Source organism: Heteronotia binoei, chromosome 2 (genome assembly GCF_032191835.1).
Source record: "Heteronotia binoei isolate CCM8104 ecotype False Entrance Well chromosome 2, APGP_CSIRO_Hbin_v1, whole genome shotgun sequence".
Lineage (NCBI taxonomy): Eukaryota > Metazoa > Chordata > Lepidosauria > Squamata > Gekkonidae > Heteronotia > Heteronotia binoei.
In genome coordinates, this window is record NC_083224.1 from 60,796,289 (window position 1) to 60,910,035 (window position 113,747).

Sequence of the window (113,747 nt, forward strand, 5' to 3'; positions counted from 1 at the left end):
GAAGCGACGAGAACATCCTATAGAACGTTTATGAAGTCATATGAGATGGCAGTCAAGGCTGCAAAGAAAGAATACTTTGCAGCCAAGATTGCATCTGCAAATTCGCGCCCAGCACAATTGTTTAGAGTAATTGGCGATCTAATAACATTGCCACAAGGCAAACCAAACGTTAGAGAATTAGAGATAGGCTGTGAGGCATTTGCGAAATATTTTGCAGATAAAATCTCGTCGCTCCGCCAAGACCTGCCTATCACATTAGATACAGTGAGTGGAATTGAGGCCCCGCACCTGTCTTCGGATTTTACGCTGGACCACTTTGACCCACTCAGCCTGGAGGAAGTCGATGGAGTCCTCTCTGCTGCCCGCCCAACAACATGCGATTTGGACCCTTGCCCCTCTTGGCTGATTAAATCTTGCCAGAGGGAGCTAGGATGTCCTTTACGGGACATCATAAATAGATCCCTCTCAGAGGGGCGTTTTCCAACACCTCTGAAAGAGGCCTTGGTCCGTCCCCTCTTGAAAAAACCTACAGCAGGCCCGGCCGAATCGGCAAATTACCGACCGGTGTCTAATTTACCATTTTTAGGTAAAATTATCGAGAGGGCAGTGGCGTTGCAGCTACAGAGGTTTCTAGATGACGCTTCTGTCCTAGATCCATGCCAGTCTGGTTTCCGGCCAGGCCACGGGACGGAGACGGTTCTGGTCGCCTTAGTAGATGACCTCCAACGGCAACTGGATCGAGGCGGTGTGGCAGTGCTGATGTTATTAGATCTGTCGGCTGCATTTGATACAGTCGACCATCGGCTGCTGATCCACCGCCTCGCCGACATAGGGGTTAGGGGGTTGGCCTTACAATGGCTTTCCTCCTTCCTCATGGGTCAGGGACAAAGGGTGGCAATTGGGGGTGAACGATCCCAGAGGCGCACACTAGACTGTGGGGTGCCCCAGGGAGCAGTTCTCTCCCCAATGTTATTTAACATCTATATGCGCCCTCTTGCCCAGATTGTCCGGAGGTTTGGGCTGGGTTGCCATCAATATGCAGATGACACCCAGCTCTATCTGCTAATGGACGGCCGGCCCGCCTCTGCCCCGGGGAGCCTGGATCAGGCCCTACAGGCTGTTGCAACATGGCTTAGGCTGAGTGGGCTGAAGCTGAACCCAGCGAAGACAGAGGTTCTCTGTGTGGGTCGTGGCGCTCTGGGGAGGGAAATATCTCTCCCGACCTTTGACGGTGCGCCGCTGAAGGCGGCGCAGCGGGTAAAGAGCTTGGGTGTTTTACTGGAGCCTTCATTATCAATGGAGGCCCAGATAACAGCTACTGCCAAGTCAGCATTCTTTCATCTGAAGCGGGCGAGGCAGTTGGCCCCTTTCCTAGAGCGCCGGGACCTAGCAACGGTGATCCATGCGACGGTCACCTCAAGATTGGACTACTGTAACGCCCTCTACATGGGGCTGCCTCTGTGCCGGACCCGGAGATTGCCGATTGTATACCGGGTCCAGTACAAAGTGCTGGTGATTACCTTTAAAGCCCTATATGGCCGAGGACCGACCTACCTGAGGGACCGTCTCTCCCCGTATGAGCCCCAGAGAGCACTGAGGTCAGTAGGTAAAAACAGATTGACCACCCCTGGGCCAAAAGAAGTTAAACTTCGGACTACCTATGCACGGGCCTTCTCTACCACGGCCCCTTCCTTGTGGAATCAACTCCCAGAGGAGGTGCGGGCCCTGCGGAACCTTGATCAGTTCCGCAGGGCCTGCAAGACCACCCTTTTCAAACAGGCATTCATGAACGGCTGACCAAGTCCACAGAGAAACATCAAAATGGTCCAGTCTGGAGATCCGCCATCATTCACAAACTGACAGGCATAGCATCGATTAATAACGGTACTGTCAGATCTAACTTAATGTTTTTAGATTTAGTAACTGTTTTAACTAATGTATTAATCGGTTTGGGGTTAATTTAATGTTTTGTTAAATGTATTGTTGTTTTGCTGTTGTTAGCCGCCCTGAGCCTGCGTGGCGGGGGAGGGCGGGATATAAATAAAATTTTACTTTACTTTACTTACTTACTTAACCATCACCAGTGGTCTGACCTAGCCTCAGATCGCAAAGCATGGAGGCACACCATCCACCAGGCTGTCTCTTCCTTTGAGAACGCATGCATAGCTGGTCTTGAGGACAAAAGGAGATCGAGGAAGAATCGTACTACTACAGCACCAACCCCAAATCAGACTTTTCCCTGCAGCCACTGTGGCCGGACCTGCCTGTCCCGCATTGCTCTTGTCAGCCACCAGCGAGCCTGCAACAGACGTGGACTGCTGCACCTTTCTTAAATCTTCGTTCGCGAAGTCAAGCCGAGAGAGAGAGAGGTTGTCCCTCAAAGACAGGGTTTTGTTTTTTTAGTTTTTTTAGAGTCTTTTAATTTGTACTGAAGGTTGAAATTAAGTCAACTCCTGCAAAGCAACAGAGTTGGCTCTGACAAATTTGGCTTTTAAAGATATTTTATGATATTCTTAGCAGATGTTGTGGCTTTTATCTGTAAGTTTTAAGACATTCATTGTTTGGTATTTGTTTTATTTATTTATTCATTCATTTTTATCAGGACGGGGCTAATTGCCATCCAACAGAACCCTCTTAATGGCATCAGGCAACTGGCCAAGAGAAGTGGAGGAGGAATCTGCTTCTTTGCCACTTTGCAAACAGTTTAGGATAGAGGACTTTTTTACCTTAAACAATAAGTCCAAATCTGCTCTGCCGTCATTTGCTATTGAAACATCGAATCGCTTCTCCCCTCTAGAAGACGAGGTAGAGCCTGCTGAAAAGGAGGAACTGACTAATGAATTGACTAATGAGTCTGACCATGAAGATGGTGTAGACTCTCAACTCCAGTCTGGGGTGGGGGCTTTAAAGGTGCAGCAGAGACAGCATGATAATGAAGAAAGATCCATGTCTTCTGACGAGCTTGCCCCAATTACCCTTATTGCAAGAACAGTGAATTGTATCTTTAAAAAGTTAAAGGGTTTAGAAGACCAAATTCTTGACCTTTCTTTGGAACTAAAGAGACTATCAGTGTCAATGGATAAAGTCTACTTAGCCCAGCTGGATGATACCTCTATTGGAGCTCTAGCCCCTTTAAAGCGATGTCCGTCTGCAACTCAGGATGTTGATCCCCGGAGCTCCTTTACGGAGTCTAAGGTCAGCATGGGCCATAAAAGGAACGTGCAACAATTGGTTCTACAGCCCAATAAGGTATGCATCACTGTTTGTCCTTATGGCAGGAAGACCCCATGCTGGAGAAGTAAACTTTTAGCTAAATCCCATCTCTGTGAACTTCTTCATCTGAATTATCACAAAATTGACTTGATTAATGATCAGTCTCAAATGCAGAGGATTCTGCTTACCTTTCAATCCCCCAACATTCCTTCACTAATTTTGAGGCGAAAGAATTACTTATGGTTGAAGGGGGTTTTCCCCGTACAATCTTTTATTAACTCTCAAACTAACGCTCTGCTGCCTAACCTGTCCGCAGGGGACAGTACGCGAAGTAATCCCCATCTCTTGAAGAACGGATCATCTTCAGCGGCAAAATATAAGGCTGCGATGTGTTTTAAGGTATCCAGATATGGTCAGTCCCAAGCAAACCCCGAGTTGCATAATGAGTCATCAGTGCAGCCCTCTATGGATGCGATGGATAGTCCCCTTAATGTTTCATTAGAAGATGACCTTTTGCAGTTATTTGGGAGTCTTCCAGCAAATGATCAACAGGCGATACTCGTAAGACTTGAAGGTACCAAGCTGCAGCTGCAAAGGTCTTTAGAGCCAGGGAAATCAGTTCCTTCAGTCAACCTGGATCCTGCAGGCAACCCCCTGTCCCCTTGTCCCTCATCGGCTGACTTAATTGATCTGTCTATGGAACCCTCTCTAACTGGCTCAAGGGCACCCCAACATAATGGTTGTATTTTCACTGATGACTCCAGGGTGCTAGAAAGGATATCCATTATTGATTGACTACCAGCTAGGGAAGCCACAAGGAATATCCACATCATCTCCTGGAACATTGCTGGGTGGAAGAGTAAAGTGAATGACTCAGATTTTTTGGACTTTTTGAAATCCTTTGATTGTGTCTTCCTTCAGGAAACATGGGCAGAAGACAGTTTTAGTCTGACGGATTTTAAAGTTTTTAATCTCCCCGCTTATAGATCTCATTCTAAAGCCTGGCTGCTTTGGTGAAATCCAACTTACCATTTAAGGTGATCCTCTTGGTTCCTTGCCCGCCAATTACCCAGGCTTTATTGCTGTCCTCCCCAGCACTGACCCTAATCATGATTGTTTATTTAGCCCCTTCTAATGGTGAGCTGGAGTTTGATGCTGTCTGGGAGAAATTTTCTGATTATGTGATGTCTTTGTCTAGGAAATTCCATACTGCTCAGCTCATGATTTTTGGTGATTTTAATGCTCGGATAGGCAGTAACAATCAGAAATGGATCTCTCATTTTGGCTTTGAAGCGGTTGAATCCCTTCCACTATAATTTTGTTTACCCTGTTGTTCTAAAGATACTTTAACCAATAAGGCGGGTCTTAGATTAATTGAATTCTGCATAGTGCACTATGTTATAATATTTAATGGTCTCTCCAAATTTCCGGCTGCAACTGACTTTACTTTTTTTTCCACAAGGGGTTGCAGTGTGATAGATTTTTGTTTGGGTTCACCCAGCCTTCTGTCATCTATCGATAACTTTTACATCGATCTGCGCACAGAAAGTGACCACCTGCCCCTAATTCTATCCTTAAGACTGGATCTGGAGGTTAATATGGTATCACCTTCCCAATCTGTGAAGGCCCCTGAGAATGTTCTAAAAAAAATCAAGTGGTCCCCGGCCCTAGAAAGTGAGTTTTCTTCCCTCTTTGGCTCTGAAGCGCTACGCAGATTAAGGGATTCAATCATAAACTCCAATTCAGATGATTCAATCCTTTCAGGATTCTCATTATTAATTGATTATTGTAGTGCTAAAGCTAAACCTGTGATCTTGTCTAGGTCTAGTTTTTCTAGCTGGTTCAATACAGATTGTTTAGCTTGGAAACAAGAACTGAGAGCTCATTTTAAAGAGGCTTGTCACTCCAAAGACCAAACAAAAAATAAGGCCTACATTGCTTATAAGACAGCCTACCTGGAGCTTACTGCATCCAAAAAGAAAGTTTTCTTTCAGAATAAATGGGACCAACTTTACCACTCGATAAAATCTAATGATAATAAGGCTTTCTGGAGAATCATTTCAGGTAATCTAAAAAACAATTCTGTTACTGACCCAAATATTTCTGAGCAAACATGGGTTGATTACTTCTCTTAACATTTTTGCTGCTCCATGTGTATCCCCTCCTATCTTAGCAAACCCCTCAGTTACTGATATGCCGGTCTGGCCTCCAGTAACTCTAGAGGAAATCAGTGAGTTATTGAAGGATTTAAAAGCGGGTAAAGCACCTGGCCCTGAGGGCCTTCCCACTGAGGTATTCACAAAGTTTGCCGATTGGTGGTTCTTGCCCCTTGCTAAATTGTTCTCTTTCATCAATCTGCATGGCTCCATCCCTGACTCTTGGCTTGATTCTATAATTATCCCAATATACAAAAACGGGGGTTGGAGTTACCAGAAAATTTCTGCCCCATTAGTTTATTATCTATAGTGGGCAAATTATTATCTATAGTGGGCAAATTGTATGAACATTTAGAACTCCGATTAACTGACTGGATGCGCCTAGGCAACATCGTAGGTCCTGAACAGATTGGCTTCACCAAAGGCAAATCTGCTATGGATCACTGCTGCACTCTGGCCTTCCTTGCTGAAAAATATATGCATACTGGGTCATAAAAATTATACGCTGCCTTCATTGATTTGAAGGGTGCTTTTGATTCAATTGATAGAGCCCAACTATGGATCAAGCTAGGTTACCTGGGAATGGACCCTCGTCTGCTGTTTCTCTTGAGGAAACTTCAAATACCTTTTGCCAAGTGAAATTTTCCTCTAGCGGTGACTTGACTAGTAAAATCCCAGTGTTAAAGGGGTTTAAACAAGGTTGCGTGCTGGCCCCGCATCTTTTAAATTTATTTTTAACTGACCTGGCACAATTTTTGAACCCTATTAACGGTCATCTGCCTAAACTCCCCTTATTACTTTATGCCGATGACACTACTTTCCTCTCTTGTACAAGAGTGGGCCTGCAAAGGTATTTGAATGCCTTTTATGACTACTGTAATTGTAATTCACTTTCTATCAATTATGCCAAATCTAAAGTAGTTGTCTTTTCAAATTGCTGGTGCCCACAGAGATGGTTTATTGGCAACTCAACAATTGAGCAAACAAAATTTTTTAAATACTTGGGGATCACTTTTAATCACAAGTTAAGCTGGGTTTCACATCGTAACAACACCGTCAACTTGGCTAAATGTTCAGCTGCTCAAATTAAACAGTTTTTCTTTGCAAGGGGCAACCAGTTAGTTCCAGCAGCAATTAAAGTGTTCAAAGCCAAAACACTTGCCCAAATTTTCTATGGTATCCCTATGGAGAGCTGGTTTGGTGTAGTGGTTAAGTGTGCGGACTCTTATCTGGGAGAACCGGGTTTGATTCCCCACTCCTCCACTTGCATCTACTAGCATGGCCTTGGGTCAGCCATAGCTCTGGCAGAGGTTGTCCTTGAAAGGGCAGCTGCTGTGAGAGCCCTCTCCAGCCCCACCCACCTCACAGGGTGACTGTTGTGGGGGAGGAAGGTAAAGGAGATTGTGAGCCGCTCTGAGACTCTTCGGAGTGGAGGGCGGGATATAAATCCAATATCATCTTCTTCTTTTTCTTCTTCTTCTTCTTCTTCTTCTTCTTCTTCTTCTTCTTCTTCTTCTTCTTCTTCTTCTTCTTCTTCTTCTTCTTCTTCTTCTTCTTCTTCTTCTTCTTCTTCTTCTTCTTCTTCTTCTTCTATATGGATCTCAGGTTTTACCAGGAAAGTGGAGGGCATTCAAGCCTCATTCTTTAGACAAAATCGTGGTTTGCCAAAATGTGTGTCCTACTTTGCTCTCTGCTCTGAAGTGGGTCAGTCTTTGGTGGAGACAAAAGCCTGGATTGCAGTGTTTAAATTCTGGCTCAGAATTCACTTTAGAACAGATCCTAACAGCCTTCTTGATTGTATGAAAAGAGACCCATATATTTCATCCTGGACAGCAGTGCTTCTGCCAAACTCAATCAATTGGGGTTAGAGGTAGATGATTTTTCTACCTCTGATGAGTCATATATCTTCAGACGTATTAAATTGAGACTGTGGGAATCAGAGGAAACGAAATTACGGCCAACAGACCCTTATATTTGCTCTCCAGCTTCCTTAGGTCTCTATGCTTTCTGTGGCAAAATGCCCAATTATCTATCAGACTTAACCATTCCAAGTCATCGCAGGGCATTTATGTTGGCTAGACTAAATGCGTTTCCCTCCAAAGTTTTACAAGGGAGATATCAGCGAGTCCCTTTAGCCGACAGACTTTGCTCCTGTGGAGCGAATACTCCTGACTCAATCCAGCATTTATTGCTTGATTGTTCTTTTTACCATAACCTCTGTAAAAATTTATTTGGCAAGCTTTCTTTCCCCCCAGATTTGTCTATTCTGCCACCCTGTTATTATTTATTGAGTGATACTGAGGGGGTGGTTAGTGAGGCTGTGGCAAAATTTCTGGCTGACATCCTTAAATTTAATTCTGACTATGCTTGAATGCATCTGTAAGCTCGGTTTCATTTTGATTTTATCTGCAATGTTTAAATTTTTATATTCTGTGTATTTTTATTTGAATCTATTATGCCATTAAAGGTTTGGTATGGTATGGTATAGGTGGTCCTTTGATTTCAAATAATTACAAGCAGGGCCTTTTTTGTAGAAAAAGCCCAGCAGAAGCTCATTTGCATGTTAGGCCATACCCCCTGATGCCAAGCCAACCAGAACTGCGTTTCTGTGCGTTCCTACTGAAAAAAAAACACCCTGATTACAAGCCTAGCTAGTGTTCAAGATAGAGCAACAAAGGCACCTTAAAAGACTTAATCATATCTTAGTGTCAGTTGAAAAAATAAAGTGGGAAAAGGTTCTGGAACATCCCCATGTTTCCATGGTGGTCATGAAGTCTTCAGCCTCTCCTGTAAGGGTAGCCTTGGCATGGACATTGAAATCCCCAAGGTTGTCAAAGCCAAATAGGAGTCAGCCTTACTCAGCTCAAGCAGGGAAAGTGTAGGGCCATGCGCTGGTGGTCTGCCAGCAGAACCCCCATTCTATCCCGAGTCTCTGGCATCAGGATCACGTATAATGCAATTTCAAAAATAAATCACATAGAATTGAAAATAGTACCACCAAATGTCTTTCTGCAATCAGAATCTATTTCTGCAAGATAAATAATTAATTGATCTTCTGTATATCTAATAGCCACATGTGGCCCCCATCTGTGGATATCTAAATCTGTGGTTCAGGCCACACTGGTACTAAACAGATTTTTCTTGTATCAGAAAACCGTTTTCTTGTAAACGTTGTATCAGAAAAATCTGTTATCTTAAAAATATATTGGGGGGATTTAAATACCTCCCCTCAAAGGAGCACCTACTTCCTGTGTGGTTGTTGCTTGGTTTGAGCAGAGCCTTGGAGGCGTGCTGGACTGGGCGGACCTGTGGCAGAGCCTAAGAATGGTGCTGAGCTGGGTGGCTGCTGCAGCAGAGTCTGAGTGATGCTGGGTCAGGTTGCGGATGGAAGCTGTGGCAGAGCCTGGGAGCTGCAGCGGCTGCAGAAGAGCCGTGTGATGTAGTGGTTAGAACTTCAGAGCGGGGTCTGGGAGACCCAGATTCAAATCTTGATCATGCTGTGGAAGGTCAATGGGTGATTTTGGGCCAGTCGCATCCTTTCAGCCTAACCTACCTCACAGGGTTGTTGTGGGGATAAAAAGGACTGGAGAATAATGTAAGCTGCTTTGGTCCCCATTGTGGAGAAAGATGGAGTATAAATGAAGTAAATACATAATAAATATAGCTGAAGATGGGAGGCAGATTAAAAGTAAAAATGGCTAAGAAAGTGAGAATGAGGCAGGGAAAGGGGATGGGATATCAGCAGGGGTCATTTTGTAGAAAAATAGGTGGTGGAACTCATCCAGGGATTGTTATGCAGCTGCACATACTATTCAATGGACAAGGAGGTGGAACTCTCAGAAAGGTTCAGCAGCTGTGCTCTGTGAACTCCCACTGGATCTGAGGCCTGGATATGAGAGTTGCCAGGGGGGGAGAAACAAGAAAATGTGCAGGAAGGGAGATACAGGAGAATGTGAGATGCCTTCCCCCCACAAGTCCATGTGAGTTCCCTACCATGCAAGTGAGCCTGGCCCAGTGGATGGCACCATACAACTGGGCCATAGCACTCCTACACAGAAGCTGATGCTGCAGGGGGGTGAGAAAGCTAGAGAAGCAGATCAATGTAGGTTAGGTGGGAAGGAGAGAAGGAAGCAAGAAAAGGAGAGAGGCTATGGGGAAAAAGAAAGAAGACTTAGTGGGAGAGGGGAAACGAGATGCCATGCCTCCCACAAGTACCACTTACAACTTCTAATTCTCATCTTTCATTTTTGTCTCCATAGATCCCTGAGTCTCTTTAATGATCTTAAGACAGAAGGTGTGTTGAGGAAGACTTGAGAACTTGGACAACTGCTTCTTCTTTTTATAACACATTTGATTTAATTTTCTAACTTAGTTTTTACAAGATATACACGACATAATACAGATTAATTAAGCCAAATAAAAACAACTATGATAACATTTCTTTACATGAACGTCAGCTTAGACAATACTGGACTACCAATGGTCTAATACTGTATGGCAGCTTCATATATTCAGATGCAGCAATTCCCTGTGTGGTTCATTCTAGCTACCACCACTGAGTATCCCTGAATGAGGGAGGGGATTTAGGCCTTGTATTGGAGGGCATCAAGTCACCAAACCTTGTCCCACAGCCCTATGCAAGCACAAGGCTGCTAAATAGATAGTTACACCTGGCTTGGATGCAGGTGATGACATCACTTCACAGTGTGAGAGTTTGGTATCCACCCAGTAACCATGAACCTACATGGTGCTGGAGCATCATATCCAGTGTCTTCATCATAATCTCCTGATATTTATACTCTCCAGTCCTCAGGAAATTTCCCTTCCCATTTTCCCAACCACTTCTTCCAAAAGCCCTGTAAGCAGGGAAGAGCACTTGTATGATCAGCAGTGAGTGGAAGGGTCAAGCTGGGTCAGCCTTTTTTTTTTTTTTTTTTTTTAAACATTGAGCAGTTAGAGAAGGAGTACTACCCCTCCCACATACATTTGTAATGGTGCAATAGCTATCATGGTGACATAAAGCAATATGGTGATAGAAAATATATTGCATCAAGTATTCCATTTGTATCCTGCCTGTGGTTTCCCTAAAACATTCCCTAAAGACCAACTTGGGCAGTCCCCAAGCTTCAGCTCTCCTGCTAAAAACTTCTCGGCACCTGGCCTCTTTCAAAACTGCCATCTCGCTTTCTCTCCACCCTTCCAACTTTTGCCACATTCCGTCAGCTAGAGAGAGGTTAACTGAAAAATATAGAGGGATCCCCATCTCTCAAGAAGCCATCTCCCAGCCTCCCATGAATAACTGAACACCAGCTTGTCATCCCAGGCTAGTAACCAGTCATCTGCCTGGCAAATGAATGATTGCTCATTGACTGTAATGCCAGGCAGATGTGAATACCCTACCAGGGCAAGGGGTAAGATGTATAGACTTATGTGTTGTGTTTTATAGCTAGGTTATGTACCCCTCCTTCTTGGATGAGGAATAAGTGCCAGAGATGTATTTATTTTGATCTTAAACGTATCTCCCAGCGCACTACTCTTGGAAACGGGGCAAAGGGGTATGATGGGCATTGTTCTGTAGAGGTCCTGCCTGGCCTTGACCTCCAGGCGTTTTCCAAGCCAGCGTCACAACAGAACTGTAGCTCCTCTTCCGCAGATCTTGACACACTTCTTGCGAATCAGCCATTGTTCACCGCAATCTCAGTGGACAGAGCGAAGAAGTCGGGAGAGGTCAACCATCACCCGAGTGCCGGCGGAAGATTTTCAGCAAGGGGATTTTTTTGGGGTGGGGGGGATTTGAAACTGACACGAAAGTGAGGCGGTGGCAGAAGCGACCAGCTTAAATGGGACACGGATGACTTGAAGCCACTCTTTCTCCTCCCTGTCTCTCTCTCTCGCCTCCTTCTACCTCTTCTGCCTGCACCTTCGTGGGGAAATCGGAGGCAGAGACGGAGAGGCTGGAAAAACTGGTTCTGAGCAGGGAGTTGCCCCCGAAAATCCCAGGGCGCCTTGGCCCGAGCGTGGAACTGAATCCAAACCCTTCCCCAGCCCGGGCAAAGAATGGCTGGCTTTGTGCACAGGCTGGGTCACGTCCCACCCTCGCAGGGTGCCTTTTGCAAGGTGCTGCTAATAGACAAATTACAGCTCTCAGCCTGTCAAGGTAGATAACAGACCATGTGATACAGCCCGGCAGTCGACGGGTGGCACCGCAGGGTAAAGGTGCACAGCGCAGCGTGGAGTGGAGCAGCAGGCAGGCAGGGCAAAGAAGCCAGGCAGGGAAAGGAGCGAGGAAGGAAGCAGGCAGGCAGGCAAGCAAGCAGCCGATCGCTTTGCTGCGGGGGGCTCTTCTGGCTAGGTTCTTCGCGGCGGATCTAACTCCTGTCTTGATGCCCTGAAGAGTTTTTTGCCGAACACCTTGAGACCAAACAGAAGCCCAGAGACAGAGAGGGGAGATCAGCATGTCCTTTGGCAGAAAGAACTGGTCTGCGCTTTCCAGGTGGGTGCTGCTCCCCCCCCCCTCCGCGAATGAGAAGGACGGGTCTCTCTTCTGGGGCGCATGGATAGGAAGGAAAGGGGCAGGTCGGTTGCCACCGCCAGCCAAGCAGCGCCTGTGCTTATCCCAGCGAGGGAAGCGCAAAACCTTCTTCGCTGCCAACCAAGGCTTCCAAGAGGAAAACAATGAATGTGGGGAAGGCCAGTCATTTGCATGACACTTGAAACCTATACCTTCACCATAGACTTAGGAGCCAGAAAGTTCAGGTGATTCACATGTGCATGTATATCCCTTGTTGGCTTTTTAACACTCACCGGTTGTGTGAACGGTGGCTTGGAAAGCATTGCATTTGGTGAAGTGAGGATGTCTGGGAGCATTCTCAGTGGTGTATAACTGTGACAGTGAGTACACTATGCAGCTCATCTCATGTTGCAGCTATCAAGTGATGATCAATGGACATGTGAACCAGCCCTTGCAAGGGCTGAGGCAACTTAGTGTGTGAACTGACTTGGCAGTGAAAGGTGTTGTTTTGGGGACAAGTGGGATGATGGTAAAACTTATTTCCAGATGTGATATTTGTGATGGCCCATTAGTTTTGTTTGATGCAGTCTTCAAGTGATAAGCAGGCCTTAATCAGGGGCACAGAAGTATCCTGTCAGTTTTTTTTAGAGGTAACAGTTTCATCTTTATCTTAAGCTGGCCCAGAGCTGCAGCATAAATTTAAGTGGTGCACCCAAGGATATATTGGCCCAGAAGAAGATGCCAGGGATGTAGCTCACTTACTACAGCTATTTGGGATAACAAAATGTCTCAGGCCAGCCATACTTTATTCCCATTTTACAGCAGGTGGAACTGAGGCTTAGTGTTACATACTTCTGCCACCAAGGAACCTCTTCTGCTTCCCCTCTTCAGCACTTTAACAATAAGCTGGAAGCCAAATGTGCTGTGATGGAACAAACCCGCTGTCAGCATCCCACTGCCTCACTATTGCCCTCTCTGCTGCATTGATCAAACACATGTTTTGATTCCTGAACAGAACCCCTGCAGACACACCCCCAATGAGCTCACCAAGTGACTCCAGCCCTTTCTGGAATTCATTGGTTTTCGCACTGGACCTTGGTAGCTCCCAGGAGCCACCCTGTGGGAAAAGAACAGCAACAGTTAGCCAAACAAACAGTCTTTTGAGATCAGGCCCGTAGCTACGAGGGGGCCTGTGGGGGAACAGCCCCCCAACTTCTGGGTGAGGCCACCTGACTGGACATCCCAACCAGTCCCCGGGGCCTCTGCCACAGCTCCGGGGGCTGCCGCTGGCCCCATGGGCTGGCCCTGCCTGTCACTAGAGGGAAGGTCTTGTGGGGTGCTGGGGGGCATCAGTGCCCCCCGAAAAATGTAAATGCCCCCGACCTTCCAAATCCTGGCTATGGCCCTATTTGAGAAACTGGCTGTTCAGAAAGTAGTGTGATATTAACAGATTGTAGATCCTTTAAGTCAACCTAGAAACCTTGCTTTTTGCTCACCAGCTGATCACATGTGATAACATCTCAGTGCAGGATCATGCAAGGAAGATTAATTATTTCTCTGAATGAATAAATCAAACATCATGCATTCTTGGAGAAACCATCTGGTACTTTGAACCAAAAACTGATACAATGGAGGTTTGGGCAATTATTGCTCCCTGGTCCATATCTGGACATCCTGCTTTTGCCGCAGTAACCCATATATTAAGCCATTGCCAGGGGTAATTTTGTAGAAAAAGAGGTGCCGGAGCTTATTAGCACAACTCATTTGCATATGCTACACACCCCTGACATCAAGGTGTTCTAAATTATATGAGCTCAGAATTTACCTTAAAATGCTTCTTGAATTATAATTGTCACAATAAAACTTTACTCCCATCATACTTTTTCAGTTACTTTCTCCTATGTAGCCACAGTGGCATGATGGAGATTTCCATCTGTCTGCTTTATATGTTTTGGTAATTCTCCCCCCCTCCCCTTTTTTGTGGGGGAAAATATTAGAAAGTTTGTCAAATCTTAGAGTTCAGCAAAATTCTCACAGAGGGTTTAAACAATGGAGCCCAGAAGCAAGGGGGTTTTTTGGGAGGGGGAGGTAAGAAAGAAAGAGCACAATCAAATTTAGAGGTTCCAGAGTTCCACTTCTGTGAGCTCCTGTCCAAAATGAGGCCTGCCCCTTGCTAATGCAACCATTATAAAGGAGATTGTTCCATGTACTGGAAGGCAACCAGTTTGCATTGCTTTCCAGCAGTTCTCTTGTAATTTTGGGGTACTCTGAGGAAATTTCACTGCTCATCTCAGATACAAACTGTTCAGAGCAATAAGAGGAGTGCTGAAGTTAAAATCCAATTAACAACCTATGTTTTAAAACCAGTTGTTAGGGAAGCAATCACATTACACTAATAATTACAGTGATGAATCTTTCAGTCCTAATGAGATTGTATTCATTTGTGTGTCACGGAAATTGATGACACTATCATGATGACATGCACTGAGATTTTTTTTCTCCCCATTCCATTTGCGTGGTGTATTTTTTTGTCTCCCTGACTACGAGCCTCATTCCAGAGGTGTTATACAGGTGCAACAGGGCAGGACTTGAACCCACATAACATAGACTTTATGGGATCCCAGGTGTGATACCAACTAAATTATACATACAGTACAACCTGTTTTGCTCCAATATCCCAGGGAACGTGAAATTTGCACACAACAAAGGTGTGTCCTGCGTACACAGAGAAAAAACTTTTCAGGTACTGGAGGATGTAACACGTCTCTTAGCTGTAGAAGGATCTATCTGTGATGTCTGAATAAGCGTAGTGACAATCTCCTCATTCATAATTATTGGGATGTGGTGGAAGCCCAAAAGCAGATGTGGAAAGTGATGGGTGATTACCTCTGGCTTTGTGCATGTTATCAGTGACACCACATAAGAAGGAATTACTCATGTTCAGTGGCCTTGGTGATCGTATAGGATACATTGGAGACAGGTACCCTAGTAATAATGGCAGAAGGTGACCATGTTAATGTATTGCAGCAAGGAGGGGAGGTGGCAATATAGCCCAGTCTTGTCAGATCTAAAACTAAGTTTTATCAGTACTTGGAAAGAATACTACCAAGGAGGACTCTGCAGAGGAAGACAATGGCAAATCATCTCTGCTTCTCACTCGAATTGAAAGCTCCTTGCTGGCTTCTGTGTAAGTCAGCTCTGACTAGATTTAACACACACATGCACACATTATAGCAAAATAAACAGGATTCTTGTGGTACCTTAAAAACTAAAACTCCTAGCATATAATCAGTTGAGTAAAGCCCACTTCATCAGATGCATGTTATTCTGATGGTGTCTGTGTATGATCCCTTTGGTCTAGTACCTGGTGGTTTCTTTGTTAAAGGGTTGCAGGGAAGATCAAAAGAGTTTGCTCTATTTTGGCAGCAGCTGCTTACAAGCAACAATCAATTATATGCATGTGGGGGATCTGCAAGGACTTGTGAGAGATATCTCATTTCCTCGGTATCCCCTCCTCCACTTCTTCCTCTTTTCCTTCCTTGGCAACCTCCATGGTCTTTCCCTTTCCCCCTCTACTGTTTGTTCTTCCCACCTCTCAGTCAACAACCTTTATTTCCTCCCCTGTCTTCAGCTTTCTCACCTTCCTTCCTGCAGCAGCCTCTCCCCATGAGAAATCTGACCCAGCTGCTTGGTGGCCACTGGGCTGAGCCCAGTTGTGGAGTGGCCACTGCAGTGCTAGGCCAGACTGGGCCCTGTTGCACTGTGGCTGCTGGGCTTGGCCAACTTGTGCAGTAGCTAATGCAGGCATCAAGCCAGGCCCAGCTGTATGGTGGCTGCCATCAGCACACCAGGCCAGGCCCAGTTGTGTAGGCATTCTCTTCTCAAACTATACATGTATGTTGCTTCTCTCATTTTGGGGAGTTTTAATCTCCTGACGTTTTGGGTTTGTTTGTTTTTTAATTTCAGAATTTTCTTCAGTTCTCTTTTATTATTGTTTCTGTCTGAGAATAGATGTACACTTTTGGAAAGAGTATACAAAGTCAATGGAATTCTGTCAGTATCAAACATCCAGAAAATGATTTTGTATAATTGTAATAATAGTTTTATAACAATGATCATGGCAGCATAGACAGAAACTGAAACTGTGTGAAATATTCAACATCTAGAAATTTCCAACTCTGAGGAAATTTCCAGCGATAATGGGAATCAGGCCAATCTCTGAATTCCTTCATATTAATTGGAAATAATTGAAACAGGTGATTAATTCACCAACTGAAATAAATGGAAATTAATGAATGGCTTAGAAGTGTGGAAGTCGGCTTAGAATTGCACAGCCTAGTGCTTAATTTTGGCTAGTTTATGGTGAAAAAATATTAAAATGTATTATTTTCTGTTTGCTGTTTGAGCATTTCAGCCTGTTTTCTGAAGATACATCTAGAATAGCTACTCTGAGTGTAGGCACAACAGATAAGGAAGTGAATCAGAGAAGAGTCCAAGGATTCTTTCTCCTTTACTCTAGAATGGAGGAAGTGAGAACAATTATCCCATTCTTGCTAATTGTCTATCATTCATCTGTTTATGACTAATAATAAGAGCCAAGCATGTGATGATAGTGTTCTGTGTTCACCTGGCTTCCCAGAATTTCAATTTCCCTTGAAGAGCCACACCTTCTAGCTCCTTACTGACACTTTGTGTGCCAAAGGGTGACATAATGTGGAGCCCTGTGGAACTTCAGTCATGGGATGGCTTGGATCTCTTTCCCCACCTCCAATTCTTCAGGCATTGCACATTCATGTTAGGAGAGTCTGTACTGCCTACATATACAGCAGAGGAATATAATAGTGCTCTTCTTTAGCAGGGAGCCAGTTAGAATCCTAGATCTATCACCCTAGATGAGAGGATAGAGACATGAGATTATGGCTACCAGCATTGACATCACATTTTCTAGATTTTTAATGTGATAATCAAACTTGATTATTTTTTTTTAAAAAAGCCAAAGTGGTATTCCTAAGAGATCACATGACCACAGGAAGTGGTTCATAAAGGAAATGTGCAGACTGTGTCTCCTGTGGGCACATGTTGCCCACAGGAGACTTTACAAGAGTTTAATGAAAAAATGCATGATGCTGTCTTATACCACTGGTTAGCCAGACTCTTGGTCTACTGCCCTTCCTAGCAACAGCTCTCCAGGCTCCCAGGTAGAGCTGCCCAATTATTTGAACTGGAAGTGTTGAACCTGGAGCAATCAGGATGCAAAGGAGATGTTCTACTACTAAGCCACTGTTGTACTCAAAAACCTCTCAAGCCTATTTGCTGACTCTTTGTTAAGAACTTTGTTAAGAACTTATTAATTTCTGTTTTGATTACCTGTTTGAATAATGTAGAGATCATTCTTGAGTCTTTGTCCAATTTTTAAAGTTTTAACTCTTCGAATTTCAAAGAGTCAAATCCCAGAACAAGGCAGATGTTATGGGATTCATATGAACAGTTATAAAAACATGAGACAGTTTTAATGTGCTTGGAATATACCTCTGAAATTGTAGTGAGTTGGCCTTAACATGTTTTCCTCAGAGAATGGCCCTAGCAACAGCAGGCACAATCCAGAGCAACTGAGATGAGCATGAAGTTCTGCTGAAAACAGTGGGTTTGAATACAAAAATTAATATTGCTTTCAGTGGGTCAGACACACATCATTTTTTCTGGAAAGTTTAAAGATGGTAAAAGACTTAGTGGAGTTTAACAGAGCCTTGTCAAGGCCAAATATAGGAGACTGAGAGCCTGAGGATGATTGCAGAATCTGAATGAGTGAAATCTCACATACCACCAGAGATTGACTTATCCTGGATAAAGCCAAATACAAGTGCCCCTTATGCATTATGGCAGTAGTTAGGAGTGATAATTCCATAGCTTTGTTTCATGCAGTTGCTATAACACTTAAAGATCTGTTATGAAGGTTACTAGCTCCAGGCTAGGAAATACCTGGAGGTCTTAGAGAAAGAACCTGAAGAAAGTGAGGTTTGGGGAGGGGGAGGGACTTCAACAGGGCATAATGCCACAGAATCCAGCATCCAAAGTGGCCATTTTCTCCAGATGAATTGATCTCTGTCATGCAGAGATCAATTGTAATCCCAGGAGATCTCCACACACCACCTGGAGATTGGCAACCCTATCTGACATAATATAAGTGGGGCATGTAAAACCATGTTGCTTGATGCCAGCTGGACAACAATTGCATGGGAAAGGCCCATGAAATTGGTCCTGTCCATGAGATAACTAGGCCACAAAACATTACACTAACCCTAACCCATTGTACAGAACAGGAGTCATAATGGAAAAGGTCCAGGCTCTGGCTAATGCCAGTGGGGCAACACCCAGCAGGTGGCAGGATGATGACTGTAGTTGGTGCACTGGAACATTTGGGAGGAGATGGTCCTTCAGACACATGGGCCCCAGACCATGAAGGGCTTTAAACATTATATTCAGAACCATGAACTGAACTCAGAAGCAAACTTGCAGCCAATGTAGCTATTTCAATACATGTTCTCATCAGTCACCCACCCCGCAACATGACAAAGAACAGCTCTCATTGGGCATTTGAGGCTGGGAAAGAAGCCTGGGGGAACCCTCCATTCTCCTACATCAAGAACCCTCCATTCTCCTACATCATAGCCCTGATCTGAATGCCAGTCTTTAGCAACAGAAGCATGCCAGAGGTCCATTGATGGATTTTTCAACTTCTTGTCTCGTTTGACCATGGGTCATTCTCTGGTTCATTCAAGAAGAAGGGCAGCTTCATCTCCAGCCTCTTTCCATTTGTATTTATGATAACGGAACGGAAGAGCTGAGCATTGTCTGTTAGGAAGGCAGGAAGGGGAAGAGATAATCTGGAAGGGTGAGACCTGCTCTTGGAGTTATTGTGTGTCTGAGTTCCTGTTGCATCTTATTTTCTTATGGTAAGTTGTTTTGACAATGGGTTACAAATAGGAAAGCCCTTCCTAAGTGTTTGGTTCTCACTAACTCATTCCAGTTGCTCTAATTAATGCAGGCTAGCAGCAAATTGATGGTTTCCTGATGTCTAGGTCTGATGACAGTTGTATTAGACCAGTAATTTTCTGGTTCATTAATAAACACTTTGGAACACAAATGAAACACTTAACATAACTTGGGATACTTATTGAGCCTTTCCAAGGCAGCCTTAGGACATAGCATTCTGTCCAATACAGTGCAGAAGATCCACCACCTGCCCCAAACCTAAGTAATAATGGGGAAAATGAGCAACAACCCTGGAATGTATTATAGAGCCTATATGCTTGGTGGTCCTTTATATGAAAGGCCAGCCCAAGACACATTGCTGCCTTGTGTTGCTGTGCTATGGAAGCAAAGGGAAGTGTCCCAGCTGGGATCTCCTGCAATTTTGCAGCAGATGCTGTGGTATAATTTGTGGTTGAGCAGTCAAGAGTGTTGACCCAGCCTCCTTGCCATCACTGCAAGCGGTTCTCTGCATTTTGCTTCATCAGTACCCCCACACAATTTCCTATCTAAGTTAGTTCCACAGTTAGGTAACCCTATTTTCATATTGTAAATATTTTGCCATGCTGTGGTCAAACTCTTCCCAAAAGATTTTGCAGGGAATTACCAGTGTTGCTAGGAACATACAAGGTGTTCCATAGCACTGTGTGGAAGACGCTGTCACTGGCCAAACAGAGAACTAAGCTTGAATCTTGGAGACTTGGGGGTTTGTTAACCAATTCAATATTGCCTTGAGAATGTCACTTGATTTCACCCATAATTCCCTTCTATGAAGAAATGGGAACGTTATTAGCCTTCTTTCCATAATTGTTGTCTGGGTAGCAAAGGAAATTATAATGTTGAAGTGCTTTTTGTTGTGTGAAGAACACTTGAAGCTAATGCTTAGGTTATTGTTTTTCATCATTATAACACTTTTCAATTACAAAAGTCATATCTATTTTTAAAAATTCTAAGTGGGGTGACTCAGTGGTTGATCATCTGCTTTGCATGCTGAAGGACTCTGGCTCAGTCCCTAGCACCTCCAATTAAAGTATCAGAAATTAGGTGATGTGAAAGAGTGCTACCTAAGACTCTGGAATGAAGTTGCGAATCAGACCAGACAATATGGACATTAATAGACCAATATAAGGCAGCCTCATGTGTTTACAACAAAGATTGTTACAGTATACAAAATGAGAAATGCCAGATGTTCAAGCTGGATTCTGAAAAGGAAGAGGCACTAGAGATCATATTGCAAATTTACATTGGCTAATGGAGCACATGAGGGAATTTCAGAAGAAAATCATCTTGCGTTTCATAGATTACAGTAAATCTATGGATCATGGCTGGTTTTTAAAATTAATGATTGTGGCACAGCATTTGATTGTTTTGATGTGCAATCTATACTCTGGACAAGAAGCCACTGTTAGGACAGAATATGAAGAAATAAAATGGTTTCCAACTGGCAAAGTTGTCAGTCAAGGATGCATTTTATCTCCCCATCTCTTCAATCTGTATGCAGAACACATAATTAAGAAAACTGGATTAGATTTAGATGAAGGTGAGTGAAAACTAGTGGAAGGAACATTAGCAGTCTGAGATATGCAGATGTTACCACAATATTGGCAGAAAACTGTGAAGAGTTGAAACAATTGCACCAAATCAAGATTACATCTGAATATCAAGAAGACAAAAGTAATGATTACTGAGGAATTACAACTTTAAGGCTGATGATGAAGAAACTGAAATTGTTGTATTCCTTGGCTCCATCATTATCGAAAAGGGAGCCTGCACTCAAGAAATCAGAAAGAGATTTAAATTAAGGAGGGCAGCCATGAAGGAGCTAGAAAAGACTAAGTGTGTGTTGCTGGTGATCAAGATCAAGTTAATTCATGCCATAGTATTCCCCATTACGCCAGTTTGGTGTAGTGGTTAAGTGTGTGGACTCTTATCTGGGAGAACCAGGTTTGATTCCCCACTCCTCCACTTGCACCTGCTGGAATGGCCTTGGGTCAGCCATAGCTCTGGCAGAGGTTGTCCTTGAAAGGGCAGCTGCTGTGAGAGCCCTCCCCAGCCCCACCCACCTCAAAGGGTGTCTGTTGTGGGGAGAAAGGTAAAGGAGATTGTGAGCCGCTCTGAGACTCTTCGGAGTGGAGGGCGGGATATAAATCCAATATCTTCTTCTTCTATATATGGGGTTTAAAGCTGGACAATAAAGAAAGCTGATGGGAAGAAAGTAGATTCCTTTGAAATGTGGTGTTGGAGGAGAGTTTTATGGATACCATGGACAGCCAAAAAGAAAAAAAGTGGGTCCTGGACCAGATCAAGGCTGAAATCTCCCTAGAAGCTAAACTGGCTAAACTGAGGCTATCGTACTTTGGTCACATTATGAGAAAACAAAAATCACTGAAAAAGACAATAACACTAGGAAAAGTTAAAGGCAGCAGGAAAAGAGGAAGAGCCAACATGAAATGGATCAACTCAATAAAAGAACACAGTCCTCAGTTTGTAGAACCTGAGAATGGCTCCTAATTATAGGATGTTTTGGAGAACATTAATTCATGGGGTTGCCATAAGTTGGAAGCTATTTGACAGCACTTAACACAAACATATGTTTCGTTTACAAAGAGATAATAGTAACTGATTTGTGGGCTGGCCAACTAGGTAGCTCAGGGTCTAAGAGTGCAGCTCAGCCAAAGCCACCAAGAGAATTTCCTGTTGGAACTAAGGTTTTGAACCTTTCCTGTTCTTTTGCTACATCAGACTACCTAGGAAATGAGAAAGCATATGATGAAGACTGCTGGTGAGAAAGGGCCAATGGTGCAGAAAGCTTTTTTTTTTAAAGAAAGAATATCAGATGAAATTAACAGGTGTAAATTTTAAAACAAATACAAGGAAGTTAAATAACTCCAAAAAATATGAAATTAATTTGGTAGAACTTTTTGTGCTATGATAATATGAGACTAGACTGAAAAAGTCACTACGTCTATATAAGTTAGAACTGTATATTTGAAAATGAATACAGATAATAATTTTATAAAAAGTGTATCTTTATTTTAATATAAACAATATTATATAAAATATACCATATTAACCCAACAGCCTTCTAAAGCTTGATTGTACAGTCTCTGAGTAGCTTACTAATACAATCTCTAAACACAACACTCCAGACTCAAAAATATTATATACATATGACTACAGGTCCAAACAGTGAGTGTCACTACACGCTGTTCCAAACAGTGGAAAATATAGCCCAACGATCACTGGTCTGATTTCCTGTTTCGGATTGAATCCTTCTTCCAGAGTCTTTAATTCTCATAATAATATCCACTGTTCTTCTAATTGTAGTCTATTTCACTAGTCCATATATTTATACTCCTGTGCTTCTCAGAATCTCATGAAGTGTGGAGTAAAAACTTTCTGGATTTCACCTGGATAATACAACACTGTCTTTACAATTTCCCTTTGTGGAATGCCACTGCCACTATTCCATTGAGCAAACTATTGACATGGTTAGAAGCACAGTGTTTGGACCTGTAATCATAATAGCTCTACGTATATAGTACTTTCGAGTCTGGAGTATGGTGTTTAGAGATTGTATTAGTAAACTACTCAGAGACTGTACAATTAAGCTTTAGAAGGTTGTTGGATTAATATGGTATATTTTGTATAAGATTGTTTTTATTAAGGATATACTTTTTAATAAAAAACATCTTTATTCACTTTCAGATATACAGTTCCAATTTATATAGACACGGTCAGGAGTCGATTTGTAGAAAAATAGTTGGTGGAGCTCATCCAGGGATTGTTATGCAGCTGCACCTACTATTCAATGGGCAAAGTGGGAAGGAGGAAGGGGAACCCTCAGAAACGTTCAGGAGCTGTGCTCCTGCGAGCTCCTGCTGAATCCGAGGTAGGGTTGCCAATTCCAATTCAAGAAATATCTGGGGATTTTGGGGGTGGAGCCAGGAGCAAGGTTGTGACAAGCATAATTGAATGTGCATCACATTTAAAGGGACCACATACCTTTTTAAATGCCTTCCTTCCATAGGAAATAATGAAGGATAGGGGCTCATAGAATTGAACCCCCTGGTCCAATTTGGTGCCTCTGCCTCAAAAAACAGGCCCCCCAGAGCCCCAGATACCCGTGGATCAATTCTCCATTATTTCCTATGGGAATAAATTTCCATAGGGAATAATAGAGTGCCCAGCAGACATTTCCCTCCCCTCCCCCGCTTTCTGATGACTGTGAAGCAGGGGGAGGGCCTCCAAACTGGGGGATCCCCTGCCCCCACCTGGGGATTGGCAACCCTAATCCGAGGTGACTTTTTTCAGTCTAGATTCAGATTTACTGTGTTCCTGTGCCTTCTATAGCATGATAATATGAGATGCAAGAATATAATTAGGCCCAAGTGAAGGAAAACTTAATGAAGGCTGGACAAGTTATAAATAAACCTGGATGATCAGGAAATGCATTGTTCTTTAAGATCATATTCCCAAGTTAACTACTGGAATGTATGATTCTTCTGCCTGTACTTTGCTCTGAAAGCCATCTGGATCAGGGTAATATCGAGGCATTTTTCCAGTACCTAATGCAGATAGCCTTCTTGCAATTCCTTTATTGCAAGGGACATGCTAGACTTGCCAGTTCTTGCTGGCCTCCCAAAATGATAACATGATATTTTCAGTCATGCATTTCTAAGTATTACCCATTATGCATTAATAAAATATATGCACACTGTGGTTGTATTCCACTTCATTACATAGTATTTTGCATTTTATGAAGGAAAGATGGTTTTTAGAACACAGACGTTCTGGTAAAATATTTTATGAGCATGGCAAGCTGTTTAATGGGAGTAAGAAAAATTTAAAGCAGGGATGGCTAATTTCTTCAGTCTAGGGACTAGAATGTTCTCAATCAAATCATCATAATCTCTCTCTCTTGGTTTAATGAGGATTTTTGCTCTACATAAGTGCATACAAATTACTTGGGAAAAGTTGGTCCCACCTGGAAATTTTGCTACCACCTCACCTTAGTAGTGAGGAAGGCTGACTACAGTTCTGGTTCCCAAGCACTTGTGGTTTGCTGGAAATAGGCTTCAGGAATTTCTTTCCCCCAGCTGCTGCCACAGCTACTACAATTTATATGCATCCTCCATTCTCAGCTTCCTTTGAAAGAAGCCCAAACATGCTTGAAGTAGCGCTTCAGAAGGGTGTGCACTATGAGAATAATTTGCACCAATCAGCTGTTTGATCTGATACCAGAAACTCATTTTGCTTCCCAAGACTATGGAGTTGCTCACACCCACCTCATGAGCAGCAGCAAGGGGCCTTCCTTAAGGATGGTGGATTTTCTCATGGCCTGCTGGAGGGACATTTTGGTTCACCTCTTTCCTGACGGTCACCAGTACATTTCATTTGGCGGTAGATTAAGCACTACATAAACAATGAATAACAAATGTTTTCCAGTTATCTTGCTAATAATCACGATAACTGTAGATGGGGAATAAATTGAAAAGAGGGAGGATAATTTGCCCAAGGCCACCAATGAATCCATGGCTCAACAAGGCTTTGATGTTTGGACCACACAGGGTTGTTATTTGTTAGTTCATTAGGTAACTGCTTGCTTCTGGTATTACAGATTTTTAGTGTAGCTGAATTTGCAAACTTGGCTTGGCAATAAGGAAGACTAAAAATTCCCATGATATGATTCCAATCCTCCTCTATATTTGTAAACAAAAGATTTGCACTAACATGGCAAGAGCTGTCCTTCCTTAATCATTTGGGAGCAAATTGTCAGCAGGTTAAGATGCAGAGAGCGCAATCCACCAGGGCTTTTTTTCTGCACAAATCTCACTGAAATGAATGTTCTTGGAAGAGGGTTGCCAAGTCCAATTCAAGAAATATCTGGGGACTTTGGGGGTGGAGCCAGGAGACTTTGAGGGCAGAGCCAGGAGCAAGGTGTGACAAGCATAATTGAACTTCAAGGGAGTTCTGGCCATCACATTTAAAGGGACCGCACATCTTTTAAATCCCTTCCCTCCATAGGAAATAATGAAGGATAGGGGCACCTTCTTTTGGGGCTCATAGAACTGGACCCCCTAGTCCAATCTTTTTGAAACTTAGGGGGTATTTTGGGGAGAGGTACTGGATGCTGTGCTGCAAATTTGGTGCTTCTACCTCAAAATACAGCCCCCCCACAGCCCCAGATACCCAAGGATCAATTCTCCATTATTTCCTATGAGAATGTCTCCATAGGGAATAATATTCCCTCCCCTCCCCCCTGCTTTCTCTCTCTCATTCACACACATGCTTAACTGTCTCTGGTGCCTCCACAAGGAGGTCTGGAAAGTACAGGGGCTACGCTGCTCTCTTTTACACACACACTCACTTGTCTGAAACGAAAGCAAAACAAACGGAGGGGCTGCACTCTGACAAGGTCTGCTGTTGCTAACCCTTCCCCATAAAGTACTTCGTGCTCCAATTTAAAGGAACACACACATTTTAAAACTGGACCTGTTTGCAGGTCCTGCCAGAGATCTAGAGGTACATGGTGGCTGTGGGGGAGGGGCTTTCCTGCCGGCCAGCTGGCTGGGGGCGAGGGAAGCCTGTAAAACCGTGGGATCCCCTGCTGGGACCTGGGGATTGGGAAGCCTATCTTGGAAGGTGTTGAGAGAAGATGTTCAGAATCTGGAAAGCCTGTGCATCTCCAAAGCCATACTGGATTGTTTAAATCCTTCCAGTTAGTTATTTTATGAAGTGCACTTTCTCAGAATTACTTTGTAACAGTATTGTACACGTGATTGTTCTTGGTGTAAAGAAATGACCCCCCCAGTTGCCATTCTTGTGGACAAATGTATCAAATGTGGACAAAAAAACTTGTAGAATGCAGCCACATTTAATTTTTATATGGGATTTTGCACTGAAATGTACTAAATCAGACTGAGGACAAGAGAATGCAGCTAGGTCCTAGAAAGACCCAGTCAGCACTGTCTGAGCTAGAACTTTATGGCAGCATCAGGTCAGGAGAAACCAATGTGCTGCCTAAGATGGTCTGGAAACTTGGAGGACATCATAATTCAGACAGCATTTTGATCTGCTGCTTCATGGGCTCACTGCAAGAGGCAACAAAATACTGATCCAAAGGTCCCCTTCCAGCTTTGACAAGTCCTGATGCTCTGTAACAACAACACAACAAAATTTTATTTATATCCCGCCCTCCCCGCTGGAGCAGGCTCAGGGCGGCTAACAACACAATTCAAGTTTAGCTATACAGATAGATAAAATTACAGTTAAACAACATGAACATTTAATTAAAAATCTGCTTAAGTTTTAAAATTAAATTAAATTAAATTAATAAAAATGCTAATGCTATGTTTACTTTATGTTTGCTTTTATGATGGCGGTTTCCTTAGCAATTTCCATTTTCATCAGCAAAAGCCAGTCAGAAGAGGAAGGTCTTGCAGGCCCTGTGGAACTGTTCAAGGTCCCGCCGGGCCCGCATTTCCTCTGGAAGTTGGTTCCATAGGCTCGGAGCTATAGAGGAGAAGGCCCGATTGCGGGTACATTGCAACTTCACCTCTCTCGGTCCGGGAATAGTCAACAGGTTTTTCCCGGCTGACCTCAGTGCTCTCTGGGGTTCATATGGGGAGAGACGGTCCCTAAGGTAGACAGGTCCTCGACCATATAGGGCTTTAAAGGTAATGACCAGCACTTTGTAACGGACCCGGTATATAACTGGCAGCCAGTGCAGTTCGCGGAGCCCAGGCTGTATGTGTTCCCATTTAGGAAGCCCTAACAACAGTCTGGCCGCTGCATTCTGCACCAGCTGCAGCTTCCGGGTTCGGTACAGAGGCAGCCCCATGTAGAGGGCATTACAGTAATCCAGTCTCGAGGTGACCGTTGCATGAAGCACCATTGCCAGATCTTGGCGCTCTAGGAAGGGAGCCAACTGCTTTTCCCGCCTTAGATGGAAAAAGGCTGACTTGGCAGTGGCTGCAATCTGGGCCTCCATTGATAGTGCAGGCTCCAGTAAAACTCCCAGGCTCCTAACCCGGTGCGCCGCTTTTAGCGGCGCCCCGTCGAAGACAGGGAGAGGTATTTCCCCTCCCTGAGCGCCCCGACCTAGACAGAGGATTTCTGTCTTCGCTGGATTCAATTTCAGCCCACTCCTCAACCAAGTTGCCAAATCCTGCAGGGCCCGGTCTAAATTCTCTGGGACGCAGTCAGGCCGGCCGTCCATTAGCAGATAGAGTTGGGTGTCATCTGCATATTGATGGCACCCAAGTCCATGTCTCCTGGCGATCTGGGCAAGGGGGCGCATATAGATATTAAATAACATTGGTGAGAGAACTGCCCCCTGAGGCACTCCACAGTCCAGTGTGCGCCTCTGGGACCGCTCGCCCCCAATTGTAATCATGCCTCAATGCCGTTGTGCCACTTTGGTGCAGGAAACTTCTGCTTGATCTCATTTTAAAATCTTGATGAAGCCTCTAGAGCTAGTAAAACCAGCAGATTACAGACAATTTGTTACCAAAATTGGTATTGAAATACAGATTAGATTCTAAATTTTACTTCAGAAGGGAGGCAGAATCCAGATTAAATATATATATATACTTTTCATAACTATTTCTAGAACATAATTGAGTGGGTATTCTGCCTCTTTTACTGTGTTTTAAATCCTGAACACCAGACCAGGTTAAACAACAGGAAAACAATTCCACATTTCTCCCCCGTTTATCAACATTTCTGCAATCTCTTACATATTTTTTTCTACAAGTCACATGCAAAATGTTTTCATGACTGAAAAATAAGAAAGTTTGGATAGCTTTAGCCAGATTTCTCCAAATCTTTATTTAACTAGTTTCTTTTCCTAGCACTTGAGTTTCGTAGCCATTTTTTGACTATTTTATGATCCAGGGATGACCTTGCTATGAAATAACGATGAAGCAATAATTTCTAGGGGGTCTGCCATCTTTTGGCTTCCAGTTCCAGCTTTTGTCTTTCTTGTCTTATATATTTAAAGCTCCAGCCCAAGGTGGAGTTGGAGTGTATGACTTTTTGCTTCAAGTCATCTAAGGCATCAAGTAGAATGTTGCTGTCCTCATCTGACACTTTGACAATTGACAGACAGTTTTATTTGTATGTGGGAGGATACTGTGAATTCATATCTCTTGGAATTTTGAACAAATGAGGTTTAGATAATAGAAGTATCTGTTCCTCCTGCCAGAACTATGCAAAGCGCACTCCCAAGCCTCCTCAGCTAATAAACAATCATGTGCCACATAACTGCAGCTTTTTTGTCAGAGACAAAGCCTGCACATTGACTTTGAAAACTTAGATCAATACAATAAGAACCTTGCAGTGGCAAATGTGCTGCAGCCTATTTTTGAAAATAAAAGCCATCACACTGTCATAAGTGTATGGACTTGATGCAGTATCAGCAAACTGAGCAACTCCACAATTTGGATCAGATGCTGAAAAGCACTTTTGGAAAAATCTATCCCAGCATCTAATTCAGCATTGCTAAGAAGGTTGGGAACTTTATTTACAAAAGACAACAATGACAAGAAGGGAAGAGGTGGCAAGGTCAAAATATAAGGACAGATGGAACAGATGCCCCTGGCTGATCTAACACAGATATCTAACTAAACATTTCCCTTGTTCTTTTCCCAGGAAGTCCAGTGTGGTGTGCATATGGGTCTCTCCTTCCTGTTTTGTCCTCTCAAAAAGCTTGTGATGAATGTTAATAGGCAGAGAGACAGAGACTGTCCAAGGTCACCCGCTAAGTTTGATGAAACAGACTGGGTAATTGGATCTTGCAGTGCCATCCAGTGCAGACTTAACACCTGTCTAAGTTTACAGAAGTCAACAGGTTTAGGAGGGTATAACTCTGTATAGGATTGCACTGTTAGTCCCACAGGTCCTGGTCCAACACTTAGCTGCTGTACTACACTGGCCTTGGCCTACCATACTAGTAGTAAGACCAATAAGATGTTATATCTTACTGCTTTTTGAAGCAATATGTTTTATTGCAGTTTTAACAACAGTTGTGAAGCACTGTGATTCAGCAAGAGGCAGACTGTGTTCAGCTGTAACCACCTTGCTGTTTCATCTAAAAAGAGTGGGATTACTAGGTCCTTGGCATGCCAAACCCCAAGACTCATCAGGTGGGGCTGTCACATTGAATAGTTCTACTTAATTACTATACTTCCACACACCACTTGGAATTTTACCATGTGGTGTCTGTGGGGTTGTGTGTGTCATAACTAGATGTGTGTGTGTGTCATAACTAGAGATTTCTGCACAGTTTTAAAAATAATTTGGTTATTAACTATGTGCTAAATGTAAAAGGTCAGTTTTATTGACTTGGATCTGAGTTTGCCAGCTAAGTGCTGGCAACCTCTTGGAGCTTTTAGGAGCATGGCCAGTATTATGCAGCATTACAGGACACTGCATGATGCTAAGTGATGTCACAGTGCAGTGGCATGTTCTAGCAATCTCCTGCCCCCAACTCTATGGTAGAAATGTGAAAAAAAAATCATATTTCAATTTCAGTAAGGGTATCCATAGTGGTATTCTGAATTGTTCAGGTCTCCAATGCTGTTTTGGAATTCAGGTTTGGGTTTTTTGTTGTAATTCTGAAATTTTTAGTGTTTATTATTCCCCATGTCCTCCATTGTGGAGGTAGTGCTCTGTTGCAGAGTCAGACTTCTGGTACTATAATATAGTGGGTTCAATGCAAAGAAGAGGCAAGGTGGTAGTGATCATCAGGGTTCCCACACAAGCATGTTATTGGATCATTCAAACCAGCAGAGGGCCTGTGATTGCAGCAGGACAGTGGGAATTTGGATCCGGCTGCCCATTGTTCCCAAGACTCCAAGTTCAGTCCTTATGGCTGCAATGAGCCCTGCAGGAACACCAAATAAGCCTACACTTTGGTCCACAAACACAACATGTGGTAAGACCTTTCTGCTCAGCATCTTGCAATGAGCAGAAAATACTCAGTTCTGGTGGAATACACTTCACAACGAAGCACCACTTCCACAACATAGGACACACTGTGTAAAAGTTTTAAAAATGAAGAAATGGTTTGGCTCTAAATCATTCTCTCCCATCTTCCATTTATATGTGCAGTTGTTTCAACAAGCAGGTAGGCAGGCACCGAAGCTGTCGAAACAGCCACCAAGTGTGGGATGGCTTACAGTCCTGAGGTTTCATTGAACCTGCTGTGCTGGGCCCCAAACCTGAATTTCAAGGCCAAAGCCTGAGTCCTGGCAATCTCTGCATGAAAGTATTAGGCCCTCATAATGACAAGATGGAAATAGTGAAGCATTTTTGTAAATTGTTTGCAGTTTAAGTTTCACCTTACAAGTTCCCAGGTAATGCTTTTTTAAAAAATAAATAATTCCTCAAACAATTAGGCAGCAAGTATCCCCATGGTGCAGAGTGGTAAAGCTGCAGTACTGCAGTCCTAAGCTTTGCTCACGATCTGAGTTCGATCCCTGTGGAAGCTGGGTTCAGGTAGCTGGCTCAGGTTGACTCAGCCTTCCATCCTTCCGAGGTCGGTAAAATGAGTGCCCAGCTTGCTGGGGGGAAAGTGTAGATGACTGGGGAAGGCAATGGCAAACCACTCCGTAAAAAGTCTGCTGTGAAAACGTTGTGAAAGCAACATCACCCCAGAGTCGGAAATGACTGGTGCTTGCACAGGGGACTACCTTTATCTTAAGTTAGGGCTCTGTGGTCCTCTTGCAACTCAGGCATGGGTGATTGTTGCAGTCCAGGGCCTGTTGCAAATCTTGCTTTTCTTCAAAAAAACAAAATCAGGTTGTTGTAGAAGTGGGCAGGGCAGCCTTGTTATGATCAAAATCCAACAAAAGAATTGGTGAGTCATGAATGGGCCAGACACTCCTGTGAATTTCAAGCAGCTTGGTGCCCTTTCTCGGTTCACTACCACTTGAGGGTGGGTAGCGTGCGACTCCAAGTCTGATTGGAAAGTTTCATGCCAAAGGTTTCAGGATGTTTTTCCTCTTTTCCTCTCCCTGGCTCCACAGCGGTTTTTCTTGCTTCCCCTCTCTTCCTCATTCACACAGACTCTCTGAGACCGAGAAACAGAACAGCTTAACTTTTATTGAAAATAAAACTCAATGGAGTGATAATGATTAACCAGCCCCCTGTGGCTGCTGTATACAGGAGTGACAGACCAGGTGACAAGGAACCTTTCATGCCACAATCTGTAGCCATAGTCCTGTCTGTCACAGGAGTCCTCGCCTATCTTGATGTCACCACCAAAACATGTTAACAACTCCAGAGGGCTTTTGCTCAGAGCTTTTTGTGTGCCTCAGTTGTGTTTACCAGAGGCAGGGCTTTTTTTGAGCAGGAACACACAGGAACGCAGTTCTGCCTGGCTTGGCATCAGGAAGTGTGGCCTAATATGCAAATGAGCTCCTGCTGGGATTTTTCTACAAAAAACCCTGTGTAAATCAATAGTGACATCAGGGGATATGGCGTAATTTGCAAATGAGTTCGTGCTGGGATTTTTCTACAAAGAAAGCCCTTAGGTATTGATGATTGCTCAGATGGCCTGCCAACTCTAGCTTGGGAAATTCCTGGAGATTTGGGAGCAGGGTCTGGAGAAAGTGGGATTTGTGGAGGGGAAGAAACTCAGCAGGGATGGGACCTTTTCACCTTTTGAAGCTGTCATTTCTTCCAGAGGAACTGTTATCTGTAGTCTGAAGAACAGATGTGATTTCAGAACTCCAGGCCACACCTGGAGGCTGGTAATTGTAAAACACAGCCTTGCCTGCTTCTCTACAAATGTGAGGGATACAGGACTGAGTCCAGATGCTGCAGAGTGCAGGAAAGTATAGGAAAATACTATTTTCTCACAACACAAAGACATATTTTGACCATGAAGGAGGTATTTGTTTACAAAACCTGTCAGGAAGATCCAGCGCAAAACTGGTACAATAATCAACAGAAGACTGGTCTTATTCCTTCTTCTTGTCTGTATTGTTGTAATTCCAGGAGAACCCCTGGCCACAACCTTTTCTATCGTTAAAGTAACATGAAAACAATGACAGACACAGCCTGAAAGTTTGGTGTAATGGTTAAGAGCGTGGACTCTAAGGCTGATTCCTCACTAGCCTTGTCCTGGTCTCATGCTCCTCTTCTTCGCGGGGCTTCTGTCTGATTTTGCACAAGCTGCCGCAGGGCTGCATCTCGTCCTGTCTCTTTCTTGCATCAAGCAAGATCCTCTGAAAACTGGTTTCTGCTTGCCGCGGTAAAGAGGCAGGGCGAGTTGCAGCCCTGTGGCAGCTTGTGCAAAATCAAATGGAAGCACCACAGAGAAGAGGACCGTGAGACTAGTACAACGCTAGTGGGGAATCAGTATAAGCTGGAAGAACCAGGTTTGATTCCCCGCTTCTCATGCGGCTGCTGGGTGACCTTGAACAAGCCACAGTTCTCTCAAAGCTGTTCTCTCAAGAGCAGTTCTCTGAGAGCTTTCTGTTGTGGGGAGAGGAAGGGAAGGAAATTGTAAGCCGCTCTGAGACTCTAAGTGAAAGGCGGGGTATAAATCCAATCTCTTCTCTCTTCATTTGTGGGCATTGGTGTTGTGCTGCAAAAACGCTATAACACTATTGGAATCCAATAGTTCTAGCATAAAATATTTTGCCATAAAGCACTGCTGCTGCTGCTAGAAAAGCAGTAAAACACAACAGTTGATATGAGAAGTTCCACACTACATCCTATCATGGTTTTCCCACTATGTTTTATGTATCCTAATACACAAAGCAGGAGAGCTGGAAACATGCATAATGGAACACCTTTACTGTGAGAGATGGTAACACCTCCACATAGCTATACAACTGTAAGGAAATAATACAGCTGGGTACACCTCTATGATGAAGATCTGGGTTGGTTCACTGTGATAAGCAGTTACCTTGATCAAGTATTCTGACAAGAATCTGTAGGCAGGAAATTAGGCTATTGATCCATTAGCCAAGGCATTTGAATTTATTCTGTCCTAATTTGGTTCATTTTTACAACTGGCTGGTTTTACCAAATGTTATGATCCAAATGCATGTCTTAGAGTTGATTTAAGTATCCTGGGAATAATATGGGAATGTAACTCGGAAAGCAGATGATACATAGTACATCAAAAGCAAATGTTTTTTGCCTGTGGGGTTCATGATGTGAAATAATCCAAGCAAACTGGAGACACAAGAATATTCTACATAATTATTGGTTATGCTTTCAAACTTTCCAACCTGTTACAGATAAAAATGGGGGTGATTGCATAGCTATTAAGGTTGCCAACATCCAAGTGAGGCCTGGAGATCTCCTGCTTTTACAACTGATTTCCAGCTGGCAGAGATCAGCTCCCCTGGAGAAAATGGCTGCTCTGAAAGACTCTATGGCATTGTACCATGCTGAGGCCCCTCCCCTCCCCTCCCCAAACCCCACCCTCTTCTGGATCCACCCTCAAGTATTTTCCATCACAGATATTTTCCATCTCCAGGTATTTTCCAGTGCAGATCTGGCAACCCTAGTTGCAGTGCCCACACATAGAATCGTTACCTCAATCGCTTTCCACTTCCTACGTTACTGATAGCTGTCTTCTTCTCCTGTGTATTCATGAATATTCATTTCTAGTTGTATTCAGTAGCCAATCCTGTGCTGATTTAAAGATGAAGTATGTGTTTATTCTTTGGATTAAAGACATATTGGAAAAATACAGTTGTCTTGTTAGGGCATGCTGTAAACTCAGTAAACTGCAGTGTGTGAAATGGGAAGCTACTCCTTAGAATTTGTATATGCACATTTACATACTTGAACAATTCAGTCAAGATGTATCTCTTCATCCCCCCTTCACCCCATCTCCAAAAAAAATCCAGGTTCTAGAGACCTAGTGAAGGCCCACAAATAGCAGCTCTACACACTTTTAAAAAGGTACTCAGAAGCACAACATATAGAGACTGCCCTTAAGTTAATGGCCACTGGATTGCATGTCCTAATCATTAATTCCTTTAATAGTATTATTGGTGTAACATTTCTTGATCCACAGATGAGACTACCAGAATATGGAATGGCTTAAAACAAGTCTATTAACAACAACTAATAATCATGCACGGCTGTCTCTAAGTCTTGCTCTAAAACAAGCTAAGGCTAGGTGATTTTAGGGGCAGTCCAGAAATTACCAGTTCCTTAACCCTGTAGAATATAAGGGAATGTCTCTAAACTGTAAATCCAGTCACTAAAATTGGGTTTATCATGTGACTACAATAGCTACCAGGGCATTTTGACATAGGCATCTAGGTTTCAAAGCAGAAGATGGAAGCAACCAGGCAGAAATAAAGATGAGTGAAGTGGTAGGACTGGAAAGGTTCCTGAAGGAACTGAGGATAACTACAGCAGGAACATTGGGGTGGGGACAGCTTTCAGCTCAAGGTGGGTAGCCATGTTTGTCTGTAGCAATAGAAAAGAGTAAGAGTCCAGTAGCACATTAAAGACTAACAAAATTTGTGGTAGGATATGAACTTTCATGAGTCACAGCTCACTTCAGAAAGAGCTAGGTTGGAACCTCTGTCCTATATATTGGAAAGTGGAGTGATTTCAGATGCCAAATGATATTAGTAGGCAAATGATAATAGCAGGTGTGACTAGATTAGGTGTAATATGCAGAGAGGTAGTAGGCATGAAGAAATCAGTATTGCTAATGAGACAAGAAACCTAGGTCTCCATTCAGTGCTCTTGGATGCATTGTCTTGAGCTTCATTATCAGTCACAGTTTAACAGTTTCTCATTTCTAATCTCCCTTTGAAATTCCTTTGTAAGATAACTGCTACTTTTAGGCCAGCAGCTGGATGTCCTTTGTTGAAGGGATTGGCCTGTTTGTCCAGTGTAGGAGGTAGAAAGCCATTGCTGACATGTGATGGGATAAATCACATTAGAGGATGAGCAGGAATAGGAACCTGAGATAGTATGGCTGATGCCCACTGATGGTGTTGCTAGGATCTAAATGAGAGCAAAGCTGACATCTTGGTTTGTTGTTTGTACCAGAGTCATGCTATTGTTAAGCAATTTATCATTGTGGGTGAGAAGTTGTTTTAGTTAGCAAGGCTGTCTATAAGCAAGAAATGGTTGGCCCCCCAGTATCCATGTGAGGGAAGTGTCGCTTTCCAGCATGGGTTGTAGGTCATTAATTGGCTTGAATTTTGAGCTATAGATGACTCCTAGTGGTATTCTGTTGTCACTTTCTTTGGGTTTGTCTTGTAATGCTGTCCCTGGGTATCATTCTGGCTTTTCCAATAATCTTTCTACCATATCAGGAGGATATTGGAGTTACAAAAATTGGAGATCCTTCAAGAGAGTATCTCTCTGAGGGATTGGAACAGATGTAAATATAGCAAGGGCTTGGATATACACAATGGACTGTTTGATGTGGTTGGGGTGGTAGCTGGAGGCATGTTAGGTATGTTTGCTAATCTGTTGGTTTCTGGTATAATGTGGTACTTATGTCTCCCTTGTGTATCCATACTGTGGTATCCCAGAAGTTTTTTTCTTGTTTAGCGTACTTCATAGTTAGATTGATGGTGGGGTGGAAGTTGTGAAAAGCCTGGTGAAATCTCTCAAGGGCTTCTGTACCAAGGGCCCAGACAATAAAAATGTTATCAATGAATCTCAAGTAAAGGACAGGTGCCAATGTGTAGGAGTTCAGAAAACTTTCAGATCAAAATTTCAAAATATGTCAACATTTAATGTCCATTCTAATATGTGTAATGTAATATATCCTTTGTTTCAGATTTCTGTAATCCTAGTCCCATTACATTGTTTATTAGATATTTCATCCATTTATTGTATTGACTTGAACTTTGTAATTTGCCTTCAGTTTACATTCACTTAAAATAAGGGGGGGGGGCAGCTAAATAAGGAAGGGGAAACTTGTGAGGAAAGTATCCTAATTTTTTGGCATTTTTTATTCCTGATGTAGCTTCTGACTAAAACATGGTTCTACTTCTCTCATGCTTTTCTCTTCAGCCTGACCCAACAATGGAGTGCAGAAGATGAGGAAGAACAGGAAAGGGAGCGCCGACGAAGACACCGACAGTTGAGTTGCAGTTCTGATGCCAAGCAGGAAACCCTCAGTACAGAGCAAAAGGTCACCTGTCAAGTACCAAATAGGTATGTGTGCATGTGTGCTTATGAGTGGGAAATGCTCTGTTCACAGTGCCAGGAGCATAAGACTCTGCTTGGAGTGCAAGTTGAAATAGTTTCTGGCTGTCGTTGTGCCTGATTTCAAAGCCAGGTGGTACATTTCTGTTTGCTGTTGTGGATTAAACTCAGGATTTAGGTTGATGTATTTGAGCAGGTAATTCTAGATAACCAGGCAGTGGAAGGGGAGGTGGAATAGCACTTGTCCTCCACATGTTAATCTGAAGGCCAGAATAGGACCGATTTACATATAAATTGCAAGGTGGCAGTGGTGTCGAGCTGGACTAGGAAACTCCAGCTCTAACCTCATTCCCATAGAGCTGACTGAATGATTCTGGGCCTGTTGCTATCAGCCTTAACCTGTTTTACAGTTGAAGGCAGTACTGTGTATGGACAAAGCTTGAATGCTAGAGTGAAGCATTATTATCAGGCACTTATACTCAGTGGCATACCAAGGGGGGGGGGGGTGCAATGGTGCAATCCTCTCCAGATTCAGCTTAAGGAAGGCCTTTGAAGGGGGCCAATGATTCAAAGCCAGGGTTGTCCTGCTTCCTCCAGCCAAATGTCCCCTTCCTTATTTTTAAGATGCAGTTTTGGCTGCAGCACTAGGGGTACCAGGAAGTCTGGGTACAGTATAGGGTTGCCAAGTCCAATTCAAGAAATATATCTGGGGACTTTGGGGGTGGAGCAAGGAAACATTGGGGGTGGAGCCAGGAGCAAGGTTGTGACAACCATAATTGATCTCCAAAGGAAGTTCTGACCATCACTTTTAAAGGGACTGCACACCTTTTAAATGCCTTCCCTTCATTAGAAACAATGAAGGATAGGGGCACCTTCTTTTTGGGCTCATAGAATTGGACCCCCTTGTCCAATCTTTTTGAAACTTGGAGTTTTTTTGAGGTGGGGCACCAGATACTATTCTGAAATGTGGTGCCTCTACCTCAAAAAACAGGCCCCCCAGAGCCCCAGATACCTGCGGATCAGCTCTCCATTATATCCTAAGGGAATCGGTCTCCATAGGGAGTAATGGAGTGCCCAGCAGATATTTCCCTTCTCCACCCCCCACTTTCTGATGAATCTGGGGTGGAGGTTCTCCTAACCAGGGGATCCCCTGCCCCCAACTGGGGATTGGCAACTCTACTATAGCAACAAGTTCAGGGATGGACTTCGCTTCCCTGGCTTTCTCCAAGACTTACGTAGATGGTCCTTAAAAGATTGTGCTGATAATTGCTATAGTAGTTGCCAGAGAGAGAACAAAGTTCGAGTTCAGTAGCACCTTTAAGACTAACAAAGTTTTATTCAAGATATAAGTTTTTGTATCCATCCATACTTCTTCAGAAAGGGGGGGGATTCTTCTGGCAAGCACAATTTACATTGAGATCTCCCTGTTCTGCTGTTTACTTTGACTCTCTCTCTCTCTCCCACCCAGCACCCACCCACACCCACACACACTCTAAATGAAAGGAAGGGGGCACAGAAAAGAGATGTGCTGGGATAAAAGGGAAAGGGAATTAAAAGGAAATTATTTTGGCTAACTCTGACAATGGTTTTTTAGATTAGATTTTTCTGTCTTTATCTGGGATTTTGTTTTGTTTAAAAAAGACCCTGATTAGGAATTACAATACATGGATTTGATTGATTGTTTTATGATTGGAAGTAGATGGCTAAGTAATTAAAAACACACTTGGGGTTCCATATGTTCCAGTTCAACATATCTCCCTCTGTTCCCTCCCAACTTGCTGGCTGCCTCTCTTCACATTAACCCATTGAAGGGATTTTACCCAGTATGAAATCAACACATTACTTGACTTGGAGAGATCTCCCTCTCCATTTCTAACAGATGAAATCTAACAGCACAGCTTGCAGTCTTTATTAATGGAAAAGACAAGGCTCCAACAGCACCTTAATGACTAAAAAAAATGTGACAGGGCATGGGCTTTCATGAGTTACTGCTCACTTCTTCAGATACAGCCACAATGTGAGTCCAGCTGTCCTTACATCTTGCAGAGTGGAGTGATTTCTGAATGAAAATAGCAGGCATTGGTAATGAGATGGGAAACGTAGGTCTTGATTCAGTCAAGGATGATACATTATCTTGAGCTTTGTTATCAGTTGCAATTCAGCAGTCTCTTTAATCTCTCTTTAAAATTCCTTTGTAAGAGAACTGCTGCTGTTAGGTCAGCAACTGAATGTGCTGGAAGGTTTAAATGTCTCCCCCCATTTTTAAAATGTTGTGATTTTTAATGTCAGACTTATGTTCATTTATTCTTTGCATTCTCCTGGACTTATTCCTTCTGGACTGAATTGAGACCAATGCTGATATTTTCATGCTTCTCTGCATATCACACCTAACCCAATCAAGTCTGCTATTGTCATTCACCTACTATTGCACCTGAAATTACCTTTATAAAATTTATATCTCCAGTACCTGGCATTACATTTTATGGCACATATGGTCCAGCTCAACAAAGTGACATTTATGTTGGCTCCATCCCTCGTAACAAATAAGTTTGGTGCCTCTGGTCTAGCCATTCTCTCTCCCTATTCTTGCATCAGCTCAGCCAGATCTTGCAAAGCAGTGGTTAGGGTGTTACAGAAAGATAAAACAACCTTTCCCTCTCTTTTCCTTAATTTCTCTCCCTCCTTTCCACACATTTCTCATTCATTTCTCTCTCTTTTCACTTAATTTTAAAGTGTGGTTTCCCCCTCTCCTAATCTCAGAAGTTAAAAAGTGCTGATATGGTGGCAGACAATGGCAAACCACCTTTGAACGTCTCTTGCCTTGAAAGCCATATGGTGTCATCATAAGTCAGCTGTGACTTGATAGAGGTAAAAATAGAGGAGCGGAGGTGATAATAATTATCTGCCCTAGTTGCTAAATAGGTTAGATATGCCACTGTTTGTACTTACATTCTTAAGTGCTTACTTAATTTATACCCCGCTTTCCCCCAAAATGGGGACCCAAAGTGGGTTACAATATTCTCCTCTCCTCCATTTTATCCTCACAACAACCCTGTGAGGTAGGCCAGGCTGACCCACGGTCAACCAGTGAGCTTCCATGGCAGAGGAGGGATGCCTCCTCGGGTCTCCCAGATCCTAATCCAGCACTTTAACCACTCCACCACACCACTGTCTGTGAGTTCATACAATCAAATAATTTTGTATTACATGTTGAATTCACTTGCTGAAACTCTTGAAAATATGTAGGCATTGCCTGCTAGAATGTCAGAAGATAGACAGAAGATAAATAGCATGTCCAGGAGCTGAGGGAAGAGCTTTCATTTGGATGCTGCATAAATAGCACATTAGCCCTCCACTGACTTGCAAAAGAAACACATCTTTGATTAGCTGCTATCATTAAGAAGTAGAAACTGAGAGGTAGGAATGATCCATCCTTTCTTTTCTGTCATTGTTACACATATGAGATTCTCCTTCCACTTCCCATGTGCAGAGAACCGTGAGTGAGAAAAGGGTGGGCACAGCATGGCCTGGGTGTGAACTCAAATCACATGATATAAAGGCCATATGTATATGGTCACGTAACTGTTAATTATAATATAAAGCTCTATGGTTTAAAATTATTTATTAATTAGTTAATTTAATGTATGTATCTACATATATCCTGCTTTATAGCCACACTGGTGCCCATGGTCAGAATTAAAATACATCTTAGTATACTGCACAAGTAGTGGATCTGAGCATATCTGATTCGGAGCAGAGAGGTGGTGGTGGGGATTAATTGCTCAATCTTCCAGCTTCATTTTATTTTTGCTTGAGTTTTGAGTTGCTCTTGTTAACCTTGCCTGGCCAGGCTATCCATTCTATGCATTTTTAATTTTAAACCAATTGCTGAGATGCAGTTCTCCATTTTTTAAACATGTCCCAACACCTCTTGGTGTCAGGAGCTACAGCTGAGAGATGGGGGAATTGCCCCAGGGGTTGGTTCTGCATTCTCAGTCTTACCTCCTGGATGCTTGCTTGTGCTTGTGGCTTCTAGGTGTTAGGTGTGATGGTGTCGACTCCCTATCCATTGGAAAGTCTTCACTCTTAGAAAATACACCCCCAGTTTCCAAAATATACCAGGACATTTGGTACAAATTCTCTATTCCATCCTTGAAAGACACATGTAATCCTTCCTACCCTGGTTTAGAAGTTCTATGCCTACATTCTTATTCACATTCTCATGCACATTTCAGCAATAATGGATTTCTCTCTGCATCAAAGATGTTGTGTGTTCAGTGTTGAATCTAAGTTTGTGATCCCTTTCTTTCTTTCTATTATAGGTTCCATAATTCCTCAGAAGTAAAGCCATCAAAGGTGAGGAACTCCATACTAGAGAACGAGAAAAAACTGGTAGAGAAGCTAAATAAACAGGACAATAGAAGGACAAGGTGGAAGGCAGAGACCTTAAATAATGTGAAACAAGATAAGAAGGAGACAGTGAATGCCAAGAAGCTGGAAGCTGATGAAGAGAAAGCAGAGTCTCTTTCAGAATCAATTCAGGAACAGAAAGATCCAAAACAAAAAAAATGCCAGGACCTGAATCAGCAGAAAAACCCCACAGAAGAAAAACCTCAAAACTTGCATCTGATAAGGAGGGAACCAATAGTGGGAAAACATGAAAGTTTGGAGCAGAAAGAGAAACCCCTCAAACTGTCTAAGGATCAGCAATTGGATGAGGAACAGAAAGTTCAGAATGCACATGAGTCCCAGAGGGCATCTGCAATCCAGAATGAGGAGACAATGCAAAAGCCTCAGCGTGCTGCTTGGGAACGGAAGAGCATCAGTCGACTTGAAGTGAAGATTAACTCAAGAGTAAGAAATAGCACAGAAGCAGCTTCACCTCCACCTGCCTCTGTCCCACAGGTGATTAGGTCTTGATACTTGTAGAGGAGAAAAATGGAAGCCTTGGGGTGAGAAGTGATGGGTATAAATGCCAGTTAGAAGTGGCATGGAGTGATGGAGCTGTCATGACTCACATCTGCTGGCAGCTTTGCAAAAGACAATCAGCAGTGACATCTGAGCTGGATTTAGCAAGGATGGCTGAGTGGCTCAGAGATGGTCTAAGGATCACTCAATGAATTTGAAGGATTAATCCCATCCAGTGTTAGTGGATATTGGCATTTGTGAATTACCATTGCATAATCCTAAATTTTAACAGGTGTTTATTTTGTGTTCCTGAAACTGAATAGAACAGTTATGTGGAATTTAATGAAACTTCAGGGAACATCACTGACATCTGTGATCAATTGTTTCATTAAATAACTCTCCTCAGCTGGTTGGTTTCATGTCTCCCTCAGTAATTCCAGGAGGTATAACTAGTCAGTGCCTATCAGATCTGTTGGATCTAGACATGTCTGAAATAGCTGATTCTGTGCAGCCAGCACAGACTTTTATGTTCCCCTTTCCTTGATTTATGTTTGTCTCTCAGAAAACAGAAAGAAGTATTCCTAAAATTGACGAAGCTGATAGTGAAGATGGATCAGACATCTCCTCTTCAGTTTCTCACCCTTTGGTTACCTACAGTAGCTCATTCAAACGAATCAGTCCAAGGACAATCTCCTTCCGGGTAAGCACAAATTAGCAAGGTATGGAATGATGCCTAACTTGAAAAGGAAAAGCTCTTTCTTATTGGACGGAGATTCCCTCCATTTTGTATTACTCTCTGTACTTAATTCAGACCCTTTTAAGCTTCTTTCAGATTAGCTAACACAAAGTCCATTTCAGTATTATAATGCTCTGTATCAGCAGTAAACAGTGGAAACCATTATGGATAGTAAGAAACTGATTTTTATATTACCGGTATTCATGAGCTCATGGCTGATTCATACAACTATTGTCTAAATGGTGAACACCTCATTTTTCAAGGGTGCATTTTGTTGTATTGACCTTGCTTTAATACAGGGGTGTCGAACTCATTTGTTATGAGGTCCAGATCTGATATAAATGAGACCTTGTTGGGCCGGGCCATGTCAGGTTGGGCCAGGCCATGTTGGGCCAGGCCATGTGTGTACCTATTTAAAATTAGGTAGCAGAGATATAAACTTTATAAAGGACACAAACACAATTAATTTTTTTTTTTAAAAAACCATGCTTAAAATGATAGCACTTGTTGGTATGAAAGGTGCTTTCTTTGTATCTCTCCCATGGGATCCAGGGAACTGGGCAAAGGAAGCTCTAGCTCTTTCCTTCCTTCCTTCCCCAGGAGACCAGGAGGGGGAAGGAAGAGAGGCTTGGCTCAGTAGCTCTGTTGTGTGATTGAGAGAGCCTGGAAAATAAGCTTTGCCTTTCCCCCTTCCTCCCCAAGGGAGGAGCCTCAGCCAATGGAGAAAATAGATGTTTTGCTCTGTAGCTCCTGTGCAATTTGGCCCCCAAGCTGCATGTTTGACACCCCTGCTTTAGTATGTTTCCAAAATATATGTCTCACAAAACCTGGAAAATATCTAGGAAGGAAGATGATCTATGATGATAAAGCTAAAGTTTTACTGTAAAAACATAAGAACACTGTTGGATTAAATCAGTAGTCCATATAGCCCAGCATCCGGTTTCACACAACGGACCTTTTGTTGTGGAGGGCCAACGAATAGGGCATGGAGGCCAGATGTTGCCACCTAGCCCAGATATTCAGAGGTTTATTACCTCTGAATATAGAAGAGCAAGATTCAGTTCCAGCAGCACCTTTAAGACCAACAAGATTTTCTGGATATATACTTCCAAGAGTCACAGCTCCCTTCATCAGATTAGAGGTTCTGTTTAGTAACTAGGGTGTGATGGACCTATGCTTCATGAATTTCTATAATCTTCTTTTACACTATCTACGCTTGTGGCCATTGCAACATCTTCTGGCTGTGAATTCAGGGTTGCCAGGTCCATCTTGGCAACTGACGGGGATGGGGTGGGGGCTACCAGCAGCAGGACGGAGTATGTACCAGAAGTGGTATCATCACACTGGGACATCCTGGTGATGCACAGGCATTTGGGCAAAAACTCTATGTTTAAAATGACTTCTACACCCCCCTTTTTTATCCCAACATCTCAGCAGAAGGAACAGGAAAAAAGCATGATTATAAATTTATCCAGTAGACAATTTACTGAAATGGAGCTACAAACGCTGGAGAAGGGGTTAGGTTTTGTGCCCACACCGATTTATAATGGATTCCAGACAAGGATTGATTTGTTTAAATTAATTAGATTAGTTAAATTACGTTGTCTTTTTGGTAACACCAATAAAGAGATGGAGCAGTATTCCTTAAGACGCAAATTTCAGTTTGTACTGTAAATCTCATATCCGGCCATAGAAGTGTTTGAAAATTTAGTATTGACTGAAATTGAGGAATTGGAACAACATAATATTAGGGTGAAAAATAATTTGACCATTATGGAAAGGAAAATATTACAAACTATAAAAGAGGATGATTCCATTATCATAAAATCAGCTGATAGAGGTGGTGGGATAGTGGTTCTGAATTTTTCAGATTATGATATGAAGGTTAAACGCCAATTGGGAGATAATAAATCCTATACACCTTTAAATGGGGACCCCACTGATAAATTTTTTAGAATTATTAAAATAATTGTTCAAGAGGGATTAGGTATGGGATATATATCACAAAAAATGGCTGAATTCCTATTAAATGAATTTCCTAGAGTGCCAGTTTTTTTATGTATGGCCTAAGGTGCATAAAGCAGGCATGCCACCTCCAGGATGTTCTATTGTGTCGGGATGAGGCTCAGTCCTAGAACCACTATCACAATATATTGATACCTTTATTAAACCAATGGTTAAAGATATACCTGAAATTTTGAAAGATACTACAGATTTTATTAAATAGATTGAAGGGATGGAGATAGAAAAGGATTTGGTACTTATGAGCTTTGATGTTAATGCTCTTTATACCTGTATACCTCATGAGGAGGCGAGGTTAGTTCTTGAACAAGTATCGTGGGAGAGACCTAATCCTGTACCACATACATATTTTTTACTTGAGTTGATAGACATAGTTTTGGAAAATAATTATTTTAGATATGGAGATGATTTTTATTTAGAAATACAGGGCATTGCTATGGGCGGCCCTTTTGCTTCAAATACAGTCAATTTGTTCATGTCTCATTCTGAGAAACAAAAAATTCTTAATGACAATAATCCATTTTTTGAGAATATAGTTTTTTATAGGAGATTTTTGGACGACATTTTCATGATTTACAAAAATGATGGTAACATAAAAACATTTTTGATTGGTTAAATTCAATTCATCATACTATAAAATTTTCTGGAGATTACAATGAATTATGTATTAATTTTTCGGATACCAAGGTTTTTATTACTAAGGAACATAAATTAGCTGTAAAGTTGTATAAAAAGTTATGACATGGAGTGAAATGGACAAATTAACAAGAATATTAAGAGACTATGATTTAGAAGTTTTTAAGACAGAGTGGAAAAATTTAGAAGATATATAGAAAAAGAGTGGAAAATAAAAGGACATTGGACAATTTTTGATAATAATTAAGCTTTAAAAAGAAGAAGAATATAAATTTTTGTTTTAATAGTTAAGGGTACCTTTAATTTTTTTTAAAGTAAATAACATTGGCGGGGGTCAAGTAACGGGGGGAGGGATGGGTGGAAAGTAATATATGGGGTAGATAAAAGAAATTTTTAAAGATGTAAGATATAGATATAGATTTATTACCATATGTTACTAATAAAAAATTGTTTTCCAGAAAGTTGTATAAAAAGGAATCTGATAGAAATTTATACTTATCCTTTCAATCCTATCATACTCACCAGTTAAAACATAATCTACCCTATGGACAGTTTTTGAGAATCAAACGCAATTCCACACTTTATGAAGATTATCAGAGGGACAGTTTTAAATTGGGTATGCAACTTATTCATAGGGGTTATCCTGAAAAAACCATAAGAACAGCTAAAAGTAAAGTGGATCATAAGGACCGGGGTGAATTATTTCGGGTATCAGAAACTCTTAAAAGGCCTTTGCGAATTACATGGACTATAGAAAACACAGCCAAAGCCAAAGTGATAAAAACAATATCAAACGAAAGCGGAATATTTTAAAGTTGATTCTAGGTTGTGATGTACCACCACTCATTGGCTTTAGACGCACTAAAAATGTAAGAGATATGTTGATTAGAATGGACATATTACATGATTGTAAGAGATAGCATCCTGTAAAGGGTCAGAAAAAATGCAGCCATTGCTCTATTTGTGCACAAGTATGGTTAATGAGCAGGATTACGTTTCTGGAACTTAAGTTTGATAAAGAACTGAATGATTTATTCACATGTGCAACAAAGGGATGCATTTACTTATTGATTTGTGTTTGTGGTTTAAAATATGTCAGTATGTCTACTAGGACAATCAGAACATGTATAATTGAGCATAAGTCTACGATTAGATGGGGAGTGGCGGAAACGGCTTTGGTTAGCCACTTTAAAGACATGTGCCATACGGTTGAAGACTTCAAATTTGTAATACTGGAAAAAATTCAGCAATATAAATATAACAGAAGTGATATACAAACTACCTTACTAAGAAGGAAATCTTTTTATATTCATCAATTAAAAACATTAGTACCCAATGGTCTGAATCAATTGATTGATTTCAGCTGTTTCTTGTGAATTACGAACGGTTTCTTTAAGAGATACATTGTTACATGTATATTAACCAAGTAACATATGGGCACTCCAAGGCACATTTGATGACATAGTAGGCTTGATTCTGCTAAAATAAATTTGGAAAGGACCAGTGTTCCCTCTAAGCTGAGCTAGTGTGAGCTAGCTCACAGAGTTTTAGCCTCCAGCTCACACATTTTTGTCTTAGCTCACGAAAAATGGCCCCAGAGCACAATAATTTATGCAGTAGCTCACAAATTTAATGCCAGTAGCTCACAACTTTAACATCAGTAGCTCACAAAGTAGAATTTTTGCTCACAAGACTCTGTAACTTAGAGGGAACATTGATAAGGACTTTTGTATAATTACTAATGAATATGAGATTGAGTGACAGAACCAACTGACTACGTGAAATTATTCTTGGAAGCTTACTGTTGGGTTTTTTCATTCTATAATTACGATACTGTCACTCCATTTTGTATAATTTGAAGTCTCCCTGCTGGCCAGCTGATGTGTGGCTGGAAGCAGGGCCAGGAGACTGGCAATGCTACATGATTTCCACAATTACTCACTGAAGAAAGAATGCTTCCTTTTGCCCATCCTGAACCTATTACTCATCAGCACATATGAATCTGCCTTAAGATGAAGGGGCTGTGTGCAGTGAACCCCCTTCCCATCCTATAGAAAATTGTCATCTCATGTTACAAGCCCATCTTATTTATGTGGTCAAATAAACTACAAGATTTTTTCAGAAGTTTTAAAAGCTGCTTGGCCCTGAGGCAGACCAGGACCTATTCCCCATTAGCCTTGTCCTGGTCTCACACTCCTTTTCTCCATGGCGCTTCCATTTGATTTTGTGCAAGCTGCTGCGGGGCTGCTACTCACCCCACCTCTTTCCTGCAGCAAGCAAGATCCTCTGAAAACTGGTTTCAGTTTGCCATGGGAAAGAGGTGGGGCGAATCACAGCTCTGTGGCAGCTTGTGTGAAATCAGATGGAAGCACTGCGGAGAAAAGGAGTGTGAGACGGGGACAAGGCTAATGGAGAATCAGTACAGGGTTCAGTCCCATTTAAACCTTTTGTTGTGACAAAGAACCCAGTTTCTCATCTCTATTTCTTATGTTTCTAGGTGGTGCCTCCAAAGGATAAACAAGATACACTAACAAGAAGGTCAGCAGATTCTAGTTAACTCTTGTTTTAGATGTTTTCCCCCCTGTAGCTTGGGATACTTATATCTGTTAGATTATCTTTTTTATAGGCCCTGGACCCTCATATTACCTGCAAGTGTGCCTCTTCCCCCTGTACACCATAGTGACAGCTTTGCTCTGAGCAAGATCTTTTGTAGGTGCTAACCAGCAAATGGGCAAAATCAACAACTGCTTATCCATGTGCCTTCTGTGGAAAGACCTCTTTGAGAAGGCTTCCACTCTCCTGACTCTCTGCAAACCAGGCCCGTAGCCATGAGGGGGCCTGTGTGGGACCAACCTCCCGACTTCTGAGAGAGGCCCCCTGACTGGAGGCCCCAACCAGCCCTGCGGCCTCTGCCATGGCTCCAGGGGCTGCGGCTGGCCCTGCGAGCAATTTGGTGGGCTGGGGGCAGAAGCAGTCCCAGCCTCCCACTGGAGTTAAAGCGCCTGCCAATCAGCTGTTTCATGGGCCCTTAAACTCGCAGGGGGAGCTGGGGGTTGCTTTTGCTGCCGGATCCGCCAGCTGTTCTAGTGGCTGGGAAGGAAGGGAAGGTGGCAATGAGAGTGACAGGGAGGGAAGAGGAGGGTTTTCTCTTCCCTCCCTGCTGCTTTTTGCCGCTGCCCTCCCTTCCCCACCATTAAAATAGCGTGTGCAGCATGCCCCCAGCAGAAGCAGCCCACGGCCCCCCACCCCAGTTAAAGGGACCAACGATCAGCTGTTTTGTGGGCTCTTTAACTGGCGCGGGGGCTGGGGCTGCTTCTGAAAAGCAAAAGCAGTCCCCAGCTCCCCCTGAGATTTAAAGGGCTCGCAAAACAGCTGATTGGCAGACCCTTAAACTCTGACGGGTTGCTGGGACTGCTTCTGCCCCGGACTCAGAAGCAATTTGATGGGTGGGGGGAGGGAGAGCAGCGGAGAGGGAGAACAACTATAGGGAAGGTCGTGTGAGGCACTTAGGGGGCATCAGTGCCCCCTGAAAAATGTAAATGCCCCCCACCGACCTTCCAAATGCTGGCTATGGCCCTGCTGCAAACTATGCAAAACTGAATTATTTAAGAGGGTATTTCTACACAGGCATTAAAATTGCACTGTACTAAATGATTCACAAATTCCTTGGATAAATGATTAGAGCCTATGGTCTACATACTTAAGCAGTTCTGTTTCCAGATTCCTGATTGCTTCTATAGCCCTAATCCTATTATATTGTTTATGGAACGTCCCAACCTGTAGATTGCATTGACTCACTGTGTATAATCTACCTTGAGTCCAAGTAAGAAAGGCAGACTATAAATAATGTAATTTAATGTATATATATATTGTTGGGCTTCTATAGAAAAGACTATGATGGAAGAAGCTGGGATACTAATACTATCTTATTTCTAGAAATCCTTGGGTAAATTTTGGCACACCAATTGTTGCTCCCTCACTCACTCTAGTTATACTGAACTATGTGTGCAGATTACTTGGGCAACTGCAAATAACAGCATTGCATGATATTTCTTTACGAGGGTGGCCAAAATTGCCTCAACTTTCTGTGGTAGCAGGATTTGTGGAATTACCTAAAGAATTCCATTTCAGTTTCTGCCTGTCTGATGTGTTTGTATCCCACATTCTTCCACAGAGCTCAGGATCATATACATTCCCCATTTTAGGATAACAGCAACCCTGTGAAGTAGACTGAAAGAGGATGACTGGCCCATGGTTGCTCAGTAAGTTTCACGGCAGATCTTGGATCTCCCTGAGCTTAGTCCAATACTCAACATTACATTTGTTTCAGGTTTTAAGAAGCCAATATGTATACAATGGGCCTTCTTCATAAGAACAATAATCAGTGCTAGGTATTTAATAAATGTTAAATGTAGTCCAACACGCAACTGGTTTTCTGATTGTTGTGTGAGCAGTATGTGGCCTGCAATAAGATTTATGGTAAAAATTACTCAAACTTGTATTGAAAAATTAGTCTGGCCACACAATATTAGGCATGTCAGGTCTCTCAGTATACTGGGAGACCTACCCTCCTGGACCTCTTGCTTCCTGCTGACATTGAGCAGAATGGTGGAGGTGGGGAAATCTGGTTTTGCACCAGTGCAGGACATCACTTCTGGTATGAAACCACTGTGACAATCTAAATTTGGGTCAAATCTCTATGGTTTAACCACAGAGTGTCACTCCAATGTGACAAAAAAGAGTTGTCAACCTCCAGGTGAGTGACTGGAGAAAAGCTGCAGTTTCGGTGAGAACCAGCCTCAGTACAGCAAAAAACTTTGCATATATATATATATATATATATATATATATACACTCTCTCATAAATTCAGCAACTTATAAACATACCTTAACAGATGGAACAATAGCAACAAGGACCTAAATGAGGTACTTTACTAGGGCTGCCAACTCCCTGGTCTGGGCAGGGAATCTCCCACCCAGGAGGCTCTCAACCCGCTGGCCTACATTGGGCTGGAGGGGGGAACCTCCCCCTGTTTCGCTGGCGTGATAACATCATCCGGAAGTGACGTCATCAAAATGGCAGTGCAATAGGCACCATAGAGTTTTAACCTCTCAAATGGCTAGAGCGTCTGGGAAAACCATAGAGTTTTCCTGGAAACACCTAGAGCAGCCCCACATTTTGATGATGTCACTTCCAGTGATGTCATTTCATTGCGCGGCATGCACACAAATGTCCCCCACTGGGGGATGAAGAGGACTTGGCAACCCTATACTTTACATGAGTCCCAAAGGACTAATTACATGCAGTAACTACCTCAAAAAGCAGCCTCCTAGAACCACAGACTCACAGTCTAGTCTCCATAGAGTATAAGGGGGGGGGGACGGGACATTCGAACACTCCCTCCTGTTTTCTGATAACCCTGAAGTGGAGGAAGGGCCTCTAAACCAGAGGATCCCCTGCCCCCAACTGGGGATTGGCAACCCTAGTTGGTGGGTAGGTAGGGAAGGAGAGAAAGAAGCAGGAAATGCTTATCAGCAGGAAGGAAAGAAGTAGTATTGTGAGGAGGGGGATACAGGGGAAAGTGAGGTGCCCTTTCAAGTCCTTGCAAGTTCTCAACTGCGCAAGTTTCTTTTCAGTTTTATAGAAGTCATCAATGCAGTTATCCAAACTATAATAAGAATCCATTGGTCTTTCATTCAGTGGTTATGTCAACATTGTAATTACTTTGATGAGGTATTAGGAGAAGTTTGTTCTCATTTTCTCTTCTCTTTCTCTGCTTCAATAGTGCTAGTATGAGGCTCCCAGCAAGTACAGCTAAATTTGGAGAGAAGCTGGAAAAATATACATCTGCTGTGCAGGTAAATGTGCAGGGTGGGCTGGCCCATGGCTTGTTTGTACCATGCCAGCTATATGATGCAGCTCTAAACAGAGCCAAGTGATTATTAATACTTCAGTTACATGCAAGAGAATGAGATGTTAGAATTCAGAGGCAGGCTGTAGGAATAGTAGTAGTAGTTTTTATTGCAGCCTACAAGCAGTACAACACAAAACAATCAATGATTAATAACCCACAAAAATCCCAATTACAATATTCACCCAGATCCATAACCACATATTTAAAAAAAAAATAACATTTACACAAGGGAGGTTAATTCAGCTCATATTATCATAGCAGAATATGAAAACTTGACAACAGAGACTATAATTCTTTGGTTGATTCCTGCCATTAACATTTTTAGCTTCCTCTGGTCATAGGGCAATTTTTTATCTCTCAGAATCAGTTCCAGAAGATCTTTATGTGCTTGGCTATAAAATCTACAGTGTAATAACATGTGCCCCAATGACTCAACCAGATTATCAGGATAGGAGCAAAACCTGTGACTGAAGGGAATATTTTGATATCTCCAAAACAATAGTGCTGAAGGAAGCACATTAAACCTCACCAAAGTGAGATGGCAATATTTTGGAACAGTTAATATTGCTAAATAGTGTGCAATCTGGTGAGGAAACATCAGGACTAAATCAAAGAGAAGGGTTGAATACAACCCACGAGCTTTGGACAGCCTTTCTTGAAAAATCAATATCCTTTACACAAGGTAGATTGGACTGTACTGCATGAGATGGAGGACCAAGGAATGATGATACTTTGGGGGGTTCCTTTTGTTAAAAACTCTCTGCAAGTAGAAAACCAGAATGTGAACACAGAGAGGGGGCTGGATCCAGCAGTAGATTTCCACTAATGGACTTGTTGAATTCCTCTATCTACTGCAGATCCACCCTCATGTTGTTTCTGAGTGTCCCCTGCCCCCTAGGAGCAGCATTTTGGAAACCCTCTGTGCTGAAACATGATGGGTAGACTTACTATTCCGGTCCTTGCCTTTGCTCAGTAGAGCAATAGGGATAAAACTGGGTGGGGGAAACAAAAGATGCACAATACTGTGACATCACTTCCAAGTACACCAGAAGTGACATCATGGCATCAGGCTATGATACTGTTTCTCCCCCATCTTGCCCCCTCCCCCAAAAAAGCTTCTGGCTGGCAATCCTAAAAATGAGGGAGGGGAGAAGTCCCATTCTCGTATGCTGCTAGTTTTCTATTTGTATGGATTTTCTTTATGGAGATAAATGTCCAAGCCTGGAATCTGAAGTTGTTCAATCCAATCCTCTGCCCCCTCTCTCCTTATATCCTTGTTTTTGTGTATGGGGTAAATATCTTGAATGATGCAAGAGCGGCTTGGGAAACTTTCATTTTCTTTAGCTTTAGATCAAAACAAAAATGGAAGGATGTGTGTATCCAAAGTAGAGCAGTGGTGAAAAGGAAAATAAAGCATTTGATTGCTACTGAAAGAAGTTGGTTACTAGCAACAAGAGACCAAACTTTTTTCAGGGAAAGGAACAGGGTATCTGTTGGAAGAGAAAATTCACTGTGCTTTTCTTAATGCAGTGTGATATTTCCCCCTTGCCTGATTCTCCTCTTGTTCTTAGAGAGCGGGGTCAATTAAATTGCCTCCATCTGCCCGGAGAAACTTCCAACCACCCTCAGAGGGTGTGGCCAGCAAGCGAAACATCTTTGAAGCCAGTGTTGCTGTCCGGGCTGAACCTACCACTGCTGTCCGGAAGGTAAGGCCTGAATATAGATAATATATATTTTTAATTTCTTTATGACATGCACAAACAAAGATAGGATCCAAGGCAGATAACAACAATAAATAAAATATAAAAATGTTGATAGTAAATTAATTAAAACATAGTTAACAGGTAATTAAAACAATTTAACTAAAGCAGATACTTAAAACAGTTAAAACAGAAGAAGAAGAATTGGTTTTATACCCTGCCCTTCACTATCTGAAAGAGTCTCAGAGCAGCATACAATCTCCTTCCCTTCCTCTCCCCCCAGCTCCCTGTGAGGTAAGTGGGGCTGAGAGAGAACTACTCTTGAGAGAACTGTTCTGAGAGAACTGTGATTGATTCAAGGTCACCAAGCAGGCTGCGTGTGGAGGAATGGGGAATCAAACCTGATTCTCCAGATTAGAGTCTGCTGCTCTTTAACCACTACATCACAGCTAGCTCTCAAAGGGCTCAGCCAGGGATGGTCAGCCAGAGCCCATTCAAGCTCCCGTAAGCTCTTTTAAATAATTTTCTCTTATAGCCTTGCTGGAAGGTCCCAAGGGTAGCTGCCTGTGTCTCATCCTTTTTGGAAGACTGAGGGTTGGAGGGTGGTGCAGCTATGAGGGAGATACGTTTTAAAAATACAGTCTTGAGTACTTACCAGAAATTCTTACTGGAGGTGACAAAGGGTAGCTTTGGGACTTTTATTCCATAGTAAAACTGGCAATTTCTAGAGCTATCCTTTGTCACTTCTGGTAAGAACTTCCAGTAAGTACGCGAGGCTGCATTTGAAAAAAAAATATCTTGCTACCTCTCCAATCCACATGGGCAATCCCTATCTGTAACAGTGTACAGTATTGTCTAGGCCTGGCCTGTAGTATCCAGAATAAGCATTTTTTTAAGGAGATCCTAATGTAAGGAGCTGAGTAATCATGAAGCTGGAAGGGACTGAGATGCAAGGTGAAACCCACCAAAGGTAGTGGGCTGCATTTTGGATGGATGAAACTGGAAGGTTCATGCCCCCTGAGGCCCTCTGAGCAGTGTTTCTTTTGGTGCCTTTGTTTAGGCAAATTTAGTCCTCCTTGGCCATACTGCATGCTTTATCTATAGTAGTTCCAGCTCTATGGAACTGTCTGCTGCTGGTGAGGGCAGGCAGAACCCCCAGGTGCTCTGGTTTTTAGAAAGTAGGTGAAGAACTTTGTTTTTCAGAGGACTTTGTCAAATGAGGTTATTCAGAGGCCTTGGATTTTGGTAACTGGGCCATTTAAAAATTCTGAAGCTGGTGGTGGGCTGTTATAATTTTGTGGCATATTCTTTTAAGTATAATGATTCTTTGGTTTTTAACCTCTTGCCTGCTTTGAACAGTGATATAATAGCATATATATTTTTAAAAGTATATTTTAAGCTGGTCTTTCCAGTCTCTTCTGATAGCTTGGGAGAGGAAGGGAAAGGATTGTATAAAGGGATCAGCAGTTACAGGCATGCTCTTGAAGGAGACTTTGGGTAACCTTCAAGAGGAAAGAGCTTGGATGTTGAACAGGTGTGTATATTAGTTTGCTTACAGAAAGGGATTAGCTGGTCCCTTCATGACTGGAATGTTTTGGGACTGTCTCTAATTGGCCATGAGAGAGTCCAACCCGCCCCCCCCCCCCCTTATACCATCTTCATACTGTATTAGGGACTGGAAGTCTTTTAAAAGGAGGACTGGTAAGGTCTTAGCTATGGTGATCTGTTTTGTGTGGGCTGATGGTGAAGTTAGTTTAATTGGCAAGCACCCTGCAATATCTTGGGATAGGAAAAGGTAGCCAAACCAGGAATTTTGGGTTATCCAGTCCAAGTGCTGGGAGAGGGAACTGTCTTGGTCCTGGTTGTCAATTTCTGAACTTCCACAATGTTCAGTATAGGGCAATGGCCTTGATGACCAGCATCTCTTGGCACAACTTTGGTTCACACACAAGTGCAATGTGGAAAAACTTGGCTATTCCTCTGTGTGTGGCAAATCCATTAAGCCTCTTCAAGTGCCTACACTAACTGGGGTGCTAAAGATTTTACCAGATGCAGTTCTGCTATTAAAATTAAATGTCTAGCATGCCTCAATGTGTGTATATGTGGTACTTAAGAGAGACAGAGGTGTAACAACCTGGGCTGAAACAGACAAAACAAAGATCATATGTCTTGGTCTCTCTATAAAATGTAAATCACAGCCTTGTGTAGCCTCATTTTGCCTTGGAACAATGCAAACAAAGGAGAAGGGGTTTATCCCTGCAACCCCCACTTGTTCTTGTGATTTGAAGTGCTTCTCTACTCACTATTGGCATTTTGAAGAAAAAGATACATTCTATGTGTGTTCTTTCAAGATGATGGGCTTGAACAGGTGGTCTTAATGATTCTGGTGCCCTGGGGAAAAGTCCAGGATGGAGCCCCAGCATTACTGCCCCCTGCCACCCCCCAGGCCATCCTTACTGAAGTCTTTTTTGTCAGATTTTGGGGAGACAACCTGCATATTCTAAACTTAAATATGGTATGATTCCCTCCCCAAGACCTTTGTGTAGTTTAGATCACACAATACTAGCCAACAACTTGTCTATAAAGGAGTTTTTGTATGTGTCTATTTTGTAGTTACAAATAGAGCTATAACTGCTATTTGATTTAAGAGAAGGGCAGGTAGAAAACTCTAAATTAGCCCCTCCCATTAAAAGGTTCATTCCAAAGACTAATCATAGTAATCATCTTGGTCCTGGTTGTGGAAGATCTACCAGTCTTTTATCTGACACTGATTCCTCACTAGCAGTTGCTCTGTCCCTGGCCTTTTGTTTTCCCCAGCTCAAGCAATCAGTTCTCCACCAGTTGCTGCACAGGCGCATTTTGATTTGCAGCTCCCTTCAGTTTCCCTTGCATCTTCCTGCTCTTGTTTTTTTGAGATCCAGAAGCTGCAAGGGAAACTGGAGGGAGCTGCAAATCAAAATGTGCCTGTACAGCTAATGGTGGAGAACTGATCACTTGAACTGGGGAAAGCAGAAGCCCAGGGGCGGAACAACTGCTAGTGAGGAATAGGTACAAATTGTAACAGAGTGTGAAGTCTTTTTTTTTTGTATAAACATTTTATTTTAAAAGATAACTTTTAACAACTGGTATCAATCATAATAAATATTACAGTAGTATGTGTGACCATCATAATAATTAAGTGATATGTAATATGAAGACTTATTAGGAATAAATAAAACAAAATAATAAAAAAGAAAATATGAAGTATTTTTAAACAAGGTCAGCATCATTCTCTGCTCATAGCCAGCAGCATGGAAAAGCTGCTCACTGCCTCTGTACACATTGAAGTTAAGGGTAGACTGGGAAGATGTATTCTCCAGGGCAGCAGCTTACTTCTTATACCAGGGATGTCAAACTCATTTGTTACGAGGACCGGATCTGACATAAATGGGACTTTGTAGGGCTGGGCCATGTGTGTCATGAAATGTAATGCCAGGTAGTGGAGATATAAACTTTATAAAGGACACAGACATACACAAAGATTTTTTTAAAAAAATTAGCACTCTTGCAATATTTTATTTAACAGTCTCTGATAACTGACAACTCTTGCTCTGAGGAGCCTCAACCAATAGAAGGAAGAGAGGCTTGATTCAGTAGCTCTGCTGTGCAATTGAGACAGCCTGGCAAAGCAAGTTCCCCCTTCCCCCCTCCCTCCCCAAGGGAGGAGCCTCGACCAATGGAGAAAATAGAGGCTTTGCTCCATAGCTCCTGTGTGATTGAACAAGCCTGGCAAAGCAAGCTGTGATGTAGAAGGAAGCAAGAGAGAGGGAGAAGAATGTAAACAACAGGCTCATGGGCCTGGTAGGACACCTCTGGGTGCATGTTTGACACCTCTGGCTGCATGTTTGACACCCCTGTCATATACTGTTCTGTCTCAAAGGAATGTTACTTAAAATTTTCTGTCTCAAAGGAATGTTACTTAAAAACACAAGGGCTGTTTCTGCACTAGCCATTGTCCTGGTCTTGTTCTCGGCTCTCAAGTTTGTGTGGGGCAGGGAGCTAGCAGGGAACACCCAACCCTGCTCCAGAGATGCCAATGCAGAATTCAGAAAAAAGAGCTGCGTTGAAGAGCGGAATCGGTCAAGGGGCTATAAAGTAATTTTTTTAAAAAAAAAATTCACATCCCCTATAATGAAGATATGGAGTAAGCTAAGGTGACAGGTTCCATTTCCAACAGAGAGAGCTGATAAGATGTAAGATTTTCCAAATTTAGGTGGAACCTGTTGCAAGAGAACAAGGGCCTTCCGCTTTGCTTGTTTAACTACATTACAATGCTGATTGATGGTTTTTCATAGTTCTAGTAACCCCCTGAAGAGATTCTTGTTTACTAAAACGTTTGTCATACTTGGAAGATCTAACGTTGCGGGGGGTGGGTGGGAGGGGGCCGGATGACATTCTTTTAACTCTGCAATTCTATGTTGTATACCCCTCTGTGGTTTAGGAGAATTTGACGGTTCCAGGAGGAGTGTCATCTCGTATCAATTTGTGGATCAGTCGATCTCAGGAACCCAGCAAGGATGAAGGAATCAAGGTACGAGTGTGCTGATCCATCAAGTGCCTATGACAGTTTAGAGGGGCCGAATGCTTGCGCATCACTGCTCCAATTGCTTTCTGCTCTGCAGGAGCTGTCATGCCAGGGGATGCCATTGTGATTTTGCTTATCTGATTTGGGAACAGGAGAGATTCTTTTTTTGGGGGGGGGGGGATTATCAAGGGCACCTGCTTTAGGATGGATTAGTACAAAGCTTGTTCCCTTCTCTATTCTCTTCTGCCTACCATATTCATTCCTCCCCAAACAAACCCCAATCTTTCTCTAGCTTTCCACAGAAGGTGGGAGGTTTTCCAGAGAGATACCATGGCTGTATCAGTCTGGAATCTGCACAACTGCCGTGGATCTATTCCTGTAATCAGGGTTCTTTATGATAGTGTTAAAAGTCCATTCTAAATACACTTGAAAATGCGGATGGGTTGTCTGGATTTTACTCAAACCTCATGGATCTGCTTGGAACTGCTGTCCCCCACCCCAAAATGTCCTTTCTGTAGTTTAGATCACAAAAATACTAACCAATAACTTGTCTATGAAGGAGTGCTTCTAAAGACCTTTGATGTTCCTTTCTGCAGGATACTCGGAGACCTGAGAACACTGTGCAGCAAAGTTAAGGGGAAAAGGTCTGGCGATTCTTGAAAGAAAACCAGGGTAAGAGCAAAAGAAGGTCAATCAAGACATGAAGTGACTTGACCAGTTCCTGATGAGTGCCAAAATGCTTTTGTGGGAATGCAGCTTCATTGCATCTGTGTAGAGTTCAGGATGTGAACAAACAATTATGAGATTCCTTCCTCACATACCCAGGGCATTTATGTGAGCCAGTATGGTGTAGTGGTTAGAGTTTTAGACTAGGATCTGGAAAACCAGGTTCAAATCCCCACTCTGCCATAGAAGCTTGCTGGGTGACCTTGGTCCAGTTGCACACACCCTCAGGCTAACCTACCTCACAGGGTTGTTGTTATGAGAGTAAAATGCAGGTGAGGAGAATTATGTAGGCCATCTTGGGTCCCCACTGGGTATAAATGAAATGAGTAAGTAAATGCAGTTCATGTTGACCATGCTACTGCCAAGCTATTAGATTGACCAGAAAGTAAGATAAATATAGGCTGGGCACTTTGGGAGGCCACCATGTATAGACTGCTCATCTTCCTTGCCTGTTGATTTGGGAATACTGGCTTGGACAAATTAGTTTCTGATTCTAAGTTTTCCCATTGGAATATATTTATTGGAAACACCTGCTATTCAGCATAATATATGTCAACTGATGCTTATGTAAGTCCAAAAAGCTAGGATAGATTTTGAACATTGTACCTTTAGGTACAAAGGTTATTCATCCTCCCCATGCAAATGTCTGTTCTAGCCCAATGCTTCCTTGTGTCTTTCAGATGTAACGCAGCAAGCTGCTCTGGGGAAACATTATCTCCATTTAAATCAAAGGCCTGGACCACTTGAAATTCTCCTGATTTCCTTGGTTTTGGAATGTTCGCTTCCAAAAGGCCGTTCATCTGGAAAAGAACATCTATCAGCCAAACCTGCCTCCAGTGCCTTTACACAGTTGGGGTCTCTTGGTTTCTTTAAAAATATTGCTTCTGTTTGGTGGATGGGGAAGTTGATACTTATGGCATAGAAATTATATTACCCAGTTTATTTCTTCCCAGAATTTTCTAGCTCCCAAATAAAAAAAACTTTAAGTTCTATCAGGAACCCTGAAGATATGAAATATATAGCACCCAATCATTGGGTGGTACTTATGCTCCTGCCATAATGAATAATATAACAGGGTCGGTGTGTATTGATCAACAACTGGCTTTGTTTGCCTTCAGTAATGTCATCACATGGCCGAATCTGACAGGCTACATACCAGTGTTGGTGTTGCAAGGATGAAGAAGGCCAATTTGAAGGAACAAAAATGACTACAAAGTTGCAACAGTTTTGAAAGAGGTTCCCATAGAGTGCTTGCCACTGCTGTTGGAATGCCTGGATCATCTGCCTGAATGTGTGTCGTAAGGCTTCTATCTGCTGCTTCCTCTACTTAAAAAAAATGACCAAGAAGGCCCTTCCAAAATTGCTGGTTGGGGGGGGGGGCGGGATTTTTGTTTGCAAGAAAACTGTTTTGGTTTCTTTCCAAATGCTCCCCCTTTAGTCCCTTGATCATAACTGAGAACCATTTCAGTGGGACTTGGTCATGACTATCTGGAGCTATGTTGGGACTGTAGGCTCTTTTATCACTGTAATGCATTGAAAGTCATTTTAGTTTGAGCTGAGGAATTTGATTTTATACATTTACGTAATTTTAGATTCAGTGGTTGAGGGAATATTTGGCTCTCACTGTATTTCATAATAAATATCACTTTGGCTCAAGAAGTTCCAATCTTTGACTATTCTTCAATGTCTTTGCTTTAAATTGTTAAAATTAGAACATCCCTCCTGGATCAGATCAAATGTTTATCTAGTCCAACACCTTGCTTCCAAGCGTGCTCAGTCAAAAGCCTCCAGGAGCTCTTTGAGCAGGCTGCAAAAGACAGAATAATTATCTGAACACTAAGGTTCCATTGATCTATTATGGTTAATAGCCATTGATAGACTATGAATTTGTCTAGTTCATCTCATCTAGAAAGACCAGGGATAAGGAGCTAATCTTCCTTGGTAGATAAGTCAGGATCCCTTGAAAGCAGAAAGTCTGGAAAATGCTGAAATAAATCACATAAATGTGTGAGAGAGAGACCCAGAGGCAAAACCTAGGTCAGAATTTGGGTGAGAACTTTGTTCTTTGCAAAAAGTCAGATCTAAAGATAAGAGAATTCCAGGTTCAGGGGGTCAGCCCTTCTAACTGGAATTTAGATGTAAGGACAAGGATATTGTGTAGTTAACAGAAAAAGACTCGAGTACCCCAATTTGTTTTGGAAAGTCACCTCTAGGGTCTCCAGTCCAATAGTGTTGGTATAAACCTCCAGCTTTTTCAAGCAGTGTTGGTATAAACCTCCAACTTTCCTAAGCAGGCCCTTTAAAATTAGCTCCATCCTTTGTTCCCTCCCATTTGCAGAAGCAGCTGCATAGGCAGTTGAAGGCCTGTGATGACCGAATTAACAGCATGGGGCAGAAGAACAAAACTAAGTGTTGCAGTTCATTTGCTAGCCTTCTGTATTTTGTCTTCTGTGGGGCAACACTCACACACAATTCATATCAGAGTTTCAAGCCTCTTGAGAGTGACAGCTGGCTGACTTGTGTTGGACTCTTGGGCACTTGGATATCTCAGGTTTAAAATAGCAATTCTCTGAGGCCATACAATAGCAAGTGCTTATATGGGCTCATGGGAGGGAAGAAAAGAGTTGCGCAAGAGGGTTCAGCCGACGCTGCCAAAATAGCCACAAAGTTTAGCATTCCAAGCTGTTCCCTGATGGCATTCCTCCAGCCAGGCATCTGGCTTGGGGGCGGTGGGTTGGGCTGGGGTGCTCTTGTTAAAGCCTCACTCTTTGAAGTTGCCTTGCTCAGACTCAACACTTGTTTCCACTGGAAGGACCCTCCCCTGTTCTCTGGACAAGAGGTAAGGCTTAGGTTCTTTCTTCTTAAATGACTTGGTGTACCTACTATATTTGGGGATTATATGAAAATGGGGATGAAACCTTAGTCTAAACAGTGCCCTTCTTAACCTGCCTGTTCTTGTCTCACAGGCAAAAGTCTCAATTTCTTCTTGCTAATTTGAAAGCTGTGTAAAGGAAACTTTTCTGACTGCAAAGGCATTATTGTCTGTTCTGCATCATAATGTGTGGCACAGAATTCAGACTTGTATGCAAAATGGAGCATCAGTAGGTAGACTGAGGGATGTTCTGGCATGTATTCATCAGATCACATAGCAGATATCAGATACAGGCAGAGAATCTGGGGATGAGCAGGTTGCTGAAGTCAGGATGTAGCACTGGAACTAGATGAAAATGAAAATTAAGTAAAACGCATTCAGTGCTCTTTGCTCAACTGCTTGTCTAAATACGGCATCTCTTTAAAAATGGTGTTAAATCACAATAGGTGCTCAGGTGGCTTGGCAACTGGATCAGTTTTTGCAGAGTGGATATAGCAAAAAGCAATTTAGTATAGACCTATTCAAGGAGGAGGAATTAGCAGCAACAACACACATTCATATTGATTATGAATCATTCTTAGATTTCCTTGATGTGCTTTCTGCAGCTTAATTCCACTGATTAATGCTTTTCATATCCTCACTGGATTAGCAGGAAGATGATTGACTAAGACATTTGGCATTCATTTTATTTTGAGCTAATACCTGTACCATTCTCCTGAATAATGTTACCATTCTCCTGAATAAGAGTTACTGTTGTTTTTTTTCTGCAAGACAAAAAGCCTTACTTTCTGTTAATGGTGGGAAACTTGCTTGTCTAATTACTTGTGGAGAATAGACTGATTATGAGCATTCCAATCAGCCTATTTGATGTACAAATACTGATGTGCACTAATCAATATCCTTTCTGTGGGAGATGCTCTGGGCCTTCTGCATTCTTTTATGCTTAAAGTATTTTATTCCAGGGGAAAAAATATAGTTTCCCATTATTAAATTAGTTGTGTCTATCATGAAGTTGGAAACTTTAAGACAATGTTTTGCAAAAAGGATGTGCCTATTACCTATGTCTATGATCTGAGCCTGTCGATCAGATTTGTACTGATTTAAATGAACATTGGTTTGATTTCTTAGTGTATGGCTCTTAGAGCCAGCAAGGTGTAGTGGTTAAGAGCAGCAGACTCTAATTTGGAGAGCCAGGTTTGGTTCTCCACTCCTCTTCCACATGAAGCCTACTGGGTGACCTTGGGCCAGTCCCAGCTCTCTCAGAACTCTCTCAGCCCCACCTCCCTCACAAGGTGCCTGTTGTGGGGAAAGGAGGGGAAGGCTATTGTGAGCCTCCTTAAGGTAGAGAAAAGTGGAGTATGATATGAAAACCAACTCTTCTATTACAACAGGACATGTATAAATATTTAGAAGACTGAAATGCTTTAAATGAGGAGAGAGCAAGTGTTTGTGGCATTCAGCAGAGTTTAGAAGTGATAGAATTAAGAAGAAGAAGAATTGTGGATTTATACCCCGCCCTTCTCCCTGAATCAGAGACTCAGAGCGGCTTACAATCTCCTATTTCTTCTCCCCCCACAACAGACACCCTGTGAGGTGGGTGGGGCTGAGAGGTCTCTCACAGCAGCTGCCCTTTCAAGGACAGCTCCTGCAATAGCTATGGCTAACCCAAGGCCATTCCAGCAGGTGCAAGTGGAGGAGTGGTGAATCAAACCCGGTTCTCCCAGATAAGAGTCCACACACTTAACTACTACACCAAACTGGCTCTCTCATTAAATCAGCGAAGAGGCTATTGAAACTACTTGGAAGCATTTAAAGTAGTGCCAACCTATTTATAAAAAAAAACTAGCCAGTAGCAACACAAGATGCGGCACATAGTTCTCAAATGACATGGGGTGTATGGATCAGGAGATTTCCAGTGCTTCATTTCTAAATCAAGAGGCTCTGGGTTCATCAAGCCAGCCTGATAATCACACATTCTGACTAGCAAAGTCTTTCCAATAATTTCAGAGATATTTGAACTTATAATCAATATGGTGACACATTGGTGGGAGAAGTATTTCTTGCATCTTGAAGAGCACAATCTTTGTTAATGTATTCTGCAACTGAGCCCTGGCAGAACAGCCAGTTTCTGGAACCAGGCACTGGCTGAGATTGAGCTTGGGAGATCTCAGTTTGGAGCCAACCTCTGCCACATAATTCTTTTATGATCTAGACTGACAAGTGCCATCTTAAGCAGGGTTACACCCTTCTAAGCCAGCTAACTATCAGTGGATTTAGAAGGGTGTAGCTCTGCTTAGGATGCCATTGTTAACAATTCTCTATTATAATATCTTCCGTTTATACAACGATGGTTCAAAAATTTACTTCTTCTGATTTGTTGAGAAGGTTTGTTTGGTCATGGGGCAAGTAACAATATGAAAATTACCTACTGTCTTACAAGTCTAGGGTACAAAGCAACAGGGAACTCTGATTTACAGTGTTTTAAATCTCCAAACTGTATAGATTAGTTTCTCAAAGAGTATACTGGATGTCTTAAAGTCTGATATCCAGACATATACAACCCTCCTGTACTGGATGTTATTGTAAAATACACCCACTCAAGATCTCACACAGCTATATGAACTGAGGCAGTCACATTCTTGATTCTGTTATCATACAGCTGTTATACATGACTTGAATATTCAAAGCTTTGATACTTAGTTCCAGAGAGTAAGAGGGACAGAGTGGTATGGAAGAGCAACAGATGGCTTGACACATGGGAGTTATTTGTAGAGCTGTGCAAAACCTCCTTTCCAAACCACTCCGATTTCACTTAGTTTGAAGATTTGCTTCAAACTTGCAGTAGACAGGCTGGATTTGCTGAAAGCTGTTGCTGAGACTCAGGAATGTTTCAAGCAGTCACAGGTGCTCAGCAAGGTCTATGCAAGGCTCAAATTGATGTATGATGAGGGATGGGCAAGAATTGAACCATGGAGCAAAATTCATCACAAATCTTGCCCTGCTTGTGGTTTGCAAACCAAAATTCATTATGGGTCTACTGTGATGAACTTCCGCAAACTTTTAAAGCAGTTTGTGAACAGAGCAGAAAGCAAGGTTTTAAAGGGACTGCACAAGAAAGAGTGAAAAACAGCTGAGTAGCAGGGAGCAGCCTGCTCCCCACTGCCTAGCTGTTTTCTGTGCTTTCTGCAAATGTCATTGAAAGGGACTGCAGTCTTTTTCAATGGGGTTTGCGGGGTCACAAACCATGAACCAGTTCAGTTCGTGAATGAAACTCCCAGCTTGATTCCTAGTTTGGTTCCTGATTCTGCCACAAACCATGAATAACACAACAGAAAATGCAAGCTAGTGACCAATCTACTAAGAAGTATATAGAAATCAGTCCAAATGTCCAAAACATGTATATTCAAGTCCCAAAGTAGTGTGGTGACAAGCCAATCAATTAAGTACTTGTTTCTTTCCAGTCTTCATCAGACCTGGGACCACTAACAAAAGAAAATATTATACAAAAATATCAGAAGGACATTCAGACATCACCAACCCTCTTCCAGTGAAAAAATATATCATACTTACATATTGATTCAATTATATAGATTCTTTACACAATTTTCAAAAAAGAGGGACGCAGAGCGTCTCCAGCAGCAATTTCATATTGGCTACAGCTCAGTATGTGGCTTCTTGCGCACCCTAATGGTGCAACTAACATGTTTAAAAAGGCAAACATCTCATTTACAGCTGCCATTACACGAACCTCTTAAAGGTAAAGTAACATATTTCTAATGCAACATGCTAAAAGACACAAACTATATCATAGCAGATACAGCATACAAAATATTCCATATGAAGAATGTCAAATCTCATAATTTATACAAAAATATGTTATCACACAGGCAAATTATGCACAACACTCATAATAAAGAAGACCATTCATAAAAAGCATGTCAAATCATTGGTCATATTCAGTCCATATGGAGAAATGCAATTCAACTGGTGTATCCAGTATGCCTCTTTTTTGCAGCAGGATCTTGTGCACGTCTTCATTTCTGTCTGTTTGTTCATATTTGTATATGGTGAAAAAACAAAAATCTTCACAGTCATGATTCTTTTGCATAACATGGCTGACCACAGGAGCTTCAATCACATGGCTCCTAAGTCTGCTCCCATGTTCCAGAATACGTACTCTAAAGGCGCGAGTAGTGCAGCCAACATACCTTAGGCCACACCCACAGATGATCAAATACCCAACACAGCGGGTAGCACATGTAGAGTAATGATTTAGAACAAATGGTCTAGTCTTTTCAGCAAAATAATACTCTTTGACATTCATAGATAAATGACAAATTGCACACCTTTTACAAGCAAAGTGCCTTTTAAGAGTATGATTGACCAATTGGTATTCTCTAGATCTTACCAATTTATCCCTAATGGGATAAGTGCGACGCAATCTTATTTGTGGTGGCATTTCACAACCTCCAGTATCACTTACAATGTGCCAATGCTTCCTTACCATATTACAAACATTACATAGCATACAGTACCTCTCCTTAAAACACCCTCCAAGTTTCAAAATAATTTGACCAGAGGGTCCAGTTCAATGAGCCCCAGAAGAAAGTGCCCCTATCCTTCATTATTTCCAATGGAGGGAAGGCATTTAAAAGGTGTACAGTCTCTTTAAAAGTGATAGCCAGAACTCCCTTTGGAGTTCAATTATGCTTGTCACACTCTTGCTCCTGGCTCCACCCCCAATGTCTCCTGGCTCTACCCCCAAGGTCTCCAGATATTTTTTGACTTGGACTTGCCAACCCTACCTCGAGACTAAACTACTGTAATGCCCTCTACATGGGACTGCCCTCGTCTCAAACTCAGAAGCTGCAGCTGGTGCAGAATGTGGCGGCCAGATTGTTATTAGAACTCCCCATACAGGAGCACATTCAACCTGCACTGAAAGCGCTGCACTGGCTGCCTGTGGCATTCCAGATTTATTTTAAAGTCCTATATGGCCTGGGGCTCATCTACCATCAGAACCATCTTTCTCCACAACTTCTCCAGAGTGTACTGCATTCAGGGACAGAATATCCTGGTGATCCTCAAGCCAAAGGAGGCCCGGCTGAGTACCACCAGGGCCAGCTGCTACATGGGAAAACTCACTCCCAGATAACATCAGGGCCCTGTGAGACCTCTCTCAGTTCCACAGGGCCTGCAAGACTGAATTATCCCATCTTGCATTTAGTGAATAACTTGGGAGACTGTTGCCAAGTTGCTGCAGAACTGATTGACTTTGTCATCATCTTTGCTCCAATATTATCAATGCTGTACCTTATGAGATCGCTGGACGGTACTGGCAAGAATGTTTCACTGATTGTTGCATTTTTAAATGATTTTTATATTGTATTTTATCATATTATATAGTACTTGTTATTGATCGTGTTATGATTCTATGTTTTATGGCCATAATGGTTGTTAGCCACCCTGAGCCTGCTTGTGGGGAGGGCAGGATATAAATCCAATAAAATAGGTAAAATAAAATAAAATAATAAACAAACAAACAATAAATTAATTGTTTTATTGTTTTAACTATTTACTTCTAATTTTATTGCTGTTGTGATCCGCCTGAGCCTGCTTATGGGATAGGGCAGACTAGAAATTAACAAAAATTAAAATAAATAAATAAAGGAAAAAAAAGATTTTTAAAACAAAATATAGTTCCAGTGAAGGGTCCAAGCACTCAAAATAACTAAGCTCATTTCCTAAGTACACTGAACATGGTTTCTGCGGCAAAGGACTAAACTTAAAGTTTTAGCAGTTTCAATCCATGAGCAAGCAGCATGATAGCTATAGCATCTGGTGAATGTAGGAACAAAAGATAGGAAGAGGAAATAGAGTACAGAATGGGAATCAGGCCTAGCAAAGTAGATTACATTTTGTAGAAAATGAGGGCCATGGATCTCCTGACCTCCTTCAACCAATCACCATGCTATTTCCAAGGAGTCTTCTGGGAAATGAGCAAACTCCTTGCTCCAGCTGAACCCAGTGAGCTAATTAGTAGGCCTGATTAGACCACTGTGGTGGTCTAATGGTTGGGGTAGTACACTGGAGATCTAGGATTACAACTGATCGCCAGGTGACAGATCAGTTCACCAAGATAAACTGGTGGACTCTATGGCACTGAAGCTAGGGTTGCCAATTCCCAGGTGGTGGCAGGGGATCCCCCGGTTTGGATGCCCTCCCCCCGTTTCAGGGTCGTCAGAAAGCGGGGGGAGGGGAGGGATATGTCTGCTGGGAACTCTGTTATTCTCTATGGAGATTTATTCCCATAGAAAATCATGAAGAATTGATCCTTGGGTATCTGGGGCTCGGGGGGGGGGCTGTTTTTTGAGCATCTAGTGCCTCACCCCAAAATATCCCCCAAGTTTCAAAACGATTGGACCAGGAGGTCCAATTCTATGAGCCCCAAAAGAAGGTGCCTCTATCCTTCATTATTTCCTATGGAAGGAAGGCATTGAAAAGGTGTGCTGTCCCTTTAAATGTGATGGTCAGAACTCCCTTTGGAGTTCAATTATGCTTGTCACAGCCTTGATCTTGGCTCCACCCCTAATATCTCCTGGCTCCACCCCCAAGGCCCCCAGATAGTTCTTAAATTGGACTTGGCAACCCTAACTGAAGCCCTTCTTCCCAAACCCCACTCTCCTCCAGCTCCACCCCCAAAATCTCCTGGTATTTTCCAATCCAGAGCTGACAGCTCTAGAGGGTACAATACCTGTTAGCTTGAACAGAACAGAGAAAAAAAATCTGACAAGTAGAACTTTGCTCCCACATGGCTCTTTCCCTTGAAAGCCGGTCACACGCTCTCAGCCTAACCTACCTCATAGGTTTGTTGTATGGATACCATTGAGGAGATGAGAACAATTTGGGTCACTATTTTGGAGAAGAGTGGGGATAAAACGAAGTAAAATTAAAATAAACATTTTAAATCTGATTCTTTTGGAGTCCAAAAGAGAATGTTCTTAGCCCTAGTTGTTTCTCATAGCTTCTCTATTAGAAATTATTTGCAACACGGCTGTTAACCAGTCTTTCATATCCTACAACTTTTAATATGCAAGTTAAGTACATGTTAAAACTGTTACTGAAACCCACTGGGCTGATAAATTGCCTTGAGTTTCTACAGGGGAAAAGGCAGGAAAAATATTTTCCAAATGACTTAAGTAATCAATTAGATTTTGTTGGGCTGTAACCAGTGTTACTTTGTTACTGACGTAAATAGTTAAGCTCTTCAGTTTGTGGGTCTTTCCCCGCCTTCTGCTTGACACAACTGTCATTTTTTTACAGATAAGATATCTTGGCAGAGATGTTAGAAACCTCTGAAAGGCCCAAAGAACTAGTCTGTAATAGTTTCCTGAATCTACTGCTCTTAATTGAGAGCCACCATAGTAGAGTGGTGGAAGTGATGGACTAGAAGAGTGTCATCACTTTGCCATGGAAGCTCACTGAGTCACCTTGTGGCAGCCAGTCACTCTCTCAGCTTAAACATCTTCACTGGGCTGTAGTAGTAGTAAAGATAAAGTAGAAGTGGGGAGAACAATATTGTACACCACTTTAAGCCCCCAATGTGGAGAACAGTAGTGTATAAATAGGGTTGCCAACTTCTAGGAAATAAATACCTGGAGATTTTGGGAGTGGGGCCTAGAAGGGCTGGGTTTGGGGCATAACGCCATAAGATTCACCTTCCAAAGAAGCCATTTTCTCTGATCTATATTATCTGGAGAATAGCTGTGATCCTGGGAGATCTCCACTTCCCATCTGGAGGTTGGCAACCTTAGGTGTATCTAAATCCTTCCTAGAGTTTTTGAAGGTTATACGAATCCTTCTTAGAGTTTGTGTGGTTGCATAGGGTGACAGAAGGAATAATATTCGCTGATTGCCCCCTCCCACAGCAGCCCGACATACAGGCCAGTAGCTACAGTGGGGGCCAGGGGGGAAGGCCCATCCTTTCAACCCACCCCCCTTTCCAACTGTATGGCCCCTTTGCTTACTGCCTTTGCTTACCAATCTGACCCCTTTGCTTACCGCCACTCTGAACAAGCAGTAGCATTGCTTTTTTCTCTCTCCTTCCCTATCACAGCATGCAGAGCAAAGTGGAGGGGGAGTGGGGGGGAGAGTCAAGAGGTCTCTGTCTCTCTCAGAGAGGGGCAAATAAGAAAGTGGTGGGGGAGCAGAACTGCTGTGACTGCCTAGGCAAAAGGGGGTTAGGTTGTGGAACTCAAGGAAGCTTACAGTGCTGAAAGCCCAGGGCCCCAAAACTAGGTGTCTCCCCAAACAACAAATCCTGCTATGGGCCCCACCAAACATGAAATCCTGGCTATGGCCCCGCCGACATACCACCCAAACTGCTTTTCCTAAGCTATGCCTCCCCAGAATAGCTTGAGCGGGGGGGAGGAATCAGAGGAGGTAAAAATCATACCCCCCTCCCCCCGTGCAAATGGAGATTCTAGATAGCGTACAAGGCAATGCATCCTTCTTCTTTCTTAAATCCATAACTTGCTTTTGGCGATTAGTATAGGGAAAACAAGTAAAAGAGGAACACAAAAGGAAACCGATATAGGCTGTTTTATGAGATCAGGTTTTTTTTTTATTTTTTTATGTGGATGGAAAAGAAGAGCATTATAAGGGCAGAAACACAAAAGAGAGCAAAGACTCTGATTACATTTGTGCCCCTCTTACAATGCCTCCTTCAGCCAGGCCTCATTCTAATCACTGTGAGCACTGCTAGTTTACATCATACAACACTCCTTGCTCTTTGTTATCACTGCTGAGTGACAGTGTGGCTAATCTCCTGTCCCCTATTTTAAGAGAACTGTGCTGTTGAGCAACAGATATATGGAAGAAAGGGCAGGCTCCATTTGGAGTTATATTGGTAAGTCCAAGTTTTTAGAATCCAAGCAAGTCCTGGCTGGAAAACCATGTATCAGATAACTGTAGATAGTGCTGTTGTTTTCTGGAAAGCTTAAACCATGCCCTAGCCAACAGTGTCCTTTTCGCTCTTATTTTGACGCATGCATTGTACTGACTGTGTGCAGTTTATTCCAGACATCAGCAACATGAGTCATGGGCTAACACCACAAAAGACATAGGAAGTTTTTTCAGCCTTCAGCCCCAGGTTATTATAATGATGATGAACATAAGAACATAAAAACATAAGAGAAGTCATGTTGGATCAGGCCAGTGACCCATCCAGTCCAACACTCTGTGTCACACAGTGGCCAAAAAACCCAGGTGCCATCAGGAGGTCCATCAGTGGGGCGAGGACACCAGAAGCCCTCACCCTGTTGCCCTTCCCAAGCACCAAGAATACAGAGTATCACTTGCCCCAGACAGAGAGTTTCAACAATCCGCTGTGGCAAATAGCAACTGATGGACCTCTGCTCCATATGTTTATCCAATCCCCTCTTGAAGCTGGCTATGCTTATAGCCACCACCACCTCCTGTGGCAGTGAATTCCATGTGTTAATCACCCTTTGGGTGAAAAAGTACTTTCTTTTATCTGTTCTAACCCGACTGCTCAGCAATCTCATTGAGTGCCCATGAATTCTCGTATTGTGAGAAAGGAAGAAAAGTACTTTTTTCTCTACCTTCTCTATCCCATGCATAATCTTATAAATCTCTATCATGTCACCCCTCAGTCTATCACGTCACCCCTAAAGAGCCCCAAGCATTTTAACCTTTTTTTCATAGAGAAACTGTTCCAACCCTTTAATCATTCTAGTTGCCCTTTTCTACACTTTTTCCAAAGCTATATCTTTTTTGAGGTGCGGTGACCGGAATTGTACACAGTACTCCAAATGAGGCTGCACCATCGATTTATACAGGAGCATTATGATACTGGCTGATTTGTTTTCAGTTCCCTTACTAATAATTCCCAGCATAGCACTGGCCTTTTTTATTGCATTTGCACACTGTCTTGACATTTTCAGCTAATTATCTACCATGACCCCAAGATCTCTCTCTTGGTCAATCTCCTCCAGTTCACATCCCATCAACTTGTATTTATAGTTAGGATTTTTGGCCTCAATGTGCATTACCTTGTGCTTGGCCATGTTGAACCTCATTTGCCACATTGATGCCCACTCACCCAGTCTCGACAGATTCCTTTGCAGTGCCTCACAATCCTCTCTGGTTCTCACCACCCTGAACAATTTAGTGTCATCTGCAAACTTAGCCACTTCACTGCCTACTCCCAACTCCAAATAATTAATGAACAAGTTAAAAAGCATCAGACCCAGTACTGAGTCCTGTGGCACCCCACTGCTTACTAGGCCTCAGATTCAGTGGGAGCTCACATGAGCGCAGCTTAGGCTTCCCAACCCCCCCGCCCTGCCGGGGGATCCCTGGTTTAGCAGCCTCTTCCCCCGCTCTCCAAAAATGTGGAAGTGGGGGGTGGGGGGGAAATGGCATGATGTCTCTTTCCCTGCCTGCCTCCCTCCCTCGCAGGTTTTAGGCTTCTCCCTTCCTCCGGGTCACAAAGACTCGCCCACCGCCGGCCTGCTATTCGCTCCAGTCCGGTCTCCCTTCGTGAGGTGCATGCTGGGAATCGTAGTCCTTGCATCCTCTCCGGCTGCCACAGGCATCTCCTCGGGAGTCTGGCCGATGGAGGGAGGGGGAGCTCCGCCCCCAGAGGACCATGTGCATTTCTACCTCCGGAGGCTTCAGTCGCTGATTGAAAGGCTTCCTCTTGGGATGGGGTGTCTGTGTTACTTTGAAGAAGTTGGCAGCAACTCATGAGTAGAGAGGCCAATCCTCCTTCAGTGTTGCCAGAAATGGGGAGGGGGGGGGGAAGTCTGCTGAGTACTTCATTATTCTCTATGTGGCGATAGATTCTCATAGGGTATAATGGGGAAATGATCTGGAGGTTTTGGGGGCTCTGGGGGCGCTGTTTTTTGAGGTAGAGGCACCAAATTTTGAGTATAGTATCTAGTGACTCTCCCCAAAGTATCCCCCAAGTTTCAAAACGATTGGACCATGGGGTACAATTCTATAAGCCCCAAAGGAAGGTGCCCCTATCCTTCATTATTTCCTATGGAAGGAAGACATTTAAAAAGGTGTGCGGTCCCTTTAAATGTGGTGGCCAGAACTCCCTTGGAGTTCAATTATGCTTGTCATACCCTTGTTCCTGGCTCCACCCCAATGTCTCCTGGCTCCACCCCCAAAGTCCCCAGATATTTCTTGAATTGGACTTGGCAACCCTAGTGCAGCACCTGAACCTTTCTGAGAGTTCCACCTCCTCCGAGAGTTCCACCTCCTTGTCCATTGAATAGTAGTGCAGCTGCATAACAATCCCTGGATGAGCTCCACCACTTATTTTTCTACAAAATGACCCCAGCTGCTTACCACCCTCCACTGAGAAAATTGCCCATTTATACTCACTCTCTGTTTCCTATTTATTTCCTTCCTTGGTTGTCATGGCGGTGAAGTACTATACTATTAGAAGTACTTGATACATGGTCTTCTACTTCCTTTTTGCAATTCAGTGGTAGCCATAATTTCAGTAGCTTGGCAAAAAGGTAAGAGGCATTCTTAGAATATGGTTTTGAGCAGATGGCTTTATTTCATTTTGTTTTTAAAAGGGTTTGACAACTTGGGACCACAGTCCCCAGTGAGCTTTGATGGTCTGGGAGAATCACAGATCAACAAAGTGTTCTAGTTTATTTCTGTAGCATGCTAATGAAAGGCTGCCATTCCTCTTTGTTCCCCAGGGTGAGACAGATGCGGGAAGGCAGACATGGGGAGCAACTGGACATTACAAACTGCATGAGTTTGCCGTGGAGACTTGCAGCTATACTATAGCTGCTAGTTCCTGGTGACAACACATGCAGCAGGGCCTGATTTGGATTGGGACTGCTGCATTGGAGAAGAAAGAATACTTGCCTTCTCGACTGCATGGTTTTCAGCAGCTGAAACTGCCCAGGGCTGCAGGAGCATTATTTTTTCATTTGTGAGGAAACAGAAGCAGGGTCCAGCCTGCTGGCTTGGGGCAGCAGCATGCTTACCCAGAAGTGAGTTGGCACAAACAGAAGCACCCTGGGACAACCAGATGATGCACTGCCCACTGCTGGGACAGGCAGGTGGCACGCACCTCAGATGAGTGTCCACAGTGCTCATGTCCTTGAACCACCGCAACTCTGGTGCTCCTCGGCCATTCAGGTGGCCAGAAAGGTGCCCCAGGAGTGCTCCTCCAATTTGCTACCACTTCCAAAGTGGTAGCTTTTTGAGGTGTGACTGGGACACCTACAGATGGGGCGATTGTGGGAGTGGGACAGCAGGCAAGTGTGAGTGTTTGAACACACTTTTTTTTTTTAATCTACCTGGGTCCCATTTTTGTGCCAGCTTAAACTGACAGTCTGGATTCAGTCAGAGATACTTTTCCAATATGTTGAGTGTAGATTATATAAATCAGTGCCAGATAACCACAGCTGTATCCATGGTTGGGGAATTCATAGGTTACATCCTCCATATTATCTCAAGCATGTGTACAACCAGGGCTTTCATTGAGCAGGAATGCACAGTAACGCAGTTCCGGCTGGCTTGGCATCAGGGGTGTGGCCTAATATGCAAATAAGTCTCTGTTGGACATTTTCTACAAAAAATCCCCAGTGTACAACCAATGACTTGGGGTTAATTTCTACCATGTGAAGTCCCATCAAGGCATAGCCAAAGTTTAGTATCATTATTTGTGATATCTAAATGTTAAAGGGTCTTTCCTAGGAGCCATGGCAATTTACTCTTTTTATGAAACTAGTGCTTGGTTTGTTTGATGTGCTTTCTGAAAGCATACCTCATAGGAACAGTTTGCTATATTGCTTGCTACTACCATATCATGAGATACTCTCCCACTTAATATAAAGCATATGCAGCTATTTTTATCTTACAGATGTTGGAGGGTTTGTACTTTCCTCTGATCCTGGACCTCTGTTAAGGGACAAGATAGGCATGATCCTGGGAGCTCTCAAAATGGATACCTTGCTATTTTTTGAACTTTAGGTTACAAACCTGCAGGCGTATGATTCAGAGTGGCACCTTAGTGTGTAGGGGGGGGGGCTGACTCTTCCCTCTGTGCCACTTTTGCAGAACCTTTTCTGGGGCTAATATTTAATCTGTGGGAAAGAATAAGATGCAGAGCATGATACATATATATTTTTGCCTGTGCTCTGTAGAGGTGAATAATTCAGAAGATCAAAACAATAGTGTGAGGAAAGAGGCCACATGACATGGCATGCTGAGTCACGAGTCTCACACAAAGCAGTAATTTAAAGTTGAAAGAATAATGAGGAACCATTTTGCTTCCCCCTTTCTCTGCTGCGCCATATTGAATGCAAGAGGTACATAGGTCATGACAACATCAGTGGATTAGTTCCCTTAGTGTCAGGTTGCTTGCCTTAACATGCTCAATATCTCTGATTATAAGAACACTTTTAGATCACACTTCACTAGTGTCATAAGTATCTTACACAGTTGCCAGTGAAATGTTCCAGCTTTGGTTTGGGAAATTCCCGGAGGGACCACAGTGGGGTATAATGCCATACAGTCCACCCTCCAAAACAGCTGTTTTCTCCAGGGGAACAGATCTCCATAGTCTGAAGATCAGTTGTAATTTTGGGAGATCTCCAAGCTCCACCTGTAGATTGACAAGATGATCATTAAGCAATACTGTTTTATGTCTCTGCTGCAATTTCTAATGCCCCCCCCTTCTTTTTCTCCCATGGCAGGTAACTGATAATGTCAGAAACTGAGGAAATCATTGAAGAATATGAAGAGTAAGTGTTTGGTGCCCAAACGTTTTTCTTTGTTCTCCAGATCCATAAGTGTGCTGGCCAGGTGGAAAATATGTTACTTTTTGTTCACTCATAATGATAGCAGTGGTTATATGGTCACTCAGATTTCCTATTTGTATCTTTATGTCAATGGATGAAAAAAGTCATTACATGGAATTGTGAATATTCAAATATTTATTAATAGCAGATCACCTGACATAATTTAGGCCCCCTGAAGATAGCAGAGCTCAAGGCTTCTGTCACAGAAAGAACCTTACTGTGTCATCCTTCAATGATCCACATACCCTTTCTTTGAAAAGAGAGATCTGTGGCAAATTCAAAAGTTTTTGAATTTGAATCTGGTCCATCTAACCAGATGTTCATGGTTAGGCTGTCATCTATAGAACTCCAATAAGAAACAGATTGTATGAGACCAAAAGGTAAGGAAGTATGACATGTGTCAGAACATTACCAGCTTTTGAATAAATGATACCATCCCTGTAATGTATTAAATAAAGGTTGATTTTTGCAGTTAGGGTGCATTTCTTCTTTTCCATGAGTATTTCTGAAACAAATAAATAGATAAATAAATAAGAGAACATTAAGGTTTGTAGAATCTTTCGGGCTCAAGTGCCGTGTTCTACTGGAGAAAGTTTTTCTTCCAGATGTTTCGTTCTCAGCTGCGGAGAACATCCTCAGTGGCATTGCAGCCGGAGAACAGTTTGTTGAAACAAATATAATTCATGGGTGCCTCATGAAAGCCAAAAGTGCTGTCAAGGCACAGCTGACACATGGTGCTCCCGTAGGTTTTTCAAGGCAAAGGGCAAATTAAAGTAGTTTGCCATTGCCTGCCTCTAGCATAGCAACTCTTGATTTCCTTGGTGGTCTCCCATTCAAGTGCTAACAAGGATCAAAGCCTGCTAGCTTTAAAAGTCTAATGAGCTTAGATTAGCCTGGGCCAGCTAAGTTAGTACAGGGTACCTCATCAACAGGCCTGTATGGAAATAGTAGTGTCACTTGTCCTTCCATCTTAAAGAGAGGCTTTTGGCTTTCAGATGAGCACTACTTGAGAGTTCATTTCAGGGGAAGGGCAGGTTTCAATGGAAGGCAAAACTCATATTAAAAGTTAAATACCCACACTTGGATATATTTAAGTTTAAATTTTATGTATTTCTTTTAAACATTTATAGGCCCATCTCAAGCAACCAGGACTCCATGTTGGTAACAAAAATAACAATAAGCTATATCATCACAAATAAAAGAAATCAACAATAAAGCAAGAATTGCAGAAACCTTAAAACAAAACCAATCAGGCAGGCAGCAAAAATATGATTAATAACATACAGTTACTAGGGAAGGCAATGGCAAACCACCCTGTAAAAAGTCTGCCATGAAAACGTTGTGAAAGCAACGTAACTCCAGAGTCAGAAACAACTGGTGCTTGCACAGGGGACCTTACTTTCCTTCCCTCCCCCCCACAGTTACCCAAGAAAATGCTGGACGACACAAGTCCTTAGAACTTATCCAAATATTAAGAAACCCCAAAGTTCACCACCAAGAGTTCAGCATTACTGAAACTGTGTTTCAGTATTACAGCCCTTCTGAAATCCCATCAGGGTGGCATCCATCTGAAAGATTATTCCATTGAAGCCAAACTAGATGTTATGGTGGTCATGCACCAGTCCCATGGACAGGCACCATTTGAGATAAAGTTTTGGCCATGTGGAAGGAGGGGGTGGACGAGGCAATCTTGTGCCATTTCAAGTATTGAAACATCCTTTCCATTGTGAGGTGCAGGAATCATGTTTTATATTAGTTCTGGGACACGAGAATCTGGAGTAGTTCCAATCCACGTTTTACTCATGTCACTGGATAAACTGGCTAGAGGAGCTAATGCAGTACTGTGGTATGCCATAGATTCCTTCATTAATTTTTCCTGCTATAGGTTTATTTAAAAGCCATCAGCATCTTTCTGGATATTTGCAGCATCTTAACACACAGCTGTTTCAGTACTTGACAAGGGGTATGTGTATGGAGAGATCTCCTGGTTGCTGTGGGCCTGATCATGATTGGGCCCTGGTGGCATTTTTTTTAAAGTGCCAAAAAGTCACAAGTTCAACCTGTGGTCACTGTAATGTCTAGTTTGGCTGAAAGAAGAGGCAGATAGAAGCAAAGTCCACAAGTCAGCAGCTGTTGGAGGGGAAAACAAAGAAAGACTTGATTTTCTGTTTTCTCTACCTGAAGGAGTCTCAAAGTGGCTTTTCCCTTCCTTTCCCCTTGTGAGGTAGGTGGGACTTAGGGAGTTATAACAGAACTGTGACTGGCACAAGATTACCCAGCAGGCTTCATGTAGAGGAGCGGGGAACCAACCTCCAGATTAGAGTGTTCTTGTGAATGGAAATTATGAAGACGCAAAGAAATATAAGAGAAGTTGTAGTGAGCAGTTTTGGTTTTACACTTCTTAGCAACTATAGAAATGTTACCAACACAAATCATCCACTCCATTCTTTTGCAGATGGAAAGGGGTTTGTTCCTTTGGCATGCCTATTTACGGTGCAATAGATAATTCTTAAACAAATGAGATGCTGGGAGATCCGTGATCAGATATTTCCAGAAATTTTAAAAGCTAATTTGGGGATGGTATAGGCTCCCAGTTCAGATAAGTGCCTCTTAGAGTGGGGCTGAGGGCTGGGCATAAATGAGGTAGCATCTTGAAGCTGCTTAAGTTTGAACTGTGCAGTCACATCCTCTCCATTTTCACAGAGGCTGTCGATTCTTCTTTTCTTTCTCTGAGACTGTGGGACATTTACATGCCAAACAGGAGCACCCCCCCCCCCCATTGCCTTACGTTATTTTTTCCCCCTTGGGATGTTTGGAATTTCTGCCTGAAGTCCATATTTTCAACCTGTGGATCATCAAAACAGACTATATATTGAAAGCTAAGGTGATTTGGGTATCCTGGGACTTGCAGCTTTAGCAAAAATGAAATGGAAGATATGGGGATATTTCTGTCTTCAGCGAGGTGGTTAGAGAGGAACAGAGGCCTGTGGCTCAAATGCTGAAAGTTAAGGAAATTTTGGTATCCTGGGACTTATAGCTTTAGAAAAAAAGAAATTTACTGTGGATTTTGCAATGCATTTGGACATTCGTATTGAATATCCAGTATGTGGGTAGTATAGTCATTACAGGGTTGGTCTAAGATTAAGGAGACAGGAACACAATTTAGCCTTGAAGCACTTTCTGTGGCCTTGAGCTTGTCACACTTAATGTAAATTGTGAAGAAAAGCGCTGGGGGGGGGGGAGTATTTGCTTTCATACATAATTTATATAATTTATTACTTTAGGTTTCTATCCTGCCCTCTCTGCAAGCAGACTCAGTAATCAATAGATTACTATTGTAGCTTGAACCAGTTCAGCTCCATATCCACCTGGAGCTGGCAACCCTAATTCAGCTTAAAAACACACTAGGTGATTTTCATCAGATCTAGTTGCCCTTCAGTGTATAGGAGTGAGTTGACTAGAAATACAGATGTCTCTGAGGAATAATCCCATGTGATCTGGAACACAAGAGCTGGGTTTTGTGTGGCCTGCCTAATGAAGACATTATTCTGAAAGATTCATTTTTATTTATCATAGCTAATAGACAGTGACAATGTTAACATTTGTTTAATATTTTTAAAACACTATATATCAGGGGTGGCCAACAGTAGCTCTCTAGATTTTTTTTGCCTACAACTCCCATCAGCCCCAGCCAGCATGTAGGCAAAAAATATCTGGAGAGCTATCGTTGGCCACCCCTGCTATATATTAATGGTCACTCTCTTAGAATAGACATACTGGCTGAGAGAAACCTCCTGCAGAGGTAACACTGGTGTCAGAGCCCACCAGCAGCTTGTATCAGGATGGTGCAGGTCTCTGTGATACACCTAATACACATGGTCACTGCACTGTCTCATGTGACTCAGGCAACCTATAGATTTTCCTCACAAGTAGAACTTCCAATTTCTATTCATACAGACTGGTACCATAGCAAATCATGGTTCTGGTTCATGTGAATGGAAATTGTACCCACATGGAAAATCCATGCTGTATTGTATTCACATGATATGGCAACTTTGTGTATCATGGTCCTGAAATGTGCAGCTAATGGGATCCTGTTCTTCATGAACAGAATGCCAACACAAAATCTACAAAGGGCTAGAGAAAAACTAGCACCTGGAAAAACTGGGGGGGGGGGGGGGGGGGGAGAATGGGATATAGAGATTTGTACCACCTCTTCTGTCTTCATTTTCCAGGTTCTAGTTAGCCACAGGTAGAACACAGCACCTACTCAGGTTTTGACAAAGATGAAGAGTACCCATTATAAAATTCTTGCATAACAAATCCTTGTGTTATAAAGATTTGGGGAACAGGAAGATATATACATAGAGTTATCCAAGAATGATAGACTGTCTTGAGAGTTTAGGCTGTTTGTATCCTAGTTATGTTAGTAATTCTGGAAATCCTTAGTACCTTTTTTGATGCCCTGTTTTTTCCCCATCACTCACACTTTTTCTGTTTCTTGCATGGCTGCTATTCACTCATCGGTTTCTCACATAGTCTGTTCTGTGTAGGGTTGCCAAGTCCAATTAAAGAAAAACCTGGGGACTTTGGGGGCGGAGCCAGGAGACTTTGGGGGTGGAGCCAGGAGACATTGGGGGTGGAACCAGGAACAAGGATGTGACAAGCATAATTGAACTCCAAGGGAGTTCTGGCCATCACATTTAAAGGGACAGCTCACCTTTTTAAATGCCTTTCTTCCATAGGAAATAATTAAGGATAGGGGCACCATCTTTTGGGGCTCATAGAATTGGACCCTCTGGTCCAATCGTTTTGAAACTTGGGGGGTATTTTGGGGAGAAGCACTAGATGCTATACTAAAAATTTGGTGCCTCTACCTCAAAAAATAGCCCCCCCCAGAGCCCCCAATACCCACGGATCAATTCCTTATTATTTCCTATGGGAATTGTTCTCCATAGGGAATAATAGAGTGCCTAGTAGACATTTCCCTCCCCCCCATGCTTTCTAAAGGGGGGGAGAGGGCCTCCATACCAGGGAATCCCCCCCTCCCTGCCCCCTCCCTCTCTCTCACACACAAATACTTACCAGATCTTCTTCCGGAGAACTCTTGCTTTGAAAACGAAAGCAAAGAAAGGGAGGGGCCGTTCTCCGAAGCCCTTCCTGTTTCCTCCTTCCTGCCCAGCCTTAAAGGGGCAGCCGTTTTACAAACTGCTCAGGAGCTCAATACCCTACAGGTATGTTCTCCCCCCCTCCACCCCCCCGCTTCCCGATTTCTGGAGACCGGGGGATGGAGCTGCAAAACCAGAAGTCTCCCGCCAAAGCGGGGTGGTTGGGAAGCCTAGTTCTGTGACCCCAAAGATCTAGCTAATACCACTGAGAAATATTCTTTCCTAGCCTGCCTTGTAATCTAGCCATGGCCTCCCATTTTTATCAACACCTGTTCTGTCCAGTAATTTGAGCTGCATCTCCAGATGATGCATCAAATGAACCTTAAGTAATTCATTAACATGTGCAATGGGCTTCATGCTACTTCAAGTTTCATGGTTCTGCCCCCTCTCCCCACAAAGAATAAACTGACACTAAACCTGCATATTAATTAAAATGACTCTTATCCCAGCATTCAGCAGGGGAAAACCAGAGCCATGCGAATCTGCTCAGGCTAGGATCCCCAGTGTAGCACCCATGAACACCATGGTGCCTGCATGAACACCTTTCCCACTACCCACCAAGTGCCTTTAAAAAGTTGGCAGGGCCAAGTGGGCTTTTGCCCATCAGGGTTTCTGATTGGCCATTCAAAATAATTGTTTTGGTGGCAGCAGCTACTACGGTAAAAGGATCTTCACAGTGTGACTGAAGATAAGCTGTGTATAAGCAGGAAAATACCTTTGAACAATATGTTCATTTAAAGAAGTTTCTTGTTAAGAAGAGCTTTGGCCTGAAATTTACTAGTTATCCATAACCTTACTCCTTGATATTTTGTGGTTGGTGCCTCTTTTGGCAGCAGCCATTTTGTGGTTTGCTCTACCTCCAGTAGCAGCCATTTTGTAACTACACCTCCAACTGCAGCCATTTTGTGGTTGCGACCACACCTTGGGCACTTTTACACATGCTGGGTAATACAGACTGTTTTCGCACACAGCTAACCTCACAGTCACAATCCTGTTCCCTCCGCAGCGTCCGGTTGGATTTCGCACCATCTGCGCCGGAGTTACAGGAAGTGCCCGGCTTCTGCGTAGCAAACATAAACCGCTAAAACCCAGTTTACGTTTGCTACGCAGAAGCCGCGGCACTTCCTGTAACTCCAGCGCAGATGGTGGGAATCCGACCAGACGCTGCGGAGGGAACAGGATTGTGGCTGCGAGGTAAGCTGTGTGCAAAAACGGTAACAGTTTCAATACACTTCAGGGACCATTTGAAATAGCAGATTTTGCTATTTCACACAGTAAAATCCAGTTGCAAAGTGCATTGCAACTGGACTGAGAAGGTGTTATTTAGAATGTATAAAAGCACCCCTTGTGTCAGAATTCCAGAGGTGCATGCAGGCTGAAAAAGCTTGGGGACCCCTCTGCTAGGGAATGAGAACAGTAGTGGGTATATCACTGGAATCCCAAACAATGAATAAAGGGCAATAAGGGAAAGGTAATTAACCAAGGCTGGGTCCAGACTGGCACTTTAAGCCGACACAAAACAGCTCACAGATGGATCAAAAAATCAAATCCAAACATGCACATCTGCTGTCCAACCTGCTCCTGTACTTACCCCATCCTTAGGTGTCTCTGCCATGGCTCCAAAAGTTACTGCTTATGATATGGTAGCATTTTTTTGAGCTGCACGGCATCAACCTCAACAGGTGTCTGACGCCATAGCATATGCTGTCCCCCCAGCCCAAAGCAACCTGATGCAAGAAGGGAGAGCCCCAGGTGAGGGAAGGAATCTCCCCCTGCATTGCTGTTGCAATGACGTCACCTGAAAGTGATGCCATCAAAATGGTGGCACCCGTGTGGGGCCATTCTAGGCATTTCCGGGAATGTCTCCCGCTGGGGGATGAAGAGGACTTGTGAGCTCCCGATGAATCTGAGGCCTGACTTTGGGAAAGGGGACACTACATTAAATGTAGCTCTATCTGCCGCAATGCTTAAATGTTTTAAATGTTTTGAATGTTTTAAATGTTTAAATATCTTAAATACCTAACTTAAAATTTTATGTTTGATTTATCTGTTGTAAGCCGCCCTGAGCCACCTTGGTGGGAAGGGAGGGATATAAATCACAAATAAATAAATAAATACATACATACATAGGGAGTCCAATGTGAAATATGCTAAGGCTTGACAAGTATTTATTAGCAAGTACCAAGTACCAGAAAAGAAGGACAGCTGTGAGGCACAGCATGGAGCAAAACAGTCTCCATACCATATATGCCACCTGCATTTTCTGTATAACATGGAGGGTTTCCAGACCACCACCACACCTTCCATCCTGCGGTAGTTTAGCATTGGCATGTAAATTCTCCATGCTGTTTTGTAGGATCTATGCCATTGCTGAGGTTGGACCTTGGAAGTAATTAGATGAATTCTTGGACAGATAGGAGAAAAGGCACAGGCTGTCAATCAGAGTAGGGATGTATAGATAGATACACTTGTGGATCAGAACTGGCAGTACCACCTTTAAGCAGGTGCTGCCAAAGCCCTAAAGTATAAAGTGGGTTGAATGCCAGCACCCAATTGTCCAGTGGTGGAAAACATAGAAAGAAAGGAAGTAGACCCATAAACATAGGGCGTTTTCGCACTGACCTTACTCGGGAGTGACGTCCTTCTTCACCGCGCAGCGTCTGTGCGGATTTCGCACTAATTGCCCTGCAGAACCCGGAAGAGCTGCAAAGTCCCGCGGCTTTTGCGTCGCAAATGTAAACTGGTTTTTGGCCAGTTTACAATTGCGACGCAAAAGCCGCGGGACTTTGAGGCTCTTCCGGGTTCTGCGGAGCAATTAGTGCGAAATCTGCACAGACGCTGCGCGGTGAAGAGGGACGTCGCTCCCGAGTAAGGTCAGTGCGAAAACGCTAATAGACAACAACATATACTACAGAGACAGATTTCTTTGTCTCTTTCCGGGGATCTTTGGGAATTATAGATGAGTTAAGAATCTATGACAAAGAATTCTTAGCCAAACTGCTTCAGTTGGATGCTAATTAAACTGGCAATTTCTACTGCGCCAGCCTTCTTGCTGCAGACCCCTGTTGTGCCTTCCCTAGGGGAAACGTTTTGTGGTGATCAGTGGGCTGCAGTGGGAGGAGGGAGACTGGAAAGCTTTATTCTGCCATTGGAAAAAGTAAGCTGGATCTACCCCATTATATCTACAACATGCTAAAGCTGCTACAGCCAAAAGGGTTTTCCAGACACCATCACATTCTAGTCCAGCTCTGCATTTTTCTTATAGTGAAGGTAAATGGGACTTCCTTTTGTGCATCAACAGTAAGGACTGGAAAGTCACTTAATTTGCACCTGAACAAAGAATTCGAGGTGACCAGAGCTGTCTTATTGCATAGAGTTACTACTGTTTTGAGCAGCACATTAAATGTTGCCCCCTGCTGGATAATCAGTTGAGAAGAGAGAATGGATGCTGCAGGCATATCTTTCTCTAAAGTGTACATGGTGGGAGCCATGATGAATTACATTTCTTAAGTATAATCTTTTTTTTTTTAACAGCTATCATTCTAACTTGGGTGTGTTTCCTTTTGTTTTCCAGGGAGCAGGAAGGTAAGGGGACAAGAGCTATTCAATTCTGAATAATTCTGAATAATTACTGCAGCTCTAACAGTGCTCTCTCTTTCCTTCTCTTGTGGCTTGCTGCAGAAGAATGTGTGGAAGAAGGTAAGATTAAGATTTGTTTATTTTAAAATGTTTATATCTTGCCTTTCCCTCAAAGGGCCCAGTGTGGCAAATAGTAAATATGACAGGAAGAGATATCAATAACTACTTTTTTAAAGCACTATTTAGTATGAAAACTACAAACTATAACCATTAAAAAGTCAGCCACCGGCCCAAGATAGCAAACAAAGGCAAAGACAGCACTGACAGTAAATATCAGCAAAATACCTTTTGAAATAAAATTGCTTTTCATCTCTTTCTCATAATGGGCAGGAATGGAGGTCCATGATGAGCTGTTCCGTAAGGCAGGGGCAATAGTGGGTCTTTGGGAACTGAGATTTAAATTATAGGGGTGAGGGAGGTTCTCCTAACTATGTTCTAAAAGTACTCAATCTAGCTTCAAAATTCATATGTGGTATGATATGTCATATGGTAACTGATATGTCAGATAGAAGCAGCAGTTTGGAATGAGCTTTTTGCTGCTCACTAGAGTTGCCAGAAGCTAAACAATATATCTAGAATTTTTGCATGCAACTCACTGCTCTTTGTGTGTGAATGAGGGCTTCATATATACTTATTTCTATGTATATATGAATATGGGAGAGTTCTGGGTACTCCAGAATTAATATTCTGTGGCTTTGCTAATACCTGGCTTAATAAATGCTTAGCACAGGAAAGCTGGATGAGAATGCCCATGTGAAACAAGGACCAGTGTGCACTAAGAAGGCCATTCTTTCTTGACGCCACAGCTTTTTGTGATCCTTGGCTAACCTTTAATTATTCCCTTTCACCTTCCCTGCTTGTCCTGCTTAAGAAGAGGAAGAATGGATAGAGGTGGAAGACGGTAGTAGAACATTTATTTTTCATTTCACTTTTACTGTTGCTTGCCAATGATACATAGAGTTGGCTGCTCATTGATGTTTCATGTGTAAACCTGTGCTCTGCATCACTCTTACAGCATTTTCTCACTACAGACTTAAACAGGTTTGACAGTCATTCAGAAACCCTGGAAATTGTAGTTCTCTGAAAAGAATCAAACGGTCTCTCAGCATTTTACCCAACTCCAATTCCCAGGATTCCTTTGGAGGAAGTGTAATGTTTAAAGTCATGTAAAAATTATTTGTCTGGGAGAACATAATAACAGTATCTATAATTTTCTGTACTTTTCAAGCAGAAGCTACCTCCGTAGACTGTAATAAATACTCAGTGATTACCATTGCCAAGCATTTGCCATCATTTATTACTCCACCTGGTTCTTAAAATGGGATGTTGCTGAGAGACATTTCCTTCTATAAATTCTCATCTCCCAAGATTTGTAAAGAAAGCATTTCAATTACAATGTTCTGGGCACTCAGGCCTGCCTGGAAGTCATGATTTTTGCCTTTGAAGTGCATACCTTTAATTCAGTGGTCTCCAACCTTTTTGAGCCTGGTGGCAACTTTGGAATTTTGACATGGTGTGCTGGATTTAGCCACAGAATGGCTGCTGCAGAAGGTGGAGCCAGCTACAAAATGGCTGTCTCAGCTTACCTTCATCACACCAAGGATCTGCATCACTCTTACAGCATTTTCCCACTACAGACCAAGGTGGCAGCTGCTGCCAAAGCAATGTTTTTTTTAAAAATATTTTAATTTTTTTTTAATAATCTGCACAGCTAATCAACTCCCCCATGGGTAATCAAAGGCCTTGCTGGGCAAAACCCCCACCAGGCCCTGTCCATTTTCTATAAAAACACTTGATGGATGCTAGGAAAGGTGTTGGTGGATGCAATGTTGCTCACAAGCACCATGTTGGGAGCCCCTGTCTTAATCCAAGTTGGTTATGATTAACTGGTGATAAATTACTGTCTGTGACTTAGCTCTTATGATGCTGTTCCACTGGTGCAGCTGCAGTTCCTCCATTAGAATAGCTATTCCATTTGTAGAGGCAGCAAGGGCAATATATATATATATATTTACTGATCACCGGCTCTTGCTGCAACCCATGCTGTTTGTTTTGGTCCACTGACCCAAAGGAAGAATATTGGGGTGGGGTGTCAAAAAAGGCTTTAGTGAGCAGTGTTCCCTTTAAGCTGTGTTAGTGTGAGTTAGCTCACAGGTTTTTAGCCTCCAACTCACACATTTTTGTCTTAGCCCAGAGAAAATGGCTCCAGAGCAAACTAATTATATGCTGTAGCTCACAATTTTAATGCCAGTAGCTTACAAAGTAGAATTTTTGCTCACAGGACTCCACAGTTTAGAGGGAGCATTGTCAAAGAGATGGGGGAGTTGCCTTCCTCTAGCACAATTCATGCTGCTTAGGATCCAAGCCCATATTTTCAAAGCTGATTTCCCTGTACACCATTCCATGTACTTCAGGGCTAAGCCAAAAAAATTCAGCCTCCATGTTTACTTGAGAAGCATGTGTGAGTTTTCAGCCTTCATTAGTTCCCATCCACCCACACCATTATTATTAATTATTATTATTACATTTTATTTGTATCCCGCCCTCCCCGCCTAGGCAGGCTCAGGGCGGCTAACAACATTCAATAAGACATGATATAAATACAGTAATTAAAACACATTAAAATTATAAAACAGCATTAAAATTATACATAGTTAATAATATACATAGTTAATACATTTTAAGAACTAATCCAACATATATAATCTATAACCTATATAATCATGATATTGCAAAAAAGTGTGAGTGCAAGGACAGCCTTGAATGGCCTGAGTGGCCTAGGACCCATCATTGTCACATCATACCTGTAGCTTAACAGTTTGTTCTCCATCCTTTATGAGTACCTGGAGCTGCACCAGGAGTGTGGGAGGCTCCTGGACAGATGTATGCTGAGCAACCTGCTTCTACATTTAAGAGGCCTCCTCTTGAAAAGGGATGGAGCTCATCTAGACACTCATGAGGTCATCATGAAGCATCATTAGATATTCCCAGAAGTTTTCCACTGGAGACAGTAGTGCTCTGCTCTCCTTTTTCTCCCTCATCACTGTTGGAAGATTATGGCACCTTTCCCTGTTTATTTTCTTGTTTGGTCAACTTCCAAGTGACTGGGGTAGATAGTAGAATATACCATTTTGGTTAGCTTGCTGTGAAACTGCTTAATTGTTAATTTCATCCTGTTTTTTTTTATTCCATAGACCAAGAAGAACAAGCTGAAGACGTCAAGGAAGGTGAAGGGGAAACCATAGCAGAAGGCATGTATTGATGTTCTGCTGAGAGAGCTCAAACTGATGGAAACATTTTGATGATGTGCCCTTTGGTGGTGTGCAAAGACCTTGCATGAGCCAAATCTTGCACCAGTAACTAAATGGGAAATGCAACAGTCCTGTCCAACAATGAGCTGTAATTTGGCATCTAGCTGTAGTTCTTTTGATGTGCCCTATCTCTTCAAGCCTGTCTTCATATCTCTCTGTATTTAATGCATTTATCAGCCTGGTAAGGAGGGGTATTACTGGCAAAAGGAGAATAACAGACAGTTTTTAGTGAATTGGCAGAAAGCTTTTCCTGACTCCTTCCTTTTAGCAATTACAAAGGATTATATCACCACTTGAGAGAGCCATCAATGCCCTTGTAACATCAGTACACCAGTCTTCACTCTTATCTCCAAAATATTTACACGCTTAGCAATGAAACAGTATAGTGTGCCATTCTTAATAGACCTAGAAGAGCCATTCATTCAGGGATGGTCCATCTTTTAAAAACGTATTTACATATAAATATCCATATAGTTAGATGCAGGGCTTTTTTGGGGCAGGAACACAGTTCCAGCTGGCTTAGCACCAGGGGGTATGGTCTAGTATGCAAATAAATCCCTGCTGGGCTTTTTCTACAAAAGAGCCCTATGTAAAACAGTGGTGGCATCAGGGAGTGCAGTCTAATATGCAAATGAGTTCCTGCTGAGCTTTTTCTACCAAAAAAGCCCTGGTTGGATGATAATGTTAATGCAAGCTGATTTGCAGACAGAGAAACAAAACATTTAACATTCCATTCTGACACTATAGCCATGTGCTTTTTTTTTTTTTTTAATTAAAGTCACCTTTTTGGGGCCTGCCAAGTGCTCTGATATACTTAATGCTGATGTCACACCAGAATCCAACCCGCAGTGTCTGCTGCTGTCAACATTTGAAACAAGAACTGCTGCTGTCTCCAGTTACCAAAGCCCAGAATGCCAGCAATGTAAACCTTCCTAGTAATGAATGAATGAACTACAAAGCATTCAAGGAATTCAGTAGCACAGCTTAGAGGAAATCAACTGTTTCATTCAGTCCAGGAGTGAGGATTCAATACAGAGTTTTGTCTGCATGATAGATCTTGTCTGAAATTTTTTTTCTTCTCTTCAAAGCAGAACATGAAGAGCATTCTAAAGAACCGGAAGAAGGTAAATGAAAAAGTGATTTAATGGCTTCATTGTAGCCACCTTCTGAGCAAATTTTGGATTGCTATTACTCTTGGTTCTCAGGTTTACCAGGTTATTACTGTCAGGAAAGGGATGAGCTAGAGTGTTTGTCATCACTTAAAGAGCTACAGGAGTATGTTGTATAGGAGAAAAGCACCCACACTGAAAAGAATTAATTAATTATCATATGGCATCATGTGTAATATAGCCAGGAGATCCTAAGATTGTTTGGCAGCCTGAAGTTCTAGCTCTTTTTGGCATTATGCACCACTAGGTGGCAAGCTAGACTTTTTTTTTTTTTGGCTGAGAGAGCTCTTAAAAAGCTATCACAGACCCAAGGTCACCCAGCTGGCTTCATGTGGAGGAGTGTGGAATTGAACCCAGTTCTCCAGATTCGAGTCTGTCTCTCTTAACCACTACACCACACTGGCTCACTTCATTGAAAAGATTGTCATCAGTGATCCTATGAGCACCATCCAAGAATATAACCACTCTGTACACAACAAGGAAAGGAAAACATTGGTTTAACCAGAGACCTAATCTTAGCAACTGAGGCAAGAATTAGAGAGAAAACATCTGCAATTTTAGTCAACTGAAGTGTCATGACGAAAAAATGAAGATAATATGTATATAGCTTTTAATTATTGTTTTTATTGCTATTATTTTCATGTATAGTTCAGCAAATTGTGTCACATGGAAAGGTGTGGGGGAAGGAAATAGGGGAATATAAAAAAACAGAGGGCATGCAATATGATAACAAAGAGATTTAAAATCTGCACTATAATTTGGCAACTGAAACCTTTTCTACCCATAAAAACAAGTGTATAAACTTCAGTGAAGTCAGAAGAAAGCTAGAATACAGTATCTCTATTTGTCTCCAAGAAGAGCTATAGAAAATATTTTTGTTTTTTATCATCTTAAATTTTCACTGTGGTTTCTCGCAGGAGAATCAAAACCCAGGCCCAAGTAAGTATATGTATACCTTTGATTTTGTGTCAGAGTAAATTTATACAGAGCACTTTCAGCTTGTATAGAGGCACAATGAAGCACAACATTCTTATGGGTGCTGTTTGAACATGCTCAATATTATTCTTATAAAACTTCTTTATGTCTGAAAAGTCAGTACACAAAATGTTCAGCTATGATTTTTTTAATAGCTCTGCATTAAAGTTCCTATTTTTATGACATTTGTAATAACCCATCCTTCTGCAAAAGAACTCAGAGGAGCACTTTGGTCTTATCACTCCCCTGAGATTCACCTCTTCAAAGCCACTTTGCAAGTTTCACAGGGAACAGAACCTGAATTTCCCATCGCTAAGACCAATGGAGACAGGTGTTGGTCTGAAGCAACAGAACAAAGTTGGAGTCCAGTGGTACCTTTAAGATCAACAAAGTTTTGTTCTGGGTGTAAGCTTGAGAAGTGTACATGCATGTGAAAGTTTATACCCAGAATTAAACTTTGTGGGTCTTAAAGAAGCCGCTGGACTCAAACTGTTCTAAGACCAGTGCACTAAACCACAAATTCCAGTGTCATCCTAATATTCTCAGGCCTTGCCCTAACTTGAATGCAAGACAAGAAGCAGTCAGGCTGATATTTTTTAAAAATAACTATATACATATTTGTTTCATGGCTTTTAAACCATGCTACAATTCATGTTTTAACTAGGGAATTACCATTTTTATTGTTTATGCAAACTAGATGTGATGGCCATGAACAGATCTTTCTAGCAGCACCCATGAGGATCAACTGTGTGGTATAGAGGAAGAGGTGGTTTCAGCTTCAGCCTCACCCCCCTGCTGTTATTGCCCTGGATAGGAAAACAACAGGCAAAGAGGACATCATTCTCCCCCCACCACATGAGGCTAATAATTGCACATGATAGTGTGCATGCATCAGTTTTACTTAGTAAAACCACATTGTCCCCAACCCAGATCCCCCCATGTTCATTTTAGACTCTGAGAAGCAAGGTGGGAGATACGATGCTCTTTGAAGGATAAAATCCCTAGTCCAGCCTGCATAGATATGAAGTTAGTACAGCTGTTCAGTTGCTCCTATAAGAAGAGTGAACAGAAATAAGACCAGCATGACAGGTGTAGCCACTGTTAAAAGCCAAGCAACTACTGTGACATTCCACCTGGCGCCCTCAGACAAGCTATAAATTGTTTCCTTGACTTGGAACAACATTTGTTTTGACATCCAGTTTAAATAAAATTTGCACAGATAGTTCTGAGAGCAGCTAGAGTAAGTTAAGCTATCACTTTAGTAATATTAGGGATCTTATATGAAGAAAGGGAAGATAAGTTAATATTGTATTTTTAAAATGTAAGTCATTTTGGGTTTTTAGGGTGAAAAATGAGATATAAATAAAATAAATCAATCATACGGTGAAACTGCCCCTGGCCTAGACCATTTCAGATAGTAGATGGGAAATCACATGACTGACTGCTACCCCATACATTAAAAAAAGCCTCTTATCACATAGAAAACTATGGAAACCAGAGAGAAGGACCAGCCTTTACCCTGATGTATTAGTTTTCTCAGTGCCATGCTTTTTCTTTCATGCGGGAGCATTCATCATGGAATTCTTACTTGCAGTCTGCAATGGTACAGTTATAAGAACGGCTGTACAAATGCTCAGTTAGTTGTCTGGAATATTTTAAAGGTAAAGGTAGTCCCCTGTGCAAGCACCGAGTTGTTACCGACCCATGGGGTGAGGACACATCATGACGTTTTCTTGGCAGACTTTTTACAGGGGGAGGGTGTGTCATTGTCTTCCCCAGTCACCTACACTTTACCCCCAGAAAGCTGGGTATTCATTTTACCGACCTCAGAAGTATGAAAGGCTGAGTCAACTGTGAGGTGGCTTCCTGAACCCAGCTTCCACCAGGATGGAACTCAGGTCATGAGCAGAGCTTGGAGTGCAGTACTGCAGTTTACCACTCTGTGCCATGGGGCTCCTTCATCTGGAATATTTTAGCCATATGTGATTGGAACTCAGAAGTGGAACCCATTAAAATCAATGGAGTTGTGCCTGTATTCATTCAAACAGTTTATCCCCATTTTACATTGAATTTTGCATAAGCTCTGCATCAAGAAGATAATTTGTCTGAAGGGTCCTTCTTATGGTGGACTCCATAGTTGTACTTTGGGTTCTATACAGAGAGTAAACTTCCAAGTATTAGCTTTGCTAACTTACTTAATAAAGATACAGAGAACTGATCCTAGGATCCAACTGTGCTGCAGTTATCATCTAAAAATGTAGACTGCCAATACTTTCCAGAAAGTGCAGGTATGCTTCCTTACAACACTCCCCTTACCCAAGCAATTAGAAGGTTCATAGTACCTGGGTTTGTAGATGAGAACATTAGGATCTTATAGTATTTTATAATTATTTGCATTGACAAACAGAACACATGTAGAGGCAAAGAGCTACTGCTATGGAGCAGAAATTCTGCTAACACAAATCACCAGAAATATAAGAGAGGTTTACATCAGTTCACAGCTCTCGCTGTCTGCTCTCTGTCTCCCAAACTCAAACTTCCATCCCTCCCCCTCACCTTCCTACCCGTACCTTCCCCCCAGCTGGAAAGGGTCACCTTCTTCAAGTTGTCATGGCTACTTGAACAGAGCTATTAGGTGACCATGCCATAATAATTATCACCTGCTGTGGAAACAGTAGCCAACAATTTGGGGTCATTAACTCATCAAAGAAATGGTCGGTCAGTAGGCACAACAGCATTCCTGGATAAGCCCACATGGAAAAGTCAACCAGTTCTTTTTGTCTGCATACACTGGGACCTTGCAATCCCCATGATAGCCAATGGAAAATTAGGATTAAGTGTTATATCTGACTCTGCCCTGAGGATGCTCTGTTCCTGGTAAGGACAACCAGTCCCTTCAGATATGGAGAGAGAGGTTGTTGGGGAAACAAAGATAATGTAAATAAAACCCATAGGGTTCTAAAAAAGGTGATGGGTGGAATTAGGGTTGCCAACCTCCAGGTAGCACCTGTAGAGCTCCTGTGATTACAAATGATTTACAGATGCTCAAGATCAATTCTTCAGGGGAAAATGGCTGCTTTGGAGAATGGGCTGTATGGCATTATACTCTGCTTAGGTCTTTCATCTCCCCAAATCCCTCCCTCCTCCATCCCCCCAAATCTCCACATATTTCCCAAGTCAGAGCTGGCAATTCTAGACAGAACAAATGTCAAGTGTGGTGATGTCAACTGTTATTTCCTCCTCTAATTTCAGGCATTTTATGCCAAACTTGGTGCCTCCTAAGATCCCTGATGGAGAGAGAGTAGACTTTGATGTGAGTATTGACCAGTCTCAAGCCAAATGAACAAGTTCTTTCACACCTCACATTTCATGACAATTTTCTTTGTATGAGAAAAGGGAACCAAATCTTGCCCATACCCTTTCCTGCCTTGTAGGATATTCACCGCAAGCGAATGGAGAAGGATCTGAATGAACTGCAAGCCCTTATTGAGGCTCATTTTGAGAACAGGAAGAAGGAAGAGGAAGAACTGATATCACTAAAGGACAGAATTGTATGTCAAAAAGCTCCGTACCATTTCCCGGGCACCAATAATGACTGGAAGTTACTCTTAAGTGGTCTGGCTCAACCCTCTGTCACACTGTGCTACTGAGAGTGGTAGTCAACAACTAAATGTCAAGGCCATAACTAATTTTGCAGCCATAGTAGTATATGATCCTAAAATAGCCATCAGGATTAGGGGTCACAGTTACCAGACTGAAACATTTTCATTCATTTATTTAATACACTTATCTTGCTGTCTTACTTCCTTATAGAGCTCAAAATGGCTTACAAGCACAGATAAAAACACACAGAATAAATATAGTAAAAGCATAAAACCAAAATTTAAAATCATTATTAAGGACTGCTACTAAACTTAACCAAATGCAGTCCTCAATAAAACCGCGTTTAACTGCCTCTTAAAGACAAAAAGTGAGGGGGTTAAGTGCATTTCCCTTGGGAGGTTGTCATGGGGCTGTTACTGAAAAGGCCCTGCATTGCTTCCTCACAAAATGAGCTTATTTGATTGATGGGATAATCAGGAAGGCCTCTGCCTGTGCTCTTAATTCTTGGACAGGAACATATGGGAAAAGTCAGTTCTCCAGATAACCCAGTCCAGAGTAATTTAGGGCTTTAAAGTACTATTTCCAGACCTTGAGTTGGGTTCAGGAGTGGATCAGTAGCCAGTATAATTATTGTAATATTGGGGTCACATGCTCCTGATAGCTGGCTTCAAACATCAGTCTAACATCATACATTTAGTATTTAGTCAAATGCAAGATTAGGTTTTTTCATAAGTATGCCATCATAAAAAAGGGGGGGCGGTCATCTTATGTCTATACAAATTACTATTATGTCCAGTGATTATTTTGTTGGTGCACTTATAACATTTTTAATGGGATTGTCTTACATTCAGGGTTATCTTCCTTTCAAGTAAATACAGTAATATTGCAATCTAAAGTTGCAGTTCTAAGGACATTTAATTAGGAATGGTAATTGGACTTCCTTCATGTTTTATCCCCAAGTATATTTACTAATATTTTATTTGGTTTTTATGTGTTTAAGAGGCAGGGAACTGGAACATCTGCACATGGGCTGGCTTTTCAAAACAAGCGACGTTAGGCACCAGATTTTGGGCCCCAGTAAGAGGTAGCAAATTGAACTATTTAATTAAAGGTTTACTACTGGAAAAAAGACTGTCATTTTGGGATTTCTTGCCTCAGGCATCAAAATATTTCTGTCTGGTTTTCCTAAAAGCATTCATGTTTTAACATGTTTTAAACATGTTTTGTTCGTTCGTTCGTTCATTCATTCATTCATTCATTCATTCATTCATTCATTCATTCGTTTGTTTGTTTATTAGACTTTTATACTGCCCTCCCTGTGAGCAGGGAGGTTCATAACATTTAACAATTTTTTTTTTAAATGTAACAACCTTGACTCTGCCAGGCCATACCTGTCAATATTTAGAAGGGTAGGGCAGATACTCATTTGAGTATCATCAGGACTCCCTTGATAATCTGTGAGGCTTTCTTCCTACAGGAACAGCGGAGAGCAGAACGAGCTGAGCAGCAACGGATTCGTAGCGAACAAGAAAAAGAACGACAGGCCCGTTTGGCTGTGAGTATCCATGGCCGAGGTCAGACGCACATAAACTGATGAGATGGGCATGGATGAAAGCCAGATGCATGTTGGATTTTATGCGGTTGTCCAAACATCAGCATCTGGCAATGGTCGTTGGCTCGTTCGTGTCCCGAACTGCCACAACTGAGACACGGACTTTTTTGACAGTACATTAAATCCGGAATAAGAATGCTTCCGATGACTCCTGCGAGTACTTTCTATGTTTGAATGCGCCATTGTAGCCACTTGTCGCAAGCGCACATCCGCTTCCCTGCGAGAGCCCACTCCAAATGATATCATTGCGCCAGCAATTGTTGACTCAGCCTTCCAATCTTCTGAGATCGGTAAAATATGCACCCAGCTTGCTGGGGGGGGGGGGGAACTATAGATGACTGGGGAAGGCAATGGAAAACCACCCCATAAAAGGTCTGCCATGAAAACTTTGTGAAAGCAGCGACACCCCAGAGTTGAAAACGACTGGTGCTTGCACAGGGGACCTTTCCTAAATGGGGGGGGGGATGCAGATCGCCCACCTTTGCTGTCTCCCTGCCAGGGGAGGAAGAATGGGGGGGGGAGGAAGATCATCCACCTTTGCAGTCTCCCCGCCAGGCGGAGAGACAGCAAAGAGAGTTGCCGTGCTCCCCCCCATTTAAACATCACGGCGAGGTGTTTAAATGGGGGGGGGGAGGAGGAAGATCACTCACCTTTGCTGTCTCCCCATCAGGCGGAGAGACAGCAAAGAGAGTTGCCGTGCTCCCCCCCATTTAAACACCATGTCAGGGTGTTTTAAATGGGAAGGGGGAGGAAGATCCCCCACCTTTGCCGTCTCCCCACCAGGCAGAGAGACAGCAAAGAGAGTTGCCGTCCCCCCCATTTAAACACCACGTCGAGGTGTTTAAATGGGGGGGGGAGGAAGATCACCCACCTTTGCTGTTTCCCCGCCAGGCGGAGAGACAGCAAAGAGAGTTGCTGTGCTCCCCCCCCATTTAAACACCACGTTGGGGTGTTTAAATGGAGGGGGGAGGAAGATCACCCACCTTTGCTGTCTCCCCGTCAGGCGGAGAGACAGCAAAGAGAGTTGTCGTGCTCCCCCCCATTTAAACACCACGGCGGGGTGTTTAAATTTGGGGGTGGGGAGGAAGATCACCCACCTTTGCTGTCTCCCCGCCAGGCAGAGAGACAGCAAAGAGAGCTCCTGGGCTTCCCCTTCCTTTCTGGGTGTTTATATGGGGGGGTGGGCAGATCGCCCACTTTTTCTGGCACCTTTTTTTTAAAAAAAGCCAAGCACAATATCCCACGTACTGCGCTTGCGCGAGTGTGGAATGCCATCTCAAAAAATGAGGTCCGGTTGAGACCTCTGATCAACTAGTGAAGGGACCAACGCTGCTTAGAACTGAAGGATGGAGGGATGTCTGATCAGGAAATTCGTTGTAAAAAAGCTGTGGTATAGTAGCGACAGGTTAGGGATGGATTTAATGGTGAATGTGACTGCGGCCCACAAGACGCACAGTAGTACTGACACCCAGTAGGTAAGAGTCCAAGTGCCATTTCTGTCCTGTAGAAAGGAGCTACTCATGAGTGCTGACCAATTTCCTGCAAAGTCCAGTGATGCAGTATGTGCAGTTGTTCAAGCATCAGTGGGTCTTCTGGTTTAGTACACAACCTCAGGATGGCTTTGAAAGGGCCAAATCCAGAATGAATGAATGGTTCAAGGCCCTTGAGACTTGTTATTTTTAGAGGCTTTTCAGATTGCTCAGCAAGCAAATTGTGTACTTTCTGCTCAGGTCTGGACAGCATCCCAATGTACTTAAGCCTTTGGAATGGCTGGTATTGCCTTTTTGTGCTTAATGTATGAATACAAGTTAATGCCAGGTAATAACTGTTATGTTCACAATATAAACATAGTTCTATTGTTGCTGATTTTCCTGAGTGTTCCCTGTCTCCAGATCCAGTAAAAATCAGGAAAGAAGTAATCTGGAATAGTTACTACTCTGATTAATTTTACAAATTTGCCAGAATTAGGGGATGAATCTTTCCAACATAATATACTTGGATCTATGTAGCAGAAGCACGCCAACCTGATAGGGTTTCCAGCTCTAGCCAGGGAAATTCCTGGAGATTTTGGGGTGGTGTCTGTAAAGGGGGGAATTTGGGAAGGGATTTCACTTAGAATCTAAGTGTTTGCTCCCTGAAGCTGTCGTTTTCTCCAAGGGAACCAAGGCTTTTTTTGTAGCAGGAACTCCTTTGTATATTAGGCTACACCCCCCTGATGTAAACCCTCTAAGAGTTTATAGTAGGTCCTGGAGGATTGGCTACATCGGGGTGGGTGGGGGGGTGGGGATGTAGCCTAATATGCCTAATATGCAAAAGAGTTCCTACTACAAAAAAAGCCCTGAAGGAAATTGATCTCTTTAGTCTGAAGATCAGCTGTAATTCCAGGAAAACTCCAAGTCCCACCTGGAGGTTAACATTCCTACTACCTGGATAAGATGTGTCTATCTGTTATTCTAAGCAATGAGGCATTTGACAAACTGTTATTGTGCTCAGGAAGAGAGAGCCCGGAAAGAAGAAGAAGAGGCTCGGAAGAGAGCTGAAGAGGAGGCCAGGAAGAAAAAGGCTTTCTCTAACATGCTTCATTTTGGAGGATACCTGCTGAAGGTATCAATCTAGGCTGGATGTTTTTGTTGCCTTCATTATATACTTAATATTTTCCAGATTCTCACAATCCATATACAAGTAATTAGGATGTTGCATAGGAATGTTCTTTTTACTGTAAGGCCATCATTCTCTAAAATGCCCTAGCATATTCTAATTCCTTTATACGGTGTCAAACTGATTTGTTACAAGGGCCAGATTTGACATCAGTGTTAGTTTGTTGGGCTGGGCCATGTGTGCCTTAAAAAGTAATGCCAAGTACAAGAGGCATAAACTTTATAAAGGCCATAGACAAACCTGATTAAGCAATTGATTGCTAGCAGTGAAAGGAATTGATTTACTGGGGAATTCACAAAACTCTGACTCTCCCAGATTCCCCTAACCCCAGTTCTCAGCCCTCCTGCATTTCTCACAGAAGCAGTGAGGCTGAGGGGAAGGTCTGATAGAGAGCCTGTTTCCAAAACCTCCAGGGTGTGGTTTTTGACCTTCCACAACCCCTTTTCCCTGATGGGCTGAGAACAGCACCTGTTGCTTGCAGTGTAGATAAGAGCCCTGGATGAGCTGGTTCTGGCCCATGGGCTGTATGTTGAACACCTCTGCAGTGTATGAGTTCTCATTGAGGTGGGGTGGAGAATATGATTAAGCTTAAGAAACACTGGTGCTGATCATATGAACTGGGTTTTTTTAGACAGAGAAGAAAAGTGGGAAAAAACAAACGGAGCGGGAAAAGAAGAAAAAGATCCTCAGTGAGCGGCGGAAACCTCTGAACATTGATCACTTGAATGAAGATAAATTGAGGTAGGGATGTAGAAGTTTTTTTCAATGTTTATAAATATTCATTTTGTTATTGTGTTATTTAGTATGTGATTTCACTGGGAATGGTTTTGAGGAGAAACACATTGACATTTTGTTTTCCACCCAATTTGAACAACATTTTTAGGGATTGCAAGGAATGCTCCCTGCCAGATTTCAGGCAGGTCAGAGAAAGGATTTACCCTGTTTAAGTCTTTATGAAAGATGCACTCTTAAATGGCTTCACTGTATGAGCTTCTGCTGATGCAATGACTGAGGACAATAAAGCCTTCACTTTAAGAGAAATTCTCTAGGCAGCTTACAGTTTAATGAAACACAAATAATGAACCTCATATCGAAAGCTCTTTTCAGACCCACCTGCCAACATAAGGTTGTGTCCACATGACACCATTTGGGATTACAAATTATGTGACATTATGCCCTTCCAAGTAGTTTTATCCACACTTGATTTAATTTACAGCTATCTTTCCTGGGTAGTTTTAACTTTCAGGAGACCAGCAAGTGGAGGACTTATCCTAAAGTGATGTGGGGAACTTACCCTAATGGTGCTGTGATGTAGATTCCAGCTATATAACTAGAAGTGCCATCACTGCATCAATGGATGCAGAGTGGCTCACAATCTGTTTGTTATCTTCCTCCCCTACAACAAACACCCTGTGAGGTAGGTGGGGCTGAGATTCACAGAAGCTGCCCTTTCAAGTACATATTTGTGAGAGCTATGGCTGACCCAAGGCCATTCCAGAAGCTGTAAGTAGAGGAGTAGGAAATCAAACCCGATTCTCCCTATCTCATATTAGTACCAACTGCCTAGGAACTGACCGCTTTGGAGAAAGGAAAATACTACATGATCCTGCCTGAATAGATGAAGTAGCACTATTGTGATTTTATATGATTGTTTTACTTTTTTTTAACACCATTTTAACATTGTTTGTCTTATGTGGTTAGCTGCCTCGAGTCTTCGTAGAATGGACGGGATATAAATCTAATGTAATAAATAAATAAAAAGAGTCTGCGCATTTAACCACTACACCAAACTGGCTCTGTAAGGTTGCAATAATGGTTGCAGATAGCACACATTCAATTATCACACAAATTCTGTCCCAGGAAGAGGCAGCATTATTGGCATTCACACCTAAGGATATAAAGCAAATTTTAGGATGTCATACCACTAGAGGGGGCCCTGAGCACACACAAACAGAGTAAATTAGCACATAAAGGATGTGGCAGTAAACTCACTGTCTCAATGTTGTTCAGGTCATTTAAAATTTGCCAGAGGGCCCAGGCCTGCTAAGGGATCAGTATCAGACCCTGTGAAATTGGAATATAAAGAACTAAAATATACTTAATTTAAAAATAAACGAAGTATAAAATATGTGAATGGGCTGAAGAATGATTAGTTGACAGACAGGACTTTAAAGAATCTTTCTGATTTAGGTACGCTCTTGTTGAACTCTCACTACAGTGTCCTTAAAAGGCATAAACTCTAAGTATGCTCACACACACAGGAAGATATAAATAAGTTTATACACATATGCACACAATATACTCACACTCTTGTATACTGTATGAAATTAATATGTTAAATAGTACAGTACATTGATTTACTTGTATCATGCCGGCATATATATATCACACTCTTTTGTATGAGTATCATGCTGTTATGCTTAAGAAGCACATGTGCACAACATGGCATTGGCCACCATCTTGATTAATGCTACATGTTTTCACTTTAGGGATAAAGCTAAAGAACTGTGGCAGAGCATTCATGATATTGAAGCTGAGAAATTTGACTTGCAAGAGAAATTCAAGCGGCAGAAATATGAGGTCAGTCTGAATGTCTGTTGGATACCTGTTCTTTTTCTGCTCCTGGTTGTGTGAAGAGTAGCTGAATGTGCTGCTAAGATGAAAAGGGGGGAGGGAATATGTTCTGTCAGCATTTTCAATTGCATTCCCACTGGTGAATTTCTTTTGGACATTGCATTGAAAAAAGGGGAAAGTATTCATCTACTCAAAATGAAGTTAATGCTTCTTGAAGGCTGCTTCATTTGCATTCAGTTCTGAGAGCACACAGACAAATCTGATTGGCTGCAAAGTGCCATGGCATCATCTCATTACTGACACAATTTCTAGTTGTCTGGGATCAGAGTTTGACAGGAAGCCCTGCTCTTTTCCCCAGTTCACTTCATTTGGCCTCACTGATCATATCATTTAACCAGATATGTTGGGATGCAAAAGTTTGTGATGCCATCTCATTCATTATACCACCCCCTACTGGCTGGGGTTGTCCTCTTTCTAAGAAAAAAGATGACCCAGTAAGTGGAAGGAAAATAATAGCAGTGCAGCAGCGGGGTGGGGGTGAGGGAGGAATGACGGCACAAGGCAGTCTTTTTTAAAAAGGTAACATTCTCATACTTAGAGGCTTTCAAAAAGGTATCTTTTCCCCTTTGGAAGAGCTGCTTTAAATGGTCAAGTATTGACTGAAGACCTACTTTCTACTTTCATTCATATATGGTAACTTTCTTTTTAGTCCCTGCTAAAAATAAGGGCAGAGAGGCATAACTGATCTGGCTTATCTTGCCTTATCTCAGTTTATAACCTACATCAGATGTCAAAACTATTTCTTCTGAAATGAATAAATAACTGAAGTCTTCTATGGAAGAAATGGCATGACATCGGTCTATGTCTCTTGAAGGTTCAACTTGTGTTCTAGTGTCTCTCACAAACCCTACTATAATCTGCAATATGGACTCCGACAAAGCTGAACTGAATCAATTTGCTCTTGATAGTAAATAGACCAAGGAGATCACACTTGTTTTTTTGTCTGTTGGTGCCCTCATGGTTGAAATGAATTAAATACTGCCTCAGCAATCTGCACTAGAACTGACTCTCACTATCTGTTTAAATTTCTCATGAATTATAATAGCAATAGGCTCCAGGATATCTTAACCCTCCTGTGATGATTTGAAGCCCTCTTTAGATTGATTGGTTACTCTAAAAGGCCAGCAGAAAAAATATCTTGATGGAAGGGAGCAGACTTCACACCATCCCCTCAGAGTTTGCAGTCACATCATGCAACATTTTTAGTTATAACTCTCCTCACCTCTATCAGATGGGTCCACAAACAACCTTTATGGGCAATATTTGAGCCCCATTCCCCACATTAGGTCATAAGTCCTCCTATAGTCTGGCTTCCTCCCTCCCTGCTTTTCCTTTGGCTTGATATTCCATGCTGATCTGCACTTCCCTATTAAAATCTTCATACCTTACCTTTCCTACCGCCCAGTGCTGGCACAGAGTGACTAGATAATGTCACAATGTCCAAATGCTGATGAACCAGGATTAAGGTGAGTGAGGATTTTATTGCAGCTGCTGCAATTAGTGCTTAAATGCACTGTTCCAGACATAACTTATAAAGCAAGTAATGGCACATGTCACTCACTTTCCTGTGTGCTTTTAGGCCATCCTGTTATAGATACCTGTGCAGTCTCTTACCTTCAGTTCTGCTTCTCCTTGTGTGCCTGGTGCCGATAAGTGTGGACTTGCTTCCTCAGGATCTGCATTTTCCCTCTCATCCTTTTCTTTCCAAGAACTTCATCTTTGTCCTTAATAGTCTCTTTTCTCTAACCCTGACCAGATTTCCATACTCACTGCTCGCTGCGATGAGTTAAGCAAGTAGTAAGTATGGCTTGTTCTGTGCCAACAGTGAAGTGCAGTGATGAATGTTATAGAAGGATGGGGTGAGGAGAGAAGTGTGCAGAGCCCTGTTCTGAATATCCTCCTGTTATAGCCTGCTTAAGTGTGAATGCTGTCAGCGTCCTTCTTGGGGCCATCTTCTGTTGTCTTGCATGCTTTTCCTGCTTGGCTTGCAATGATTTCTAGATTCGAGATTTCATTTACTGACATTAGTGGAGCCTCCTCTTTTTCAAGCTAGACCCCTTGATACAAGTAATTAAATGAGAATTCCTTCCTAAGGAGTAAATTTATTTATTTATTTATTTATTTTGGAACCTTACTCCAGAAGCATAAGTAAGCTGGCAGTTTAACCAGAAAAAAAGTTCATTCCTCTACACATGGATTTTCTCTGAGAATCAATATCATCATATGTTGTGTCTGAGCTTTGTGAAGCAGGCACATCTGTGCAAGGAACAAAACATAAGCTTGAGCCACATGTGCAGTAGAAGTAGCTTTGAAAACAGCATCATGCCAAGGAAATGCAGCTATAAGTTTTGCTTACTGAAGAGAAGATATCTCTGTTACTTATGTAAAGAAGGCTGTCGCCGAGATAACTATGGAAATACACCAGAAAAACATTCTGAAAATTACACCCATGGAAGAACAGGCTCCATCTCAATTCCTGCATCAACCAGACTGAGTTTCAGTTCAGCCAGCTGAATTTGTATGTATCTGGGAAATGTGCCTCATGAAAGTGAAGAGCTGATTGAATGTTACTTAAGCAGAAGGAAGGCAGGTGGATGCAGATAGTCACATTGTCTTTGCAGGGTCTGAGGCCTACAAATGGAGATTCTGACAGCTTTTATTTATTTTATTTTATTTTAGTAGGCTTATATTCCGCCCTTTCCCATAACGGGCTCAGGGCGAATCAGGAGATGTTACATAGCCTTAAGTCTACTTTTCATGATCCATGCAATCTATGCTTCCTGGCCTTACGTGACATCCTATCACAGCAGCCTTCTGCTTCCCACATAGTGTAGCATCAGCACAAAGCTTTATGTCCTGTCTGTTTCTTTTGCAGATTAATGTTCTTCGCAACCGCATTAGTGACCATCAGAAGGTGTAAGTACTTAGGCCACATAGTATCCAATCCTGCTTGATGACACCAAGCACTCCCAGTAGATCTTCCACCATCAACCCTTCCTGGCTCTGCTCTCTGTGACTTGCACACCTTGCTCCTTCCTTTTGCTTTTGCTTTTGGATTACAGGCTTGCCAGTCCTTCCATTTATGCATAACGTGGTCTCACTTCCAGATGATGATGCTTATGCAAATATGCACTGAGACCTGTAGTCCTGGGCTATGCCTGTCCACTGTGGAGCTTTTAGGATTGTTTGTTTTGTTCCCCTCTTCAGATTCATAGTTCACTTTCAGCCAACATTTTTCCCTTTTTCTGCCACCTTATCCATTCTGGCAAACCCCGGCTATTGAATGATGTCAACCTGCTATGGTAGTACTTGGATCAAGGCCTTTTGGCTGCCCTTGTAAATGGAAGAATATGTTGCTGTTTAATCCCATCCTGTACCACATTTCCCCATTTTCTTCCTTGTTTCCTCACTTCAGCACTTGATCCAAAGCTTCTGTCCATTTACAATTTTATTTTCTCTTCCCTTTTTATACTGTCTCTACTTTGCTTTTTCTCACTCCCAGCACATCTTTTAGAATTTTCTATTTCTACCACACTTTTCTCAATTTTCTTCTTGGGCGTTTTCGCACTCACCTTAATCAGCAGCGACGCCCCTCTTCATTGCGCAGGATCTGCGCAGATTTCGCACTAATTGCCGCGGAGCACCCGGAAGAGCCAGAAAGTCCCGGCGCTTTTGCGGCGCAAATGGAAACTGGTTTTTGGCGGTTTCCGTTTGCGCCGCAAAAGCGCCGGGACTTTCCGGCTCTTCCGGGTGCTCTGCGGCAATTAGTGCGAAATCTGCGCAGATCCTGCGCGGTGAAGAGGGGGTCGCTGCTGATTAAGGTGAGTGCGAAAACGCCCCTTGAAATTCTTTCCTTTTCTTTCGCTTTAACTATATTGTACAGTTTCTCCCTTCCCTTGCATACCTTCTGCTTTCCTTTTAGGTATTTTACTCATCTCCTGTCAGCATTTGATCTTCACTCAATAACATGTCCCCTTAGCATATGTCAGATAACATTGTGGAATTTTGCTGCAGTAGCTGAGCTACTCAAGTATCAACAAAGAGGTTTCTAAGCAGAAGTCATTCCACCTCTGAGTTTTCTTGTCCACTTATTAAGATACCTGGCATCTGGTCTCTTTCGTTATGTGGAATCTGTCCTTATTTTGACTTTTCTGTAAAAATTACTTGGTAAATATTCTGAGTATATCACAGCCCTTTGTGGATTTTTCATCATGCTCAGCCCTTGACCTCCTCTAGCTGTGGCTGCAGTTTTCAGATAACAGACAGGCAAATAGGGGACCAGAGATGCTGAAGAACTTACTTGGAATCCCTTGGGTAGTTCTCAGCACAGCAGAAAATGGATCGTCATCTGAACCCTAGACAGATATTTGGAGCACTATAGGGACCATTTATCTGCCCAAATTGACATGAGCAGGTGATGCAGCCATCTTTTGAAGTGGCTAAACAAATAAAATTGGACTTTTAAACCCACCAGTGTAGGAACAAATCTCAATCTGCAACAGGAATGCCTCTCCTTAGAGGTCTTTTAGAGGCTTCAATAAAATAGCTTTTATTTATACTGTTTCTTCTTCTCTGTTCTTGTTCCCTACTTACCTGCTTCAGAAAAGGGTGAGTAGCATGCTGTGTTTTTTTGTTGTGTGATGATGTATTGCGATGGCTTGCAGTGTATGCACTGAGGAAATGGCTTTCTGTACCAGCATAAATTGGGTATGTGTATCAGGGATGGGTCAGCTATCTATACCTTTGGGCTACTGCCTGTGACTGGATGAGGATATTTTCATTAGTACCTGAGAGATGAACAAGATTGATCCAGGTGAGCAGCCGTGTTGGTTTGAAGCAATAGAACAAAGTAGGAGCCCAGTAGCACCTTTAAGACCAACAAACTTTTATTCAAAGTGTGAGCTTTCATGTGCATGCACACTTCCTCAGACAGGTAGATTGTACAGCACCAATTCTATATGAACTTTTAAAAACATGTGCAAGAATTTGCTATTCACATCCTGGTCTATGGACACCTAAGCATTTAAGTCAGATGAAATACAAAGCTTGAAACCATGTATATCATACAGGTAAACTGGTCAAAGATGGGATTAATAAAAATATTGCTTCCTTGATGATCAGTGAAGAATCAAATCATATGGGAAGTTGAGGAAAAGACAGCAAATGTGGAAATGGGAAAAAAGCAACTAACAGGAGGCTGAGGGTAATACAGTGTTTCTGGATCTGTTCAGAATGATAAATATTCTTTACCTTGTTTCAAGAAGCTCTCAGATGTAGAAACAATGATCTCCTTCACTGAGAAACAAGCCAGATGGAATGGCTGCTCACAAAGGGCTGGGCATTAGGCAAATATTTAGAAAAGCCTGACTTGTCACCCAAAGAGGCAGTCTCCTATTTCATTGGGGGAAATTAGCTTTAAAGGAGACAAAGTGAGAAGGGGCAACTGGGATTCTCCACCTATGTATATAGGAATCTTTCCCTTAGATAACTCTCAAACCAGTCAGATGTTCAACTGGAACTGGTTTTATTGAAAGATGAATAAAACGGCAACACACACTCATATGTACAGATGAAAAACACAAGCTAACTAAGAGAAAATCACGAAGGAAGTGAGATAAATTGATTTAGGAGAAGGTGATAGTTACCAGTCTTGAAGAGAGAGGTCTATTGAGACAGCTGCAAAACTACCAGTGTTTCACAGAGAAGAGAAGGCCTGCATGCAAATGGAGGTGTGAGGTATGGCATCAGAAATGCACACACACTGCTGTGGCGCAGCATGCTGCAATTATAGAGGCATTCTGACATGTTTGCCCCCAAAGCAATGACTTGATGGGTTTTTGGGAGGTGCGCAATGTTGGGAAAACCTTGGAGATCCAGGTTGGTGTGGAGAGCCAGTTTGGTGTAGTGGTTAAGTGTGCGGACTCTTATCTGGGAGAACCGGGTTTGATTCCCCACTCCTCCACTTGCACCTGCTAGCATGGCCTTGGGTCAGCCATGGCTCTGGCAGAGGTTGTCCTTGAAAGGGCAGCTGCTGTGAGAGCTCTCTCTAGCCCCACCCACCTCACAGGGTGTCTGTTGTGGGGGAGGAAGGTAAAGGAGATTGTGAGCTACTCTGAGACTCTTCGGAGTGGAGGGTGGGATATAAATCCAATTTCTTCTTCTTCAGTCCTAAATATAGAGACAGTGGGCAGTGAGTTGGTATGCAAAGTCATGGAAATGTTTTTTTAGCAGATTAAAAGAATCACAAGTTGGGGTCTGGTGTTTGTTAGTTTGTGTTGATTGGGCTGAAACAACAACAAAGGATAATATAAATTGGAATATCAGATTGATGTCTATGTCATTAAATATCCTGGATTTGAAGTGCAATAAATGAAAGTCTGTTGTAATGTTAGCTCTGGGTTAAAATGAGGGCATGTTTCTCAGAGGTTTATTTTAAACATGTAACACACACATAAACATAATTCTAGTTTGCTATTAGAAAAAAGAATACATTAAAATATAGTGGAAGATAGGTTAGTATATGTACTGAGATAAACAGCCAATATCCCTTATTTGAGTATTTCAATACAAAAAACATTATTCTGATACACTATTCAAAAAGAGAAATACATTGGAATATTGTGGATATATAGCTATACTTGGTGAAAGTGGGTTTAGTATATGTAATGAGATAAAAAAAAAAACAATATCCCTGTTCAGTCCTGGAGAGGTGTTTGTTCCAAGTTTCATAATAATTTGTAATTCAGCAATTTCCCTCTCCATTCTGTTACAACATTACATTACTTTACAACAGACTCTCATTTATTGCACTTCACACCCAGGATATTTAATGACATAGACATCAATCTCCTATTCCGACTTATATTACCCTTCGTTGTTGTTTCAGCCCAGTCAACACAAACTAACAAACACCAGACCCCAACTTGTAATTCTTTTAATCTGCTAAAAAAATCATTTCCATGACTTTGCATACTAACTCACTGCCCACTTTCTCTGTATTTAGGACTGCTTGCCATTTCATACTGTTGTCTGATGAACTGTGCTTCTAGCACATGAAAGCTTACATTCTGAATAAAACTTTGTTGGTCTTAAAGGTGCAACTTGACTCCTTTGTTCTACTGCCCGCCTGGATCTATCTACAAAATAAAATGGTGTAATTAGAGGTGCAGCCAGATCACACCAAGCCTGTAGTGTGACTGTAGTCCTTGATGGATTTACCTGAGGTGAACTATAGGTGTTAATGTTTCTTGATGACCTGTTGACAGGAAAGCTACAAGGTTTTGTGCATAGTGTTAAGTGTTGCATAATTAGGGTAAATGGGTAAAGAAAAGCAAGGCTGAATCTTGATGAGATTAGTCCAAGGTGAGGAGACCTATTTTAGGAGACCCATTGCCCTAAAATATGCATCTCTTTAGGGTGCGTTGTGGGTCAGTTGCTCTCTCCCACACGCTTTTAAACTATGTGTCAGAGTTGTCCTGGTTGGCATCCATTTTGTGTGTCATTTTTAGGTCAGACAGTACACTGTAGCTTAAGATATTTGAAAGGGTGTTTATGGACTTTCTGCTCCTTAGCAAGAGGGGTCTGACTGCTAACAGGTTCATCAATTACTTCAGCTGATGTGAGAGCCTCAGCCAACATAAAATCTAAATGACATTCTTGCTTTGAAAAATGTTTCTTATTGGCTAATCCATGGTTATTGACCAGCTGCCAAGATAACATCTCCCTCTACTTGTGTAGCAGGCTTCTTGAAGCCTTCTTTAGTAACAGATTGCCCTGAGCTAGTAGCACTCACTGCTTAAAAGGCATGAGCAGAAGCACCCACAGTGAAGACTGTTGCCTGCCATCATGGTTGCCTGTTACTATTAATAAGGAAGACAGGGGGAAATGGAACTGCTCTAACCCTAGAATCATGATGGGTGAAGATTGTTGACAAAGTTATTTTTGCCTTAAAATTTTCAAGAATGGTTCCATGTATTTTTTTTTTAAAAAGACTAAATAAGAAACTGTTCCTTAAAATAAGGTACAAGTGGCAAGCGTACTTATAAAAACACAAGATGAGATTTATTCAGGCTTCCATTTTTCTAGGTTTGTACCTTTTTCTTTAGTATGTTGAAACAGGCACATTACATGACGTTCTTTCACACTCAGTCCCCCCCCCCCCCCATGTGAACTGCATACCTCAGCCCCAGCCTACCTGTGCTGCATTAGTCAGGCTGGGCTGTGACTGGGCAATTGCTAAGCTGATGTCACTGAGAGGGTGCACCTGAGAGGGATGAGATGTCTGTGCAAATGCAGCAAGACTCTTCAAAACAAGGATGTTCTCTCTCTTCAGAGCTTTTGTGTTAGATTGAGGTTTCCTCATTTGCTTTTTTTGCTTCCACCCACAGCTCAAAGGCTGCCCGTGGAAAGCCGGTGGTTGGTGGCCGATGGAAGTGAGATGCGGTTCACACCCAGCCTGGGTAGAAGACAGAGCGGCAGTTTTCTGTTTTGGCCAGCCCTTCACTGATCCCCCTAACCAGTGTGGCCCAAGGGAATGCATCCTCTTCTAGTGTATTCAGAGCAAGCCACCTTTTAAAGGCCTCACTCTGTAGAATGTCTGTAGCTGTGTGCGCAGCACTGTCGCCGTATGGAACACACTGCTGTGTGGAGACTTAAGAATATTGTTGTGTCTGTAAATAAAGGCCAGCCATGCAACAGCACCTACCTTCTTTGTCAGGTTGCCTGTACAGATCCTTCACAGTTATGAGTACAGAGTAGAGTTGCCAACTTCCAGGTGGGGCCTGGAGTTCTCCTGGGATTACAACTGATCCTTAAACTACAGAGATCAGTTTCTTTGGAGAAAATGGCAGCCTTGGAGAGTGGGTTGTATGGCATCTCATCATTACTGAGCTCCCTTCCTCTGAAAAACTCTGCTCTCTCCAGGCACTGTCCTCAAATCTCTGGGAATTTCCAAGACCACAGTTGGCAGCCCTAGCAGGCTGCTGTTAAAACAACTCCCCCCATTCTCCATAGTGCACATTACAGTTGAACAAGCAAAGTTAGGATTTTTTAAAATAAAATGGTGAACATTATTTGGAGGTATATCCCAGATTTGAAAGCATGCTCTCCTAGGCCAATGCATCACAGTCTCATGGATGTCCCTCATTAGAGCACTGGATTAATCACTCCTCACAATTTCCCATCGGATGAAGACACAGGCTCATGGCCAATTTCCAAATACAGAAGTACAGAATAGCACCTTCGAGCAAAAAGCATGCAGCCTGATTTATGGATGCTTAGTTAGAAGTAAATCAGTTGCATTAAGTATTTCCTAGAATGTGGGATTTCAACTTAAGGCTGTAAACGAAGCATATTGGGTAGGATCTAGCCAGCTTTGTTGCTCAGTCTTGCCCAATTTCCCTCCATACTACAGCCACTCATCCTGCCTGGCTTTTGTTCATGCAGGTTCTATGACACCCATTGGAACCTTTTTTGGTGGCCAAAAGGGACTCTCACCCTTCCTCATTTCACCAGCTGCAAACCTAGTTAGATCCAACCCATTTACCAGAAAGTGAGTCCTACTGATTGAATTCAGTGCTGTAAAACTATATTTAAAGTTTTCCACAAATATAATAAAATAACACTGTGAAGTGGGCTATTATTATCCCATATTAAAAGGAAGAGCTTAGCATAGAAGTGGCATGCTATCTCTTTGCTCCCCTGAGAATTAATGTGTGCATTTTAATTATTATGCTATATCAGATCTTCTGTTCTTTAGCATCTACGTTAATCTGCAATAGGAAAGCTAAATACATTCTCATTCAGGTTGCGTGCTCATGTATTTCTCTCTGTTGGAACATACTAAGATGTACCTATAGGAATAGTAATTAGATGCCACCAGAACTAAAACTATATTTTCACTTAATCAATGAAGATCCAGCAATGCCCATCCCCCAAGAAACCCCCTACTGTATGTTAACAAAAGCAAGTCCAGCAGCATCTTAGAGACCAACAAGAATGTCAGGGTATAAGCTTTTGAGAGTCAAAGTTCCCTTCGTCTTGAAAGCTTATATCCCCAAAATCTTGTTGACTTGAATCTAGCTGCTCTAATTGCAGAGCAAAATGGCTACCCTCTGAGATCACCATTGTATTTTGGTACAGAGATTGTAAATTATTATTTTTATTTTTCATAACTGTAATTTTATAACTGCATACCTGTGATCCTAAGAATATGAACAAATTAATGAGCAATCACATTGGCTGCAAAGAACAATGACACCCTTCTCTCCAGAAAAGAACTAGTTAGGAACAGATTTTTAAAATGCCATGGTTGATGCAGCAACTGAACTGGAAAATCTAACTACCTGATTCCCCTTCCCCTCTATAACCACTGCTTCCTTGCCTCTGGACAGGGGCAGCTGACTCCTTCCCAGTCTGCCTCTAGGCTTTAAGAGAACCCCTGCCTCTCCCTGAGTGTTCTCCCCAGCTATCTCTTACTATCCTGTTCCCACTTTGGCTGTGTACTTACCATCTCCTTGATTGTTAATACAGTCTGGCCCTCTTGCCTTTTGGATATGACTCTGGTAGCTCCTATTCAGCCTTGGCTGAGATGTGCCAGTTCTTCTTCTGGCTGGGGCTACAAAATCTGTTTGGACCTTTCTCCCATCTCTTGTTCCATCTCTGGGTAGTGGCAGAGTTATATGGAGGAAAGGGGATATTGGCCATGGGAGGTCAAAGCAAGGAAAACAAAGCAAAAGCTGCCATAATGATTGCTGGTTGAAATGCCCTGGTGCTTGTAGCAGCAAGGAGAACTATCTACATGTGGATAGAGAATTATCTACATATGGAAACAGCCATTGTTTAGATTGTCCATGAACATATGGTGCCTACTCCATGCTAAACTAGGGGGAGAAGGAACCCTGGGTCTACTGGATGCAAAGGAAACCATGCACTGATATTTCTCTCAATTTGACACAAGGTGGAGCCTTGCATTTGTCTCTGACTTTGCCTTCCATGACCACACCCAGTGTGTATCATAGCAGCCACACCAATCTCATGGCATTGTTCAGCCAAAGTCAGCATTTGTTCCATCTCTCAGCCCACTGGGATGGCTGAGTCGACAACCAGCAGCAACAACCAAGTCTCACAACCAATACACTGCAGAGCTTACCCAAGCAGGTGCCCCCTGATTCTCCCTAAGATGAAATACATATAGATAAATGTAAAACAATTTTTTAAAAAACCAGAGAGACACATCAACGGAAAGGGGTGGTGGTGGTCAGCAAGGGAATGCCAAACAAAAAAAGAGAAAAGTCTGAGCCTTCTGTTGGAAGACAATGATAAAAGGGGACAGAAGAATTTCCCTGGATCGGGAATTCCCTAGTTTTGATGCTACCAAATCAAAACATTTCTTTCTCAGCTGATTAACACTGGGAAAACTAGATGAGAGAGAGTTTCCTCAAGTCATAGCCCATTGCATTTCATGAAAATAGATTTCAGCCTGGTTTCCTTGTTTTCTATTTCATTCATTTCCTGAATCTCTGTATGAGTAAGGTGCATGTTGCATCTGTTTAACCAGATGGTGGTGCCACAAAGGAAGGAACAATTCTCTAAAATGGAACTAGAAGTTATCCTGTCTTACCAGAACCTCTCACTTCCCATTGAGCTCCTTCTTAGTAAAGGCACAGAAGGCTTGTGAGCTCTACAACTGGTAACCATTGCACAGTGAGACCGGTATTCATGTATTTTATAAATTCATGAATCATTTTCATTGTTATATGAAAATAATGAACTGTGTTAAGCCAATCATCAACATAAGCAATATTTCATCAATATGCACAAGCCCATTGGAACATCTATAGCAGATATTTGGGCAATGCAAATTCCTGACTAATCTTGCTGACTGGTATGTAGAAGACAGAGGTCCTTTGGAGCCTGTTGTAAAGAAAAAAACCACCACCAACAGACCTATCAGTCTCTCAGCAGAACAGAGCTCTTGAGTCATGTGCTTTGCATGTTGTCTCTTGCCAGTGTTTGTGTCAACATATTAAATGCAAGATATGTGCTTTTGGAGCCTAGCTTGGGAGTCCCTGGAAAAGGCAAACAAGGTCTCAGGATTTACTGGCAGCCTGCAAAATTCCACACCTACTTTAGCCAGGGTTCATCAGCAGTAACCACTGTGCACTACAGGCATGAATATATACATGCACCATACAGTCCATGTGGAACAAATCAGAGGCTAGCAGACAATAGAGGGTGTTGCTGCTGAAAACACTTGACTCATTCCCTTCTCCTCCCTCTGGTTTCAGTAGCATATCAATCTACATGGCCAAAATGGAGCAAGCCTTTCCAGTGTTTTTATTCCACCTGGGATCTCCCCTAAACTTCAGTGAATGCGATGTTATTATTCCCCCCTCTGCTTTAAATGTCGATAACACCATTCAACAAATGCAGGAGAAGTCACTGTCTTACTTGCCTACCTCAGAGGCTGGCCCAGCCTGCCCTAAACCTAAACTGGTCTCTAGTGAAGCTGATGAAGGTGAATGGATGTCACTGGTTTTTTTCACTTTTGGTGAAGAACCAGTTTGGTGAGAGCCAGCTTGGTGTAGTGGTTAAGTGTGCGGACTCTTATCTGGGAGAACCAAGTTTGACTCCCCATTCCTCCGTTTGCACCTGCTGGAATGGCCATTGCTCTGGCAGAGGTTGTCCTTGAAAGCAGTTGCTGTGAGAGTCCTCTCAGCCCCACCCACCTCACAGGGTGTCTGTTGTGGGGGAGGAAGATAAAGGACATTGAGAGCCACTCTGAGACTCTGAGATTTGAAGTGGAGGGTGAGATATAAATCCAATATCATCATCTTCTTCTTCTTCTTCTCTTTCCTTCTGGAGGGAGAATGTCTGGTGAAAGTGACAAAGAGAGAGAAAGACTTGCCTGCTTCACTAGTACTTAAAATAAAATGTATTACTTGCAGGTGAATCTGAAGCAGATTTTCTAAGTCTATTGAAGCCACTGGAAGGGTGTGGATAGGTAGCTCTGCTTGGGATTGCAATGTTAAATGCACCAGCACTGTAGTATATATACCCCTTTCAAGAAAAAATAGCTGACTCCTAAACAGAAAAAAGGCTTCCCACATTTTTTTCAATTTTGCCAGAGACTGGAGGTGGTAACAGTTAGGGAAATTGCCTGGATACAGTTGTCCACCATCACAGTAAAAGAGGAAGATGTGCAGAAGGAAGCCATATTGTGCCTGTTAAGAATGATCAAAGACGTATTTCCATATAAGGAAAGAGAAGTCAAAACACAAAACAGCCATTCCCACACGTGAACAGCAATATGGGTGAAAATGTGGCAGGAAGAAGATATTTTAAAAACATGTTTCAGGTAGAATGCATCTATTCACAGGTAACATTAAAATCCAGGAAGATTGGTATGCAATGCATGGCCATTGATGGATTCTCTCCACCCCCCCCCCCCCATGTGTATAAAGCTGCATTTCTGTCATCTGCACATATTTGCAAACCCTAGAAGAGATGCTCAGGAGTATATGAAACATCCTGGATGAAATCATTCTAAACCAGATAAGGGTACAGCTCTGTGTCTCTTGATAGGTATCAAGGACTTATGACTCCTGCTACAATTCATGAGAGCTGTTGGGTCTTTAAATTATCTCAAGATCAGGCCTGAACTTGACAGGCTGGGGTGTGTGAGTTTTGATTGGCACAAATCCTAGGGATGGCTGTGAAGAGTTGAAATTCCAGGAGAAGATTCTTGCAGAGCAAACATGGCATCTGATTCCCTCCCATTTCTTTGGACTTACAAGGCTCACATCTTCAGTTCTGAAGCATTGGGAGTTCCGAACATCAAAATATATCCTGTGAAGATTATTTAGCCCAATTCCACTTTAGCAGTCAGAAATTCAGAAAAGCAAAGCATAGCATGTTTCATGGCAAGAGTTAGTTGTTTCTCTGTTATGAGAAGCAAGTTTTGTCTGCTCCTAAGCTGCACAGAACAAATAACAGGTCTCCTTTGCAAGAAGAGCCAAGAGAGCACAACATGTTTCTCTTGGCTGCTTCTGAGTCACATCGACCTTCCCATGAGGCTCTGCTGCTGATGACAAGAGATATTAGGAGATTAGTCTGAGTTACTCTTTTGTTGCTGAGGAAGGTGTGGTGTGAACTCCAGACGCAGCCTTGTAGAGAAGCCTGGGAATTGGTGGACAGGACCAGCCCACTGCAAACTCTTCCTACAACTTTAGCATTTGCTACTGTCATTCTTTAAAATGATAGCAGCCCTTACAAACCAAATCTCAGTCAGCAAAAATTCCCTGATAATGTTTTTATGGAATCTGCCACTGTTCAAACTCTCAGGAAGCCATATAGACCCACAATGTAATTCTAGCAAGTCACATCTGCTCAAATCCTGATACTGGCTCTGCTGCTCAGCTTCGTGCCTGCATGTGAACACATTATGAAGACACATTGTGAAGAAAAGGAATTGACTAAATATCAAACATGGAAACAGATAGAATGTGTAGTGTACAGTCTTCATAAATAGGGTTGCCAGCTCCTGGTTGGAAAATTGCCTGGAGATTTTAGGGATGGAGTTTGGGGAGGAACCTCACAAGGGTATAATGCCTTCCAAAGCAGCCATTTTCTCCAGAGTAACAGATCTCTGTGCTGGAGATCTCCAAGTACTACCTGGAGGCTGGCAACCCTACTTCATAAAAGACCACACTCTCCCAACGTACTGTCAACAATACATTTTCTCCTGCAATCAGCTGATTAGTAAAAGTTAAATTCAGGGAAGGACTACAATTCAGTAGTTAAGCACATGCCTTGCATCCAGAAGCAGGGGCAGTCTTAGCCAGCAGTCAAAAGGGCAGTTGTCCTGGGTCCCATGCTACAGAGGGCCTTGATGACCCATGGCCTGACCTAACTCCAATGGAGGGAGGAAGAAGAAAAGGGATAGACTTTCATTGCTGCCATCTGTGCACATCCTATC

General features: G+C 42.5%; 2 protein-coding genes and 1 long non-coding RNA gene across 4 annotated transcripts; all 3 read left to right on the forward strand.

Moving 5' to 3' along the window:
- The first annotated feature begins 11,421 nt into the window (after window positions 1-11,421).
- On the forward strand, window positions 11,422-58,929 carry LAD1 (ladinin 1). Its single transcript, XM_060231157.1, has 10 exons — window positions 11,422-11,862; window positions 35,929-36,072; window positions 40,386-40,968; window positions 41,534-41,671; window positions 46,863-46,903; window positions 50,152-50,224; window positions 51,852-51,986; window positions 56,461-56,550; window positions 57,141-57,216; window positions 57,951-58,929. The coding sequence occupies exons 1-9, from the start codon at window positions 11,825-11,827 to the stop codon at window positions 57,177-57,179; spliced, it is 1,281 nt and encodes a 426-aa protein (XP_060087140.1). The 5' UTR covers window positions 11,422-11,824; the 3' UTR covers window positions 57,180-57,216; window positions 57,951-58,929.
- Window positions 58,930-59,788: 859 nt separating this feature from the next.
- LOC132566281 (uncharacterized) lies at window positions 59,789-86,276 on the forward strand. Its single transcript, XR_009555050.1, has 5 exons — window positions 59,789-60,109; window positions 73,897-73,955; window positions 82,851-82,868; window positions 83,680-83,709; window positions 86,003-86,276. It is a non-coding gene; the product is annotated as an uncharacterized LOC132566281 (long non-coding RNA).
- A 948-nt stretch (window positions 86,277-87,224) lies between these two features.
- Window positions 87,225-107,469, forward strand: TNNT2 (troponin T2, cardiac type). 2 transcript variants are annotated; one of them, XM_060231159.1, is made up of 10 exons: window positions 87,225-87,243; window positions 88,206-88,227; window positions 91,516-91,576; window positions 91,698-91,814; window positions 93,344-93,421; window positions 95,972-96,082; window positions 96,768-96,877; window positions 98,626-98,716; window positions 100,527-100,567; window positions 107,158-107,469. In XM_060231159.1, the coding sequence occupies exons 3-10, from the start codon at window positions 91,523-91,525 to the stop codon at window positions 107,204-107,206; spliced, it is 651 nt and encodes a 216-aa protein (XP_060087142.1). In that variant the 5' UTR covers window positions 87,225-87,243; window positions 88,206-88,227; window positions 91,516-91,522; the 3' UTR covers window positions 107,207-107,469. The 2 variants fall into 2 exon arrangements, with proteins under 2 accessions (XP_060087142.1, XP_060087143.1); XM_060231160.1 differs by lacking the exons at window positions 100,527-100,567; window positions 107,158-107,469 and adding exons at window positions 101,646-101,686; window positions 103,373-103,397 and having other exon boundaries at window positions 87,226-87,243.
- Window positions 107,470-113,747: the final 6,278 nt, after the last annotated feature.

Bases quoted from the DNA above. Each gene is read 5' to 3' on its own strand.
- LAD1 (XM_060231157.1), top strand. From the start codon at position 11,825: ATGTCCTTTGGCAGAAAGAACTGGTCTGCGCTTTCCAG. The intron at 40,969-41,533 runs GTGATTAGGTCT...TTTGTCTCTCAG, and splicing joins CACCTGCCTCTGTCCCACAG to AAAACAGAAAGAAGTATTCC. The intron at 50,225-51,851 runs GTAAATGTGCAG...TCTTGTTCTTAG, and splicing joins AATATACATCTGCTGTGCAG to AGAGCGGGGTCAATTAAATT.
- TNNT2 (XM_060231159.1), top strand. From the start codon at position 91,523: ATGCCAAACTTGGTGCCTCCTAAGATCCCTGATGGAGAGAGAGTAGAC. The intron at 96,083-96,767 runs GTATCAATCTAG...GGGTTTTTTTAG, and splicing joins TTGGAGGATACCTGCTGAAG to ACAGAGAAGAAAAGTGGGAA. The intron at 100,568-107,157 runs GTAAGTATGGCT...TTCCACCCACAG, and splicing joins TGCGATGAGTTAAGCAAGTA to CTCAAAGGCTGCCCGTGGAA.